General features: G+C 43.8%; 2 protein-coding genes across 2 annotated transcripts; both read right to left on the bottom strand.

Moving 5' to 3' along the window:
- Positions 1 to 64,889: 64,889 nt before the first annotated feature.
- On the bottom strand, positions 64,890 to 108,619 carry EFNB2 (ephrin B2). The gene is made up of 5 exons (XM_045772895.2): positions 108,122 to 108,619; positions 86,190 to 86,473; positions 70,850 to 70,942; positions 70,004 to 70,117; positions 64,890 to 68,595 (listed from the first exon to the last, which is right to left on the bottom strand). Exons 1-5 carry the CDS (start codon positions 108,241 to 108,243, stop codon positions 68,207 to 68,209), a joined length of 1,002 nt encoding a protein of 333 aa, XP_045628851.1. The 5' UTR covers positions 108,244 to 108,619; the 3' UTR covers positions 64,890 to 68,206.
- A 7,175-nt stretch (positions 108,620 to 115,794) lies between these two features.
- ARGLU1 (arginine and glutamate rich 1) lies at positions 115,795 to 141,042 on the bottom strand. Its single transcript, XM_045772982.2, has 4 exons — positions 140,452 to 141,042; positions 132,454 to 132,679; positions 130,083 to 130,166; positions 115,795 to 116,635 (listed from the first exon to the last, which is right to left on the bottom strand). Exons 1-4 carry the CDS (start codon positions 140,796 to 140,798, stop codon positions 116,471 to 116,473), a joined length of 822 nt encoding a protein of 273 aa, XP_045628938.1. The 5' UTR covers positions 140,799 to 141,042; the 3' UTR covers positions 115,795 to 116,470.
- Positions 141,043 to 144,179: the final 3,137 nt, after the last annotated feature.

Here is a 144,179-nt window from a genome sequence, read left to right as displayed (position 1 = left end):
CTAGGCTGATGGACCATAACCTTCATTGATAGTTCATTTTGGCTTCCTTCAGACTGAAAAGGAAATAGCTCTGAGTCTGTTCTCTTCCTTGGAGCCTACATTATTGATATACTTTAATCATTGTGTCGGAACATAAAGCTTCTGTTAGGTTGCAATTATGATGTGTCCTTACTAGAATGTACTTAGCCAAACAAAAAGAGAGAAGGCAGGACGGCGCAGGGCTGTCCTGCTGTTCTCTGCCACACGGAATACAATACACCAGCTCAGAGAAAACTCCCCATTCATGCTGATTTTTTGGCAACCGTTGCACAAAAGAAATCTTTCTAAAGTTCTCACAAGTGAAAATATCATTTGCATTTTAACCCGATGGGGGTTATGCAGAAGAGCTGAGTCAATTTTCATGTAATGACGGATTTGTTTTTTGAACTCACATTATCTTTCCCTGGGTAGTTTTTATGGATTTCACAGCATTTTTCGGAAATGAAATAATGCAACGAGATTATGAACTTTCTACAGGAAAAAGCTGACAAAAGTTAGCTAGATCTGCGAAATCTTTTGAGGTTTCTTCCACTAGGTTTTATCTAAATGCTGTGGAATCTGGGAGGCGGTCCTGTCAGCCTATAGCCACTGAGATTTCTTCAAACGTATGAAGTTCAACATTCCTAAGACGTTTCCATGTCCTCTTTTTTGGTATTCATTAAAGAAAAACAAGGAGGTCTAATGATCATGCTTACCGGATATTTACATTTCGGAGAATAACCATGGAGAAAGGCAGCATGCGTTAACTCAAAGTCTGAAAGGACGGGGAGGGTGGGCGCTAGCTGGTTTTGTCATCTACGGTTTCCTCCTGGGACTGCGATTACCTGCTGTTTCCAGAGAATTTCTTCTGTTCTCCCCCTTCCGGTCCCGGGTGAGACCACGGGACTAGTTTTGGCCAATGCGCTGTCAGGAGAAGTGATGGGTCCCTTGGAACCGAGCATTTATCTGTTGGTGCAGGACCCCCCAGAGCTGTGCCTCTCCTTCTGGCCACATCATCTATCTGGGTTCTGCCCAGGATGCACATAAACACACCTTTGTTGTTTTAAGCCATTGATATTTGGGGCTTGGTTAATATCAAAGCATAACCTCACCTACTCTGACAGATTCTTAAAAAAGAAATATCTGCCATCGTCCAACCAGTTCTGCATCTCGCCTTATAAATATGGTCATCTGCATTAAAAACGGTGCAGTTTTCAAAGGGCTTCAGATCCCTGGGTTTCTACGCAGTGATGAATGGACAGAAGGCATGGAAGGACCGTGACCCCAAAGGTGGTCTTTCTTCTAAGTCGGGGAACTCAAAATGCCTGGAGGTTCCAGGAGAACAAGGGCCCAGGCTAAGAGTTACGTGTCCCTTTATTATTTATTTATTTTTTACAAGAGAAATCTGGTTAAAATGAATTTCAATAGTTGCTTGGAAGAGAAAAAAAAAAAAAGTTTGGGGTGGGAGGGAACATAACATACAGCCAGAACCAAGCAAGCAGGCAAAGGTACCTGGTATTTATGTACTCGTTATATGTGTATGAATGTCAGAACTTTAATTTTGGGTGTTTTTTTTTTTTTTTTTTTTTAAGTAGCAGCTGTGATTGTACGTTCCCCCACCTATTGCCTGCTGGTCAGGGAAACAGATTACAGGACCGCAGGGCGATGGCCGTTTGTTCTACCCTGGGGGACTTCGGGGAAAGCAGGTGTGGCCGAAGATGAAAAGGTACGAGGTTCTTTTGCTCTCTGTCACCTCCTGGCCTCGCAGCTATAAAGGCCGAGCTTTTTACCATCCCCACGCTCCGACCACAGGAGCACACACATTTCACTTACTCAAAATAACGTGGAAGTCAGAGGCACAGTGGACTTGATCCTTTGAACCTCCAGAAAACCCTAACGTGAAGCAGGTTATCTTTCATTTTTAGGACCAAATGCAAGTTAGAACCTTCCATACACTAGCTGCGTGTTAGCTACTCTGACAGGTTTTCTTTTCACCCGTGGCAATGTGAAAAGACATTTCTCTCTCTCTCTCTCTTTCTCTCTAAATGACAATATTGTGAACATCTGGTTTGTAGCCTTCACTAAATTTGTTCTGCAGCACCATTAAGTTTAAACATCTGTCATTTATATCAAGCAGTTGACAAAGTGCTCGATGTCAAATTGCAACACAGAATACTACGCCATGAAATATCTTTTTGGGAAAAAAACTGAGAAGGAGTTAATTGTCTCTTCTTCAAGGGAGTGGGTCCTCCTCTCCAAAGGTGTCTGTTTTCTTTTCCGAATGAGAATGTGTACTCAATTTATTCTGGTACTTTTCCATTTTCAGTCCCACCGACTACTACATTTAATTACCCTGAATCAGTCCCTGTGTAAAGACAATGAGGTGCTTCTGAGCCATTTCAAGGATATTGTCTTGTAGATGGATTTGTCTATTTCAAAAGCACTGAAAGTTTTCAGCAGTTTCGAACCCACTGGCTGTCCTCACCAGGCGGGATAGATGTGTCAATGCTTCAAACCCCGTGTGCGAGCGCTGCAGCCCTGACCCCCTGTGACACCCCCTTCACCCCGTCTCCACATTTTCCAGGATGAGAGAAGAATCCATAAAACATCAACATAGTAAAGTGTCATTAGCTGTTTAAGCCAAAAGAGACAACAGATGAGTATTGTGAAGACCCCGGACCTTTTGAATCCAGAAAAAGGATAAGATTGGATTTGTAACGAGACTGGCAGATTTTCCCTTCGATGCCTCTCTGCTGCTGAAAAGCTCAGCCGTTACCAAGCAGGTAATACATGATTGATTAAATATAAAATATCTGGATGGCCTTGGGTCACTCACAAGCCTTTTGCACTGATGTCTTTTTCAAGCAATGGGATAAAGCAGCTTTTTGTTTCCAACAGACTAATGCAGTCTTTCTATTCCCTAACTTTTAAGACATCATTAGTTATAATTCCTATAAAGGATTAGATAATGTGAGAATGTTTCTTAATGTTCGAAAAGCATGGTGTTTTAGTCAAAGTTTTTAAGTCGATTCTGCGTCTTAAAAAATCTAGTGCATAAGAAACTCAACCACTTCTGTATCAAGTTCTTTGTTATTTGGGTAAGATAGCCTTTGCATGTGTGCGCGATGGCCATTAAATTATTCATAGCGCCAAATTCCAAAGCACAAAAAAAAGGGAGAAAAGAAGTGAAATAGAAGCAGACACAGCGTGGCGAGGAGCTCCTGTGGGGTTCACATCAAGGCAGCACCCCTACCCAGCAGGAGAACCTGGGCCAGGTTCTGTATCCTCCAGTTCCAACCACGGTGATATATCCTATCTCGTCCTAACTAGACGCAGCCCAGAAGGAGACTGGCAGGCACATTGCTCGGTAAGAAGTGTCTCTCTCCCACTTCCAATAATTTCAGAATATCTGAATAATTTCTGAATATCAGAAGTTGTATTTCTTTATTGTTTCTTGTCAAAGACTATGAGATCTTGGCCCCGGGTTTCTTTCTCTGGTGGTTTTCTTTGAGATTTGACTTAAAATGATCTGTGTGTTTCCATTTTCATAGCAACTAAGTGTCTTGCTTCTGTGCTTGGTTGGTGGGGTTTTAATGAAACAGAGACTCGAAGCGCCTCCCCAGTTCACGTGGACAAACCAGGCACATGAAATACGCTCATTTTTCAAAGCCTAGAGCCAGTCTGAAGCTATGATGCATATTACACATATGAACAAGATTACACACCACAATGTCCTGTTTCGCCCACTCAAAATTAGCACTGAAATAGAACTGGGTTAGGTAGACACTTTTTAAATCTTTTTTACATTTTGAAGAGCAATTCAAGAGGGTGCTTTACAAAAGGCCACCCGTGGGCAGTACCTTCTTTCTCAAGCAGGATGGTCAACGATCGGCCCTCTGCCCCCACGCTTCCCCTGCAAAGCATCCCCCTTCAACCTTACGATCTCAACCGTTCCAGACAGACAACCGGTCAATTTTTGTCTTGACTTGATTCTAAAAAAAAATCATTGAACACATTTTTAAAGTAAACCTCAACTCTATAATGAGATACTGTAATATGTTGTATCCTGCTTTTTTAAAAAAAGATTTTATTTATTTATTTGAGAGAGAGTGTGAGCAAGAGAGCAGAAGTGGGGGGAGCTGCAGAGGGAGAGGGAGAAGCAGACTCTCCGCTGAGCAGGGACCCCGATGTAGGGCTCGGTCCCAGGACCCTGAGGTCATGACCTGAGCCAATAGGCATCCGTTTAACCATTTGAGCCACCCAGGCGCCCCTGCATCTGGCTTGAAAAAAAAAAAAATTAGCTCTAATTCTAAATGAGGGGAATATTGCTTAAATATCAGCACTGCCAAGTAGTACCAAAGGGTCCTAGAATTCAGAGATTCCTCAAAAAGCAATTTACCACAAAAGGCTGTTAGGAGGGTCTTACCATTTATAATAAGTCAACAGCTTAATTTTTATAAAATGTGTAAAATCCCGTGATTATAGATACATAATTTGTGTACAGCACCCCTATGGGACTCCACCCCATCCTTAGCTTTCATGTGGTGGAATGTCTTAATAAAGTCCCAGATAAAACACTGCTACGAAACTAGAATTTGCATTTTAAATTAAACAAGTCTAACTTCCAAACCGTATGCTTCTTGAAGCTCAGGATAAGGAAAACATTACAAAATATACAGCTTTTTTGAGTTGACACTTGAAATTTTCAAATGAATTCAGCTCTTTTGAGATTTGCATTTCAGTTATTTTGGGCAAAATGCCACTTCCTGGCATTGCAGGAAAGAAATGTTTTTGAGGTGGCTTATTGGAAAGGCCTCAGAAAGGGTCCAGGACCTCAGGATCCTTTTCAAGGCAAACAAAAGCCTGAAGAGGTGAGTGAAAATGAAGCATTAACCTTCTCCCGGGATTAGCTCCACCTGACCTAAAGGTCCCTGGACTGGCCTTGGCAGGTGTGGTTGACAGATCCCCCCTTCCAGCCACAGTTTGGGGTTACCATCCCAGAACGTAAACAAACAAAGGAGAACCGAATATGTTTTCCTTTAGTTGAGAGGAGAAAAGGCCCAAGAAAGGAATTTTGTCTTCCCTCATAACGTCAATAGATCCGTGAGTATTTGAGTCAGGCAGGTTGTTTTTTCATTGCGTCTACCTTTGTGATGGAAGCTGCAAACTATTTCCCTACGATCTTTAGATTTCTATAGAGGCTCCGTGGAAAACAGCATATTTTCCAACGTGTGCCAGAAATGAATGTGGAATTACACCACCAACCCATCATCACGGTCTGGCCCCGGACTGTTTTCATAAGTACTACAAATTTACTGACAACGTGAAGACAAATACCCGACTGTAAACAAATAAATGTAGGTCCCGGTAGCGTCTGTTTAATTTCAGTGATGTACAAACACAGGAGAACCGGCAAACAGCAAGTGAAATTTCCGACGGCGATTGCCTAAAGAAGACGTAAAATTCTATCAATTTTATTTTCTTTCTTATTGTAATCTTTTTCTGAATTCCCTAAAAATATTCAACAGTAGAGGATTGCTCAAGAGGTGAATAGAACAGCTGATTTAAAACAAGGTCGGGGGCGCCTGGGTAGCGCAATTGTTAAGCGTCTGCCTTCGGCTCAGGGCGTGATCCCGGCGTTCTGGGATCGAGCCCCACATCGGGCTCCTCCGCTATGAGCCTGCTTCTTCCTCTCCCACTCCCCCTGCTTGTGTTCCCTCTCTCGCTGGCTGTCTCTGTCAAATAAATAAATAAAATCTTAAAAAAAAAATAAAACAAGGTCAGAATTAGATTTAATTTAAAAAATTGTGGGATGCCTGGGTGGCTCAGTAGGTTGGGTGGGCTCAGGTCATGATCTCAGGGTGGTGAGATTGAGCCCCGTGTCAGGCTCTGTGCTCAGGGGGCATCTGCTTGAGATTCTCTCCCTCTGCCCCTCTTCGCCTGCTTGCACATTCTCTCGCTCAAAATAAATAAATCTTAAAAAAAATGAAAAGAAAGTGTACTGTATTTACAATATGACTAGAAATATGTGGGGAGAAAGCTTCACATAGAAAGAAAGAAAGAAAGAAAGAAAGAAAGAAAGAAAGAAAGAAAGAAAGAAAGAAAGAAAGAAAGAAAGAAAGAAAAAAACCTGCGCAAGAAATACAGTAAAGAGTTCATAGCGTTTCCCTTTAGGTGATAAGTCTATGGGCAGTTTTTGTTTTCTTTTTGTTTTTGCCTCTATGCACCTTGTGTTTTCTGTAGCTAGTAGTAGTATTATCATGAATATGTATCTAATACTTTTCATATTAATTCTTCAAAAGTAAATGACACAAAACATTTCAATATCCATATATTATAGAAAATAATTAAGACCAGATGATGCTTCAACAGCTCTTTGAGAGTTTCTCCTCCTGACAGAGCTGATACTCGGGATGTGATAGAGTTGGCTGACTGTTCCTCTGTGCACTTATTTCTCAATCAGGGCTTCCTTGGCAGAGACCTAGCTTAGGCTTCTCGCTGTCTCTCTATCCCCGAACATCTTAGCAGGACCTCAAACTCAACACATCCAAGACAAGCTATAATTACCTTCCCACATGCAGATGCACGCACACACACACACACACACACACACACACACACACACTTGAACTTCACAACTCTTATAAATAGAGCCACCATTATGCTGCCTTTGCAAATTCTGAAATTATATCTGATCCTGCCTCCCCTTGACCTCATGCAGAGAGATCCCACCACCAGAAACTCATTTAAACTCCTCTTTTATTTTTCATTGCAACAGCCCCAATTCTGAGTTCATGGCCCTTCCACGTGACAATCGCAGGGGCCTCTTTACTCTTCTTCCTGGCGCTGGTGTTGATCCCCCCACCGAATGACCCTCCCTCATCTTTCCTAAGACTCTTGTTCACCCCCGGACAAGCCCTCAGTGGCTTACTATCACCAATCAACGGTTTTGTCCGCCCCAGTTTCTAGATCCTTCACTTTATGAACCCAGCCTGGTCTACCGGGTGTCTATCCCCCGCCCCTTACACATAGACTGGCTTATGCACTGTCCCTCCGCACGGACGGTGTGCTTCTCACCCAGTATGTGCCCATCGCTTATGCCCTTCCAGCCTCTAAAAACAGGCTCCCCTCCCATCTCTGCCTTTTGAAGTCTTTGCTGATCCAAAGCTCTGGCCCAAAGTTGCCTCCTTACAGGATACCCGTACGTCCTAATGCAGGTCCTTCCCCTTTGAACCTGCCCCCCACACACACACACCCAGCACTTTATCTGTGTTTCTCTCACGACCTTTCTCAGACTGGCCTTGTGAAATAGTTACCTGTAAGCTCATCTCCTCAAATTTCCTTAGACTGAATGCCCAGGAAGCGACTCTGACTGCCTCGTCTCTGCAGCTGCGTTTTGCACAAGCGAGCCCTCTGCCCGAGTTGGTTGAATTTAAAATACTGATTGCCATAATACCGAAGACCCTGAAAACGGGAAAGCTGGGGGTCTCAATTAAAGAGTTGATATTGTAAAGCTCTCAGAACAGTGCCTGGCCCACCACAAGCACTCTGTTAGTCTTATTAGTTATTAATCAGAGCTCAAACACCATGCAAAGCAGTGACTCAGAGGCCAGGCTACGCTGAATGAATGGAAACTAAATGGAACAAACGCAGATTCTAAATTTAGAGTCTACCGCTCAAATCGCAGGGTGAGACACCAGTGTAAAGCCCCGCCCCACTGAACACAAAGGTTCCTAAGGCCTGGAGGCAAACAAAAGCCGACCTAGAGCCATCTAAGGAAAGGTGAACTGGAGCCTTCCCTGTAGGGGACATTCCTAACCCCACCTGACTTCTGACCTCCGGACTTAGCCCTAGGGCTTGGAAGGTCACTCGAGACCCTGACTCTTATCCAGATTGACTGGTGGGGCCAGCAGCAAAGGGAAGACTGGCCCTTTTTACTTGCTGATAGTGAAAAATAAGTGGGGGAGGGGAAGGGAAGCTAAAACACGTTCTAGAAAGCCACCTCCCTTCAGGCTGCTTGGCATTTTTGCCGGAGCGTGTAGATTCCACCTAAGAGGAGGCCTGGCCTCTGTCTTCAGAAAACGGAGGGCCTAAAAAACCAGCGGTAGCCGCACACCCCTACCGTCATCTGCGAGCCAAGAGCGGCTCGTGAGCCCACTGGGCCAGAGCAGGCCATGCGGACACGTCCTCCTGAGAATACGGAATATTTAACTTAAATTCCCAGATGTCCTCACTGAGAGTTTTAATTTCAGGAAAGGTGTTTACACACAAATACAGTAAGCGCTTTCTTTATAAGGCAGACAGAAAATGAGAGTAATCCCTCCCTATGCACGAGTTAGCTGCCCGTTTCTCGCAGGAAGCAGTCGGTTGCAGGACACCTCATTTGAATCAGAAATTTAAAAACTCGTTTAATACTGTGCCTTGTTAGGAATCTTAATCAATTCTTTTCTGTCTAATATTTATTAGGAAAAAGGATAAACACATTAAAAAACTCTCATTGTTTCAGAAAGAAAACAGAACCCTAGCAACAGCAGTAACACAAGATCTGAGCTCTGAGAAACAGGGATTCTCAACAGGAAGTGAAGAAACTCGAACCCAGGACACCGGCTGACCCACCCCCACTGATATTCGACACATTGACGATGTCCTGGCAATTTGCTGGACACATGTCATCTCCTTGAGCCAGCACAACCATCCTAAGAAGTAGAATTTTGTGGCATAATAAGTCAACACTTGGAGTTAGAAGTAACTTAATCATTAAAAAAATAAAAGGTGTGGAAAAAGACGAAAAGTTAGAAACTGAGGGTCACCAGTCCCCAGACTGTGAACCCATCAATATCTCAGGTTTTTCTCTTGCACGGGAGTCCAACCAGATAGTCCCTCCAGGCAATAGCTGCCTTTGCTGACCCAGGAAGGATTTGTCTGGTGACACGGATAAGGGAGAGATGACCTCATGATAATCGGCATGAGAGGGGAGGGGATCCTTGTATTGATAAGTTACTGAATTTCAAGAGGGCCGTTTACTGATAACATACCTTGTAAAAGAGTCTCGATATTTGTCCCGTAAAATATTTCAGATGCATAGTGATCGAGGACTCATCCAGGAATATGAAACATCAAGGATCTCTTGATGAATTGAGACTTCCACTTTCTTTGTCTCACTGCGGATAAGAAGCATTGTCTTCCTGGGGCAGGCCGACTCTGGACCAAAACTCATCCACTTTCTTGTTATAAAGCCCAGAGTGAAAGCAACTTAGCCAAGGTCCTATCGGCGGCATAGAAGAGCACACCCCGTTAGAAAGCCCCAGATATTGGTGCCTTTCTCTTCTACCTCCCTGATTGGTTTCTCTGCAAAGAGCAATGAGGACATTTCCCTTGGGAGGGCTTTATGTGGAGTAAGTGAGAAAATGACACATACAAAGTATTCGGCTGAGGTTAGGGGATGAATTGTGTCCCCTGAAAATTCGTAGGTTGAAAGCTTAACCCCAAATAGCTCGGAATGTGACTATATTTGGAGACAGAGCCTTTAACGAGGTAATTAAGGTAAAAAGAGGTCGTACGAGTGGGCCGTAATTCAGTCTGACCGGTGTCCTTATAAGAGATTAGGGCACAGACGGGGAGGGAAGGCCACGTGAAGACGCAAGGAGAAGACAGCCATCTACGAGCCAAGGAGAGAAGCCAGGGAAGAAACTAAGCCTGCCTGACACCTTGCTCTGGGACCGTCAGCCTCCACAACTGAGAAAATAACTGTCTGTTGGTCAAGCCACCCAGGGTGTGGTGGGGCGTTAGGCCGCCCTGGCGACCGATAGCGCCAATGCTGGGCGGTGACCGGGAATGTCCTTCACGTTGCCGACTTGAGCGCGGGCCGCTCCTTAGGAGCTTTCTCCAGTCCAAGACACGGGCAGGGTCTTGACCGCTGTGCGTACCCATTCTCTGCGGCAAGGATTGTGTCTCGTTTTTTGTTTTATGTCCCCTCCCTGGCCCGAGCCCAGCACTTTGCTGATAGCAAGAATTCTTTAAAAGATGAACAAAAGAGGTCAGCCCTCCACGAGGCCCCTGGCATGTGGCAGGTGCCTTCGAGAAAGCCTGTGAGCCCCTGAGACCACCAGGCCTGTGCCCATTAGCCCACTCAAGGCCTCCTTTACCCTACTGAAGACACATACTTGGGTTTGAAAGAATAAATGAAAATGCCTAAACCCCCTCCTTGTTCTCATGGAGTAAAGGAAGCAGTGAGAAAATCCTATTCATTGATGGGTAATAACAAATATTTAGTGGTTGTTTTTAGAAGAATCATGATCCGAGTCTCTTTTTGCAGCTTATCGTGATGGCCATACAACTGACAAATACCTAAACTAATTTATCATGCAAGATGGCTCGGATTATCCAACCCCCCCCCATCGGTGACAGGGGAGGACACAGTGCTACTGAGGACCCTGGTCTCTGCCTGAAGAATGGAATTATCACATAAATTATCTGGAATTATCACATAAATAAGTCACTGATGGGAGGACTCTGATGCCGAAATGGTCTTTGGAAACCACCCCAACTAATGAGAATAACCTTACCTCCCCACCCTGGGTGAAAACGGCCCTTCCTTAGGTCCCATTCAATAACCCGTGAAAAGTCACCTTCAAAACAGGAGAAAAGAGCATGGATGTTGTCCTCATGAGCAGTCATAAACCTGCCTTGGGAGTGACAAGAGTAGTTAGGCCATGGTCGGCAATAGGCTTGAATCTTGGTTTAAGGAGACAAAAAAAAAAAGATATTTTATTTTATTTATCTGTGGGGGGGCAGAGGGAGAGGGAGAGAGAGAATCTTAAGCAGGCTTCGGGCCCAATGAGGAGCCCAATGCAGGGCTCGATCTCACGACCCTGAGATCATGACCTGAGCCAGAATCAAGAGTCAGATACTCAACCAACTGAACCACCCAAGTGCCCCCAAAACCCTATTATTTTCAAACACCAGTATTCGCCTTACAGCTTATTGTTCTAGAGCTTATCAGTTCCCCCAAGAACAAGGGACTGATTCTTGGTATGTCCTGAGCAGGAGAACGCCCAGAACAGCCTCACAAACTTTTGGTGTTAATAACTCTGTCCTGAGTTGGGAGGCTTAGGAGAAGAATAGTACGTTGATTTTTTTTTTCTGCTCACATATTCCATCTAGGTATAATGGAACTTAAATGGCTTGTTTAAGAAAATGGTAATAATTTTATTAAAGTATAATTTTATTTAAGAATTCATTGTAAGCGTAGCACGTCGTCCGTGCACTTAGCAGTTGGGAGCCGAGGCCCTGGGCTCACACTTCCTGCAGCCACTTGCTACCACTGCGTTTACTAGCCGTGACCTTGAGCAAGTTATTCTCCTGCACCCTGACTCAGTTCCCTCATTTGAAAATGGGGATAAGGATGGTGTCGAGGTCAAAGGACGGTTGTGAAGACCAACTGAGCAAATGCATTGAGAAGACAGATCACTTTCTGTGGCACGTAGTACACACGCAAAAAATTGTACGTGTTGTTTGCCACGTCTTGCCGATGGTGATGGTACTCACAGATTCATGACTTGGAAATCTCTCTCTTTACTGGTCTTCAGAGATGACACGAAGGTACGATGGCAGCTCTAGACACAAGCACCTCGATGGACATTCCAGCGCGCGGGGGCAATTGCATTCACTCAGTATAACTGTTAAAGAGCTTCAAGCTTTATGGCCTCCACTGGACAGATTCTGATTCACCAGCAAGGGAGTGAGGAAGCAAGTGCGGAGCAGAATTGGTAAGAAGCGGTCAAATCGGTTGTGGAAAGCTGTAAATAATACTTAGTCGCTCTAGCAAAATATATGTTGGATATTACATATACATTATTGGCTAACAATATAGATCTTGACACATGAATGAGGACTTGGAAGAGGAAAGAGAATTGTACGTAGAGAAGAAAAGTAAGCATTTTATTGAATCTAAGATTTGACTGCCGGGCATTTTTTTATTATTGTTTGAAGTTAAATTCTTTATAATCACCTACTATCTTTAATTAAAATATTCACGTACATATACACAACTCTAGAATATTTTAAATTTTCACAAAGTCTCTAAATAGTAAAAAAAAAAAAATAGTGCTTTGAGCCCAAACCCACATGCCCTTTTATAGCAAGCAGAGAGTTTCAATCCCCGTGCACACACTTGAGGACACGAGCCTCACGGGATGGGTCTTGCACACCGTCCTGCAGAACAACAAAGTGACAGGATCCAGAGGGCTGAGCACCCAGCAGTCCGGGGAAAATGCACACAGCTCTGAAAGCCTTTGAAGAGCGGCCAGATTCCCTGGGACGTTGCTACTATCTAGATTAGGCACTTTGTGGAATGTTTCCAGGGGCAAGAAGAGCATACTTTCATAACCATTATAACACAGGCTGACCGAGAAATAAATATCTTCTCTCTAGATCTCAATTCCTTCAGGAAGGGGGATAGGATCTGATTATTTCTGAATTACCACTTCGGTTCTGACATTCCCTGAATCTTTGGAAGCATGTTGTATGTCTCACTCTATAAGCAACTCTCAAACAATGAGTTCTTAAGAGCGAGTGAGTGAAAATCCGCTACACTCACAATTCTCCGTGCGGTATACAAAAGTTTCTTCGAAGTCGAGCACTTAAGTATGAATCTTAACAAATCTGAAGGATTTTGCTTCGGAATAAATTTCTCATAACACAGACTAAAAAAATATGTAAATATGTTTCTTTGCTTGGATTCCTCGAGAAATTGGAGCTATTTGGTCTCAGCTGTGGTGCAGTCCCTTCAAACTAACTGGTTAGGCCACAGGTCAGTCAAACTTGGTTACGTGTCATCTAAACCCTATTTTATTCTCCTGGGTTCTCTTATTTTTAAAAAAAAAAAAAAAGATGATTTAATATGTTTCGAAGTCTCCCAAGGTTGCCTCATTGCCAGGGGAGCCACTTGCGAGGTTCAGAAATTCACTCTTCTGTGCTTTGAAGGCAAGAACAAGTTGGCCTTGAACACGTGGCATCAGAGAAGGAGATGCTGGCCTGCCCGGGATGAGAAGCAGAATTATGGAGGGAGCTATATGGGGCTGTAGGTTTCCATTTAATGGATGTCTCGGGCTTGCCATCTTTCACTGTAATTGCTGGTCCGGGAAGTTGACTGTCTCTAGAGATTAATCTATTTTAAGTTTAATGGATCAGTGGAAGCTATTGGAAGACTGGTACAACTCTTTCTCCTTGACTTTTCCAGTCCAAATGAAGACATTGCTGTCTGTGAAGCTGGACATGGTTACATGCCAACAGGGCCCTCCACCCCACGCAAAAAGACACTGCCTTCCATAGACTTTACATACTGAAAATCATCTATGCTGACTCACTTGGTCACTTAAATTAGTAGAAATATATCCGTTTTCCTATATGAAATACATATATTTTATGTAGGTAGTATGTAGATGGATGTGGGGGGAGAGATAGAAACTCTTCCGATCACTGTGAAATAATTTGTATTAACAAAATGAACTGATATAATGCCGAGAAAAACCAAAGAAAATTCACATGCATTTAGCCTATGTATGTTTTGGCCTTGTGGAACATAAATGTGTTAAATTTCATGAAATTTTATTTAGAAGAACCTTGGCATTCAAAACATAACCTTTGCAGGTGAATAAAAAGTGTCCTTCAAGGTTCATGGCACAGAGTTGATTGTTATTTTCTGACGGACAAATGTGAATCCCGCACCGGTGTGCAGTGCAAAGTCACTTAGCTGATGAGGAACCCAACCAGTCCCCCCAACTTCCACATATTAAAGTCCTGAACAGGCAAGGAGGGGGGTGATGGGTTAATTGCATCCCCTCAAAATCCATATACTGGAGTCCTACACCCTGGTACGTGTAAATGTGACCTTATTTGGAAACAGGGTCTTTGCAGATGGGGTCAATTTAAAATGAGGTCATAAGGATGATCTCTAATCCAATATGACCGGTGTCCCTATAAAAAGAAGGAACGTGGGGATAGACACACTTAGCAGGGGAGCAGGTAGACATCTATCTACAAGCCAGGGAGAAGGGCCTACGGCAGGTTCTCTCTCACAGCCTCAGAGACAACCAATCCTGCCCACATCTTGACCTCAGAATTCCAGCCTCCAGAACTATGAGATAGCAAATTTCTGTGCTACAAGCCACCTGGTTTGTGGTCCTTTGTTGCAGCAGCCCTACCCAAGTATAGCGGTGTCAAGAAATATAACTAGAGAGGAATGATGTAGACCATGTCGGGAATTTTAGGGTTTTCATTCCAGGTGCGGTGGGTGCGTCATGGTCCAATCCTCCACCCAGCTACTGTGCAGCGAATGGAGTAGGAGCAAGGATGGAAGCCTGGAGAGCAGCAAGAAGGCAATTCCAGGAGTCCAGGTAAGAGGTGATGGGGCTGGGACTGGGAGGGGGGCAGTGAGATGGAGGGAAATGGCTTGAGTCAAGAGACGTATTTGGAAATGGAACCAAAAGGACTCAGTGATGGACTAGATGTGGGCCAATGGGCGGTAGAGACGGTAGCTTCAAGAATGACTCCTGGGCCTCTGGCTTGCACAGCGGTGTGGATGGTGTTAGTTCTTCTGGAATGAAGCAGAGAGGAAAAGGAACACACTTAGGACGAAGGGCCAAATATATTTTGGAAAGACGAGTTTGAGATACCTGCGAGGTATGTCAGCGTGACCTTCAGGTAGGCAGGTAAACATCTAGACTTGGGACTCAGGAAAGACGTAGCTGGAAAGCATAAGACTGGGATTTGTTGGCATATAAATGGCATTTAAAACCGTGGAAAAAGATGAGAATCTAAGGAGAGAAGGTGGAATGAGAAGACAAGGAGGCCCAAAACCGACCCCTGTGGAGCTCTATCAGAGGAAGCTCACTGCAGGGCAGGGTATCTCAACCTTGGCTCTGCTGATGTTGGGGGCCCCATAGTTCTTTGTTGTGGGGGCTGCCAGGGGCATTGCAGGGTGTGTAGCAGCATCCCTGGCCTCTACCCACGAGACGTTACCAGCACCTGCTCCATTACGACAACTAAAGACATCTCCAGGTGTTGCCAAGTGTCCTCTGTGGCCAAAATAAACCCCGGTTGAGAACCAGTGGTGTAGACTAAGCAAGCGAAGTAAAAGGTACAGAGTAACTAGAGATGGAGGAAGACGAGCAAAAGGGCGTAATGTCAGAAGCCAAGAGAAGAATCCATCTCAGGGATGAACATGCAAAGCAATGCAAAATAGTCAAGGAAGAGTCGTACGGGGAGGTGTCTGGTAGGGTTAGCAACACGGAAATCGTTAGTGACTTTAGCAAAAGGAATTTTGGTAAAGCGACAGGAGCACACACCAAACTGGAGTAGATTGCGATTATATTTTTATTTGTACAGTTGATAACATATGTCAATGTAATTGGTTTTTAATAATATTTGTGTGAGGGGCGGGGGTTGTTTGATGCCGATAGTTGCCTACTCAACGATCCCTCTTTGTTCACACAATTTCCATTTTTTTCATACACCCTATAGTCTATTCATGGGAAACTACAACGCCAGTGGCGGTGACCTCGTTGTCCTTGCCAGTTACTGGTTTAGGAGCAGGCACGTGATGCAAGTGTAGTCTGATGACGTAAGAAATCTGAAGGCTCTGGGTACACGTTTCCTTGTTGATACAGACAACCAAGAAGGGACACCATTCTTCCTCTTCTGGGTGTGGCCTCTCCAAATTCCTGGAGCATTTGGGCACTTTGATCACAATTCTCCTCTCCACTGTGTAAGTAGAATTCACCTGAGAACAAGCCAAACAGTCAATGTGGCAAGAGGAAAAATGGGAAGAACATGGGTTCTGGAATGAAGTGGTTAGAACTTTGAAATCGACCCACCTGGAAGACACCCAGACTCAGACGTCTTACTAGATGGAACAGTATTTCCTTCCACCTCCCCTCTGTTTGCAGCTGTTTTAATTTGTTTATCATCACCTCAGCATCTTTCCCTTGGGAATCTTCATTTTATTGTCAACAACGTCTGGAACAATACGATCCTTTGCTCCTGACACTCTGTCCTCTTACTAACCTGAATGGAATTCTGAGTTCCCCATTTCATGGTTTTCCAAAATAAGGCAAATCAACCACTGTCACCTCTTCACCCCTGGGCTATTGTCTTCCACAACTGGCCTCTTGAAGTCAACAGCACTCAGATAGCTCTTCCCTCCCCCATGTGGCTGTCACCCACTGACTTTCCCTGCCTCAGCCTTGTGCCTTGAGGGTTTGGTCCACCCCCCCTTCCCTACCCCACCACCATTTATTCTGATATCCTTGCAAACCCCCAGCTTCACATGTCAATGACCTCCAATGACCTTCAAGTGTCCCCTCCTTTAGCACCCACATGCACGGCCACACCTCGGACTTCATCATAACCTGAAACTGCTCCACCTCCAAGATCTTAAACTCAGAAATTCTTTTCTCTATTACAACCTCCCATTGCCTCGCTCCTGTGAAGTCTTCGTGTGCCCTCTGATCCTCAACTTGCCCCCCCCCCCCGGCAATCTCTCCTGAGTCCCTTTCTGGATATAAAACATAATTGGAAGCCCTTAAGAACTGAGAAGTACAATCAATTATAAAGTATTAGGACCACTTAATTAGTACACTTTTCAAACAACCCCTCCTGGAACCACATTTGTCCAACCCTTTCAATTAAATTTTACCAGCACTCAAGATTCCTGCATCCTCTAAATCCATCTTACCAGAAGCCAAGTCAAGGACAACTTACCATGAGTTCCCGCACTCTTGATTCTAAGCTGCAGAAACTAGAAAAGAAAATTAAATGGCCATGTCTGAGCCAGTATTTATGCCCTAAATATCTAAAACACCATGCAGAGAAAGGCCATTTCAAGACCAACAATAACAACAAAATCTTACTGCTAAAGAGGAAAACATCCTCAAAGAAGATACTACAAAATGTGTCTTGAGTTTCCTGTGGGGTCACAGAGTGAGCCTTGGTTGGGTTCCCCGGTGCTTTTTTTTTCCCTGATGGCCCATCTCCTCTCTTCCTTCACCCCGGCCATCTCTCAAGACATATGGTTAAGGCCATGGAGCGGGCACCATTTGGGAAAACAACATCGGGTACTGTGATCAGCAGACCGTAATAATGCCGAAGAGGAGTCAGTTTAGACCTTTCCGATTCTTCAGAATAGAACAGTACCCATCCTCCCCCGAAAGTTTCTCTCTTAATATTGCTTGACTAACAACAGAACTTTGACGCATTACATTGCAGTTGCATTGTTAAAGAATTCAATTAATGTATATGTTATATAACAACTCGATGAGATAATAATACAATTTCATACAAAATGATACAACTTGATGCTGACCATTCCGCTCACTGAGCCTGATTGGATGATGAAGATGATGATGATGATGTCATCCCTTGCTCAACCCTAGAAACACTGCTCCCCTTCCATTCCAGACTCTGGTGCTTATTGGAAGTATGTAAGTCACTGATGGAATCACCACAAGGAATTTTCAGGAATAAGTTTGACCATCAGCTATTTTCACCTTACAAGCTTGACTCTAACCTTGACTTAATTTCTGTCTTCCCTTTATCACACTGGAAGACTCTTCCATTGGGAGTAAGGATGAGAAGACCTAGAAGCCAAGGAGGGGGGTGCCACCATATCCGCCTAGAGACAAGCTTTTTGACATCAACTGGACCATCCGGGTAACTCAGCAGCCACTTGGTCACAGGGAGCTGACTTGTTCTCCAACTTACCTCAGACCGCTGCCCATCTTCTCTGGCCCAGATTCTACTGCAGTTCCTCCATGGTCACCCAGAAATCTCTTCTCTTCTGACAAAATAAACATTGATCGTTAAGCTCCTCAAATTCCTTTCAGTCCGTCTCAAGGAACATTTACAATTCTGGTACTTTTAGACATTAGGCCTGTATCAGAGGGTGTCTACCTTTCCAACGCTGACCACCCCACCTGTGTATTTTTTTAAATTGTCTTAATGTCGTAAAATATATACAACAGAAAATTTTGCCATTTTCACCATTTCTAAGTGTACGGTCAGTGGAATTAAGTACATACACCGCGTTGGGCAGCCATCACCACCACCCATCTCCAGAACCTCTCCTCGCCCCACCCAGAAACTCTGTACCCATTAAACAATAACACACCACTCCCTATGCTTTGGAGTGCAGGAAATACTGTGATATCTTGAATTCCCCATTAATGTATTTTCTTCCATTTATAAACATTTTGACTTCCCAGCCTGGATATGCTTTGCTTTGCTCTTGAAAGCCACCCGTTTTTCTTGACAGCTCGTTAGGCAGTATTCTTCTATACCCACTGCCCTCCCTCCTCTGCCCCTCAAGCCACCTGCCTGCTTACTCCTCTTCTTCATTAAACTGAAAAAGCCCTGAGGACGAAGATGATGCCTTTCATACCCGCACCCTCAGCGCCAGCCATAGTCAGAGTGTATGACGCAAAGTAGACAATAAATATTTGTGGGATAAATGACTGGAGGAAAACAATCACTTTGGTTGTAAGAGCACTTGCTGAGCATGCAGCTAAGCTGTTTGCATGGATTATTTTTCTGTCCAAGTTTGACTCCTAGGATGATGACTCTGGAGACTGCCCTCAACCCTTTCACTGGTCTTCACTGGTCTGTATCTATCTAGTCAATGATACAAAGTAACTCACCCCTGATGATAATCGCTACCCTCCCAAATCCTTGCAGGGAAGATACTTAGATTACTAACTAATTTTAGCACTTCAGCAACATCATCTGCCGAGTGTTCAAGGTAAGCACTATTTGGTGTATCTCTGTGAATCGAGTTCAATTTCCTCAGTTAGTAGCAGAAACAGAGAAATGTTAGTAAGTGAACTAACGCTAGAAAGAAAAAAAAGAAAGCAAGCTATTATTTTCGTGCATATTTTAATAATGCTTTTATACGTTGTGGTAGATTATGTTACCAGTGTTTCGCTGCCCTTCTTGAAAGGCACATTCCTCCCTCCCTGAGATGCAGGCTTGGTCATTTGCCTTGCGTGAGCCAATGAACAGTATATATGTCCCAGAGGGTGGCCGCTCCTTCAGTTTGGGCTCGACAGGAAGACGACATGCAGAGTCTGAGTCAACCAGCAACAAGAGTAAGAAGTAAGTCTTTGTTCCAAGACTCTGGGGTCATTTGTTACCAAGCATAACCCAGCGATGGTTGACTAATAGATACCTAAATTCATCCCCAGCTATATAAAGTCAATCAGAATAGAGATAGAATTTAAATGTAGCCCTTTAGTGGAGTTACTGATAGTCTTCGATAGAGCTGAATGCCTAGGTCATCAAACTTGCTTTTAGTGTGTCTGACTTTTAACTCGTTTGAGAAAGATGTGACAAAGGAATGATTCAAAACCTCAGGGAGAAGCTATGATCTCAAGAAGATACTGATTTTTAATAAAACATACATGTTAAAATAATACTATTATTCTACGATTTTTTTTGCTGGTAAATGGTAAATGAAGTATTTCAAATTACATCTTTTCCTCTAACATTCACTCAAAATATTTAAGATTTATGCATTTTTCTGTATCATGAACTATAACTTTCCTATTGATATCTTTTCCCCCAAGGATGAAAATTCATTCTCAATAGGTCATGTGTTGTATGTGAAAAACATACAGTCCTCATAAAATGCTTTAAAGCCCAGGTGAATGCCACTGTGAATTGCTCTAGCTTCTTCGGCCTCCCTTTTAAAAGCTCTATAAATCTATCTGTGTCGTGCCTTTGGCCTTCTCAAAGCTGGCGCATAGGCTGACTCATAAATGAGACACTACTTACAATTTGAAGAGCGCCACAGATTTCCCACAAGTTGCTCTCCACCCGAAGCAAGCCTGATACTCAAGGGCTAAGTGCGCCTTATTAAAGCATTGCATATTTGAGCTAGTAAAGTCAGGAAGGCTGAAGGATCGATCCTCTTTTATTAGCCAAAGCAGATTTCAGTGTATCAGATTAGCTGAGCTCTGCAGAGGATATTGGTAAGTTGTTTCCCAGGTGGAAAGGTGGAAAAGGTATTAAAATTCTTCAGTGTCTCCCCAGAGCCTGAAGGGAAAAAAACACAAAAAAACAAATTCTTACCAAGACAGACTTCAGTCCTCTGAGACCTGGCCTCTGATTTCCTCTCCAGACTCGTCTGTCTGAATCTAGCTACACTGAATTATTTAAAGGGGACATTTTCAAGTCCCCATTCTCCTGGATAACCTTAGCTTTCCTGATTTACCGTGTGGCCTCTATTTTATTTAGGATAGCTAATGCTAGCTGTGACAACTGAAACACCCCAAAGACTTTGATGGCTTACACAAAGGATCCCGTGTGGGCCTGGTCTCCATCTTCCACAGAAAGGAAGAAACGGAGGGAGGAAGCACCCTGGTACCACAGCCCCTAGCTCACCATCGTGAGGCTAGAACTCGTCACAGGGCCCCAAGCTCACGTCAAGGAAGGCTGGAGGGACAGACACGGGCCTCCTACCCAACCAGCCTGTGCTTTATTTAGGCCACAGGGCACACGGCACTGAGCTGCAAACATCTGCTTAGCCATCTCCCTTCTTCATTCAATGAGGAGAGCTTTAGAGTTGCAACCGTGCCTTATTTGTTTGTACTCAGAGCTCCCAGTACCTTCCCTGTCACACAGCAAGTGCTCAATAAATGTTTGTTAAAAATAAAGAATAAATAGATGGGTGGTTGGATGGATGGATGGATGGTTGGATGGATGGGGGGTAGATGGGGGGGTAGATGGATGGGTGAATGGGTGGGTGAATGGGTGGCTGGATGGGGGGTGGATGGGGGGTGGATAGATGGATGGATGGATGGATGTGTGGATGGGGGGTGGATGGATGGATGGATGGATCGTTAAGAATGAGGGATTGTTGTTTGAATATCTGTTAGGCCCAGGACCTTCTTGAAACTCTTGCTATGAGTGGGAGATTTTCAAAATTGAGAATCCTGCGTCCCCAAAGTAGAGCCCAGGAGACCAGATTTTCTCCCATCTCCTAGAGCATGAGAACACAACTTGAGAACACAGGCATGTTGCCTAAGCCTAAATTTCTCTGGTTGAATAGACCCACACAGACTCCACAGCAGACACAAGCCACACAAGGAAACACCGTTGCACTGTGCACGTAACCGAATTGGTTTGATGGCCATCAGCAGAAGCCAGAGTGACTTCACCGGAAGCTTCGAGTAGAGTTCCTGGTGCAGAGGAGCACGGGGAGGCGACGGTGTGCATAGCAGACCAGCAGAAGTGGTTTCTCATCAGCTGCCTCTGTGGTTGTGGGTTAGGGCAGGATTCCATGGGGTTTGGCCTTGAATCTGGTTTTGCAGCCCTCCCAAGACGTCTGTGATCTACTCAATATTACTTTAATTAAATCTCTTTTTATGCAGCTAGAAAGAGTTAGCTTCTATTACTTACACTTAAGAGTCAGTTAAGATCCAAGAAAATAGCGTGGGGCCACAGGACTGAGTGGAACTGGTTGGAACTGGGAGACAGTGTGTGTGTGCACACACGCGTGTCTGCACACGTGCATACGTGCAAGTGTAGGTATGTGTTTGGAATCAAATGGGAAGGAAGCAGGTGTTCAGTGAGGCAGACATTAAGTCATAAAGGGGATGGGAGAGTGGCAAACAGGCATCCCAGGTAAATTCTGCTGACTTCACTCTACATTTCTTCCTTCTGTTCCAGCCAGACACCACTGGTACCTCGCACTACAAGAATTCAGGGTGGTGGTCCATTTACAATCCTAATAGTTATCTATTAAATTCATGCCTTGCTCCTTCCATCTACCATGAAACCTAATATTAATTAAATTCATACAATTGTGCTTTAAGTAAAACTTTTGATTACAGCTTCAAGGGGTACGTAAATTCTTGGTCTTTCTTTTTTTTTTTTTTTAAGATTTTATTTATTTATTCATTCGACAGAGATAGAGACAGCCAGCGAGAGAGGGAACACAAGCAGGGGGAGTGGGAGAGGAAGAAGCAGGCTCATAGCAGAGGAGCCTGATGTGAGGCTCGATCCCATAACGCCGGGATCACGCCCTGAGCCGAAGGCAGACGCTTAACCGCTGTGCCACCCAGGCGCCCCAATTCTTGGTCTTTCTATAAAGCATACCCTTGAAGGCAAGCTCAGACTAACGGGATTTCTGAGCTAAAAGAAAAGGAGGTCCAGAAGGCTCGATTGCCTCACTCCAAGTAACAGAGTTTGCTTGGTCAAGGGTCTAACGTGGTTGGAACAGCAAGAGAGTGTTGGACGTAGAACTGCAAGAATATTCTGAAGTGAATAGTGCTTCTACTCTGTTACACCGTGACCTTACGTGTGTACTAATAAATATCGACTCAAAAGAGGGAGCTGTCATCATCTTGGAAGAGACTCTTGATTAAGGAGAATCTGGAGTTTTGCCCAAGAAATTTTAACTGAATACGTTTGTTTTCATAAAATATTTATCTCCACTAAAAGCCCATGGACTGTCAAAAGACTGCTTCCTAAAGGCTTGCTTTTGCTAGTGGCCGAGACGTGTACATGGTCACGCGTCAATTTCTCCAATTTTGAAAACCAAGATTTCAAGCAACCCAGCCTGGCTTGCCCATCTTCATCAAAAGTGCCTTCGCTGAGACAAGCAAACAAAACAAACATTAACGCTCGAAATGCCTCGATTTAGGGTTTTTCACGTCGGCTCCTTGGCGACGTGAAAGTGGTGTACCTACGAAGCAATTGACTTTCTCTTGCAATTATGCTCGCAGTTGAAAGAAGTGTAATTGAGGCTAACATAACTGCTCCTGGATGTTTTCAAGGTACTGAAAAGACGAGCTGGAAATGAAGGGGTGACCCTTTCCGCAGCCTGAATAATCAGAGGTTTACAGTCATCGGGAGCAGCAGCAGAAGCTCTTCTTTTAAAGCAAGTCCATTTTTCAAGCTGTTGTCGAGATTGCTATAGATCCTGGGGGCATGACTGAAAACAAGATCATAATTGAGCAGTAGGAGGTCTGCTTATCTCTCTCGGCAAAGAGCTGGAGAGGACAGGGGACCCAGACTGCAAAGGCAGGCAACAATGCACCTGTTTGGAGGCCTAAATCATTTTAAAACTTGTTGGTAAAAAAGGTGGGAAGAAATGGGTCCGAATGTTTTTCTGTTTGCTGACTTGGGATTTGACGTGGGGGTGGAGGCCAGGAGGTTCTATGGGGTAGGCAGAAAAGACATAATTAAAACTATTCATTTCGTTTAAAAAAAAAAAAAATCTGCTCTATCTTCCCAGCGGGCCTTGATCTCTTTGTTACACTGTATTTGGAAAGTTCTATTGAAATGTCATTCAGGAAGTGCCACTCGGCAGCGGCCTAGCAGAAAAAAAAAGAAAGGCTAGTTAGGGAGTAAGAGGCAGTTGAAAGATAAAAGCATGCATGTTTTAAAAGAGTAATATTTCATTAGAAGCCTCTTACTAAGTGCTTGCTCAAACCGAAGCACTTGGACGTGGGTTAGAGTCCAATGATTTCCTATAAACAAAGTGAGATTTTAAGGAATTATTAATTTCGTATAACTACATGTTTGATTTTTCTTCTTCTTCACTAACATAGTAAAAACAAGATTGCGCCAAATGGAGGGCTGATTTGTACCTAAAGGGGGAAAAAAGGACAATTATAAAATAATAATGCCCATAATTAAAATAAGTACAAACATGCATTTGGTGAGTATGTCGGCGTAATAAACCAACCGTGGGTGCGCTCTATGATTTTGTTCTCAGCTAATTGATGCGAACCTTCAATTTGATTTTCTTATTCTTCTTTATGCTTCTAAATAACCTCTTTCTGTTGCTCAAGATCTCCCGTGGACATCAAAGGGAAAGTCTTGTATACAACAGGAGGCACCAGCAGGACAACACAGGAGAAGGGGGCTTGGGGTTGCCTGGACCATATTTGTTGGAGCTAATTTTTAAAGAACGCACACGCAGTATGAATATATGTTTTGTGTAAATATGCGATTATCCAGGAGAAACATGACAACCTCCCTGTCCCCGGTCCATAAGAGCTAGATCTATCAAACGGAGGTATTTCAAGAGTGGGGGAAGTGATAGTAGCGTAGACATTTAAAACTGCCCATTATTTTCATCCTCTGAAACCAAGTGAATGCAGAGCAAAAACAATTCTGACAATTCAGAATAATGAGTCAGCTCTTTCGGTTATTAAACAGAATACGGCCCATCTGCTTGGCTTCATGAACACTGTGGCGGAGGGGAAGGGGGGTGGATGGCAGAGGGGAGGGGAGGGAGGGAATCAGCTTTTTATAGTGAATTTGAGCTCTGTTTTCCGAAGTCTTTCTGGGTTCTGCACTCTTGCTGAAATGTGGAAACAAGCTCCCCACTAGACAAACGGCCGCATAACTCGCTTGCAGCCTTCTCCATCATGATTATAACTAGACACTCAAGTAAATCAAATATCTTGCCTGGAGTTTCTCTGTATTACATAGAAAGAATAAAATTTCTTTTTCCTAAAGAAACTAATTTTCTGTCATGTAATCCGTGTATTTAATAACTGAGGGAGCTGGAGTCATTTCCTTTTCTAATATCGATAATGTCTGTCCGATTCTAACGAGTGTGACATTGCACACAGGCGTGTTGATCCCTCGAACCAAAAAAGGCAGAGAAATCACTTGTACCCTTTTAAAAATTAGACATAGGAAGGACCGGAACATGACTTTTTAGAGCTTTTGTAAGACTTGTTGGTTCTTAGCAACAACTGGAGGCTTCTTTTAAATAATCAAAAATTGTGCCATCAATTCACTTTTAAAGTGACAAGAGTTCTAAATATGCTTGCGGAAATAATCCTACTGGCATTTCCATACATGAATGAGACACACGTATATATTTCCTCTTTGGTGTTGCTTCTGAAAAATAAATACCATTATTTGACCGCTTTCTGAGGTGGCCTGTCCAAAGAACCCGAAATCTTGAGAAACGTCAAGTCCCTGTGTTAAAAGAGAATAGCATGTTGCGTGTTTCGCGCGCGGGTGCCAAAATCTGACACCGGCGGCACAAGACGCTGCAGAAACCACCTGTGGTCTATACCGCAGTGTGTAAAGCTCTTAGTGGGGAAAAGGGGGAGAGTAAGAGCGTACTGGTTTCTCCCGTCCCTCAAAGATGGTCTTCATTTTCATCTAATAGGTTTTATTATACCGTAATCAAGTTGTGTAATCCCACTTTGCAGTTAAAACGGCTATTCAGGATAGATGTTATAAATCCATGACACCAGGGACTATGATTTGGGGGGGGTTATAGAAATGGAACACCCTATACCTGTCTAAGAAGAAATGTTGCACAAAGGCATTAAGACAGTGTTTCGTTGTAGGCGGTGAACCCTTTCAAAGGGACAGCGCCCTGAATGTTAACATCGTCTCATATATTCCCAAGATGTGTGCAATTACCTCAGAGAGAAGAGCCGGGTAGCGAGGTCTCAAGAGTCTAGATAATGACATAAAGTATGTCACAACGATTATCCGTGTGCTTTTCCAGGAGATGCATTATTTAAAACCTACCCAGGACTTCAAGAATGAAAGACAGAGGAATGTCCACTTCATGAAATTGCCATTAAAGTGTGATCTAGAGTTGAAGACAAGGTTAATTATTGGTTTTTAACCAGAGTATCATCCCAGTTTAATATCAGTGCCCGGGTCTTAAATATTGAAGCAAGTCACATTTTTCAGGGACAATTGCCTTTGAATGAAGAATGACAGGGCTCTGGTCTTTGCTGACCCTTACAACTCCTGCAGCGCCATCCATGGCAACTCAGTTACCACAGCAACCAAGGAACACACACAAGAACAGGAGAAGACCGTGAAATCTGATGTCATACTTTCACAGGATGTAAATTGCAAATTATATTCTAAAGTAGGTTTGGTAAGTGTACAATCTGCATTATGAATTAGTTGGCAGTGAATATGGAGATTTCACTGGGCCCAAGAAGTAAGGATCTCACGTTCCAACATTTCAGCCACATTTATTGACCTCCTACTATGCGTGGTCCACAAGGACAAACACGACTTAGTCCCTGAGGTGCTTTTCCCTCCTTGCCCTCACCCACTGCAACCACAGAGTTCACTACTTTTCTCTGAGGCTTCGTTGCCAAACGTAAAGTAGAGTTACTTGGAAATGCTTCCGTTGGTTTGGTCAACGTAAAATCCACAACCAGATCTCATTAGAAATTATCCAGACATTTGCCCTATTTCCAAGTCCCCTTCTGTAACAGAATCAGCTCCCGTTTCCCGTTTCCACCTTAGAAAACAGACTTCAGCATTTCTGTGTGTTGGGCCCCGTTCTAGAAAATAAAGCTCCTAATGAATTCTGTCGGAGTTGGGGTTCTTGAAGGAGTTGCAGTGACCTTCATCCAAGCGTCCCTAGCACTTCGTCATTAATGCACATTTGGACCAAAAAGTAAGAGAGAATGAATGCTGGGCTCAGGTTCCTGCAGTTGTACAATGAGGCTCTAAAATCTCATTTTCCATGGGATGCTTAGGACGAAACATGGAATCTAGAATTGACTTTTGCGTTAGGACTCTGTTAAGGGCTTTTCAAATGAACCTGAGATTTGAGCAGCAACAATCACAATGACATGTGGCCCTAACCCTGCCATTGGCTCTGATCCAGTCTGTCTCAAGGTCAAGACTCATAGCCAGCCTCAACTTTGTAACCCTGGAGACAAAGGTCATAACCCCAATCCTTCCATTTGTAATCTCTACCAAAGGAAACACTGAGAGTTTTGGGAAATAGGAAGGAGCAAAATGACTACACGAACATTACTGCTCATGACTGTTTCTCCATGCTTGTCCCCGGATTAATGTAGGTCGTTTTAACCACCGCAATTTCCCACAGCCCCTGAATCCATTGTTGGCGTGATGAGGCTGTGCTCCCTTCCATCCCCGTACCCTCCTTAAACAGATGCACAGTTTGTGCACAGAATCAAGTCCCAGACATGCCAGCTGATTGGAACTGTGTTCGGAACTGTCATTAAGATACAGCGTGCCCAGAGAGCAAGAGGCAGGCCACCAACCTCACACCAGAGGCGAAGAAGAGAGAAGGCCTCTGAGAGCGGAGGCTGGAAGGCCTGTGAGAGGGGAGGCCCAAGTTCCCGTCTGGGAAGGCTTAGGAGTGTGACTACCAGGGCAGAGGCTGCGCGGGCTTCCAGGGGACAGAAGGTGCGCAGTGTGACTGGGACTCTAGGTCCGTGGGAGAGGGAGACGTGGGCCACACTGCGAAGGGCTACACTGAGGAATTAGGTCTTTATCCCCTCAGAAAACCAGGGAGCCTATTATAATACTCTTCATCCGCTACCTCTGTGGCCTGCTGTCCAGGCCCCCACCCCACCCCACCATAGCCCCAGCTTTGGGATCGTGTTGGTTCTCCACTGCTAGCTAACAGATTTCCTAGAAGACACAGCATCTCCTGAAACAACAACCGTGTAGTTACCTCACAGTGTATGTGGCTCAGCTGGTTACCGAAGGCTCAGGGTTGCATTCTGGTTGGGACGATGCTAGGAAGTGACTCCATGAGTAGACTTGCTTCCTCTGGGCGAGTAGCCCAAGGGAGAGCGAGACACACACCCAAGATGGAAGACACTCAAGCCAGAGCCTCGTAAGTTTGTAACCTCGCCACAGAAGTGATATCCCATCACTTCAGCCACCTTCTGTTTGTTAAAAGCGAGTCACTAGGTCCAGCCCATGGTCTCTGGGAGAGTGTGCCAAGGCTGCGAAGACCCAGAGGGCAGGGGTCCCTGGGGGCTACCCAATGGGCTTCCCAGCACAGAGATGGTCCCGAGCTTGCATTTGTGGCTGGCAACACAATGCCACATTGCAGGAGCAGAGAAGACAGCAGCACTGTCCTGGAATCACACTCAGGACACCAGGGACATTTGGGTGCATTTACTAGAACCCAGGCACAGTATTCGACTCACCGTTCTCTAACTCTTAGAATAACTGTGTGAGATAGGAAGTATCATCTCCATTTTACAGTTGAGAAAAGTGGGATTAATTTACCCAAGGAAAGACAGCCCACAAATGTTAATATGACTGGACTTGGGGTTCAGACCTGACCTAAGTCTCGGTCTCCAACCCACTTGTTTAACCATTGTTCACGCAGCCTCAGTACCCTGTCTGCTTCTTCGGGCTTGTGTTCAACTGCGCTCCCCTCAAGCACTGCAGAACGCAGTCTACCATTCATGACACTCTACAGAGGAAATCATCATGTCACAGAGAAACATGTCAAACAGGACCTTACGACAGTGGTTCCCCGCCCTCAAGATTAGATGTGACAGCACTGACGGATTTATCATGGCTGAAGAGTACAGAAAGTTGTCCATGCACTAGCCGAACCTCAGACCCGCAGTACTAAGCCCGTCACACGTGATCCCATCCGGATTGAGAGCACCGTCCTGTCACCTTCCCATGTTCTAAGCAGCACTGTGAAGCATGCATAACATGCAGCTTAGAAAAACCAGTTGTGTTAATGCCAACTTTCTGGAAAGAAAACTGACAATTAATACACAGAAGTTTCATTCAAGATTCCATACAAAAATCTAAGTGGCGACCACACGGAACATACATGGGAATATGGAGAGTCCCCAGAAGATCACTGGGCGTGTGCTGTAAAAAGCAGTTTTTTAAAAATAAGGTTAAGGAGCTGTGAAAGCACTTAGCAAAAAAGCAGAGACACCGCCTCCGTCTGATTGCATGGTTCAAAGAAGAAACATGTTTAAATATGTTCTGTAATAACAGCTTTTATTTATATTTATCCCAAAGAACACAAAGTACTTTGTGAAATTATTCCATGCCCAAGAGCTGTAGGAGATAGGTGTTATTATCCTGATGTTGCATGAGGGAGCTAACCCTTCCCAGTGTCCCGGGCCAGGTGTTCCGTCTGGGGGCGGCCGTGGGAGGCACACCCACTCTGTCCCAGGTGCCTGTCTGGACGGCTGGGGCGGGGCGCCTGAGTTAGCACCGCCATCTTTGAGCTGCTCACCATCTTCCAGAGGAGACGAAGCTGTCATATGAAAGAAAAGGTGTTGTCACAAAGCTTGGCAGGAACACAGACGTGAGAACGGTGATTCTTCCCCTGCTGTCAGAAAAGGTGGACCAAAAGAGACCAAATCTAAACTAGGCCCTGAAGGGTGAGTAGGTGGAAAGGGAAGTCAGGGAAAGGGAACAGCATGTGCTAAAGCACAGAGGAAGGGAGACAGGTGCACCTGGGGACAAGGTCCGACGCTGGCTTCTCTCCGCTCACCATGGCCCCTTCTACTCGTCTTAGCACAACATACACATGGCTGCATTTTGCCTTCTGTTTGGTTATTCACTGTTGTCTTTTCATTTAGTTTTTATGTTTAAAAAACTCTTGCTAGTAGAACGACACACTGATGTCCCCCAGAACGGCAATCATATGCAGGTGCTAGGGCGTAGAGCTTTAATTGTCCTCAGAAAAGACACTTCCCAGGACTGGAATATGTTCCTATAATGAGAGGCACTCTCTGGCCTTCCCGCCACTTCCTTCTTGTAATCCTATCACGATTTCCTCCACAAGGAAACAAGATGAGGGGTCTTCATAGACCACCCAGGCCAGCAAAGTCGGTTTTTTTTAAAGGAGATTGATTATCTAAGGAAAAAGAACAAATCCATCAAGGATAAAAATCATTTTTCAGCAAAAAGTATCTTTTCCCTGAAAAATAAATATAAACTGGTTTATCACCAGCCACCCTTCAATTTGGGGTCATTTTGCAATATAGAACATTAAAAAGGAGAAATCTTGCCATCGACTTAATGCAAAAAAAAAAAAAAATCTGAAGGATAAAATTAGATTTAGGGTGTGCAGCTGTGGGGTTTTTTTTCTCCAGTTACTGATTTACTACATTACAAAAAAATCAAATAAAGGTCAAAGAGCTTAGACAAGATTAAAGATGTTTCTAAAAGAACTTAACCTGACTTATGTACTAACATGGAAAGCTGTCTAAATGATTTACTTAAGAAAGCAAAAAAAAAAAAAATTTTTTTTTTAAATGTTAAAAACCCAAAACCCAGCGGAAGGATTCCATTTTGGTTAAAAAAAAAATTGTTATAGGGGCGCCTGGGTGGCACAGCGGTTAAGCGTCTGCCTTCGGCTCAGGGCGTGATCCCAGGGTCCTGGGATCGAGCCCCACATCGGGCTCCTCCACTAGGAGCCTGCTTCTTCCTCTCCCACTCCCCCTGCTTGTGTTCCCTCTCTCGCTGGCTGTCTCTATCTCTGTCAAATAGATAAATAAAATCTTAAAAAAAAAATTGTTATAATTTGTATGTGTTTTTAATTTTTTTTTAATTTACTTTCTTTTTAATCTGAGGAAAATATATCTAACCATAACAGTGGTCATCTCTGGGGAGGAGGTTCTGAGAAAAATCACACTATTTTATATTACAAATTTCTCTATTTTTTTTTATAATGAGCATGTATTTTTTTTTAACCATCAGAAAAACCAATAAAGAAGACACCCTTTATACTGTCTGTCAAACTCCTATGTAGCATGCGTCCCTTCTAGTCCTTTGGGAATAGGTGAGATCGTTCAAGCATCGTTCCAAGTTGTGTGTATGCTAGAAAGGGGCCCTTTGAGGCACCACGTTCCGGAATGTTTCCCTCGTGCTCAGGCGAGGGCTTTGCAATTCTCCGGGAAGCAGCCCCAGCTGCCAGGCTGTGAGGGGGCGGCTGTGTTCCACCTGTCCGAGCTTTGAAAGGAGCAAAGTAAAGGGAAACCCAAACCAGAGGTCCTTCTAGAACACAGCCTGACAGAGACGCCAGGTCCAGAAATCAGCCAGGGTCTCGGCCTTAGCAGAACCTCTCAGCTAGCCGGGAATGAACCTGGGGCCCCAGGGCCCGATTGCCAGGTTCGGGGGCTAGAATCCGAACAATGATGGTCTTTCCCTACCTGGGGGGAAAAATGTGTTTTAAGCTCTTCTCTCACAGTAGTTCTTCAATCTTCGGAGCCTGCTACCACTTGCCCTTCCTGGAATTTTGTATAAAAATGGTATCTGCTTTAAGACTAAATTACACGTTTAAGCTTCATGCGTGAATATTGTATGTAGTTTTACAAAACGCAGCCGGATCTCCTGGTGCTTTGCCTCCTGACTGTACTTGAGAACGTCCAAGGCCGTGCCCCCAGCAAAGTGCCGGGGCCTCCCTCCCTGGCCTCCGTGCTGTGGTCAGGGGGAACCCACGAGTCCTGCATCTCCGCACGTGGTTCCCTCTGCCTGGACTCGCCCTTCCCCGCTTCCCTCCTTTCAGACCCAGACCAACCTTCGCCTTCTCTGGGACACTTGCTCTGTTCGTCCCCTGGAACACGAGGCCCTTGCCCCGCTGTGGTCCCGCGACACCTGGCACACGCGTCCCTTTTGTAGACCGCTCACAGTGCACACATTTTTACTTACTTTCTTCTCCCCCTCACGAACGGATGGGCCCCCCTCGACAGGCACAGCGTCCGTTCGCCTTCGTTTCCCAGCGCACCGGCCACAAGGGGTTCGACGTGCTGGCTGAGATGCGGACCACTGAAGCCTCGCACACCGGCTGCAGGAACGCAGGGGAGCCGAACCTCGCGATCAGGTCTCCGCTAACAGAACCGCAACTCAGGAAGGATTTGGGAGGAGATTGGAGGAGAACGGGGCCTTTCTTCACGCTTCCCCCTTAAGCGAAAGCCCGCGCTAGCCTTCTTTGTCTTTGTAAAACACGTCTTTATGGGATAGAGTGCAAACGAGACCAGCAGCACCTGCCGAAGCACGTGGCCGTGAAGATCTGGATGGTAACGAGCTGCAGGGGTGGGAAGGGCCCCATGTCCCTGCGCGCAGCCCGCCCGTCGCGTCCTTGCGTGCGCTAGTGCCTCTGATCTCCGTGCTGTAGTATTCTGTTCCTCAGTTCGGCTTCCCGTGGTTTTTACGTATGTCTACTTTTCCTTGAATATAAGTTTTTAAGGGTCGAATCCTTCTTTTTAATCCTTATTCCTCCCAAGACCTAGAAAAATGCTCTGCTTAATAGTCTTTCCATAAAAATCTGTCAAGGGAGTTGGAATGGGGCGCCGGGGTGGCTCCCTCAGTTAAGCGTCGGACTCTTGATTTCAGCTCAGGTCATGATCTCAGGGTCCCAGGATAGAGCCCCGTGTCTGGCTCCCTGCTCAGCACAGAGTCTGTTTTTCCTTCTTCTCCCCCTGTTCCTCCCCCGGTCACGCGTGCTCTCTCTCTCTCAAATAAACAGAGAGAGAGTTGGAATAATGATAGCTAAGTTAGCTAAACATCCAGAACGAGGCTTTAAAGAAGTTTCTTGTGAGTTGTTAGTATCTGCTTATCAGCAGGTTTGAACATGGTCTTTGTAATTTTGCAGAGGGAAGTGTTCGCACACTGAGTTACTCATTTATTCGCCCGACAAGCATCGCACGTCGACCATGGGCAGCACACGGAGGGGAAGGAAAGATGCTTTCTCCCAGGACTGGTCTATGACACGACCGGCAGCCACCTGCCTGGGGTGCTGGCTTGGCCTGGCGAGTCTCTCCAAACTAGACAAAAGTCACGTCCTCCGCTTGACTAGAGGGCAGGGGGGGCATTTCCCCCTTTCCAACGCCATCGCTGATGCTCTGCTTTCCAAAGCCAGAAGGAAGACTGGGCTCACCTGCATAGCTGAATGGTCGTGTGACAGATAATTCAACTATGTAGAAAGTTGGCTCTGGAGGAGAGTCAGCATGGACAGGAAGGTTCTTGTCCAAAATTGCTGGTGAAACCAAGGAGAGGCATGCGCCCCTCCCTGTTTCCTGAGGAATTCTGAGATCCTCTCTACGGCCATTTCGTCATCCTTCTGTGACTAACCCTCTGTCTGGCAGCACAACACCCTCACTGCCATCAGGTCTGATGGGAAGATTCAGAAGCCCCCCGCCCCCCACCGTGGGGCAGGTGTGGGGTTGGGGGGGGGCTTCCCCAGCAGCTGCAGAGGGAACATCTCCCCTGTATAGCTTGCTGGCCTCCCCCGTGTCCACAAGACACCAATCTGCATATACACGTCTCCCCTGAAAGCAGAGGCCCACAGAGCCCAAGTCCCGGCTTAGGACCCCCTCACCGCGGACCTCGAGCTCGGGAGTGAAGTCCTCCCGCTCCGTCTTCTCAACGGTGCCGCAGAGATGGAAGTTTCACCCAATGCCAGAGGGCTGCGAGGAGAAATAATACAGGGCTATAAAATCCTTCCAAGTGCAAGAGCACTTTGTAGCATATAATAATTTCCATGGTCATTAGCAGCATTTCAAAGTTGTGTAGGAAGTAGTGGTCTACCGAAATTTCTGAACTCGGGATAATTAAAGAAGAATGAAAGAGTCTTGCCCTGGGCACCTGGGCACCCGTGTTGGACGCACACTGAGCAAGCAAGGTTCACCTGACGTGCTGGTTCACTCTGGAAAACGACAGACTTGTTTTTCAAGGTGTAATGGTTTGTTGCGACAGACTCTGGACGTGACCTCTGCAGCGCTGGGCAGCCTGGCCTCCCTCCTCAGTTCCCCGCTCTGTCTTCCTCGCTGGATGGCGGTTCAGAGGAGAGCCTACGCTGGCCCAGGAAGGCTGAATTCTTCTCCTGTGTGTATTGTTATTTTTATACTTTTGATTATTTTCTTAATCTACTTTCCAGGCTTACTTATTTTATCAGCTGAAAAGCTGGAAACTATCCTTATGACTAAATACTTTGCTGTTTATTATTTTACTTATTTTTTTAGCCAAACCCTATGATAACATTTTAATTTGATAATGTTCCATTAAACACATTAATAGGAGAGGGGAAAATAGAACAATTAAGGAATGTTTTAGCAATTTTTGGTAAAATGCATCCTCTGGCATAAAAAAAATCATATTTAAATGCATATAAAATGTATTCTCTAGCATAAGAAATCATCATTTTGGGGCTTTCGTAAGTCCGTGACAAATGATTTATAGTAACAAGTTCTAGGTACAACTACGCAGACGTTTTGAAAAGTATAAATATCATATGGGCAGTGTTCTGGGATGGTATTACGAAAATTAAAAACCTAAATGCCTGGCTCTAATAATCTTTGTTATACTCAGCAAATCATTGACCTTGCCTTCACTTCTTCATAAAATGCAGAGTGGAAATAACGTTACTATGTTACAGTGAGGTCATCACAAGGAGCTAAAGACAGCAAAAGTTACCCCAAAAATGACGTCCAAGTGCTCAGTTAGATCTTGGGTTTTTAAACACATTCTAGGTACAAATCAAACAAGTGGCACATGCCATTTCAAATAGAATTTTTAGGATACAGCTAATAATCAGACTGGATCTCATTAAGTATAAGACATAGTCACTGTTCTTCCAAAAAAGGGAATAATAATGTTAGAATTTAGACTAGTATCTTTTTGATGGCAAAGATTTCAATAAAGAAGAAAGAGAAATTCAAAATAATTATTTGCGAGTGATACCCATGTAAAGAGATCTTACTATGAAGATAATCACACTAAGCCACCTTCAACAAGAAAGCTTATATTTGGACTTTACTAAAGTCGATAGTATTTCTTTTGTAAACTTGTATTTCCTTCTACACATTCTTCTGGTAGTTGGAAGTACTGTGGTACTCGAGTTTTATGTTTAACTTTTAGGAAGTAGCTACGGAAGCAATCAACATCTGTGCTGGTATCTGAAAATAAATATTGAGCAGAAACCCAGAAAACAATAAGATTAAGTAATATTTACATAATGGGTCTAAATTAACCGCATGTACAAATGTCTTGAATTAAAGCAGCAAAATCTTGAGACTAGATGTTTGGATGCTTTAAAAAAGCTTAACATTTCTTTATCCCAGACATTTTCTTTCTAAACAAGTTTAAAATAATTAGAAAAGGGAACAGACTTTATTAGCCATATACATATACATACATAAATACACACATACATTTTAAAAATTTAGCCACAATCTATTTCTCATGTGGTATTGAGAAATCATTATCCTGCCCTATAAAAATTTTTTGTGCGCAGAGCTTAAATAAATATTGTTTAATATAATACCCACTGTTATAAAAGTTTCGCTTTGCTTTGGGGATTGGCATTGCTTACTTGCTACCTTGTTCAAACTATTAAAACATGAAATACTAGCAAAGGCAAAACGATGGAGACAGTAAACAGATCAGTGGTTGCCAGGGGTCAGGGGAGAAGGAGGAATGAATAAGCAGAACACAGAAGGTTTTTAGGAAAATGAAACTATTCTGTATGATTCCCTAGTATTAGGTATGTGTCACTGCACATCTGGCCAAACCCGTAGAATGCACAACACCGGGACACCTGTGTGGCTCAGTCGGTCGGTTGAGCACCCGACTCTGGATTTCGGCTCAGGTCACGATCTCAAGGTCATGGGATCGAGCCCCGAGTCAGGCTCTCTGCTCAGCATGGAGTCAGCTTGAGGATTCTCTCTCTCCCTCTCCCTGTGCCCCTCCCCCCGCCCTTTCTCTCTAATACATAAATAAATGTTTTAAAAAAAAAGGAAAGACTGCATGACACCAAGCGTGAGCCCTCCTGTGAAGCATGGGCTCTGGGTGATGATGACCATCGATATCAGTTCAACAAGTGTAACAAATACGCCACTTGGTGGGGTGTTCATATGAGGGGCCTGGGCTATGCCTGTGGGGGTGCAGGACATAAAAGGGAAATCTCTACCTTTGCTCAATTTTGCTGTGAACCTGAAACTACAAAGTCAAGCCTGATCAAATGTTGATCTATTACAAGTGTATTGGGTAAATTAACATCTTTACATTTCAGACTTCTGTATCTACATTTCTAGTTTATTAAGGACCTAAGTGCAAGTAACCATCTGACTGAGAACAGCTGACAATTTGTTCTTCCTCATGTCTTTCTCTACTGAACATTTCAGAAAGTCCTCTTTCTGAAGCCAAAGACCTTGAAATACTGACTTTTCCAAGTCCCGTGTTCCTGTGGACCAGACTCCCCTCCTTGGTGGGCTTCCCTTCGCCCCATTCACGCTTGATATACAAGCGTCTTGTGAAGCCGCTTTCTTCTGTTGCTTCCTCCTCGCTGTTCCCGTCCAGCGCCAGCCTGCATCTCCAAAGGAGCGTCAAGCAAAGAGAAAGAAGGACGGACAACGCGCCTGCTCTGTGCTCGGCACTCACGGAGACTGAATGAATGGATGAACAAATGAATTGATTTCTTACCTGTTCGTATCCAGTACCAGACTTCCCCGTGAGTCCTTCGTGCGCTGCTCATCTTAGGCAAGACTGTGAAATAAGCCAGGGTGAGCATCGTGTCCCGCAACCCTCTAGCCAGTCCATCCTTCTTCTCTCCCCATGTTCAAGGCCATGGGCACCGCCTCTCTGTGGCCACTCTCGTCCCAACCGTGCTGTGTCAGTCTCCTAGGGCTACAAGGGACCACACACGGGATGGCTTAAAACAACAGAAATCTATTGTCTCAAGGATCTGGGGGCCAAAGCCAAAAATCAAGGTGTCTGCAGGGCCACGGTCCCTCTAGACTCCGGACGGAACCCTTCCCTGCCTCTTCCAGCTTCTGCACTTGCTGGCCAGCCTCAGTGCTCCCGGGCTGGCAGCCGCCCTGCTCCCATCTCGGCCTCTCCTGTCACGTGGCACTCTCCCCGTGTGACCTTGCTTCACACGACTTTCTGATTTCTTGTTGGGACACCAGTCATCCTGGAGTAAGGCCCACTCAATGACCTCGTCTTGACGTGTTTATACCTACAAACATCCTATTTCCAATAAGGTCACGCATCCACCAGTGCTGGGATTAGGACTCTGGGGGTATCTTATTGGAGGACACAGTTCAGCCCGTCACACAGGCCTTCCCCTCCTGGAAGTGTCCTGTGCTTCCAAACACTTCCTGAGCCACTCTGGTGATATCACTAGGACGGCAGCAGAGAAACAAACCACAGAATGAGACCCAACCCCAACTCCCTGGTGATGATACAGATCGGCTCGATGTCTCTTTATTCAGAGATGCTGTCTCTGAACAAGCTTGTCACCAAGAATGAGAACAGGAAACAAATCTCTGCATCTTGATTTGATTAAAGTTAACAAGCATGTCTTAGGTAAGGTTCCAATTCCCTGACTTCAGCTACTTGCCACGGAGGAAATAAGCTAATATTCAAACTGAAATTTGGGTAAATTGGTGTTTTCATCCAATGATGTGAAACCTTGCAGTGAGATGCTAGGTTGGGCAGCTGGGGGCTGGCCAGGTGTTTCGGGAATCCCTCCTGGCATTCCGCACACGGTGCCATGGGGGGCCACCGTCCAATCTGCCTGGGGCTGGGGTCCGCCTTTGCAGAACTTCCCTCCCGGTTGCTAGCAAAACTCCGAGGCTTCTCTCCCTAGACTCACTGGCTCCAGGTTCCTCAGCAAGTTTAGGTGGGAAGGGAAGATGGCATTAGGTGGGCTCGTTCTACGTGCTCCCGTGAAGACACGGGTATTCATTGTTTACAGCGTTCAATGGCATCGTTTTTATAAGTAGAGAACACAGAAATAAGTAAGCGGACGTTTCAGAGCCCACCTGCCTCTCTGCTTCATCTGACAATCATGCAGACCTTGTCGACCCCAGTCATATATGACCTTGTCCTGGCTTTCCTGAAGAGTCCCGCATGTGGAAACTGTCCATATTAGCTGGCTTTTCACCCCTAGCTAACAGGAAAATTGAGGAAGAAAACATTTTCTGTTCCTTTAAAAAAAATTCCAAACAAAAGTGAGCACTTTTTTAAAAAGATAGGAGAGTCTTAAAGATTGAGAGCATTATAATGATCTGAAATAAAGCAGCCCAGGCCCCCATCTAGGGGGGCTGCCGGGCTTAAGCCAACCCCATGAGGGTCCGGAGAAGGAATTCCTGGCGGTCGCCGTGCCATAACTGAGCTAGCTGAGTGACGGATGGCGGCCAGGCTGGCGCTGAGGCTCTGGGGTAGTGAGCCCTTGAGGAGCACTCAGGTGACAGTGAAGCCTATGAGTCGTGTGACCCAGCGTGTGCTGAAGACACGTGCAGGATCCGTATATGGAACGGGGGTGGGGAGGAGCAGAGAACATATCACTATTCCTAAGTTCAAACAGCTTATTGCTCTTGAAGGAGCTGACCATACACACCAGTAGGTTTTAATTTTTTTTTTTTATTTTGTCTTGTTTTCACCTGTTTTCTCTGCCCAGGGAGAGTGCAGGCCAATTAATATATGAGAGAATAATGTTCCATCACCAGTTTAATTTGTTCATTCACACCCTTGATGGACGTTTCAGGATGGGCTGACAGGTGACAGGCTGCAACCCTCCAGGCAGGGAGGGAGGGACGGAACAGTGCGGTGATGTCTGCTCCCCAGGGGACACCTCCAAGCGCTCCCTCGCGTCTCATGACCACAGCCGCCTCGTGGGGCCATCCCCAGATGCAGGGAGGGCCGAGAGAGAGCTGTTGGCTTCTGCTCCTACAGCTGAGGCAGGAAGCAGGTGTCGGGGGTCAGCCGACGGGCCTGCGACAGGGCACTTCGAAGGGGGAGGTGCCTGAAATGGACCCTGAAGGCAAGAAGGAAGCAATCAACTGAAGACGGAGAGGAAGAGAGTTCTAGGCAGAAGTCAAAGCAAGGACACAGCCCAGGCCTGGGACTGAGCTTGGCTGGATCGAGAAACGCAGTTCGGCTGGAGCTTAGTGATCGCGGGGAGAGCAGAAGAAGCCGAGGTCCGACAGGTGGTCAGATGAAGATCGGGAAGGGCTCTCGGGGTAAGGATTCTGGATCTTGTTTTTCTAAGTATAATGGGAGACAGCTGGAAGATTTTAAGGACGGGGTAAACTTATCCGCTCTGAGTCTGCGGAGGTCATCCTGGCAAGCTGCTGAGTGGATCGGATTGTCAGGGAGCAAGACAGAGGAAGAGAAAGCAATTAGGAGTCTCTCTTAGGAGCCTGGCAGGGGATGATAATTCCACAGACTAGAGCAGGGAGAAGGTGCGGAGAGGTAGATGGATTTGGGAGTTAATTTAGGGGCAAATCACAGAACTTGCTGGTAGAGTAGAGTGCATAACTTATTGTCCAAACAGTGACAGTTTTGAGAGTGGAAGATGAGCACACCTAAGTGACTGTCCCAGGCAAACCAGGACACAGGGCAGAGGTGGGGAGGAGGGGATGAAGAACAGCTCCTGCTGGGGGAGGGGCAATGGCACTGGTGACACGGGGCAGGGGGTGGGCAGGCTGTGAGGGTCTGAGCTAGGCTGACTTTGAGGTAGCCATTTATCAGTCAGGATTCTCCAGGGAACAGACCAGAAGGAGGTAGATGGCCGCATGAATGGATGGATAGATACATAGACACGTACATTTGTTTTAAGGAATTCAATCCATAGGTCAGGTTGGCAGGCTGAAAATTCAGGCAGAATTTTTATGGTACTATCCTGAGCAGAATTCTTTCCTCTCCTGGAATCCTCAGTTTCTGCTCTTCAGGACTTCAACTGATTAGATGAGGCCCACCTGCAACGCTGGCTTTACTTAAAGTCAACTGATTGTAGGTGTTCATTACAGCTACAAAATCCTCACGGTGGTGCCTAAGTAAGGATTTGATTAAATAACCAGGTACTATAGTCTAGCCACACTGACACGTAAGACTGTCACTCAAGTAGAGAGGTCAGATAGAGGGCTGGATGTGCCAGAAACCAGCTCATAGGCAGGACTTCAGTGAAGATCTCTAACCTCTCTTTAACGCCAGAGAAGAGCATAAGACCTTCTAGAGACAGGGAGTGCAAATAGAGAAAAGGATGTATGATCAGACACCCCCCCCCCACATTCAATGTTGGAGGCAAGAATCATGAACCAGCAGATTAGACTAAACTAGGACAGAAACAGAAAGAAAAGCAGGAAAGTAGGATTCCATGAAACCAAGGGTAGAAACGGTTTCGAGAAGGGGGTTTGGGCCACCTTGTTAAATGGCGCTAAGAATTTCGCCTAAGACGGGAAATGGCACTAACCACTGAATTAGCAACACGGAGGACTGAGAATGAGGATTTGTTTGGAGGGAAACGAGGAAGGAGTCAGTTATGGGAAGGAAACAAAGCTGGCATCCATGCCCAGCCCAGGGGCTTGGGGAAACTTCCTGAACGAAGTGGGGTCTAAACACAGGAGAAACCCAGAGGGATTTTCATGACACGTTAATGATCACATACTGTAGCCCCTGGACAGCGGGGACCCGGGGAAGAATGCTCGCTGTGGACAGGCTGGGGTTTTAACTGACTTGCTAGGGTGACCAGGGAAGTGGGGACCGCGGGCAGCGGGCTGGGGGAGAGGCAGCCAGGCCTGTTTCAAAAGTAAGCAGAGGCACAGCACATTGGCCTGAAGGACTGGAAACCCTCTTTAGGAGCTAAAATGATCGTGTGCAGTTAAACGAAGACTGTTGCACGGTGGGTATCGAACTCTGAAGTTCTGGAGGGACATCTCAGCTCAAGTCATGTGCGTGAACAGGACACGTCGTGCCATGGGATCGATGGCACGACCCTGACTGGTAAGGACAGCGCCCTGGCTATTATGGGGGCTTCAGAGACTCGTGGGGAGTTTTTGATTCTCCAAGAGGCAGACCGAGCTGCATGAGATCTGGCGGACGCAGGCAGTTGTGCCGGTTGATGGGAAAGGTACCGATAGGGGGAAATGATTTCGCATCCGCCAACAGCTCACATTTCTCACTCTCTTTGTCCCCCAAAGCGAACCAATATGCGAAGGAAGCATCTTTATTATGCTCCTTTTTATTTCTGGCCTCCTTGCTGCAGGCTTAAGTTACTAGTGACCTGAAGCAGTTTCGATAGCAATGTCGAAGCCCAAAGGGTTAGCGGCCAACTTTAACGGGTGGGGTGTTGCTAAGAGTCATCTATTAGGCTAAGGGAAGTGGATCATCCGCTGACACGCTCATGTTGTATTGCCAAACCAAGAGCAGCCCAAGAGTTGAAAGAAAAACCCAGAGATTTATCAGACGGCGTGTTGTTCCCTAACCGCAACAGAGCGGAAAAATGAAGATTTTGATCAAAGTGGCGAGTTGCACTTAAACCTTGGTTCTTAGCCTGCTGCATCCCTTCGGCTGCCTGCAAAAGCTCACTGAGAAGGCTCCATTTGTCTAAGGCATGGGATGCTTTCTTGGCTTGGATCCCAGAATCTTCCCGCACAGCGTGCTTGGTGGGGAGGTTGGTGAAGTGGCTTAATTTACACAGTTGGAAGAGTGATGGGTATAACAGGAATGGAATCATTTCTTCACTTGGGCCCTGGATAAACATCTGACAGCTCTTGATGTCTTTCACTTCGGTCTCTAAAAAGCACCTGTGGATTTGGGGCTAAACACTATGCAATTTGAGAATAAAGTACAGGTGACCCTGAGAGTCGAGGTGAGGGAACGCTGAGCGTTTGCCAGCCCTGACCCGGGGCTGAAGTCCTAAGGTTTTGGGCAATGGGAAAAAGGCAAATGATACGTTCCAATTAGCCAATAGGAGTGAGCTCTCCAATGACACCAAGATGGAAAGTTGAAATTCGGGGAGAAAAACATAGCTGTCTACTTTGAAAAAACTTCAGGCGGAAGAGGCAACACAAAGGAAAAACACTATTACAAAAACATGGAATTTCTGCAACTATATTAACTTGTCTTTTACATTAAAAAAAAAAAAACTTCGGGAAGGTACAAAAAAGAACAAAGCAAACACTGGTACCGCCACTATCCAGATTCAATAAATGCCAACATTTGCTGGTTTTTATTTTTTTGAAGAAAATAATGAGACATTTTGATAATGCAAACTGTCCCTTTCCTTTTGTGTCCCAAGTACCATTCACAGCCTCCTCAAAGATGATCGTTATGGGAATCTGATATGCGTACTTCCCACCCATGTTATACACACACACATGCACACACACCCGCTTGCACACCGTAGATGGTGTAGCTTTTCTAAAGGACATATAGCACTGTGATATATAATTCTACGCCTTGCTGACTGGGGTTCAATAATATGTGTTGAGATCATGTCGATGATTGTGATTACTCATTGCAATCTCATTGTATGGAAGTACCGAATCGAGTCCTGTCATTTCAACGGTTGTACATTGCTTTAATTCCATCAGATGAGTCCATTACAGGTTTGTTGTCCTTCCGCGGGGCTGTGGTGAATACCCTCGTTTCAGTCTCGTTCTGAGCGTCAGCCTGAATGTGTCTAGGATATACACCTCAAAGTAGAATACCAGTATCGGAGCCTTTAACAACAATCACCAATCTGCTCTTGAAAAGCGTTGAATCCATCTAGCTGCCCAACAGAACGCATCAGTAGTTTTTGGAGCTCTGTACGCTCTGGAAATTCGAACAGGCATCCGCTAAGCTGTAGGTATTTGCTGCGCTCTGACTCCGTGTTAGTTACAGTGAGGTGAGAAAGGAGACGCGAAGGAAAGGAAACCATGGTGCCCGGCTTCCTGGACCTCAAAACACACGTGGGCAAAGTGGGTATAAACGTGGAAAAGCATCTAGTGGCTCTGATAAAAAGCAGGGACGGGTACAGATGGAGGGGATTCCGGGTGGCCGTGGGATCCCAGGGTCCTTACGCAAGGTCGGACGGCAAGTGGCAGAGACCAGAGCCGGCCCTGTGTTCTTACAGCTCTCAAACCCAGCTTGGAATTTTGAGACGCAAACAGGTGGCCTGGGGGCCATACGCAACCCACAGCCACGTTTTTATTGTTTTTGTTTGCTTTTTTGTTTCATAAATATGAGGCAACATGCTAAAGCAATTCGGAGCATTTCTATGAAAATTCCTATTTCTGGCGACTCTGAGCATGGCATTCCCAGGGGCCCCGGCAGGCTGGGGGAGGTGGGGAGGAGCTGGTGGCTGTAGAGTCCACCAGCCGGACTCACGGATGGGACGACAGACAGGCAGCGGCGGCAGGTCCTCGCTGCTCCTCCAGTCAGTCCTGGGGGGCCCTTTCTGACCGGCCAGCATCAGGATACCCTACATATGTCAGCTGCTCCCCGTCTACATAAAAGAAATACCCAACTGAATGCCTAACACTGTTTAGTTCCCCAACTGTCAAATGTCACTCTGCCTGCACCTGGCTCCGCGTTCCATTTCTCCGACCCCCTGTGCTACCGCTCTCTCCCTGCGCCTAATCTCTGTTTATGCCTTCTCTTGTCATTGCAATTTGATGCATGATCCACCTTCTCCTCGTCTGTGACCTCAACTCTCCTCCTGCCTCTGGCTTTCATCTCTCTTCTCCGACTCTTTGATAAAACAAACAACCTTCCCGTCAACACCCGTCCCAGGCCGGCCCCTGGGACCCAGCTCCCATCAACAGGGCCTCACGGGCAGGAGGCCTAACCCACTTTGCTGCCAAAGTTTAATTTGTATTACTTTATTACTACTTAACTGATGTACTTAATTTATTATTTTGGCTCACGTACTTTCAATTATTTTCTGAAACAAATATGCAGAAGAAATGCAGATACGGTAAAACGATCGAAACAGGAAAAACAGAAGCTTCGCGAAAACCACAGCAAAAACAAAGAACAACAAAAAATAGCTATGAGTTAATGCAGGTTACGTGCCTTAATGATCAAACAAAAGAAGCCTGTTAGTCCTTTTGGAGAAGAGTTCTTCCGCAATTGCGAAGAAACAATGAAAGACTTACTGAAGAAATTATTTTTTACAACAATGGACCACTTCTCTGAGTATTAAATAAAGCAGACCCGTCCCTTTAAGGAGAATTTCAACCCCCAAGAACAGAGCATTTTGCTGAACTAAAAAGATGCCTTCCCCCTTTCAACCTGAAAGTGTTCTCCAATGTTGTAAATATCAACGAGGCTGGAATGTTCCATCCATGGGAATGAACGCTCATCCTGACCCCTTCTGTGGGCTTTGACATGATCTAATTTCACTGAATGCTACTATAACTTGCTAACTTTAATTACCACTTAGCACCTGAAAATTGATACTTTGAAGGCCACTAAGGAGAGCTTCCAAGGCCTCCTCTGAACCGGCACTATTTTTCCTGACAGGTCCATTGTGTGAAATAGACTCATCATTTCATTACTTCTGGACCTCAGATCGCCGGGAGCCCGCACTCGCCCCCCTCTCAGCGTGTCCAGGCCTGACAGCTCCTTTACAATGGTTTTGAAATTCCATTATCGCCAGTGACCCCTCTGACCTGCCCTTTGCTGGGCTGGCATCTCCCCTCTGCGGGTGCGGGGGCTACCTTAAACCTTTCCCTTTTGGGGCCTTTCAAATCTGTTCTTTTAGAAGCCAAACAAGCGTTGGGAGCCAACGAGTGATGTACAGAGAACGTTTTCTTTTCACTTTCCCTAAACTCTCCAAGTAGGCAAACCAGACGCCTCGGCGAATGATTCAGCAGAAAGATACAGGTTACAATCAAAGCGTTTCCCTCCGCCTGGGAACCTATCAGAACCGGATCACAGGAGAAAATGCCTGATTCTCAGTGGCCTCAGGCACATGCCAGCCCCCCCCACCCGCCACCGTGAAGATGGGGGTTCACGTGGCCCCGATTCTCTGATCTGGGCCTGCGGCCTTGGCTGATAACATCCTCAGAAGTACCAGCCGGCCAGAGGAGGCAACTCAGAGTCCCGGGGGATACGGGAGGCTTTCAATTAACTCTCTGCTCTGGCCAGCCTGTCGGTTGGCACTGAGGCCACCCGTTAGCCGCCTCAAACGGGCGACACAGCCAGATCTGTGAAAAGACACAGCAGTTAATATGAGAAGTTAACGTGAATGAGTGAGAGCAGGGAACTGGGAAGCAGGGGGAGGAGGGGCTCTGACGAGGCCAGTCATCCCCAAACCTCCTGCCTCCGGGACGAGTGGGATGTGGCAAGAGTGTAAGAAGGGAAGTTCAGATCTGACTTTTCTAGAAGAGTTGCAAACTCCTCATCCTGTGTCCCGATCCTGATCCTAAATAGGGTCCCCTGCACTTTCCCTGGGTGTCTGTTTCTGAAAAGATCACGTTGCCATCTTGACAGTTTGGGACCCAAGACCAAATATATTTTAGACTAAAAAACACTGATGCTTTATTAAAAAATAATTACCCTAACAACTGCTGACATGATTGTCCTCAATTTTCTTTTTCCACGTTGCCTTGGAAACATGACAATATGCCCTTAAAGCTCCCCTTTCTTTAGGAAACCGGGAAGGACTTTTGTCACTTTTTATCAACGCACCACGGAGGGTGCAAGTAATCCTCACTCATCCCATAGAGAACACACCTTTTCCTTGCAGGTGTGTGGGCAGAATTCACAGGTGCTTCTGGAAACCTACTCGGGACACAGGGCTTTCTCTGAGCCTACACATGAAAGGCACGGAGCCTTCACTTAAACCCACCTGCCGGCAACAGTCCAGCCCCTGGCACCCGCCACCGTGAGGGCAGAGCCCCAACACGAGAGGATTTTATTGAGGAGAGATCCCTTTGATAATAATTACGGATCCCATAACAGTACGGAAGCCGGTCCCAGCATAGTATGTGGAGAAACTCATGTTTCGGACTTGGCACAACCAGGGCTTTCGAAACCCAGCCTTTACCTCTCAGGGTGACACCTTTTGCCGGCTGCCCTGCAGACAAGCAGCCCTGGGGAGAGGGGAGGGATTCCACCCATAATGGGGGTGAAGAAGCTGGGACTGACGGGGGTGGGCCTTGCCCTGATCAAAGTTCATGCAGGAGTACTCAGCTCTTCCTTTTGCGAACAAACAGAAGAACTTGAAAGGCAAAAACCAGAAAACGCGAGACTAGTGGTGTTTCTTAAGTTTACACCGAACACTTCATAAACGTGGCTTAAGATTTTCCCTCCAGATTCTACATACAAATACGTCCTTCTTTTTTTCTTTCAGAAACCCTCAACATGAAGAAAAGAAGTCTCTGATTGATTGACTTTCACGTTTGTTTTTATTCCTTTTTAGACGAAAGTGGCCAGAGCGTAGCTGGGTCTTGCTGGAGGGTCAGGCAGAGGAGGGGCACAGGTGCAGGGCGGAAGAGTCCAGACAAGTCAGAAAGACAGAACTGAACGCGGAAAGGTGAGGACAACTGGCCAAGTTTTTAGGGCATCAGATTTGATAGGACATAAGAAATATTTGAACAAAGGGGAAAATCAAAGAAGAATTTTTAAAATTTTTATTCTATAACTTTTCATACACACTCAAAAATAGAACGGTGCAGCGAGTCCCCATACTCATCACGGAAATTTAGTAATTATCAAGATTCTGTCCTATTTGCCTTATCTGTACCTTTTTTTACTCTGCTCAAGTATTTTATAGGAAATCTGGAAGAGCACATCACAGCACTTCGGGTCGGCAAGCACACTGATGCCTTTACGGGACGACAATGCCGTTACGACACCCATGGTAGACACGTCTCTTGCCTCATCTACCAACCCCCTTGTCCACAAACAAGTTTCGCCAACTGTCTCAAAAATGTCCTTTTACAGTTGGCTTGTTCAAATCAAGGTCCAAACAAGGTCAGTGTGTTATATTTGGTGCGATGACTAGTAAATCACGTGTCATCTGGGGCATCTGCCCTGTTTCTTTGTTTGCTTGCTTTCCTCAAACTGTTGAGTTATGTGGAAATCCCATCACTTTGCCTCTAAAGGGTGGATCTGTAATCGCTTCCTTGTACTGTCTTCTGATTACAGTTTTGAGCCTGGATGATTATAAGAATTTAAATACAGTGGCAGAAATAAGGAAATTTCAAGAATATTGCAGGACAAAACATAAGTTCTGTTTTGTTTTTTTTTAATATAAATTTTGTTTATTTTTAAAGATATTTTATTTATTTATTTGAGAGAGAGAGAGAGCAGAGCAAGAACACAAGTGGGGGGGAGGGGCAGAGGGAGAGGGAGAAGCAGACTCCCCGCTGAGCAGGGAGCCCGACTGGGGACTCGATCCCAGGACCCTGGGATCATGACCTGAGCTGAAGGCAGACACTTCACCAACTGAGCCACCAGGCACCCCTAAACTTTATTTTTTAAGTTTCAGAGCAAATTTGAGGGAAAGGTGCAGGGATGTCCTGTGTAGCGGATAATGGACCCATGTGAGATGTGTCTCTTGCAAATGTTTTCTCCCAGTCTGTGCCTTGGCTTTTCACGCTCTTGACAGTGTCTCTCACAGGCAGAACTTTCGTTTTAATGATGTTCAGCTTGTCGGTTATTTCTTTTAGGAATTGTGTCCTTGGTTTTGCATCTAAAACGTCCTAGCAGATTATACTTTTGCCTTTTGCATTTATGTCTCTGATCCAACCCAAGTTCATTTTCTAGAAGGCGTAAGGCCTGTGTCTAGTTTCACGTTCCTGCATGAGGATGTCCCGTGGTTCCAGCTCTTTGTGGAAAGCTGGTCTTTTCTCCACTGTATTGTCTTTGCTCCGTAGAAGTTTGGGTTTGAGAAGAGCTTTTTAGACCCAACCTCCAGAGTTACTAGATGGTTTATTTAGTTCCGTACAAAGTCAAATGAGCAACTATAAGAACCCTGCCCGATGTCAATGCTGTTGGTGATTTTAATGGCTCAGCCCTATGCATATCAGAAAGCAAAAGCCCCGAGGGGCAGTGAGCCTCTGTCCACTTCATTCCCTGCTGTTTGTGCCCAACTTCTTTTTTTTTTTTTTTGTGCCCAACTTCTAAAACTTTTATGAACTGTTTTGAGGAAAGTCAAATGAAAACACTTTTGCTTTGAATATGTTAAAATAAATTGAAAAAGAAATGGTTAGTGCATTATCTTTACAGGCATCCTTTTCCCTATCTCCGGAGGAAATACGTTCATTGAAAAATAAAATTTCTCTTATTTCCAGTCATGCCAATGACCCCTGCAGTTTCTCCTCTGCCCTGCTCTGTTGTGCTCTGCCCCCAGATATTTCAGCGCCCTCCCAGGATCCCGGGCCACACCGGCCCCCAAACCGCTGTGATATTTACTGGGGGTCCTTCCCCACTTGGGGCCCGTTCCCTTCCTCAAACTCTCTCCCTCTGCTTCCTAAAGGCCACTGACCCTTGCTGACGTCCTCAGTGTGAATACTCTAACACCGTTTGGCTAAGTCCATTTCCTAGGAGCTCATTAGCGAATTGTAACTCCCTTATGGTCTTGCTCCTTCGAGCCAGCGTGCTTGGTTACCTGAATAATAGACAATAAAGCGATAAGACAGATTGGGTACGTAGCAGGTGCTCTGCTGGGTACCGGGTGCCTCGCAGCAGGTCTCGTGCTCTCCTCGGAAGTCTCTAAGGGGTCTCTTGTGACAGAAGCAGAAACTGAGGCCGATGGAAGTGGAGGAGCTTACGTCTCCAGTCGCAGGGAGTGGGTGACCGAGCTAGGATTGCAGCAGCCGGTCTGACTGCAAAGCCCCTCCTCGTAACCCAAACCATGTGTTCAAGCCATTTTCAATATTGCCGCACGGTGACTTTCCTCCTTGAACTTTTTAATTTGGGTTCTGGAATGTTTGACTCTCCCAAGTCAGTGGAATCGCCTCTGGAAGCATCACACTGCTCTCGGGGAGCAGGGAAACTCCCCATCCTCTCTCCAGAAGAATGCGTGGCGTAAGTGCTGCCGATGAAAAGGCACTCTTGTTACTAATTCACACTTATTCTAATATTTTCAGAACCGTATTTCAGGATATCCGGTTTCCTTTGATAACTCAATTCACTGCAATTGATTTCTTTGGTGTCCTATGTGTTTTATTTTATTTTTAATCGTAAGATATTATTATACCTTTTTACAGTATCCTATTATTTGCAGGTGTACATCATAGTGACTTGATATTTTTATGCTCTCTGTATTTTGTGTTACAGATCTTAAAATACTGTTCCTTGTCGGGCCCCTTGGGCTTCCACCAGATTGCTAAAGGAGTCCTTGGCTCAAAAATTGGTTAAGAACCCCTCTTTCCCTGTCTCTCCTGGGCATAGAACTCGTGCCCGTTGGCTGTGAAGCAATCTTCTTGAAAGCAGACACCTGACTTCTCTTTCACAAAGCCGAGTGCCTGCCACAGAGGTGAGGCCTGGCTTTGCGGCCACAGGGGTGGGGCTGGCAGTCTGCAATCAGGTGGGTGTCCCCTGGGAGGATGGCCCCGCCTGGGCTGAGTCACTGTGCCCAAGGCCGTGGGAACTGACCAGGTAGGGACGCTCACCTCCCTTTACAAACCCCAGGCTCCTGGTGCACTGCTCCGTATCTCATTCTGACTTCTGGTTTCCCAGGCTGTGTTGGACTTCCTGCTCCTTACCCCCACTTCTTATTCTAGAGTTTCCTTCTCTGCTTGGACTCATCATCTGGGGCCTGACTCCTGGCCACCACAGCTCCCGCTCCCTGCTCCCTGATGAGGCCGTTTTGCTTGAAATCACCTGTCTGACCAAGCCGACCCAATGTGACAGAGAGAGCTGCTGGGAAGGGAAACGAGAAGCTGACGACGAAAATGCTTCTGTTCACCAATAGGAGGAAAACACTGTTTCTTCTTTTCTTTTTCTGTTTTTTTTTTTTTTTAATTGGCCCCCTTTACCCACTTCTCCTGCCCCATTCCTGGCCTCTGGCAACCACCAATCTATCCTCTGTATCTGTGAGCTTGTTTTGGGTTTGTTTTATTTCACATGTAAGATTAGATGGTATAAAGATATAGTTTTTGTTTGATTTTGTTTTCTGTTGAAGTTCACAGATCCCCAAATAATATCCGTTAAACCAGCCTGAGTATCAAACTCCAGCTGTGGATGGAAAAAGGACTCGTGTTTCTGGGATCGCTCATCGAGGGTAAACGGGCTGTTGAGTATGCTCTCGACTCTGTTTCTCTAGCAAGGCTACCTCCCTTTCAAGCTTCTTTAAACCCCCTTAGTGAGCGTGGGAGTTCTGCAGGAGGGTCTGATGTGCACTGAACAAATTCCTCCGGGTGACCAGGAGATGACCACCATTTTCCTTCTTCTGCTCCAGCCAACGGTAAAACAGGTTCTCATTGTTGCTGAGTGACCCAGTGTCCACAGAGGTCCCTGCCTTGTGACGGTGTTGCCCACAGTGGGGCCGCTGTGGCTGCTGCCTGAGATGGGCCCCGGGGTGCCGTCGGCCCCCCGCATGGAAGGCTCTGCTGCTGGTGCCAGGTGGCCGGCCCGGCATTGCCAGAGCTGTGCCTTCGGAGGCGAGCCGGACATGGTACCTGGCTGGTGGCTGGCTCACGTAGATCTTTCCTGAAGTACGGTGAGGCCTTGTGCTCTCACCAGGTAACAGAGATTTGGTAGAATTGTTCTTTATTTTGTACACTGCTGTGATTGCTGTCCCTGAGCAGGCCTCTGATGGGAGCACGGGAGCGCGGGGCGCGGGGGCTCTCGGGGCAGAGCGGTATGTGAATCACACCTCGCCTTGGCACCGTGGCCCATAGCCTGAATCAAACTGGGGAGCCCAGTCTCTTTCTGGTTCTCCAGAGATCCTTTCCCATGGAACTTCTCGGCTCCTCATAGACACAAGCGTTGGGCAGGCCAGCGCCCCAGTCCAGCACCCCCGTCCCTTCGGTTCCCTACCTTCCCATGCTGCCAGCTCCCCATGGCAGCGGTGACTCTCTGCTGGTCTGTTTAGTTCGGTGTATAAATGGACTGTCGTGGAGATGGCCCCTCCTCTCGCCAGCTGGTTTCCCTCTCCTTTCCCCCTGTTGTGGCCACTCATGGGAGCAAGACCAGCAAAAGACCTTCAGTTAAAAAAAAAAAAAAAAAAAAAGCACCTAGGATGTGTGCCTACCTGGGACGGAGTTCAGGCACCGGACTAGATCCGACCCCACGTGAGAGTGACAAAGTACAATCTTGGAGCTGAGTCTCTAGCTGTCCTGAAGTTCAGTTAAGCAAGACAGCAGTGTTGACTGAGACTTTGGGGGAGGTCTTCATAACAGAGACTGTGGTTTCTATAAAATAAAGAAAGTCTTGTCAATATTCTTTCCCTTGTCATGTTGTGCTAATAATAAATTATTTGGAAATGGTGTCAGTGGTAAGTATTCGGCAAAGATTATTAAGACAAACCCCGTGCGGGCTGCTCATTTTCTCTTATGCATTATAATTGCAATTTTTCATGGCTTCCCTAAAATGAGAAGTCAAAGGAGGCAAAAACTTTTATTCTCAGTTATGGTTTTTAAAAAATTAAGTAACTGTTTCCAAAACTGTAAGTTTTGCCATATATGCAAATATGGAATCATTACGTTATGTAGCCGAAACTACTATAATGTTACATGTCAGTTACATCCTGATAAAAATAAATAGAAACTGTTTCTTTCCCTGGTCACTACGTCTGCTGTATATAAAGACAACAGCAGCAACAGCAATAGAAGCTAACAGTCTTACCATAGACAGTATTGTTTTATGTGCTTTATTAGTCCCTCTAACCATCACGATGACCCTATGAGGTTGGCACTCTTCATTCCCTCGCTTTACAAATGAGGAAACCGAGGCATAGACTGTTAGAAATCTATACTCATCCTGAGGCAAGATTTAAAAAAAGATAGCCATGTGGATGCAAGAGTATCGCTCACTTCGTTAACTCCTTCAAGACCCTAACTTAATGCCCCTATTACCTGGAACTCCTTCGGAGAATCCTACAACTTCTGTTATCAGTGATTTTCAAATCGTGGGCTTTGACCCACAGGAAGTTGGAGGAAATTGTGAAATCACGTAATGAGTTAGATTTTTTCTTTAAAGGATACGATAATGGTAACTGTGGTTTCGTGAAACTTTCGTTTCAGCTGTGTGGTGTTGCGGGGGTGTGCGAGGCGCGCTAGGGGACGGCATAGTGCGTAGTGCGTAACTGGGTTACAGTCAAAAGAACTTGACGAACAGCGTCTCCAGAGCTGGAGCTCTTGCTGAGTTAACTGGATCCTGCCTGAAACTGCTCCGCTGCTTCCTGACCCTGGTCTGGGCTAAGGTAACCATATCCCCCTGCCTCTGGAGCACAATAACAGCTATCTGTCGGCTCCTTTTATGGTGAGAGCGCAAGGAGTGTGTTATCTTCATGGTATGAGTTAAACACAGCCCCCGAGAGTTGAATCGCGCACGCAGTGGGATTCCCTTCTGATGATCACGGCGAGGCAGCTCCAGCACAAGGGCTCCTCCTGCCCTTCTCCTTCGGCCGGCTCCTTCTGAGCAGGTCTGCACAGGCGTGTGGTCCTCGTGGTGATGGGTTGAGCCATCGTCGTCCTGTATCCCTCGTGCTCCTGGCTCAGACGCCCACAGAGCTGCAGATCATTGTGCATTTGTGGAGTTTTCTTTTGGTGTGTGCAGATATTTTGAAACAGAATTTGAAAAGAACCATTTAAAAAATAAAGTTAATAATTACTGCAAAGAGGAGCACCTGGGTGACTCAGCCATTAAGCGTCTGCCTTTGGCTCAGGTCATGATCCCAGGGTCCTGGGATCGAGCCCCGCATCGGGCTCCCTGCTCGGTAGGAAGCCTGCTTCTCCCTCTCCCACTCCCCTTGCTTGTGTTCCCTCTCTCAATGTCTCTCTCTCTGTCAAATAAATATATAAAATCTAAAATAATAATAATAATAATTACTACAAAGAAATGCACACAGAGTACACAAGCCCTACCTAGCATGCTTTGAGACTTAATGCATTCATAATCAGCAGAGATCTGAGCCAAGAAATCCAAAGCAACCCCAAAGAAGACAAAACCTCTGACCTCCTAAGCCCTATTGTTTCAGGTCGATGTCGCAATCTGACCTGCACAGTCCTTCTGGACTCAGCAGTTCCTCCTGGCGTGCTGGGTGCGGCAGAAGCATGGCCCGTCCCCATCCCCAACCCTTGGTGGGAATGGCTTTGTGACTGTGTGTTTTTGTTTCCAAGTTATCATAAAAATTGCAAGTGTGAATCATTGGCAGAAAACGTGCAAGGAAATTCCCGGCTTTTATCAGGTTGGGAAATGTGAAAGAGTGAGACTTCTGGCCAGGGCACCCCTTTCCCACTCACTGTCCTCTCCAAAAAACGAGATGCTGCCACCCAGACAAATTCAGGGTAGCACAAGGCTTATCCTTGCTTTGTTGCATATCCCCTAAACTCTACGTGTCTTCATTCTTGTCTTTATAATAACACCAGCCCGCATTTACTTAGCCATCACGTGGTTTCTCACGCTCGTAGAAGGTGCTACGTCGATGTCAAATCTTTCATGTGCATGACTTGTTTGATTCCTGGAACACCTCCCACGGTGGGAACTACCATCATGCCCATTTTATGGTGAGAAAACTTAGGACGGCAGAGCTTGTGGGAGCTGCCCAATGTCACCAATGACGAAGGATTCATCTCTAATGCAGGCCAAGATCTGTTGAGTTCCAGTCTCTTGTCACTCTGTTTGACTGCCCACATCCCCGACTGGCACCCATCAACCCAGGACAAAGGAAGAGCCCACTACATCAAAACTTTATTACTGAGGCACCTGGGTGGCTCAGTCAGTTAAGGTCTGACTCTTGATTTCGGCTCAGGTCATGATCTCAGGGTCCTGAGATCCAGCCCCATGTCGGGCTCTGTGCCGGGCATGGAGCCTGCTTAAGATTCTCTTTCCCCCTCTCCCTCTGCCTGTCCTTCCTCCCTCTCTCACCCTCTCTCTAAAACACACACACACACACACACACAAAGATAAAAAAGAAAAAAAATCTTTATTACTCACTGCCTCATACACTTGGGCTTCTCAGCATTTTTGTAGGACAATATAGCTAATGTTTTCATCTGCCTGGATGACATAATCCCTTCACCCAGTGTTAAAGCATCATTTTCTAAAAATAGGTTGAATCATGACTCTGAAACCAATATGAAAATGGGCACACATTAAAGATTACACTTAGCTTATTAATAAGGAAGCTGGTAAGAGGCAACAAACTGCTTATAAGAGAAGACAAAGGACAGACACAATTTCACACCAGGAATATTGAATGAATGAATGAATGAATGAATGAATGAATGTGCTGATGAAGGCAAACCCAGCCTCTTCCACAGCTGAGGAGGAAAGTCCATCGAGCTCCTACCTCTACCAGGTAGAACTGATTTCCCTCTCTTTAGACAACTCTGCAGCTATCCGTCTTCTGCAGTTTAGAGAGTTAGAAACGAGTCAAAGGCACAGAAAGGCGTGAACGGGATAAGCTGAATGGTGTGCTCTACTCCAGGAGTCAAGCAGGCTCCCACCGGCTTCTGGAAAGTTTATTGGGACACAGCCTCTCCCCTTGGTTCACCCACGGTCAGCAGCCACCTTCCCACGACGACAGCAGGATTGCGTGGCACAGCAGAGCGCTCGCGGCCAGCAAGCTATCATGTTTACTACCTGACCCTTTCCAGAAAACATGTGCCAGCCCCTGCCCGAGATCATGTCTGGTTTTCTACTGAAGCATCTTTCTTCCTCATACTGGCGAAAGTTCACAGCTTCATACGTTACAGAAAGCAGGTGACAAGGAGTCCAGGAATTTCTTTCAGACCAATAACTAATTATGGGAGATATTTGGTGTATTGGCTGGCTGGAGCTGATGTAACGAAATACCAGAGACAGGGTGGTAAACAAGAGATCCGTATTTTCTCACAGTTCCGGAGACTCCAGTCTGAGGTCAAGGTGTTGGCGTGGTTGGTTCCTTTCCGAGCGCTGAGAGGGAAGGGTTTGTTCCTGGCCTCGGTCCCTGACGTGCAGATGGCCGTCGTCTCCCTGTGTCTTCACATTGTCTTCCTTCTGTGCGTGTCTCTGCCCAAATTTCTCTTCTTAGGAGGACCAGTCCTATCGAATTAGGCCCCCCAGATGGCTTCCCGTTACTTTGATCGCCTCTGTTAAGGACCCTGTCTCCAAGTACGGTCACACGCGGAGGTGCTGGGCGTTAGGACTCAACATAGGAGTTTGGGAGGGGACATAATTCAGCATTTAGTTCGAGGGGAATTTGTACCCTCACTAAAAATACTGTGAAGTGGTCAGATCTTCTACCAACCCGGGAGAATCCCACTGCTGTGGTTGTGTCCGGAAGCAAACCTATCACCAAGCCACTAATTCTGGAACTCACTGGCTGTTTGTGCACACCTCCCTCACCCTTACTCGTGTGTGGCAACGTACTGCTCTCCGGCCGCAGCTCCGAATGTGGAATACTGGCGTATGAGCAGGAATGTCAGCACTGATACATTCGAGGTACACATTTATATTATTATATTGCGACTTAAGGTATAAACCAAGGAAGACAAGGTCTTATATTGGGTCTGAATCAGTAACACTTTAATATAAAGTGTATGTTGGCTTAAAAAATAGAGGCATAACCGTGAGGAGCAAACAGCGTTTGTGTTTTCCTTATTCTGGAAAAAATTTGCTAATGGTTTTCCCCTTCCTGTAGAGACATCTAAAGATGCTGTGTATATAATGTAACGTTAGTAGGGTGCTTTGCCTGTCCATTAAGAGGTATGGGCTTAAAAATATCAGCAACACGAGATCACGTGTGGTCATAGTAAAATCTATCACAAAGCCAAGACTTCAGATCAGCTATTTACAATACAGAAGCACCGTGCAAAGATCATTATTGAGTGCCTATTATCTTCCAGGACTATTTACGTGTGCTATTTCTACTAATCTTCACAACAGCTCTTCAAGGTGGGTGTTAATAGACTTCTTTTCATTGATGAAGAAACTGAGGTATCCAGAGGTTAAGTAGCTTTCTCAAGAACCTTCAGCGGATTCCCACGGCCTGCCAACGCAAACTCAATAACGGTGTTCAGCTATCTTTCAAGAGCACCGTGACGGGATGGCAGGGTCTTTTTTGCAAGACCCCCTTTGCATTTCAAGCCCTGCGTGGTTTGGCTTGAACAGGAGGGTCACCCCTTGCAGGTTTTGCCGGGAAGGAGGGAAGATGAGATGAGCAACATTGCACGGAGCTGCATTCCACCGGAGTCCCAGCTCAGGGGGGGGTTGCCCTGGCTGGGCCAAGCCTGCTCTTCCTTGCCATGTGATCTTTTTCTAATGTGTTTTGATAATGCTCAGAGCGAGCCTCCCGTGGCTCACATCCACAGAACACGAGCCCTCTGAGCTATTTCCCTGCATGTGGAAATTGGCAAAAAAGAAAGGGGACGAGCCTGAGAGAGAACAAACGGACCCCATTTTCTCTCTTCTTGGTTATCACCATAAGCTATTGATAGTGTGTGTGCTGAAATAATTAAAAGCTTTGCCCAGTTTCTCAATGCCTGTGAGAGAAAAATGGAAGTGTGCATGGTGGGAAACAGAGGAAGGAAGAAAAGAAAAACAAATCCTGCTTGTCTTGTGCTCAGTGCGCCGGGAAACCAGAGCCAAAGTCAGTTCTACATCTGGACGGGGCAGGCATAGGTTGAATGTTACAGAGAAGCTTTTATTGCCAAAAAAATAGTTCTCTATTGACTTGCTCTCAGCTGACATTTTATTGGGAAAAACAGGAAAAATGGGCACTGTCTTCAGAAGGCAGGAGTTAAATAAACCATGTGTTTCCTGAGCGAAGCCTTCCAACCTCTAGAATCTATTCATCAGATTCGAGAGTTGGAATTTGGTGGGGAGACACGGAGATACGAAGCTGGTAGAGCCCGGTGGGTGTGGCTCATGCCAAAGCCAACTCGGCAGCGTAGCGCCGGGGGAAAGGATGCCAGCCCAGTTGCTGGGGAGGCCCCGGGACATGCGGCCTGAATGGTGGGGAGGGAGAACGAAGCTGAGGTGCAGGAGATCCACTCAAAACCAACCAAACCCTTTCCCTAGGGCCTCATCCATTGCTGGCCCCTCTGCATGAAGTCCCCGATGTGTTGGCTGAATCTCTTTCTTAACCATCTGTAGTACGTGCAGACAAGTGAGGCCCAGACGGGCATTGAGGAGGCCGAGAGAGCAGGTGTCTGTCCATAAACGGAGACTTTCTGAGCCTCATGCAAGAATAGGTGGACACCACAGCCCGATCTAGGGAGTTCCAGCTCTGAATTCGAGTTCTAGCTCTAAGGAGTTTTAAATTATTGTCCAAGAAAGAAAATATACTGCATGCATGTCTCCTCATACCCGTTGCTCCTCGTTATCTGGTAAGTGGAATTATGTTAGGGGCGCCTGGGTGGCTCAGTCGTTACGTGTCTGCCTTCGGCTCAGGTCATAATCGCAGGGTCCTGGGATCAAGCCCCATGTCAGTTTCCCTGCTCTTCAGGGAGTCTGCTTCTCCTTCTTCCTCTGCCCCTTCCCCTGCTTGTGCTCTCTCTCTCTCACTCTCTCTGTCAAATAAATAAATAACATCTTAAAAAAAAAAAAGTGGAATTATGTTAGAGTGTTTACGCCCTTTCACTGAAGACACTGAGCCCAGGACAGAGAAAACATCACACTGTTATCAGTCATGTATTCGTCAGCACTCTTGCACGCTTGTTGGGAAAAAAGGATTCTTGGGCTCATTCTGTAGTCCTGTGCAATCTGGACCTCTGGCCTGGGGTACAGGAAGTGCTGTTTTAAAATGGAGAATCCATGTTTCTGGAACTGCTTTGGTAGACAGTCATAATTCTTAGAACAATTCCTTATTTTCCCCGAATTTTATTTCCCTTAATAAACAAAATTCATTTTCCAGAAAAGAAGATGTTCCTCTTGAAAACCAAGATCAAAGGACCAGGCTGCAATTGCTCGTTCAATAGCAGCTTTATCTTTGGTGCTTTCCATTTCTCCTTCCAAGCTTCCAGCACATTTCAGGCAAATGAGGAGTCATTGGAGGGAGTCGCTCAGTAAATAAAGCCCATGTGTTGCAATTTTTCCATAGAACCATTAACACAACCTCTGACTGGTTCTGGATCCCAGTCCACGTGCACACAGTAAAAACAAAGATGTAACAAAGTAATTCATAGGGGAATTACTGCCTCAATCTTACTAGTTGAAAGTTACATTAGGTCCTAGATAGTAGTACAGTTCGCATTAGCAAGGTGACTGACTGCTATTAAGGAGCGCGTAGCGAGGCATTTTCTCTACCCGAAGCGAAATACAAGTCTGCATCACGAGCTCAGCTCAAGACCACAGGTCTGGATGCACGTGCACACACTGGGTCCCCGTATTAATTGCAAAAACACTAACGAACATTGATGTGTATACACATCCCGTGGGCATCCATCTTCTTCATCCCATTTGCCTCTTGTAGGTTTTAAAGGACATTACAGAGTAAAAAATGCAAACAAACTGGAGAAAAGAGGCAATGGAGTGGAGCAGAAGTTATATATTTAAAAGAGAAAATCGAACATAATCCTGCAGTATCTATCAAAACTCCAGATGTGCATTCCCTTTTATACAGTCACTCCGCTGCTAGGAATTTAGCTTATGGATACACTTGGGAAAATACTGTAAGATGTTAAGCACATATAAATCAGGGTGGGTAGGCACATGGTATGATAACAGACCATCCCCCAATCTTCTGTCTTCACATGTCAATTTGAGTCTCATGGAAAGAGCATGGAAAGTAACACAGGTCAGCAGGGGGCTCTGTTCCACTCAGTCACTCGGGACCCAGGCTGGCTGAGCTCCCACCGTCTTTGAGGGGCACCCTCTGGGACCTAAATGCAAGCGAGGCTGAGAAAAATAGGAGAGTTTGCAAATTATCTGATGAGCTCCGCTGTCTCTGCCACTGACCACGAGATCCTCAAGATGTCTTGCGTGTAGGAGCTTAAAAACCAAATTTTGCTAGTGGGTAATGATTTAAAAGAACTGTGGCGTATTATACGGCTGTTAAAAAAGGGGGGGATCTGAATGTACCAATGAAGAAAGATCTCCAAGATGCATTATTTATTTAAAAAGCATCATGTAGAATAATGTGTATAGTGTAATCTCTATAGAGGTTTTTTTTTTTTTTTATGTGCATTCATATGGGTGCAAAAGGTTAACTGTCGCATTTACATGGCAGATAGATGCGAGTTTGTTGTTCTGGTCTTTCAACTTGCGCTATATCTGAAAATTTCCCAAGTCAGAAGCTAAGGAAAATAAAATGCAACAAGGGACAAAAAGCACACCACTTAAGAGCAGAGAGGTTCATAGATCTCCCCTCTTTCTACCTTAGGGTTGATGTAGATGGAGTCCAGAAGTAGTCGTATTAAAATGTCAGAAATCAGACATCAAAATCTGAAATCAAGACACATCACAGAAAACAGTGGTGACAACCGTCTGCCGTCGAACGGGTTGTCCAAAGGCATTTCTGTGCAGGCCCATGAAAAGCTGGGCAACCTTATTAAGCAGAACCAGACTCTTTAAACTGCTTAATGACTATCGTAATCACGGTACCTGCTTGGCTGGTGATGTCGCTTAAAAAAATTCTGTTGCCCTACTTGAAGCACTTTCCCCAAATCTGTTGTTAAAGCCAGCATCGCGAGACTCTTAAGAACAGTGCACAGGGGGATGAAAAGCCATCGGACTCGAATCCCTTCTCTCGTGCGTCCTTGAGGTGGCGGTGACTCAGGGAGAAAGTATGTCCCTGCAGGTCATTCTTCCGGAGGGGAGGTATGCTGCCATTCTGGCTGCCGCCGCCTCTCCCTGTGTGGTGAGTGGTCACCACACACGCAGGTTTATGAGTCCTGCTCACTGCTTTATGCACAGCCTCTGATCGGTTTCCCACACTCCGAATTCCCTGCAGCACGACCCAGACCCCGCGGTGCAGTGAGGGAGCCGGAGAGAAGGAACCGCCGAGGTGTGCTTGTCGTTGTCCGACACAGTGACTCACGGCTTCCTCTCTGGAAACGCAGAACGGTGCCTCGACCACGCCTGGGGGATGTTTTTAATAGACCGCATGTGACTGCTGCATACGGTATGAACCTCTGATACACAGGCTCCTGGAAAATGGTGTGTTCTAGTCTTTTCTTGACCCCTGGCCAGCAGTATGGGAGGAATAAATTCGGTGACGTTAAAGTGAGATTAACACAGTCATTATTTTTATCTAAAATATTTAAGGGAGTTGGTAGGAGCTTCTTATCTTTCCTCTCCCCTTCACGAGCAGGACACTTGAAAGGCAGAGACCCGGGTTCCTGCAGGAGCAGCCTCGCATCTGCTCCTCTGAAACGCTTATGTTGCACGGAACTTGTAGGTCACTCTGGCAACCATCCCAGATGCTCAGACTTCATTTTTTTTTCCTGCTGTTTTTGAGCTCAGTGCTAACTGCTGTTAGCACACATAAAGCTCTCTGCAATTCTTTCCTGAGAACTGGCTACAAGAAACCTACCAATTATAGCCAAGAAACAGTCTTTCAAATACACATACACATTGTAATGTGGGCTGGAAACCAACTGGAAATGTTTTGATTTGCCCTTTAAGGCCAGAGGCAGGCACTTCAGGCAAACTCCTAAGAAGTTTGGAAGAACAGTCATACTAAATTCAGAGTTCTAACCAGCCACTTGGCATATATATAATGAAAGATTTAAAAGGAAAGAAATTTAACCTGCATGAACAGAACAGGCAGGTGGATGAAAAGAAGTCTACTAACAGACTAATACTTTTTTAAAGAAGATGCTCCCGGAATAAAACGTACAGTGGTTAGGGCTGCCTGGGTGGTGCAGTAGGTTAAGCGTCTGCCTTCGGCTCAGGGCGTGATCCTGGCGTTATGGGATCGAGCCCCACATCAGGCTCCTCCGTTGTGAGCCTGCTTCTTCCTCTCCCACTCCCCCTGCTTGTGTTCCCTCTCTCGCTGGCTGTCTCTATCTCTGTCGAATAGATAAATAAAATCTTTAAAAAAAAAACATACAGTGGTTAGAATCGTTATTCCTTCCTTTCCTACACACATGCGAGATGTGTCATTGTTATTCGTGAGAGATCAGGGCTGCTGAGCGGACTCTGAGCTCCCCATAAGGAGGGCTTTTGTCTTCCCTGTCGCCATGCCCTGTGCTTAGCACAGTGCCTGCTATACGTGCAGTGCCAACTAGATGCACATGGGATACGTGAACAAATTGTGTGTGTGTTCACGGGGCAGAAGCTTCTAGGCTTGCAGATAAGCATGAGTCTGCTGGCGTGGGCTCCTGGTTGGTGTCTCGGCCCAGTCTGATGAAAAGTCTGCCACTGAGGACCGCGGACGCCGTGCTCTCCCTGCCTCTCCGTCATCACCCTCTCCTAACCCGTGCTCGTTCACCGCTGAAAAGCTGCAGAGATGCTATTTTCTGACTTGTCGTGTTTTATAAGCTGCCCTTCAGAACCAGGCATGTATAACTGAGTCAAAGCATACAAAGTCCCCATATCCCGACTGTTGGTCTCGGGGGAGGGACAGCGGTGTGTTCGGCCTGGGGACCTGCAAGGAGCCAGGAGATCCAGACAGAGGTGTCCCCTCCGCACGGGCTGTAGGCTTTCTCTCAGAGTCAACAACCCTTCATCAAAAGGTTATAAAGGAATCCGAACTGCACTAAATCACACATGTATAACACAGAAACTGGGAGTTTTGTTTATTGAAGCCTCTCACATCGTTCTCAGCATCTTGGGTAATATGCAGATCAGCCAGATGATAAAGAACCAAGAGACCAGATATTTAGGGACCCCAGTGAAAGATGGAGCCAGCCAGGACCTCCTCCTGGAGCATTTCGTTTTGTTTTGTTTTAATTTTCCCCACTTGCTGGATCTCAGAGCTAGACATTACTTTCTCTCACTTCTTTGGGTCTTCCTGTAAGGTTGCATGAAGGAAGCCCCGGAACACAAATGTTGGGTTTTGCTTAAGATTTCAGTTGATTTTAAGCAATTTTCTTTGATGACTTTTATCTCCCCTACTGTTCTTGGACTTTTTAAGATAGAGTCACCATGGCTTTAAAAACAAAACACACACAAAAACCTCTAGTCATTTTATTAAGTATGAATGGCACTTGGGAAATAATAGCTCTATTATCAACGAAAAGATGTTTCTCCAGTGATAGAATTCTTTGCCACAGACAGCAGAAGCAGAAGTCTAAATACTAAAGGAGGTATACATAACAAGGACGTGTTTCAGGTCCACCAGCATGGAAAGAATCAAGTACTAAGCAAGCATAGACTCACATCTACGAAGCTCAGGTGGGATCTCTTAGCTGGTCGAAGAGACCACCACTGACACCTTACGCACTGCCTGGCCCACGGTGGCGTCCTATGAAGTATTTAAATAGAAGTTGGGGACCTGCCTGCAGTGACCCGAAAATGTCTGTAAATGAAGAAAAAAGATCTATTTGACAATTATGAATAAACTTGAACCACCAAGAGCGCGGCTCCCAGTTCTACCAGTATGTATACATTGCCAGTTACTGGATCGTTTTGAATTTTCTTCCCGTGCCAGGAAGGGGTGGGGAGCAGCAGAGCCCCGAGCCCCATAGGGGATCTTGTTGGAGGCGGTGGGGAGATGGTCAAGTGCAGCCCAAAGGGGGTGGGGTGTGACTGTGAACTGCCCTAGGTCTTCAGACCTCCCCCCCCCCCCTTCCCGGGAAACCGGGATTAAGAGCAGTTTACATCAAGGCATTTCTGTACAGCTGAAAGGCTGGTCGCTTTGCTTCAAATCCTGCTGAAGTTAAAAGCGACCTTCAATGTGTCGGAGTCCCACCCTCTCCCTTTACAGGTGGGGCCGCCGAGGCACAGAACACGGTGGGATGTGCGGAAAGACCACAGAGCCATCGGTAGCAGAAAGAGAGCCGCGAGCGAGGTCTCCCCTTTCCTGCATTTAACACACTCAGCGGCCATCTATGATTGGTCATGAACTGTGCTGGTATGATTTCCCTCGTGCTGTGTCCTTACGTATATGGGCATTTTTTTTATGAGGGGGTTGGTTGTTTTTTAAAACATAATTAACTTCATGGGGAGAACTGTCTTGAAGAGACTTCATTAATCAATGTATCACAGCATAAAAATCTTGAGGTGGATGCATCTTTAGCTTCTGGGACAGAGTTTAATCACTAAAAAATTGATTCGTCAACCTGGTGTGCAGTGTTTTACTGCAAATAAATATATTGTTTTAATCTCTCCCCCGTCACAGATAAATGCCTCCCTCCCTACAAAACCGAGAATGGGTACGACTTCCGTTACGACCCTGAAAAGTTGCCTTCAAGGACATCTATGGTGTAAACACCACAAACATCATCCCAAATCAACTAGAAACAAAAAAGCAGCAGAACAGGCAGGCTAGTGTCCTTCGCATAGTAGCATTTATGTGTCCTTTTGAGCCACCTGAAGACCTGTTTGCTACCCATGCCAAGAGTAGGGTAATCATCCTTTTGTACTCCCATTAGGGAAGTGACTTCTACTCCTCTGGGTTGTTTTTGCCTTTGACTGATCCTTCTCTGGGTTGGGTCCAGAGACTGACAGCAAGGTGAATGGCAGTTAGCTAGAACTGCTCTTTCTCTATATATAATTTCCCCCCCCTCCTTTCCAGTAGGAACCTGTCTCCCTGTGTTTGAACCGGCAACTGTTTTACCAACAAGGAAAGTGACAACATTAGAGTGGGCTTACATTTCAGACAGAGAAGTAAGAACATCTAAGTGAAATTTCTGTAAATTTCCCTGCGAGAAATTTCTGTGAATTTCCTTCTTGCCAGCTAAAAAGAGTAACAACTGGGCGCATTTTATTTCTTCCTGGAGTTTGGCCTACCGAGTTGGGAGACCTTCGTTTGGAACACTAGGTGGGAACAATGACACGGTGTCTTTGGTAATTTAAATTGCAATAAAGGCGGCGCTGTCCATTGAAAATGCAATACTTGGCTGTTGTTCTTTTGTTTCAGCCCAGACTGCTCATTAGTGATATTGGTATGGAGGGTGGGGCATCCCGCTTAGTCACTGGGCTGTCAACTGTGCCCTGGAACTTGGATTTGCAGTGATGGGGCGGATAGGAATGGAACTATCATTCTAGCACCACCTGGAACTGTGGGCTCCTAGAGAATTTTTTTTTTTTTTTTTTGGAAGGAAAGCATTTAGTCCACAAACATTTCTTTAGGACAAGTACACCAGGAAGATGCTGCAGAGATCCCTGCTTCTAAAATCAGGGCAAGGCAACCTCCTGCGGGGGGTGGGGGGAGGGTTGAAACCTACCAATTCTTCATTTGGCTGGGGCTGTGATCTGGGATGTGTCAGTCTCGCCTGGAGTATCTGGCTCCTGGGTTGGGGGCCTTTCTCATCCCCCTCCATACCTTAAGTACCTCCTCCTAAGTCAGGTAAGGATTAGCCCGAGGTAATATAACCAGAGATGGGAGCATTTTTTAGTAACCAAGAGCTGTTTCTGCCTCTGTCTCGACTGCGGCTCTACTCTCAGTACCTGCAGGTGAGGAAGATCTCCCCCCCATGGTAGGAAGTCTGATCAGTCTCAGCAAGGGCAGGGGGAAGTCACTCCCCACCCTCCGGGCGCCCGGGCACCGTCCCCCCAGAAGACCAGCATTGAAGATGTGGTTCAAGTCACCGCTGGCCTCTTGCTTGCTTCGATCTGGTTACTGCAAAACATGATTTCATCAGTGTTAAGGTTTTACAGAGAACATTGGACTTTTTTCCTTCCTCCTGGGATTATTCCATGAAGAGCAACGAAGCTGCCTATGGCAAACTGCTCTGCTTGAATGGAAACTAGATCAACCTGGATTTAAGTGTTGAGATAACAGAAGTCCATCTCCCTCCTTTTCCTCTCTTAACCGAATGAGGTCAGGGCTCAGATGGTGTAATCCAGGTGAAACCAGAGACGTTTTCTGGTCAGGATGCTTAGGACTTGAAGCCTTACGATAAAATATTATTTGTGAAATGCGAGTTCGAGTTTTATGGGGAAACCAATGGGCTCGTGGAGCTTTGCGAAATAATCGTAGTACGTGCACGTCCTGATTTGAAAAATGGCAAATGCCCACGGGCAGAAGGCCCTGGATAACTGCAATTCTAGAGAAAACGGAGTAGAAAAGCAAATTAAAATAACAAGCGAAAAAGAAAGAAAAAAGAAAAGAAAAAAAGAGGGAAAGGAAAAGACTTTGAAGGCGCTTTTTCCATAGGAAAAAAATATTTTATTTTTTTAAGAACAAATTCAGTTTGAAACAGACGTGGAATGTGACCTCACGGGTTTCGTTTCTGGGGGCTGACTGCAATGTGGAAGTAAAGCAGACTGAAAACCTAGGACAGGCTATTAAAATAAAACGAAGAAAGAAAAAAAATATTTATAACTCAAGCATAATACTGTGTTACTTACAAATTGGACAACGAAATTTTAAATAAATATCCATGGTACATAATTACGGCACAAATATGCAGCAATTTGGCAACCTTTTATACCATTTTTTCCTCATTACAGTGCAAAGGGGGGAATGACACTGCCGTTTAACAAGCTGTAGCTAAATACATTGCAAAATTCAGATTTTATACAAAACATCTTGCTTAGACTTTATAAAAAACCAACATTGCTCTATGTACACAATCTGGGTAAGAAAAGCCATTTCTGTCTTGTTTTCATGTGTATTTTTATTAAAAAGGTGAATAAGGCTACTGTAACACCCCAAATCCATATACAGTAAAATCTGAACCTATTTACAGCATCTTCACTTAAACATTATGGTGCAAATTCCAAAGTCAGGTGACTAGGGATGATAATACAAGCAAGGCATTTACAGTAACTTTTCCAAAGCTGAACCAACTTCAAATAAAGGGACAGTTGGTAGATTGTCATCTTCTGCACCAGACACAAAACAGACGCACAGAACACTTTTCAATTGGTTGCAGGTAACTCTTCATCAATTCATCTGATTTCACAGTTTAGCGTATAACCAAAATGTAGCCAACCGATGAGACACACATTTGATTTCATTAAAATCAGACTATTTCCCATTTTTCCCCTTCTTGCCCCTCTCCCCCATCCTAAAGGTTAATTTTTGATGGCTTACAAGAAAATCTTGTATGGATGCACATAAAGGAGAGGGTAGGGTGATGGAAAGAATCACATATGTACTGTGGCTGGTCGCCATGGCAACCCTCCACAGAACTATGATATAGATATATATAATATATATTGTAGATATATATTATACATATATGTACACATGTATACCACTCACCCACTCACACATACACACACGCACTTTGGACCAACATCATTTTCAGGTTCAGGAAATAGAGAAGGAATAATTTCTGTGACAACTCATTTTTGCAGGTATTCACTGGAGGTTTGAGAACCTTAAAATGCTGTTGCTACATTTTTTTTCTCCCAATTCAGAAAGCAAAGTGTTACCATGGTAACGGGACTATGTTAAAGATGTCTATTTTGCATAGCACATAAAAAGTAGGTTTTCTGTTTACTCGTTTTGTTTCCCAGAAGGGAGGGCACGGGAAGGGGGAGGGTGGAAGGCGGAGGGGGCTGGAGCTGAACTTGATGCCGCAGCCCCTCCACGTGACCCGGTGGGTTTCAGCGAACACTTGAGCCATAAGGCAAGGGGAAACACGACACAGAGAAGAAATGCCCGGACATCTTGCCACTGTTCAATATATGGTGCGGTCACGTCCATTTCCTGGTGTTTGGGGCTTGCATTTCCTAGTCTAGGTTCCGTGAGATGCCTTCAGAGGACTGGGTTATTTTTGTATTTACTCTCGTTATTGGTATTTGGGGAGTGATGTTGTTTTTCCCAGAAGTAGCTGTCCAATTTTTCTTTTTTAAGCACTGAGCATTGGGACCACGCAATTGCCACGAGTGAATTTCACATCCTCTGGTGTGATTTGTGTGCAATCTTAAAATATATATTAGTAAAAATCTTTCACTTTCTACCCCTTGTGTTCTATAGACCTATTATAAATACGTGCTATCTTCCTTCTCCCCCTCGACATCATCATTGATTTCCAGCTTAAGGACTCGAAGAGGTTCGCCGTGTGCTTCACCTAGACACGGAGCAGCCATGAGGTGGCCTCGCTCAGTACCTCCCCCCTCCTCGGCAGGCGCAGCCGGACAGGTCAGCACCACCAAAAACCGAAGTGTCGGGAGGCTCCATGGGGGAGGGCTGAGGGGAAGGGACTGGGGGGGGGGGATGACGGGGAATCTGACCTACCTTTTATATAAGAGAATTCCTCAATAACATCAATGATGATGGAATTACAGCCTGTTTGACCTTTGGCTTTTCAACTTCTAGGTCAGATTTGGCTCTCTGCTACTCTCCTAAATGCTTTCCCTGTGTTTAATAAAATGTGATCAGTATAGCAGCTGAGTCTGCTTTAAGCATCATCCAAAGCAGAGCGACTCTCCTACAGCTTCGAAGCCGTACATCTTATTGCCAGTACCACAACAGTCCTGCCCAAATCTGTCATCAGCGGCCCACTGCTCCTTCCCTCCCGGCCTGCTCCTCTCCCAACAATGCCCCTTTGTTCTCCCCCGCAAAGAGGGACTCTGGTTTTCCTGCACACTGCCATGTGATCAGAGCGGATTCCTTCAAAGGCACCCTCCTCCACTGCGTGTGGGGTTGTGTCTCCTACTTGCCTCTTAAAATCTCAGCCAAACCAAAGTGCTGTGCTACCTAAGTGGGTTCTCCCCCACCCCACTCCGCTTCGGAGGCAGCGCGTTTAACTGCATTTGCAGACAGCCCTTTTCCCTGGCCCGCCCCCTTCCAGAACTCCTAGTCTTCCACGGCTGACAGCCCAGCCTGGCGTCTGGCTGCAAGGCTCCTTATTAGCAAACACAATTTCTAGAAGTGAATTACCCATTCCGCTGTAGCTGTGGTTGCAGGTGCGTGGAGCAGGAGACCCCAAACGTGAGCGTTCCAGCAGGGATGCAGAGTGTGGAGGGAGAGGGGCTCTCCGGGGAAGCACGGCAGAGCCCCGGAGATCGGGAGGGGGGGTGCCACGGTGAGGACTGGAAGCTGGACCTCCTGCGAGCCTCCCCCAGCCCGAGGTCTGTGTGTCAAGTCCGGATGCTCCTCGGGAGGGACGCCCGAGGCAAAGAGGACGGCATTTCCCGGCGCAGGGGCCTGGGACACCCGCCCGGGAGGCTCACGGCTCGCCCGGGCCCCCCAGCGCTCCGTCTCCCTCGGCTCCCCGCAGGCCTGAGTGACGGCAGCGCATGGCTTCGAGGTGGAGGGGTGGGAGGCGAGCGCCGCGGTCCCAGCCGGCACCCTCTGCGCCGGCGGCCGCCGAGCGTCTGTCTCCACCGCGGCCGGGGCGCTACAGACTAGGTAAGCTGTCCAACGCAACAGGGCTCTTCCGAGAAGTGGCGTTCCCTCTCCCCCGCTGTGCTCCAGTCCAGTCGAGGCACAGGGGCTCATCAAACCCTCCTCGGGCGGCAGCGGGACAGGACGTTTCCTCCGGGAAAGCCAAGGCACCGCCGAGTCTCAGACCTTGTAGTAAATGTTCGCCGGGCTCTGGGGAGGCATCTCCTGGACTATGTACACCGGGTGCCCGTAGTCCCCGCTGACCTTCTCGTAGTGGGGGCAGAACACACTGTCCGCAGTCCGCAGCGGGATGATAATGTCACTGGGCTCCGAGCCGTTGTTGTTGCCGCCGCGCTTGGGGGTGGCCAGCGTGCTGAGCGACAGCGTGGCCGTGTGCTGCGGCGAGTGCTTCCTGTGCCTCCGCCGGTACTTGAGCAGGAGGACCACCAGCGTGATGATGATGACGATGAAGATGATGCATCCTGAAGCAATCCCTGCGAATAAGGCCACTTCGGAACCGAGGATATTGTTCCCGGAATGTCCGGCGCTGCTGCCGTCTGTGCTAGAACCTGACAGGCGGGGAGAGACAAGGAGCAGACGGGTTACTGCCGGGCCGGAGCGCGGCTGGCAGGGAGCGAAGCCTCACCAAACGTACAGGTGGCCGCCAGACTCCGCCCCTCGCCTCAGAGCCCCGCCCCAGTGGCCGAAGCTTGGACGTCAGGGCAGGCGACCCCGGGTCGGCCTTGCCGGCTGCTCCCAGCCACACGCGCCACAGTCCATCCACGGCGGGGGACGGGCTGTGACGGCCACCCGGGAGCTTGCCTACGCCTTGGAACCGGCCCGCGGCCGCAGCGGGGACACGCGCAGGAAGCAGCCCCTTCTCCTGGCCAGTGACTCCTGCCTGCGCGCGCCCTGCCCCTCTGCTTTCCTCCGGGGGCGCTGGCTTCATGGGAATCTCAAACCGCCTGCGTTCTGAAGACGAGCCCTGCCTACTAGCCCCGCGGCCCAGAACGCCCAGGGACTGCTGGGGCCCGGGAAAACGTTCAACTCGTAACTCATTTGTATTATTTGATTTACACCTAAAATATATTTGGAAGGCGGCAGAAACTCTCACACTGAACAGGCTGCCAACCCAAATGTTAAGCACGAAAAAATTGCCTGGCATCATTATATTATCCATTTATCAGTTTGTCACAAGAATTTGACACATCTTGTCATTGAAAGTTAGAAATAACAACTTCCCTCCTTGACGCTTGGAAAGAGGGGGGATATCGCTGCAGATGCTAAATTCACGACTACCAACCAGGCGCACGGATCCCGGATACAAAACTGCTGACGTCTGCCCAGCAGCCACCACATAAAAATTTCATTAGCGTGGAAACAAATACATAGCTATCTGTTCAAGGACGGTTAAGAAAATGAAGTTAAATGACAGCCAACTTTCTCTGGTATTCTAGACTGTGGCCAGGGATCTGTTTGGTATTTTATTTTACACCGAAAATGTGAAAAAAGAATTTCAGCGGTATAACCACCTGAAAAACGGCATTATGCAATATTTCAAGATGCTGCCACCTAAAATGTTCAAGTGGATCAATCGGGCTCTTTGTGGATTAGATATAATTAGATGAGGGATTAGAACATTAATTATATATACATTAACATCGGCTCTAAGCTAGTGTTGCAACAGGCATGATTAAGTGTCACCAATAAAAATAACTCTGGTCTGAATGAGTGGTGCTCAAAATTGGCACCTACATCTGATGAATTCTACTCTTCTGAATGTGAACCTTCCGTGGGAATGAGTTATTTCATTCTGATTGAGTAATTAATAACAACTAACTGAGAGCAAAGATTACCGGCTCCGGGAACTACAGGTTAACCCCACTGATATCCACGTGCTGGGACTCCGTTCTACTTCTTGGGGCCTGAGGTGCCCGGGACACACGGACCTATCCGCACACGCTCATGCTGCTATACCTGGATTTGGTTTGACAAAGGGACTTGTTGTTGAACTTCTTCCATTTGTACCGGCTTCGAGTTCTGGGCGTCGTGTTGGATCATTGTGCCTGGTTGACCCAGCGGAACTTGCATCTACATGAGAAAGAATAGATTACTTACAGCCCAGGCGTCTACTGAGATCTAGCCCTAGGAGCTTCTGGATGTATATCTCAGAGGCATAAATAGCAATGAACGTAAGATTCTTTATGCAAAGTACTGTGACATACAAGAATATCATTTTCCTTTTAAAACAAAACGGTTATACTAGTTATTTCAGAGGTTTAGATTGTGAGGCCATCTGTGCAAACTATAGGGATTCTTGCATTTGGCAGGCAGAGCACTGCAGATGACATTTCAATTTAAACGAGCAAGTTGATTGACTACTATACCGATGTCTAATTAGAAGAATAATTCTGCGCAATAGGTTATCTGTATGTGAAAAGGCTCAGTGAAATAAAGTCTTCTGTAATCAAGAGGCAGAAATGGGCAAAATGGCAGAAACTTAGTTTTCACTTTGGATATCTTAATTTTTGAATCAAAGAGGTGTTTTGCTTTTAAGAAAAAAGAGCATATATATATATGTATATACATTATATGGCAATGGACATCGGACCTGGCTGACCTTAACTTTTAGAGGAATCTCCAATAACAGAAGTGTGTCACATTGACTTGAGGCAATCTGTCAGTGGCTCAAGGTACAGAGAAAGGTTTCTTTCAAAACTAAGCTACGAGGGAGTGAAGGCGGGCGTTAACAGCACTGGCACTGCACTCGCTGGGGGCTGGACCAGATTACAGTGGCTTCGTGAAGCAGCAGATGGTCTTTACCTTGTCCAACTTTCATGAGGATCTTCATGGCTCTTGTCTGGCACACCCCTCCCTCCTGGTTATCCAGGCCCTCCAAAGACCCATTTGATGTAGCTGATTAAAAATAAAATGGACAAAACAAAAAAATAAAGAAAAATCAGGAAATCAATAAGCCAAGTTTACATGAACATGAAATGTCTGAAAACAATTTGAAAAATAAGAATTCACTCTTAGTCACAAGTTTTCTGAAAGTATGGAATGCTGAAAGCCAAACATAAAAAAAGAAAGAAAAGAAAGAAAAATGGCGACTGTCAACACTGGTGCACATGTGCGATCTGGTTTCAAGTTTACTTAAGTGCTCTCTCCTTCCTTCAGAACCAACCAATTTAGTAACAGTCCATACGTAAAAGGGACAGCATCTTCCAAAAAGCTTACTGACTATTTCAGGGTCAAAGTCAAAAGAGCAAGAGTTAATACAGTCACTTTAAAACATGGTAATCATCCCACAACACCTGCTTCCTCGAGCACAGATTTCCTGCTTCAAGAACAATTAGCTTGATGCTCCCTGTTTGCCAAGCATCCAAGTTCAGTAAACACTAGAAGAGGAGACTCCCACACCCCCTTTCCTTCTTTCCCCAGCCTTATTCGAGATGAAGAAGCCGGCTAAGATTCAGGTCTTCAAATTCTGAAGTTTCTCTCCAGCTTTTTGTACTGGACCAGAAATAGCAAGTGTTACCAAGATGGACCTCAGGCGACCCTTCAACCAAGCTACCTGCTAGAGGACAACTTGACCGACAGAGGGGACCCACACATGTCCTCTGCTCTGGCAGGGCCCCGTGGCAACAACCCTGGGGTATGTGGGGAGGACGTCCCGCAGCCACTGGCCTCTTGTTCACCAGCTTGGTTCGCTTCCCACTTTAAGAGGGAGGAAGAGGAGGAATGATGGAGCATTTGACCATTTTCAGTACTTTTAAAAAAACAGCCTATGCTCTACTCTGCCGAAACACACTGCTGTTCTGTCTCCTTAGGATGGTGTGTCCTCTGAATAGCATTGTAACTAAGGGTGTGCAAAGAGAGGCTGCCAGGTACTTTGCTGAGGAAGAGGATTTAAGTTACAGGTCAAGTTCCAGAAGAGAAAGGAAGGTGGAGAGTGCTAGACATTTTCATTCCTCCAAAGTTCAAGGGGCAAGGAACAGAAGTGTTTCATATACATTTCTGCACCGTAAGTCATTCTCTACTTGGATTATCAAAGGCTTGTCTACTAACACTGGACTTTTCAAGGCACAGAAACAGGGACAGTATTTCTGGTAAAAATAAACTCAAAGACATGCACGCATAGAAATATGCACGCTACAGATAATTATATCAGTTGCAAAATAAGGCACTTACTTGTCTTTGTGTTCTTGAGTTACCAACTTTTACTTTCACTGTCTTCAATAAAAACAATAGGTGCTTCTTGTGTGTATAAATATCTCTTTGCTTATCTGAGTGTTTCCTTAAAGTTTACAATCTTACAACCATACCCCACTCCTCCGCTGATGCTGACCTGAGTTTCTCCTGGGAAAATGGGCAACGTTGCCACGATAATTTTGGGGGGTAAAAAGTAAGACAGGATCTTCTTGTAGACTGTTGAGAAAATATCTGGCAGAGGAGTTAAAACAAATACCTACAAACTTTGTATGCCTTTGTGAATCTAATAAAAAATATCTTCTTTTCCTCTCCATTTCTCCATCTGCTTTCCCTTCTCCCTCCTCTAGACAGGTTCCTAAATTTCGAAGTGTCCTTTCTCCCTAAAGGCCTAAAACAGCGTGGGTATCTATAATGAGGCACCATTTTGGGGCCATTACAGAACAGTGCTATAATCTTCACTTAGTTATTTAAAGTTTTCTCAGTTGATCTTTCTCAAAAATTAGGATATGTTCTCATGTAGAAAAACGCAAAAAGCTGAGGTCTTCATTTGGCCGTTGGCTTCAAAAGTTTACTTAATTCAAATGGAATCTCCATGTTTTCTAAGTCATATGCACAGAAATGTGCCCACATGCCCAAATGCACACTTAAATGACTAACTTTTTCTGGCTAACAGCTCAACAAATACGTTAAAAATAAGATCTGAAGGGTCGTGCACAGAAGAGGGGGAGGGTACAGAGGTTTGTTTGTCTTAACCTTGAGGTAATAAGGTCAAAGACTCAGATCTAAGAGGAAAAAAATAAAGGAGTGAGTACCAGAACGGGTAAGACAAGGTAAAGAAGCCTCACCTCGGAACAGAATTCAACAGTGCTGACTGCTGCTGCTTTGTCAGTTTGGAAGCAAGCACAGAGATGGGTGTCATTTGGGTGATTTTTTTTCTTTTGATTTTAATTTGTGGTCAACGCCCTTTCTGAATATCAATGCTTTCATACAGAGCTCCTTCTGGTTTACCCCAAATGTTGTCCAAATAACCCCCCAATGTAAAGAACTCAAAGTATTCAAATTAAATTGCCATCTATAATTTAGCATCCGCAGACTCTAAGATGGGAGGAGGAAAATTGTGCAGCAGGAGAATGAACAGTTGAAACGTTTTCATTCCTTGGGGGGGGGGGGGGGACGGGAGCCTTCAGGCCCTGAGTTGCACAGAGGGAAATGGAAGCTTGTGCCTTTGCTTGGGGTTCTTGGGGATCTTGGACACCAGAGGCCGCTGCTGGTTGGGAGGGGGGTGGGGGGAGGGGGGGCCAGGAGACAGAATGCTGTGATGTGCATTCCAGACTCTGCTTCATTCCCCTTTAACTCAACTTGGGAGCAGCAAAGGTTACTGGAAGATATTGCAAAATTCATTACTAATGTTACCACGGCATCCCCAATTCCTGGTTGTTTAAGAAGGGTATAAACTATATAATACGGCAAGATGTTCGGCCAGGAAAAGATTTTTTGCCTGCCCTCTGTTAGAAATGACTTGAGCGGTCACAGAAAACCTGGTTTTCAGATGTCAGCAACCAACTGAAACTTCAGAAAGCAAACTTCAGAGCAAGTCTAAAATAATTCGGAGGCACTTGAACTTATTTTTGATGCCATAATGAAAATTAACCTCACTCTTCCTACCATACCTCCTCATCAGGGAGTGTAGGGAGTGTGGTTGTCATTGTTGAGGTCCCCCTGCCCCTGCCTTGAGCAAGGACCCTGACAAGTGTCCTGTCCTGACTGCACCTCCTTATGGCAGTGAGCTTTGAAATAAAGCCACAAGATTAATATTCTGATATCTGCCATAACACCCAGTCACCAAGAAGCTTTAAAAACAGGCTTAGCAACTGACTTTGAAAAACAACAAGAAATTGCTAATGCTTGGGGATAAAAATCGACTTCCATTTCAGGAGACAATGTTGCAATATTTTTATTGTTGATTTGAATGTATTAGGAATTTTTAACTTAGAGAAAGAGTAAAAATAAATTGTTACCTCATTATACTTAGTTTTTCTTTGTGTCTCTCTACCGGCATTAGCTAATGCCGCCACAATTATAGTATTACTAAATGGATGAAATTGCATTTAATCATTTAGAGACAGAAAAAATAACACTGTTATACCTAAGCTTTTAGTGCCCAGACATTTTTTTTCCCTTGGCCTAGAGAAAAAAACCAGACTTTATAAAATTAAAAATTACTAGAAAAGTTTATCCATCCAGTTAGAAAACAGGTTTAATAAAGATACATGGGCATTTTACGGCCTGCTTTTAAAAGCTTCTGCTTCGGGGATCTAATTGCATGTCGTAAGTATACTGAAATCACTAGATTGCTCCCCTGGGGCCTGATTTTCAGTGGGTGGAGATCATTGCTCAGCAAAAAAGTACCCTGAGTTCACACTGCCTAAGAGTTCTTCACATCTGAAAATTGCACCAGCCAACATCTGTGGTTTCCCGTGAATTTGCACACGGACTTAAACTTAGCTGCAGTTCTGACTCACGGGCAATCCTACGCTGGTTACCGGAGTAGGGAAAAGAGAACCAGTGAATAAAATGGACTAAAAGGGCAAGAATCTTTTCTGACTGTGTTTTCTAGACTGTGCCCACGGAGAGGAAGTCATTGTGCATTTTCACACGGCTTCGTCTGATTGCTACTGCCCCGCACCCCAGGGGGCTATGCAGCAGCTTTGGATGCGGGCTGTTTTCAGTCTATCACATTGGGAACACTGTGCTAATCAGATGGAGAATTCGCTGCTGGGTTTGTGCGGATATATGGGCCTCATTCACAAAGAGGTCAGGAATGAGAGCAGCACAAAAAAATTCTCCAGGATAATATATAGCTTCACTATGAAGCTATGAAGGAAAATTCTTGGTTATGCTGGAGAGAATGAAAAACACACTCCTACTCCGGAGGGTATTTCAAACTGTTTTAAAGTGTAGCTTGTTGGGATGAGGCAGGGGAGAGGGGGCAGGTGGCAAGGGTGATTGACAGACACTCAAAAGCAAATATTTTTATCTACTTCATTAAAGCAGTCGACCAAAGAGAGACAGGTATAAGCATATAGGGTCAGTAAAGCCACAGAGTTCAGTTGTCTGATAAGAATAAAAACCATAATTTATATAACGCTACATAGACATATTTGCTCTTACTTGACTATGAAACAAATAGCATTTTATGACAATTCTCTATCAGTATCATCTTCCCTGTACTTTTCTCTTCCACCACGTTATGATATGCTGACCCTCCTAATTTTGATTTCTTCAGGCCAGTCTTCCTACACATCGGTCTCTCTCCTTAAGTTCAACACAGACTCAGAAGAACCAGAAGCCTGTCACCTGACAAACCAAGGAACTAAAAACAGCAGAATCAAGTGAGACACATGGAAAGTGAGATTCGAATAAACATGGCACACAAAATAGGTTACCGCCTTCCACCGGGGCAAGCAACTCTCTGAGTGTCTAAAGGAAAAAAAAAAAGGTGGAATGAGATCGGTAAATTGGAAAACAAGGAGCCTGATGAAAATGTAATCAGTTACTGTGAACATACAACCCAGGAAACTAAGATCTATCTACTTAACCCCCTGAAATTAATTCAGATTCACAATGTGTACTATGGAAACAGGGACTCAATCTCCAGATCTCAGTGCAGAGTTGAATGCCTCGAGGGTCAGGAGTATCCTTTCACATACTGACTGAGGAGAAAGATCCCAAACATGGAGATGATAACGTTCACAGAATGCCAAAAATAAACGCCTTTTTCTGTAATTAATAAAAACTTCTGAGACAGAAACAGCTGTATGATGTGCCAAAGGCGGAAAAATTCACTTCTTCTAACTTCTTTTTATGTGTTTTTCTTTGTGGATTTACAGTGTGAGAGACGAGGGATGTGTCATCGTGAGTTTCCAAGGGCCTCGTTATTTTTGTTCGGCAGGATGTTCAAAAAAAATTCAGCATTATTTCAAAGCACATGGCATTTTGTCCCATAATAACCAAATTTGCCTTACCTTTGCCATATAAATGCTTCTTAAAATGGCCTCAATTTGAAAAAGGAAAAATACAAAGGAAGATATTTTCAAAGTCAAATATAGATGCACAAAAAGGTTTTGTTTTTGTTTTGTTTTAGTCTCTACTTGACGAGCTAGTGCTCGCTGGCATCTGACAAACTGAGTTTAGTGTGTGGGGATAGGTCACAGTCTAAACACTGTATAGGGGGCTGGTGAGGTAGGATGTGTGTGTTTCTCACCCAAGGAAACACTGTCCCAGTATGATAAGAATAATCACTTGAATTAGAACCACATCACTATGGTTGTGTTTTGAAATTTTAAAGCAGTAAATCATGCATTAAGAATTAATAACTTAGCCCCAGTGACTTCTACACAGCACAATTAATTAGTTTCTCTGCTAGACAGAACGATTTGGAGAAAAGAATTTAAAAATGGAGTCACAATTTAGGCCTTCCCTGTTGCATTCTAGCATTAAAATGTGAGTAAAGATACCAGGTATCACATACAAACGGGTGCTCTTGAATAAAACAGCGTAATTTCATTTCCTCAGTTTCAAAGGTTCATCACGAACAATGACAGGATATCTATCGACAGCTCAGAAATAACAGGAGGTGTAACAACCTTCAAACAGTTCAGTCAACTGTCTGTGCATTTACTAAAAGATCTAATGACTTCTATTACGTTGCCACCTTACAGTAGTTCAGGGGGAAGGAGAGGGAGCCAACAGGATACTATGTAGAACTACCATTGTATTCATTGTATCTCCTATGTCACAGATCCCAGGAGACTTGGCCCAATATCAAGGGAGGCCAACCTCCTGGGAGAAGAGCAACAACAGTCACCACATCCAGAGCATACAAAATCCTATCCCTGCTTACTCATGAAATCTTTTCACCATCAAGAACTGTATACAAAGATCCAGTTCGTGACAATCATTAAAGATGCTAAGAGCCATAGCTACCTTTAGATAACACAGTCCTGAAGAGTCAGACATCCAGACTGAAAAGGAGGCGGGGAAACGCAGTGACCGTGTGCGTGCGCATGCGCACACGGGCTATATGTCAACGAAAGACCTACCCTCCAGGCTCCAGCAGCGCAGTGACATTTTTCTGAGAAAGATCAAACAGTCCTAGTAATAAATGACCAGTCCCTCTTTTCTTTCACTAGAGGCCCGCTAACCACATGAGATTGATTATGGAGTGGTTTACTCGATTTCCACTGAAAATATTGCTTGCAACGCCTTAGTGCCTTGATTTCTAAGGAATTCTGTTGAGGGAAAACATCCCTTTCTAAGATTTTATGGATAAAAGTTAGGATGATTTATGCAGGTGAATCTTTCATTAGGTAAAAAAAAAAATCAATAAGATCTCATTTAAAAAAAAGTTTTCATCTAGTATGCTTTAAGGGAATTTATCTTATTGTCACGGCAACTAAAAAAAAAAAAAATTAACATCCTGACCATGCGATAGTCAACAATAAAAGAACAATTACCTTTCTGCATGAGAGTCAACCTTAGTATGGGCCAAAATCTACTAAAAGGAATTATGTTTTAAAAATAGGTGGCCAGATGACCACTTCGATACAATGACCGAACTCATGTTAAAAAAAAAAAAAAAATCACGGCAAGAATGATGTAAGAGTTCTAAAGATAAAATGTTATTCCCTATTGTCTATATTAGCCTTACGTAAGCATTCAGATTTGTAAAACTGAGACTTCCCAGTTAAGAGACTGTGATAATATCTCATGGAAACAGTCTGAACCTGAAGAAGCATGTGTTCGAGTGAATTATTTCTAGCACACCATCCACTGCCCACTCCCAGCTTTCTAACAGTCTTGATCATTAAAATATCTGCGCAGAGATATGGAAATGTCTAGATAGCAAAGGGTCAGAGTAAAAAGTTCATGGTGGGGAGGGCGCCCATCCCACAACTTTTTGCTCATTCTACTGTCACTAATCGCATACAATGATATTAATGGCCCAGTAATTGGGCGTCTGCAGCACTGAAGTGGAAAATATCCATCTGAGGCAGAGTTCATCTCTGGGTGGTAAGACTTCACTAGTGACTGAATTAATGTTTGCTGACAGTTTCGCATATAACACTGCAGAGGAGAAAATGCGCCACTCTCCATGGCAGAAGAGTTTAGATGGACGTGATGTTATTTGCTTGGACCATCCAGAGACCAGTGGTAACCGCAATAAAGTGCCCTGTCTGAATGTGCCCTACACATGAACCTTATTCCATTCAGGGGACACGTTCTATACTCTAGGAATCCAGAGCAATTTTCCACATGTTTGCTTCAATAAAAGAATACCTTCATCTCCTGGTGGAACATCAGGTACAATGAAACTGGCTACTTCACTAATGAAAAAGCCATTTTCAAAGCAGAACTCCTGTTAGTAACACACAGCCTGGTTCCCCCTGTAATGTCATCAATTATGCTCATGCCAGAAAGTGCTGCCTGCCCATCCGCCCATCCATCCGTCCGTCCATCCATCCATCCACCCACCCATCCCTTCGTCCACCCATCCATCCACCCACCCATCCGTCTGTCCATCCATCCGTCCGTCCATCCATCCATCCGCCCACCCATCCGTCCGTCCATCCATCCGTCCGCCCACCCATCCGTCCGTCCATCCATCCGTCCGCCCACCCATCCGTCCGTCCATCCATCCACCCATCCATCTCAACCCCAGCACTTGTATTTGATTATGGAAATCTGAAATCTCATTGCCTTAGTTTGTATTTGAAAAATTTAAAATTTTTATAATTTTACTACTTAGCAACTTTCCATTGAGGGGCTTGAAGGACTTGTTAACTTTTTAAAAACACACAGTAGCATAGTCTTATTAAGACATGGAATCGATGGAAAGATCTAAAAATAAAGAGGAAATGTGAAAGATCTGATACACTGCTATTACAATCCCCTTTCCCCGTTGATCGTTTCTCCCGTCCTCCTGTTCCTGAAGGATTTTCTGAATTCAGCTCTGGGGCCTACGACTGAAGTCAGTTCTAGGCTACACGATATAAAACAGGGCGCAGGCCCAACACGTTTGGACACGCACAGTGATCATTAGGTGTCCGAAGCGTGTGAGCTTCTTTGTACTGCGACATATGTGCTGTGTATACACATAACAGTCTTTACTGTCACTGTGTATGAGGCACACACGTATGCACACGCCCTTTACTACACCATGCATGGGATGGAACACGTATGTATGCGACCTTTCATCTCACGAGGTATGCATCTGTACGCTCGGTCACCCAGCGGCACCGTCACGGGCTGAACATGCTGGTCTGAGGGCCCCCGAGCCCTGGCTGGAGCCTTGACTCTTGCATTTCATGGCTGCTGGAACTACTGTCTGAGGAACTACTCAGACTTTCTAAGTTCTTGTTTTCTCACAGTGATAAAAATTTCTCTGCCACCTGTTTTGGAGACTGCAAAGTGACACCGAGTGTGTGAGGCCACAACACTTCCTTTTTAAAGTGATCAAACACCTAGCCTGGTAGCTCAGAATTTTAGGAACAAATGTGTGAATCTTAAGAACTACACAAATAAGGTTTCTCAACGTGATCTTTTTATGTCTGTCTATGCCTCTTGGCTATTTTTTTCAAGTGCTTTATTTTGCTTTAAGTTTTGATCTTCAAGGTGAATATTTAAAGGCTATTAAGAAAGAAACTATCTCTCGCTCATTCTCTACTATTGTTCCATTATTTATAAGGCTAAGTGAACTTTGAAAAAGCTATAAATATATGCACTAGAGATATTAACATGTATTTTATGAAACTGTAAAGGAAGTCTTACTTACTCTGGGCGATTTGTAAAGAATTCCTTTTTTTCCAAGTAATCTTCATTTCTCATCTGCTCTTGTTCTGCTCTTATTTTGTACATAGGGTTTTTAGTCTTTCCCTCCTTCGTCTTCCCATCGCTTTAAGAATCAGTCATCTTATTCTTTCCTTAGTGACTTTTGGGAATAAGGAAGAGGGTTCACAGGACTCTCACTCCCGCCCAGATGACACCACTGGATGTAAATGGAGCCAGAAGTTTCTCAGTATAATCTCCAGTTAAGCAGAAGCTGAGACTTTGTAACTTAACTGTAGAGAATGTAAAGCTTTATTCATATGGAATTCAACCAGGAGTCTCACTGATACACTCTGAAAGAGCCTTCAGTACACTCAGGGGAGGATCTCACATTATGTTGAAAAATAATAGAAACAACACTTCTAATTATCAGACTAATGAAACGTTCTTTCCTAGCTAGTCTCAGTGACAAGGCGACCCTGACACACTTTTTTTCCTCTAGGAGAATATTTATACTCCATTAGGATGCTGTCGAAATTATCAATAAAAATACAGTGTTTCCTTTGTGTGCTGGGGAACTGAGAAAAAGCTCTGGCAAGGTTGGTGAAATGACAAGTGGGGAAATGATTATATGTACAGAACACTCCTCCCGGTCTGTCTCTTTTGGGTCTTACAGAGGATCTGCTAACAAGCTTGGGCAATTCCACCAACAAAAAGATACATATAAATGCATGTTTCTTGGTAGAGGAAGCCCAAGGACAAAAGAACTTTTATAACACTCCAAGAAGACAAAGAGCGGAGATCTTATAATTAAGTTATGCAGCATTACTGAAACTTGTAAACTCTCTGGAGTTTCATTTTATGGATGGTTTGCAAATAAATTACACTTTGTGAGTACATCTTCCCCGCCCGCTAGCTTGTAGGAAGACATCGCTTTGCCCTTGGTCTTCTGCCTCACACGCTCTGCTCCAAGGGGACCCCTTGGTTGTACTTATTAGGAGCCAACCTTGGAAATGAGCACTTGACACTAACACCCATTTAAACTCATATCGACCTGCAAAGGCAGGTACTGACACCATGCCCCGTTTACAGATGAAGAGCTCAAGGCAGAGGCTGGGGAAGTTACTTGTTGGAGGGCACTCAAGAACCGGGGTCTGTCTGACTCCAGACTCCCACCTACCAGGCTGATCTGTCGCCCTAAGTGGCGTGTATAGATAACCCTCCAGACACCCAAGAGTCTGATGGGCATTCCATTACGAAGATGACAGTTGTAGGTTAGAAATAAAATGTGTTTAAATGCTGGAATTTGGCAATTCTATACAAGGTCTAAAACATAAATCCTCATCCCATAGTCAGGGACATAAGTGACAGGCTGATACTGTCCTATCACTAAACTTAATGGAAATGTAGCCTTTGCTACATTTACCATATAAATTAATTCATGACAGAAAACCCATAATCATTACACAGGCCACACATTCTTATGTATCTGAAAAGAAATCTACACGTCAAAGGACATTCAAAAGCTCCCACAACTATCTGGGTGGGGAAAGGTTACAGTACATCCGGTATATTTTACACCAGTTGTCATACCTACTCCCCAAAATAAGTAAATCGGAAAACACAAAGCGAAAACAAACCCAAAAGGAAAACAAACCTAAGTAAATAAATATAAATTTAAAAAGAATACATATATATTTAACAAAAATGCAGGAAATGGAATCTGCTGCTCCTCTGTTTTGATTCTGGAAGAATAGTGTTTTGTTATATTTATATGCAAGCATTTTAATTGATTTTGCAATTTTGCTCAGAAGTGACGTTTATGCCTAAGAAACAGCAAAGCTGACTGTGGAGGCTTCCAATTTCATATGCTCTGATTTTTAAAAAAATTGCTTTGGAGAACTAAACAAATAGCCTAGGAAATCACGACTCAGTCAAACTCGTTCACTGCTCCTCGAAGACGACTTTCCCAAGGCAAAGAAAGGGAGGGGCAGCTTAGAAAGGCCCACTGTGAATACAGCAGGGTGTACATTAAAGAATAACCTTTAATCAAACAATTGTTAGAAATCATGACTTTCAGACTATTCCCCAAGTCCAAGTCTCGGCTATGGATTTGAAGTAAAATATCATAAAAGTTACATAAAGCTAAACTGGGAGAGGCTTTGTGCCCATGGCCTTCTCTGCCACACAGCTCTGCTGTGGCCACTGTTCACTTAAAAAGTATCAACACAATGACACTCATTTTTCATCCATCTCTGACTCACATAATTTTGGTAGAGTGATGAAAACTTCTTTGTAGGTATTTTGCAAGGTTCTATGCTGAGGTTGGATAACGACCTCCAGAACCTTCATAAGGCTGATGTTGCAAAGGGCCGACAGACCAAAACTGCTGACTCATTTAGCGCTTGTTATCATCTCTAAAAAGAAATTGTAAACCATGCACAGAAAGTGTCTACAAGAAAAGTCACTGACACAAATGTGGACGAAGGCTGAGAACACAGGAATGCTTTCCTCCTATTAAGTGGCGTGTTTACTGAGATACAGCTTCCCTTGAAAATGGGCACTTGAGAACAGATACTTATTTCATAAACTTTAAAAGATTTTAAAGACAAAAATAACTCTAGGTTATATAAAATGCTGACTATGCTTTTAAGGCAATTAAGAATCTGAATGTCATAAAGAACACGGGGGCTTTTTCAGACCAAATGGCACTAACATCCCTACTTTTGGATCATCTAAGATTAGGAGATTTGATAATGCAAATCAGGCCTAAGCTAGTTACTGAAATAGGTCACTTGAAAAAGTCAATTCTAAACATTAAGAAAACCCACGTATATCATTTTGCCACATGTCAAAGCAAATAATCATCCATGAGAAGAACTAATGAGGAAGCGTATCATTTTGTCATGTCATTTCCTAAGGGAATTTAGTGGATACTTGGTAGGTTTAAAAATACACTTGCAATTAAAAATTAATATTTACATCCAAAATGCCAAAGTCCAATAAACTATATTCTAAAAATCTGGTAACACTATAAATCAAATTAAAGGTCTTTGAAGAATTCATAGCAGATCCCATCCATTTCAACTGGAGAAGAGACACACTGACAAGAGATCTTGCACGAGATGTACATATCCAACCAAAAAATGGTTTGGAACTGCAGACCTTCATCACTGGCCATAACAACAACGATAAAAAGAACTTTCTAGAAAAGAAATCAAAATCCAAAGAGATAAAGTGACTTTCTTCTTAAGCACAGGCAACGGGACTAGACTCAGGTCTCTGGGCTGCGGGCCCAGTACTCCTGGGATCAGTTTACCTGGGGAATTACCCAACACCTGGGCCATCCACTGGCAAACTGGACTGTTCCCCTTGGGGGTAGCACTACTCCACACCATCACTTTTCTGGTTCCTGCCCGTGACAAGGAACCAGCACTCACTGATGATGATGTTAATACCCATACTCTTAGTGCAGAAGGCGCTCAGACAACGGAGATTTGGAGTTGGATACACACTGAACTGCCGCGTCTAACAAACCAACATTATTAATGGTCTCAAAGTGAACTGAGGACCTGAGGTATTCAAAACACATTTGTGAATCTGAGAACTCTCCATTATGCCATCCTGAGTAAATACTATTTTAAGTCAAGTGTGACTCTGGGGTGTATGTGAGTGATCGTGTGATGTGGAAATCAGTGACTTTTAAAAATCTTGGAATTCTTGAAGAAGCGATGGAAAGTCAGCATTAACTTTTTAAACTATTTTAAAATCTGTTCTGCTCGTCTGTCATCTCCTTTCTGGGGAAAGCTGTCTATCTATCAATGAGCTCTGCTGGCCGGGGGTGGGCGTGAGAAGTGAGCTTCTGGCTTTTCCCAGGTATCTGCAGTGTCTTCCTATGTCTGTGACGCGACGGGATCGCTCAGGGGTCTGGTGAGAGTCTCCCTGGTTCCTGGCCAGACTCTCCGCCCCGGACACTCACATAGCCAGCAGCATTCCAACAGCCCCTCACTGGTTCACACTCGAAACCCTTAGCTCTATTTGAAGAAAGATTCCTTTATCCCAGGCTACCACGAGGCTTTACACAGTAAATCGTCACTCTGAGGCGAGTTCTGGAGGCCAAGGGAGCTTGGCTACCTGCTACTGAAACTAATAATGAGTTTTTACAGAAAGAACAATAGGACATGCCATTACTGTATAGATTAATATTAGAACTGTAAATTACATCGTGCTTCTAAATACACACCTGCCACATACTGATGGCACGTGGTTACTGAATGCTCACTCTGTTGCACACAGAGATGTCGCCATCAAGCACGCAGCGTTTGCATTCCTGCTCGGACCTCGGACTGCGGGCTAAACCCACCACGTTTCCTGAAACCTCGCGGGCACTCGGGGGCGGGGGGGGGGGGGGGGCGCAGATTGTACAAAGCCATCTTCGTGAAGTCGAACATGAAAATAAGAGGACGGAATCTGGGTCTATTGGCTCATCTCCAGGGAAGAGCCGGCTGGTGCACCTGGGCGGCACGCCCAGTTCCAGGGATAGACGCGGAACACTGCAGGAGCACTGGGTGCTCGAGAGCGCCCCCCTCAGGCACTGTGCGTACTCTCTGCCACCCACCCAGCCGGGCACAGCCTTCCCCAGGAATTCATCAGTTCCCTGCACTACACATTAGTGTCCTTGGTAAACAGTCTTGCTTAAAAGGTCTTTAAAATAAATAAATAAGCAAACCACTAGTCTTCCGATAGCTCCATTGATTTCACCTAATAACTATTTTCTATTTTCAAAGATTTCTCTGTTATTTTGTACACTTTACCACCCCGCCTCCTTGTTTCATCCCTCAGAATGCTTTTATTTTCATTTTATGATAATTATTCCTTTAAATCTATAATTTACCACTTTCCCTTTCTCTGTGGTACTAACTCTTGCTAAGCCACTTTCTCTGTGTCAAGTTGGCTTCAAAACAAGTTTTCAGTCCCTGGTGTTTCAGGTTTGCAGCAAGGACGGAGATAATTAGATAGTTATGACCACCTTTGTTTTAATAACTAACATAGTAAAAAACAGTGTATTACTGAGTACTAAATAAGTATTCAGTGAATTCCTGACTTTGCACTCTCAAGAGCAGCCAGAAGGCTGAGAAAGCCGTTTCCACCGGATCACCAAGAGATGGGACAGTGCGCCCAGGAGAGAGTGGATCTGCATTCCCTGACGAACCGAAGCCCGTGGTAACAACCCGTGCACACTCCAGCCCAGTTATGGGCATAGTTTTACACCAAAGCAAAAGAAAAAATATTCCATTGCTTGAGTGATGTCATCACCCAGACTGCACTCTGACAAAACTCTGGGCCTGGAACAATCCTACCTTTGTGCCCACATACTGTCTGCTCCTAGTAGGCACGTGATTGGATCCGCGCACCTTTGCCTTCATAGACTTGTGAAGTGAGTGGTAGCTCAGATATGACCCGAAGGATACCTAGTACCTGTGTCCTGCAACAGTGTGTCATATTATTATGTAGATGGAAGAAAAAGGTACTTCACTGAACAAACTCAAGTTTTTTGTCTTATTCTTCTAAATCTGGTTTTAACACGTCCATGTGTAATTCTGGTTTGCCTGTAATCCCCCCATCTTCTGAATCCATGAACTCCACAAGGAATGGGCACCATTACACCACCTGGTTCACTGTTGAATGCCTAGCACTTACAGTTTCTGGCATAGGGTAAACACTAAGTTACTAAATGCATGAGTGAGCGGATGGATGGATGGATGGATAGATGGATGGATGGATGAAGAGAAAGTTCATCGTACAAGAGATACCTATGAGATCTCACCAATGGTCCTTAAAAATATTTTTGTCAGTAGAGATGCTGAGTATATTCATATATATCCATTTATTGCAATACTATAAAAACTCTAGGAGGTTTTTTCCTCTTTGGTATTTATATTATCAAGTACTATTGCTACAGGGTCCCTCATTCAATTAGGTTTCTTTAAAAAAAAAAATGGACAATTTTCAGCAAAGATTCTCACCAAATTATTTGCCACAGTAATAATAATTTAAAAAATTGATACAAACCTATTTAGCTTATTCTAATTTATATAAGATAAATGAATAAAATTATACTTACATATAATGTAATAATCTCTGTTCTTCTGAAATTCTAGACCCCAGAGGTTAGGGCTGAACTCTTGAAACTTGATAGTGAATTTTACATCTTGGTCTGGTCTGGCACAGTTGAGAAGAGGGGTATTTTCCTTCTTAATAGTGCATCGGTCTGCTTGGTCTTTATCAACCATATAAACTTTATAATATTCATACTGGCCAACAGTTTTAGAGTCCACTTTGGGGCAAATAATATCCAATTTGTCTCCTATCTGTGGATATAGTACCAGTCCTTGTCCAGGTAGAAATCTAAAAAGCATAAAAAAAAAAAAAAAAAAAGCCATTGAGTTCATAAAAATTAACAACGATAATCAACATAGCCAGACAATATCAATAATTCCAAAGTACAATTTTGTAAATCCACATTTGTATTTGCCAAAAGTATCTTGGTTCAGCTCAGCATGGGATGAATTTAGGAATTAAGCTTTAAAGAAAAAAGAAAGAAACCACTCTCCTTACTCTATGCAGCAGGATCAGTCAACCTCCTGACACCCCTTTCTACCACCCCCTCGCTTGTAATATTTCAGTACCCCTTTGTATAACTTCACAGTAACTTTTCCTAGGTGGTGAGTCAGATCTTCACACCTGTTTGTTATTTTTTTTTAACCATCGGCAGCTTGGATTTATTGGGCATGCCATAGAAAGATGGCGTCAATTCCAGAGAAGAGTGGGTGTGCTAATCCTTTGTTGTCCTGTTAGTTTCCATTTGCTGTTGATGTTAATTAACAGACAAGTTTCATCAAGAATGTTTCAAATTACTTATCATAATTAGTCAGTCACTGATCAGACAATGGGTTTTTTATTACACCGAACAAAAGAAATGTCTTACAAACCCATAAAAGATAACCAGAAATAATTCCCTGTCGTATTGATTCAGCTGCAAGAAGCAGAGTCCCCATAGTACAAGGACAGCAACTACTGTCCCTGCTCCACAAACCTTTTTTTCTACCTTGAGATGAATTTTCTCCAATTAATTCTTAGAAGCAAATCTTTAGAACTAAGACGACTGATACAATATCCCCTTAATGCTTACAGCTAACAGCTTCCCTCCTCTCTTTTCTCCTTCTTGCTTGCCATGCTGCTGAAAGATCTTTCTTAATGGGGAGTTTCTCTGAGAAACTGAAACAAGAGCTTTCTAATGAACATCCGTCTACAAGTGCTAACACTAACAACACACTCAGAAACCCCATCTTCTTCCTCCCTCATACGCAGCCAAGCCTGCAGGCTCATTAAAATATTAAAGCCCAAGAACAAAGCATCACATCTGAGTCCTTCCAATCCAATCCTTTATTTAACCAGGGAAGCCCACCAGCCATGACAATTAATGGGTCATAATTCACTGAGAGAGAGAGCAAGCGAGCTCCTGGATGGCGGGGCACCCCCAATTTCAAGCACAGACTGAGGAAACGGGTTATGATTTATGCTAATGAACGATATTAATTTTCTGAAAAGCGCAGGAGGTTGTTATGAACCATCACAGAACATAACAAATTATAGTATAGATTTATATTAAAAACCAATACTCTTTATGGCAGGAAAAATGCATGCTGCACAGTGGTCTGTCATCTTCTTTGGGAATGTGTCATTTATAATCCCAAAGACAGTGTGGTTCCCCCCCCCCCACTCTTCCCCCCTGAGCTCCTTTAGCAAGGACATAAGACATTTCATTGACAGAAAGAAAGAAGGGAAGGAAAGAAAAGTGAACAAGAATCATTTAACAAAAGCTTTTCAAAATGAATATTTTTTATAACAATGACAAATTTCAAACAACCAAGTGTGCACCCTTGAAGTCTTTTCTTAAACTTTTGACAAATGAGGACCACCACTGATGAGAGCCTCTCTGTGACTTTCTTGGCCATTTATACAGTTTTCCAGGGAGAAGCACTGAAAATTCAACTCCCAGCCTCCCCCTCCTGGGTGCCAGTGTGGTCGCTGAGGGCACTTCTGTCTTTCCTGCAGGTGAAACACAGCTCTGGGTTCTGGAGGATGGACTGAATGCTTGTGGATAAAGCTCTGTCCTGCCCCTCACAGTGATTCTATGTGTCCTTTGGGTTAAGAAAGAAGTGAGGCCAGGATGCCTGGAGGTCGGTATGAAGGAAACGTGTCCATTACACTGGTCACCTTCCTAACACATCCTTTTCCTCGTGTTTTATTCCTTGACCTTCTCAGGAAATCTTCACTGCATCCAAGAACCAGAGGCCAATTCCTGCCCGAGGGTGCCCACCCCACGCCACGCATTTTCAATCCTAAATCTGCTGTCTGGGAGCTGGCACCGAGCAGGCACACGCATCAGCTGTGCTAGAAGCGTCCCTAAGCCACAGCTGAGGTCTGCGGCCTGCTCGCCTGTGTCTGTCTCCTCTCAAAGCTCTGGTCTTCCCACCCATCAACTTTTACCTGGGGCCATTTCTCCAGGGGCTTGTCCAGGCTTTAGACATCAGGATCCTTAGCAGCCAGATGGACCCACGTTCTTGTGCATCCAGCCCATTTCCTTAAGGACATGCATGGGACCTGCCCCACTCCCTCCCAGCCGCCTAAGATGTCTGCATATCTCAGCACGCTCCCACATCACACCCCGCGTGCCTAACGTCTGGCTCACTAAGCTCTTCCTTCGTTCAAAATGCTCCCTAGATCCTGTTTCGCTCATGAGAGGGTTTTTTTCTTTTTTTTTTTTCTCTGCATAACCAAAGGATCACGGGAGATTTCCACCCCGCCATGTAAGTAACTGCTTCTGATTGTCTCTCCACTCACCAAATCTGAGTTACAGCGTCTGCGGCCGCTGACGGGGCTGAGGTCAGGAACCTCCGACACGGGGGCCAGTCTGGCTAGGAGGACCACCGTGCTTTAGACTATAATTTCAGAAGGCACAAATCACGTAAAAAGTGGTAAGTGTCAGTGATGGGGGGGTGATGGATGGGGAGGGTAAGCCACGGGATGGCTTAGCCAAATGAAAGGAAGAGGAGAAGTCTCGAATTTCAATAAGCATGTTTGATATGCTCATAAAAAGTAAATCCCAATGAAACCCACTATTCCAAACGCTTCAAGAAGTGTCTGTTTACTTTTCAGAATACATTTTGGCAAAGAGTAAGGCGAGGATTTGATCCTTTTCCCTGAAAAAGTAATTGTTTCAAGAATTCCTTAAAAAAAGACCCAGGACTTGAGTGCTTTAAAAGTTTACTTAAGCATATATACATATATGTATATATACACACACACACTATATATATATATATATATATATATATATTTACACATAACCTGGTTTACATATATGATTTACACATAATATAATGTATATAAAATATGTAATATATATATAAACAAACACACATATATAAACCGGTTAGCACACCAGTCATTCAATGGAGGAGATGAAAGTTTCTCAACAGATAAAGAGTGGGGCTGAGCTGAGGGCCTGAACCATGAATTTCTTGCCTACATTACCACTGTGCACAGTCAAGCCCCCCAAACCCCTTTGCTTCCCAGGAACCCTGTTTCTAAGGCAACATGAGAGCAGAAAGAGAGTCAAGCAAGTGTAACAACTAAAGCAACCTATGTTGTGGCAGATGCTCTGAGCGACCAAAGTGTAAGGTGCTCGTGGTCAGGAGTGTAGAGTCTAGCTCCCTGAGGACAGGCAGGTCTCACGTGTCTGGTTCAATGCGGAATGCCCAAGGGCTGACATATGGTAAATGCTCAATAAATAGTGTATTCATTGAAAAAACACGAAAGAACAAATGGAAGCGAAGATACGCACAAATAAATTGAAGTCAAATTATGTGCCATAGGCCACTTGCAGATTATATGCATGGACGAATTCTGTAGACAGGACCACCTAGTGCTGGGAGGACAGGGGTGTGCTGAGGGCAGAGATGGGATTTCTAAGACATCATTCCTGGCACGATGGGTGTTTCTGGAGAACAAGGAGCAGTGCAGACAGAGCTTTTGACCCATTCTCTTTGGAAGGATCTGGGAGTATGGCAGCCTTCTACAATCCCTTCCTATCTGAAATGCAAGGCAGTTAGCCCCTCCAGAACCACTAATAGCAAACACACGGCTGCTACTGAGAACTTATTCTCAGCTAAGCACTGATCGAAGCCCCTTCCACCACATTATCTTGATTTAATCACTGCACACGTACATAACATGCAAAACAGATGAAGCCCTGCTGTGCCAAACAGGAGACACGACAGGAAAAGCCCCCTTTCTTTGCACACTTTTCAGTTCTCACTGCATCACATTAGAGCATAAATCTGGTTTTGTGAAATGCATTTTTTTTCTAAATTGAGCTTTGCATAGATAAGCCATTAAGTTAAGGAGAACGAAGAGAAAGTGAATGGCCATGCAGGCTTGCAAGCGTCCCGTGGAGTCTAACTCCATGGAAAGCATGTGCCTCCAGCAAAGTCTGCTCCAGAGGTAGTCCACCTGAGACCACGGCTCACAAAGGCAGCCATCTGGTAACCCTACCTCGCCCCAGGTGGCTGAGAACCAGTAGGTGAGGCAGAAACTGGCCAACTATATAAAATCTGTGTTTTAATTATAGTGCTACGGATGGTCTCCTGACAATTTATGAGAATTCAAACTGTAAATGAAAATAAAATGGGGTAAATTTCTTAACACCACTTTCGAGTGGAAAACAATGCGTCCCATATGTTAAAAGCAAGTCAGTAACCACAGACTTAAAACATAGGCAAAACCCTGTTTTTGAAGCTCGGTCTTTTATATTGGGATTTTATTACCTCAAGATTACCGAGAGACCTTAATAAGTCAGACTACACAGTAATGACTATGCCCTGAATATTTTGTAATATTTAGTAATTCACTTAATCCTGTTTTGACTTAGGAAGTATTAAAAAAAAAAAATACCCCAAAACAGAGGGAGAATTATGGTGGTGACCACTGGCTCATTTCAAATTTCTAACCTGGCTATCCACAGTAGAGGTCAAATACAGATTTCTTTCTGTGTGATGAAATAACATTTATGTTCTAACCAGGAGTACAGAGTTACAACCCACAGCACACAGGTGAGGTGGTTTTTGTGAAACTCTATCCAAACAAAGAGTAGTGACAGGCGTCATTTCATAAAGTCTGCTGGTGTCTAATCCAAAACAAAAACCAAAGAAGGCCTACAGTGCTTCGTGCCCTATAGAGGACAGAGAAGAGAGGCCACTTTCCTTCCTGAGCCAGGCTACCGAAGGGCAGAGCAGTGACCCTGCTGCCGTCCTGGGAGAGAGAAGCCATACCCTCCTCTCCAGCAGGAGACCTTGGCTCAGGGCTGCATCCTGGAAGTCAGGGCTGGGTCTGCACTGCTCACTGCAGGGCCCCCCAGAATGGTAAGAGAGGGGGGCCTTCTGAGCACAAACAGGCAACTCCTATGGTTTTCCCCAATGAGTCACTTCCAAGCAAGACAATAGGTGTGATGACTCTGAATCAAATACAGAGACAATATGGAATAAAACAGTTAACCTGCCTGAAATGAAATGATCCCATATCAGAAGGTTTTTATCTTCTGATTACCTATCAAATGTAATCCAAGTTTTTTTAAAAAAAGTTATTCACCATGCCAGACTCTAATACTTCCCAGGGGGAATACTCTGAATCAATCTAATAACCTAAATTAGACATTAATATTTAGCATCTAAATTAGACCTCTAATAATCTCAAGTAGACATTTCAACTTCATATTCATTATTGTGGAAACTATTTATAATATAGTCCTTATGTGACAGGATATTCTGTAATGTTTTAATCCACACTAGGAATCCATGCTTTAAAAAAAACAAAAGAAAAAACAAAAGAAAACCCCTAGCACAATGCATTTAAAGCACAAACCAACTACTTAGGAGTTTAGGGATCACAACACGCAATTTCATCTGACAGACCAGAACATCACACATGTGACCTCAGGTCTGGATTCCTCTGTTGACTAGCATGGCCTTACCAGGTCTTGGGGAGTGGCCGAGAAATCAGATGGGGGCAATGGGTGCCCCATCAACTTCTCACCTTGACCAGATGGAGGGGGAGGGTCCACGGGAAGCCAGTAGCTGAGATGCTTAGGGAGCACTGTGTGGGGGAACCCACAGCTGCACCCCCAACCCCACCACAAATGCCCCATTTTCTCCCCCGCCCGCTCCTGCGTTTGTCCCTGATTGGGACACCTGCACTTCAGGACAAGCATTCAATGACTTTTCATGCTTTTCTTCAAAGTTGTCCAAAATTAACCTAGAAGAAAGGCCAAATCGCTGAGGGGCCTCCTTGATGCTGACAGAGTCTGTGAAAATATACACGAAAAACAGGGGGCCTGGTTCTCCTGAGGGAAGGAATATATGGAGTACATGAAGGATACGCCAGACCACCATACACACAAGAGTAACGCAGTAAGTGGGGCCTGAATGCAAAATAGCAAGCTGACAGCGAGGAAAAGAGACCAAGAGAAGAAGACACAGACAGGAATGACCGATGCCTGTGTCCAAACAAACGATAGGGTCAGGCAAACCCCCCTTAGCCAGACACGATGACAGCGCTACTAAGTTGAAGTGTCAGCTCAGATCCAGAGCCATTTCCATTCACCACTGGGTCTATAAAAATCTATTTAACTATCTAGAATTTCTGCATACTGAAGGCACGTGTCATCCCCCTGAGAACAGGACCCTGGTGCTCATTAACAGGACAGTGCAAATCCGGCCACTATGTAAACTCGGGGGACAGGGGACCCACACACGGTAGTCTACCTCTGGAGCACGCTGCCTGAGCAAAGTACGATTCGAAAGTGCATAGGAGCTACTTTTTCACGGAGGATTGTTTTTATTTTTCTTTTCCAAGTTACATCAGAGTATATGATTGTTGTACGTACGTGGCTAATTTCAATTGAAAACATACACAAAGACACAATGTGCATACTCTTTGTATGCAATTCTGCTTATTTTGCTGACAACACAGAAAGCATACACAGGTGATCAAACTCGGGGCTGTCACCTGAGCCTGCTTTGAGACACTGGATGGTGGACCCAGGGTGATTTTTAGCTTTCTGTGTTTTCTGGAATTTTCTACGATAAGCATAAAATGCTTTTGTGATCAGATGGAACATTATTTTCAGCGTACAGTTTCAAAGAACAAATGATATCATGTTCCTGAGCCATCTTTCATAATGCTGGTTTTAAAAAATCAGCATTTAAAATATTGAAAACCTGTAGATGTTTCAACTTTTTTGATGCATTTCCTTAGAAAGTAACTGAAGTTATTATGGCTGGGTCTGTGGCCTACGTAACAAATCAGTCCTTCAGTCCACAAAACCCTAGTAATTAATGTACAACTAGTTGACTCAAATAAATGAAAAATACGGGATGGATACAGTTTAGGCTTCATCATTGCACTGGAACAATCTGGAAGTTGGCTAACATTCCAGGGGATCTGAATCCCAGCTTTAAGAGGACGTTCACCCTAGCAGATGGTACCAAAAACCATGTCCTATCACAGAACAGGTTTATTTGCAAGCCAGAGTTCTATATTAAGTATACTTTGAGTTTACTTACTATATTTTGGAAAACATGCACTTTTCCCATAAAATGCTTCCATTTTATTTTAATTAAAACTCTAAGGCTGCAGGGAAGAGGAGCAGTCAGTCCAGTTGTAAATTAATCAGTCCAAGATTCTGAAGGAGGAGCACACTGCAGCTGGCTGGGCTTTCTGGTCACCTCCCAACAAAAGATGCAGGTGGCTCTGGATAAGCCCAGGCCCATGACCCAGAATCTCATCATGCACTGGGGGCCTTTCACCTTTCTACGGGGTCGAAGAGCATTAACACAGAAGCCCAAGTTTCCTCTCAGAAACACCCTGTGCACTGGGGAATAGAAATACTGCAGAAGCAGGACTTAAATTCGTATGTGAATTTCATAACCACGTGGGATATTCCTCTTGTATTACTTCCGATGAATGCTATAGTCCTGCGGCAGCTTAATGAGATCGTCTCTAAGTGCCCCAAACAGAAGAGTTTGTTACAAAGGGAATAAATAAAAGCAGGGCCCACAACAGACATAGGCAATATTGACCCTGAGAAATACTTGGGAAAAGTTTCCTTTTTGTGGATAGCACTTTACTGCCCCCTTTTGCACTTTCCCATCAGAACAAGATTCTGCACAAACTTTCTCTGAAACCAGAGAGTGGGGTGTAGCTCCAGCCTGTCAGCTTTATACAGAATTAGGCCACCAGATACCACTGCTTGGAGTAGCAAGTAATTACCTTAAAACTTGAAGGCAGTGCACCACTATCTTCTCAGTGGCTTTAAACCTCCAAGAAATAAGGTAGTAATTGGAGGCTTTAATTGACATTTTCTGCTTTAATTCGAAAGTGTATGGGTGCTGGAACAATGGCTGGTTTTCACAGGTGCCCCTTCTTTCACACTTTTCTCAAACAAATATCACCTGCAACATGAACCTGATGTATTCAAGGAAAAGAAAAGGGGCATAAAAGCCGGCTATACAATCTGGGACCATTAAAGTGTTATAAATCCGAGAGCTAGGGGGTGTATGGGGGGGGGGAGTGTGTTTCAAGCTTCATGCCAATGACAAGCAAAATCTTTTCCAGAAAAAGAAAGATGAGAAGCACAGAAATTCGAAATGCACTGTGAGCTGATGGGTGTGCGAACCAGTCGAGCAACTTTCCAAGGTGAGGCGCGACAGTATTCGTGCCTCTCCGTCTATCCACACACTTGAGAGAAGTAGGAAACCACAGTCTAAAGGAGAGTTTTATTTATAAAATCCTCATCTGCAGAGCCAGGGGCCTTCCTCTGGCCAATGACCTCGCCTTGCATTTGACGGTCTGGGTGTAGCCGCTATGCACAATTGTATTTAAACGTAATCCATTTCCCTGTCATTCTACAATCACTGTAGGAGTCAAAATAATATTAAGTTTCACAGCCTACAATGCTGCACAACTGAATGAAAACGGACTCCTTTTGATGTTAATCTTGTTTTTTTATTTTGTGACATAATGCGCAAACAGCGGTGGCTAAAGTGAGTTTTATTTTAAAATGCTCAAAGATAATATTCCCATAGTTTAAATTTTCGTTGAGGAAAATGACGCAAGTTATTTAAGTTTTATCTGTTCCGCTGTAATAAAAACTCCCAAGTCACAAGACAGTCTCGAGCCCGCTGAGGCTGAAACTCAGCTGTCTTCACACACCGGCCGTGATGAGCACCCAGTCCTGTACAGAACTGCTGGATCGCTATACTGTACACCTGAAACTAGTAACGACACCAAGTTAACTATACTGGAATTAAAATAGAAAACTTAATGGTAAATTAAGAAGAGATCTGCAGCGAAGTCAGACGTCCCGTGCGTGGGGCACAGCACCATTGTCTTTGTGCAGGTTCAAAGAGCCGAGTTGATCTTGACTGTGGAATTAGAAACAAAAAGCAGCCACGCACCTCAAAATAAAATACAGAGGTTTTTATTTATGGAACTGTTCTAAGTACTCCCTCTCCCCCTCAAAACTTTCCAAAAAAGTGAAGACCGTAGCCAGATAAGGCCAAATTGGGGAGCTGGAAGAGTCAGGCTGGGGTGCCAGGAGGCGCAGTGGGAAAGCAAGAGGGAAGTGAGTCACTCCAGCCAACTGTGTCGTCGCGGCTCATCCATGCTGGCCCCATTATCGAAACAGGGATTTCATAACCCGCGGAGGCAAGAGACGCGGCGAGCTTCTTTCCCAACTGTGATTTGTTTGCACCTGTACGGTCTTGTTCCAAACCATGCTTTTAGCAAGAGTCTATAAAGGAAGGTGGAACTCTTGTTATTTATAGGTGAGGCACCCGAGAGAAAAGTGGCTTTCATATAGAAAGAAATTCAAGGGGCACTTCCAGCTGGCTCTCACCACGTTGTTTCAGGTAGAAGTGTGCAGATCCATTTGCTCATCTGCCTGAGTGGGAACATCACAGGGCTGAAAGGAACATGTAACTCACCAAGGGAGCGGGCTGGCTGGAAGGAATGCGGTCGAGATCTCCCTGCACAACAACCTCACAATCTAGTTTGGGCGTCTCTTTTTAGCCTTTTGTTCCTATCATCATCCTTTTTTTAAATTCCAGGGAATCTTGCCTATTTAGAAAAACAATGAAGCCTCTCCCCTTTGGTGGGGAAAACAGCACTGAGAGAAAGAGGCACACTAAGGGGGGGTCCAGTTCCTGCTCCTCAAGCTGGAGTGGGACCCGGGACGGAGCTGTTGTGTCTCCTGCTGGACTCCAAGCCGTCCACCCAGTGCCTTGCAGAGAATGGGTGCTCCGTGGGTGTCAGTGTGATTACAGAATGAACACTTTGATAAGACTGAAGAAGACACAAAACTTAGTTCTCTCTTGTTATAAGAACACATATAAGAACAGATTCTCCGTGCCAGTTGAGCATAAGCCTGCCAACATAATTTACAAGGCTGTGTGCATTTTACAACCAACCACCTAAACGCCTGCTTCTTGCACACTTCCTTCTTCCCAGGCTCGGGAGCAGGGTCAGGGACGAGTCTGCTGTGGCCCTAGGACTGGAGACATTTTCCTGCACCTCTCATGGCTTTGGGACAGCCCAGAGAGTTGGAAAGAGGAGAGGGAAGAAATAAAGCAGGCTACCAGGTCTGCCCTGCTGACATCACAAAAGTCAACCCTGACCAGTCAACCTCCACACAGATCACCCCCAAACTGTCTTACAAAAATGTGCATGGGCACCACCATAATAGGACAGTATAGTTCCTGCTCGGTCACCGCCAGCAGCCTGGATAGAGACTCATCAAAACGCAAACATGCACAGAAATGAAATATTCTTAAGTTATTCAAACAGGCTGCTACTGAATTAAATTGAAGGGCACAGGACATGGAGAAACCAGGAGGGACGCCGTGGGTCCTGGGCTCTGAAAGGAAGGAAGACCTGGTTGAGACCTCCAGCTGGCTGCCTGGTCAACAGGTAAATGGACACTAAGTCCCGGGGAAAATGCAAGCGGAGAGGCTCATTCTGGAGGCAAGAGAACCCCAGGCTGCCTGGCTTCCTGAAACAAACTGCTCCAAACTTGCAGAACATCAAAAGCCAGATGGGATATACTGAATGAATCCACAGGCAAGAAGCCAGAATCCCAGTTTGCTGTAGAAATAGGCCTGGACTTGATTTGAGTCTTCTCAGCTCTGACAAGCTAGAAGCTGGCACAGATCCCAAAATCCAAAATAAAATGGCATTTAATTGTGACTAGACTCTAAAAAAGATGTCATACTATCTCCTTAGCTTGACACATGCTCAGCACCTAACCGAATGCAACTCTCCTCGAAAATCTGACCTCTTTTTCTCCCAAAGAAGCCATCATGTTAATAGTTAAAGGAATAATCCTCAATAAATGCATTAATATTCACTATATACTTTTCATAACTGTCGAGTGTCCATTGGGCAGAACCTTGTTATCAAAGATTCAAAGGATCCATCGAGAATTGCATACCCATCATAGAAAAAGTTATAAATAACGACTGACAAGGGAAGAATTACACCTCAAACTTTTTTTTTTTTTAACCCACTTTGTATGCACGGTTTTCAGTGAACGTAGTATATATGCTTAACTTAGTTATTCGATTTCTAATTACTCCATGCAATAGCGTAAGAGAGAGAGGCAGAGAATTGAGAGGATGGATTCCGGAACCAGGGTAATCAGGTTCAAACGCAGACCGTACCACTTATTAACTACAGGACTTCGGGCAAGTTAATTAATGTGCCTTGGTTTCCCCACTGATATTACAGGAGTCATAAAAGTAGCTCCCTCAGACGTTACTGTGAAGACTGAACGAGTCAGTATGTGTTGAACGGTTAGAGCAGCACCTGACACAAAGTGCTCTATGACTGTTGTTAAGTAAACTGTCCACCAGGTGAGCCGGTTTCTAAATAAGAAATAACATGTAACATCAACGCAAAGAGTGTTACTATGCCCATCCCCTGTTCAACGACACCGTCTCTTACCGTATCCAGTACTAGAACACACGAAGTGGATTCAGCCCAGGCTCTCCTCAGTCCATGGTGGAGAAACTGATTTAGCCAATGTTATAAATGTTGCAATGAAGCATCAGGGGTAGGGAGCAGAGGCGAGAGCGTGGACTTTGCAGTAAAGGGGAAAATAAAGTGCTTCACACAGCAGAGAAGTCTTAAAGAAGGAGTACAGGTGTGGCAGGTGAACAAAATACAACACAACAAACTTTAAAAGGTGAACATGCCATGTTATAATCTTTATTAACATTTCCTTTTTATTTATTCTGCCTTTGTATATGGTAGACAAAATGAACCGTAGCCAGGCACACAGATATTCAATTAATTTTATTAACAATAGCTGACATTTATTGCTTCATTGTGCCAAGCACAGAGCTAAGCTCTTTTAATCCTGACCACAATTTTATTACTCTCTTCTTCAGCGCTATTAGACTACTGCCTCCATTTTAGAGACGGGATAACTGAGACACAGAGGGTACTGCCCCTAGTTATACAGTGAAAAAAACCAGCTATGCTGGGATTGGGCTCAAAGAGCCAGATTCCAAAGCAGGTGCCCTTTGCTCAACTAAAATAGCACTTGCTTGGTCGTTTTTGTTAAATCGAATTGCCTGACCTTTCCATTATCATCACATGCATCTTAAAAACCCATCGGTACTGCTAACTCTCATATTCAGAAAGGTAGCTGAGATCCCTGGGTTAGCTATGCCACAGGGTCTATTTGCTTCATTTGTGGGATCTTTGAGCTATGCTCAGATGTATGAAATAACGTGGATGCTTACAGACGTACACTGGATACACACATACTGCTCATAGCCGAAATGGTATTACTTTGACTTGCTTATTACTGTGTATTTCAGGGACCTACTGTGACCACACTTCCACCAGGCCTTCCCTGTCCCCACACTAGGACTTAAGTCTTTGAGGGTAGAGACTGTTTTTCTTTCTATCATCAGAGCCTAGTAAAGGGCCTCACACTTAACAAGTGCTTGTTGAATAAATCAGTGCTTTACCCCCTCAGTGACCCAGATGATCCCTTATGGCCTCCAACAAGGCAAGAATGTGGCAGAAAGCAGCAAGGCAAGGACCACAGATTTCTTCAGAGATTCCAAAACAGCCTTAGAGGGTGATGAGCTAATGTTGAGCTGTTTCCAAGGAAAAAAAAAAAGTTAATTTAGAGCAATGGTTCTCAAGGTGTGGTCCCTGAGCGGTAGTAGCATCAGCTGAGAGCTTGTTAGAAATATCAATTTCAAGTCCCACCCAGACCTCAGGAATCCGGAACTCGGGGGTGGGGGCCCAGCAAAACCCTGTTTCCACAAGCCCTCCGGGTGATTCTGTGCCCTAAAGTTCTAGAGCCACTGCTCTGGCAGGGGGCGGGGGTATCTTGTAACAGGTGACATGTTACCACACCATAGGCAGCCATAAACATACATCTAGATTGTTGTCTGTGCATCGGACTGATTCTTACTGGATGTCACCAGCAGCTAGTCGGTAGAGGCCGCCAAGATTCAACAGCTCTTGTCCCTGCCTCTTTCTTAGGGACAGGGAGGGCAATGATGGGGATTAAGGTTTGCAGATGAATCATGACAGTGCAATGTATAATGTTCTTTGTATGCCCCAGGTATTTACTATAGTGCTGTGGGATTACAGAGAAAAGATTTAAAGAAATTGTGTCTGATCTATGTCATAAAAAGGGCACTCATCTAGGGGAATTTGTAAGCTTTATTAGACAGTCCATGGTAATGAAGATCCATTTTTCCACAGACCATGGGGAACTCAGGGCTTACAAGAGCTTATTTGCATCTAAAATGTACCCCAAATTCAGTTCTGGTAGTTACGTGAAAACCGGCATCTTCTAACTTCTTTAGCTGGCCCATTCTAAGCCTGGCCCTGAAGACGACCGGCCCGGCCCCACTCACACGACAGTTCTAGGTCAGGGCAAAGGTTTCCAGGCCACAGTCAGCCAGCTCAACTGGAGGAAAGAGAAAGGACCAAGATTCCGGGAGGCTGAGGGGATGCTGCAAAGGGAAAGGCACACTTGAGACACTCTGCTATGCCACAGGTTAGGGACCCTGCAGGGAGTGTGGTTGCGGAGCACCAGTGGACAGACTGTGGGTGCTGCACCCCCCCCCCAAACTACCAAACAAGCCAAAGCATTAGGACCATCCATAATCCCGTTCCTCCAATAAAAACATGTTGACTCTACTGGTTTCAAAGTGGAGAGTAGCACTCATAATCATTCTGGGGTGATATGAGGGGAAACAGTACTTGCAAAGGGCAGGGGAAAGCCTTGGGGGCAAGAGGTACTTGCCCAGCAAGTACTGGGAGACCTATATACAAGGACTGTAATTGAAGGATGCAGCTGAAAAACTGCGAAAATATACTGGATTGTTTAATCGTTTTAGATAGGAAACATGAAGAATCTATAGTCCTGAAGAAAACAAACTTTTTCAAAGCAAAGCCGATCACCAGTGATTCATTCCGGGCACCCTGAATGTCCACCCACCCCTGAGCTGGCAGAACCTTCACCTATGCATGCTTTTAGAGAAACAAAACAGCAAACTATTAATACTTCACTACAATCCTTTTTTCCTTCATATTCTGTGTAGAGAATTACCAAAGGCAGAAACAACTTGTTTTTCTTTAATGGAAAGTTCTCCTACTATGCTTTGTTTTCGTCTTTTTTTTTTAAATCAGCAAGTATGCACTCACCAGTCAAAAATGCTTTCAACTAGAATTACACGTTTGAATTTATACAGGAAAAGGGAACATGAAGAACCACTTCTGATTCTCTGCGGGAGCACGAGAAATAGGTTCACCTGGCATCCAGTGTGCAGGGAAAACCCTTCATCACTGACCACCCACTTTTTCCCCTGGTGTACCCAATCCAACCATCCTTATCTCCAGCACTTTCTGCGGTCCATTTCCGCAGGTAGAACGGGAAGCTGAATGCTGCCGGGCGGTCAGTAAAGTGGAGGCAGGGCTCCCCTGCTTCTATCCCTAATCACTTTAACCCTGTTCCTAGTAGAAAGCTGGAGGCCAGGGCAATTCAGCTTCTTCCTTTGTCATTTGCCTGCCATAAATATGCACCAGTCTGCATTTGAAAAGCTGAAGGAGGCCGCAAGCTTGCTGGACATTTATCATGCTCTGTTCCCTGTTAACAAGCAAATACTTTAGCTGAATGGGCCATTAGCAATCATTGTCAAAAGCAGAATGCAAGGTGCTTGGATGTGACCAGCTTATAAATTAGGGGGTGTCCCTTCTCTTTGCTGAATCCAGACAAGTGCAATGGATCTTTTACTATAGATTACTGAATTAGACTAGAAAGGACGGTGAATTCGCAGCCGCTGGGGATGGCAAGGGTATGGGCAATCATTTCTAAATGTTTTGGATCTATGAAATCTACATAGTAACGACCAGAAAAGCAGGCAACAAAGGCCGTAAGTCCTTGCCCCAAACAGAGTATTAGGAACCAAATCAACGCAATGGGTCTGAAAGAGAATACTGAGGATTTGATGAAGGTCTCAGACACAGAACGAGTTAGTTTAGAAAGGCCCCACGTTGCTGTTCAGAGAACAGCATGGGGAACTCCCTTGATCCACTCCATCAAGAAAGGCACTGGGGCTGTTTGTAGCTTTCGGTATTGGCCACGTCTTAAGAGTTTTCAGACTCTCCTTAAGAAATGCTGAGACGTTTCTATAACGCCAAATAGGAGGCGATAAAACAAGTATTTCCTTTCTGGCTTGCCCCGATTGCGGATGTCACTCCGCGTGTAACCCAATCATGGCTTCAATGGCTCGTTTTGTGTCCTGACTGAAATGGAGAGTGCAGAAGGCAAAAACACAACTCCAGTTGATCCACAAGGTCGTTCAAGACAGAAGGCAGTAAGATTCCATGGCATGACGATTCTTTTTTTTTGTTTACTACTTGAAAGCCGAGCGGTGCTCACATTTTCTAATCCCGTCTTTACCCGGAGGGCGCCCATCTCCTTCAACTCCACGGTGAAGACTCACAGTTATGAGCAAAATATCATCTAGATAGGGCTCATTGGTATGGTCACATTGGAGTACCGCTGGTTTGAATGAAAACAAAAGCCCCCTTCTTATTTATTTTATTATATATTCTTTTCCAGGCGGGAAGGACAAAACTCGGAGAAGGGCTCTCTGGCAGAGGGAGAGGGACAATGGTCCTGTTTACCTTCGCTTCTCCCACGCGGTGTGAGATGGCCCTGGGTCTGAAGCATGGCCACAGTCCAAAGGTCTCTCTTTCTTTGCGTGCTGCTCCAGCCCTACCTTCCCCTCTGGTCTCTGTTCCTGCCCAGCATGGCCCTGCCTGAAGCCCGAAGAGATGAAGGCGAGGACCGCCAACTGCAGCTAATCCTAGAGAATGGCTGCTGCGGTCAGGCCAGGAGTTAAAAAGGAAAAGCTTGCAGCCTTAACAACTGCAGTGATCTGAAGTTTTAATCAGCCCCATATCTCAACCTCTCAAAAAGGCAGCCAATGAAATCTACCTTCGCCATATTATCCGCCACCAATGAGCAAGAACTGAGCAGCTTTTCTTTCCTGCTTTCACCATCCCGGGCCACAAGTAGGGCTTTCATACTTTCTAATCCGAGTTTCCAAGTCTGTGTGGTTCTCACATAATAGCCAACAGCCCGGAGCAAGGGCCTTCGCTTCTACACCCTTTTCAGAGACGTGTCATTTCCAACATCAAGCTAATCTATATGTTGCCATGGCTTCCCCCTTTATCTGCCTTTCCATCTTATGAACTGCATGGATTTACCACATTATTTTTATCTGAAAGACAGAAAATGGTGGTTTTATTGCCATACAATCAGATTACTGCTGCTAGTTTCTCTATGCCTTTTTACCGTACTTCAATCAAAAGGGATCAGTTTCTTTATACTCTGCCCTTGATTTACATTACATCTGTAAAGACCTAGTCTGGGTTGTAATCCCCTTATTAACTATGACCAGGGTTGATTTGCCTAAAAATAAAAGCAAATTGTGTCAGACCCTTTCACTTTGTTTTTGATTCGGAACTACAAAATGGATTACTAAAGAAATCTTCAGAGTTCACACGGCTAGCGTAGCACTGAATTTAAAACAAGAATTAAACAAGTTAAACAGGGGGCCATGTCAACGGTTTACATTTTCCATCATGGGAGAAGGGCTGAGTTGCTTATGTCTTTGTATTCTTTGGCTTTACAGAGACAATGAAGCCACAGGAGTTTTTCCAAGCTGTTCTAACACTGTCCCATTTGCCATCCTTCCTTCTTTGCTTTTCTTATATCCTGCTCCCAGCCCCATTCTAATCCCACCCCTAAAAAAAAAAAAAAAAAAAAAAAAAAGTGGGGGGAGCTCTTCCCTGAAAGAGCTAATTCCTGACTAGAAGCTTATAGTTCTATGGGTTCTGCATATTTTAATCAAAATATTTTAAACAGTTGAACACTCCTATTTAAGGCTCTACTCCGCTACACAAAGGCTGAGCTCATAAGCAAATCTATGTAGATGAATGATAAGTGACCTGAAAAACAGGCTCTTTATGTCAGCAGCTAGGGAAAGCAGCGATTAGGCAGACAGGAGTACCATTTTCATCATTATTTTTCTTGCAAGAACCCTGCTTTTCGTCTACTTTGTAAGGGAACAGTTTGAGAATAAAGTTTTCATAAAATGTTAAAGAAATCACCTTTCTAAAGAAAAAAATGTCCTTTTTGCTGAGGGTCTACAGTCCGTATTTCCTTTCCCTGCCACTCCCATTCCTATGACGCATCACTGCAGTCATGCTGGGATCTCAGACCGTCTCCCATTAGGCAAACACTCTGGGAAACATCACACTAAGGTCGATGTCACACTCAACCTCCTGGGAGCTACCCAAAGCATGTCCGTGGAAGGCAAGGTAGCATCATCGCTCCAACTGCAATGTCCCTCTGAGGATAGTTAATGCACTGATCCACCAACCAAAGGATTTCTCTCAGTAAATTTACAGACAAGAGGTTTTACAATAAGTAATCCAAACATACTGATTACTCTTCAGCGAACTCCATCGGAGAGACCCTTCCAGTCTCTAGTTTTTAGCTGGTCTGGGGAGGATGGCTGAATTCACCTGTCCTCCTACTTTTGCCTACAAGTCAGAAACGTTCAGGGAATTGGCACTCATTTGCATTTCTTTACATCGGTAGGACAAGTGTCAACAACTACGCTTTGTGAAAGATTTAGAACCGAGCGCTTAACAAATCATCTTAACCTCCAGCTCCCGGTTTCTGAGGCTTGAAGCTGTAATTGCCGAGGTTAAAAAGTGCAGTCCCTAGACACACGATTCCCAAATAAATTCTCTTCTTGCCTGAAAAGAAGGCGACCAAGCATGTTGTGAGCTATCACTTGAGCTCTGTCTTTGTGTTCTCCCTGGCTCGGTTGTCCTGTGGAACGACAGTCCATTACCTCTAGTTTATCATCCTGACAAAATGTGAGGAATGTGGATGGGAAAGGACTAACAATTCCACCCCTGGTGCTTTGTGCTTTTTTTCTCTCTATATTAAAACCGACAAGATTAACCCAAACGCAAACTGTGGAGCACAGTTCAAGGGGCTATTCAATCAGCGTTGAATGTGCATTTGTTCACCTACAAAAATACGAATTTCAGACACAATGGAGGGCAGGCTGGCTTATATATGGTATTCAATGGACTGTTCAAACAGCACTATCCATTGCAGTTTATTTTATCAATCTCTGACAGGTCCGTATTTATTCAGAGCCTGACTGTGCTGGGGCCCACACATTATAGGTTATCTGGATATTACCCAGCCATTCTTTTGTATCAAGTCAATCAATATCAGGAATTCAGTATTATGCAGGGGAAAAATGACATGGGGGAAGCAAAATGCTTTGTTAACTAACTAGTATATGGTGCACAGGGAGCAGTACCCTTAGAAGAAATTACTGCTCGACTGAAATTTCCAACAAAGTCACTGTAATTCATTACACAGCGCCACACCAATATAGCTTTGCTCACTTGAAAGTGGGTATTTTTTAGAAGAGGCAACTATTCATCATGCTCAGAAAAATTGTTCTACATAAGTTAATTGGAAATGAAAGCCAGGCTTTGCTATTTTCTGCTGAGTTGAAAGGGGGACAAAAAAAAGGCTTCAACAACCTAACGGACCACAACTGAGGCAACACTACCGATGCCTGTGGATGCGATGTGAGTAATCCACCTCGCAGGGCAGTTGCTAATGTTTCAGCACACAGAACTTCTTTTGATTGCTGCATAAACTCTCAGGGATGGGAGCAGCAGACAGTGTGATTAAAGTAGTTATGGAGACGGTGAATTTACAAAGGATTTTCTGGACCCTGCATCCAAACAGCTGCTCCTGCTCCCTACGTCGACCACCTGCTAAAAAAGCTGACCTCCGAATGAAACAAATCTAATTACTGATGGCGGCTTCATTACAAATGAATTGTTCCACAGTTCGTAGGAACTGATCTGAAACCTCAATTGCATCTGATCACCTTCCTGCCACATCACATTCACGGACTGAAACTTTTCCCTGGGAATAAATATGCCACTTCCCCAAATAAAGCAACCCCTTGGCACTAGGGGTTTTTATTCATTCTCCAACTTAGAAAAGGCTCTTTCATATCACTCCTCCAGGAAGAAATCTTTCTGATCTCTCAAGCTAGCATTCAGCTGCATACTTTCTTAAGTAGACCTTTTCCAGGGACAAATTATCCAGTCATCCAGCCAAGCCATTATCATGAGAATTTTAAAAGAAATTCTACTCTTGAGGATGGGAGCAATCATGGCCATAGAAACCTCATCAGTGTGGGGAGGCAGGCTTCTCCAAAATGCAGGCCTCCAGCAGGTCTCCAAGTCTGTGGCCGCAGCCAGAAACACAGGAATCCTGGTCATCAGGACGGTGAATCAAATAGCAGTCACTCCCCCCCACCCCAAATACATTAGGAAAAGGAGATATTAATGTCCGTGGTGGGAACAGCTACTGCTCTACCTTTTCTTCCAAGTAGACATTTCTAATCTTCCTCCTGATCACACACCCAAGTAGTTAGTAGTTAACACGGAGACACATATACTGAGTTGAGCAATGAACAGGTTAATGCTAACGTCTTCAAACAAGATTTAAGCGTAAATATTAAATTTTGGGTTGGGGGTGGAGGGGGGGGGATCAGCCTCCCCAAACAATCCGTCAGCGAAAGTGTAAAGTGGAGTGGAGCAGACAGCTTGTGGGAAGAGGTGAGGGCGGGCGCCGCGAGCATTGCGCGTGGAAGAGTGACCTCTGTAGGCGCAGAGCGAACACTGGCTGGCCTCTTCCCCGCCCGCCCAGCCCGGGCTCCTGGCCCGCCTAGCCCGGACTCCGAGCCCGGCGCTTTCCCGCACCACCTGGTGCCTCACAATTCCGGACCGGCGTAAAGATGTCACAGCAACTACTTCCTTGGCAAATACAAATCTTACATCAAGGAAAGAGAGTGGTCCATACAAGACCGGGCTGGGTGGACGGAGACAGCACTAAGTAAGTTCTCAGTAGGGTCCCTGTTGGAAAGTGCCACCCGGCATCACGCAAGAATGTGTTTAATCCGATTTACAGCTGTGACGTTTCTTGCCCTTATCATGGGAATTCTTGGTAAAACATGTTGGTCAATTTGAAATTTACCCCTTTTAAAAGAATGGATTTAATTCTTTAATTAAAATGTGATTTGTAAACCAAGTCCCCATCTCTTTACTCCTAAATCCATGGCCAACTTGCTGGTCTTCAGTTAGGCCACTGATTTTCCTTCTGATCTCAAACGCTTACTCCAGAACCCAGCCAATGTCTCCACACTTTTTCCAAGTTTCCCGAGGCTACAATTTCATGATTCTGTAAAATATTTTTGGATCTGACTAGAAATGTATTCCAAGAAAGGAACTAAGATGCAAAACTGAATGCACAGGTAACTAATGAGGGGTCACGGCCGTAAATGCTTAGGGACGAATTGCCTTTTCTAAATCCTCGTAGCTCACACTGAAAGTTAATCTCCACCAGGCCTGGCTTTCTCCTGGCTACATTGTTTGGTAAAAGCAAGTCAGATCCAAGGATTCCATTCCTGCCCAAGCTCCCCAAGCGCCAAGGCTTCGGGAGCTGAATCGACTGGGCAGGGCCGTAAGCTTTTACAGAAAGCGTCCTTAAAATCAAGTCAACTATCTGGACCGCACAGAGTTCGGGGCCACTGGTTCAGAAACGAAGGGAGAAGCCGACGTGCAAGGGCTCTCTGGGAGAAACCTAAGGCCCGTCTTCCCGGCTGGGAGGAGAGGGTTCCCCGCCCGAGTTCTCCGGCGGAGCTGGCGAGCTCCCCGCGCACACTGGGGCAGGCGGCGCGGCGCCGAGGCGCGCGGGCTCCGGGGCGCTGCGGGCGGCCGGGCACTGCAGGCTCCCTTCTCCGGGGTGCGCTCCTCTGCCCCGGGCTCATAGCCCCCGCCCGCCTGCGGGGATCGGACCGCGCTCCGGCGCTCCTTGAGAGCGCAGCATCGCCGCCTCTCTCCGCAGCCCGCCAGCGCCTGCGCGCCGGCCAGCCCTGTTTGTGGCCATGTTCTCTGTCCTCGAAAAGAAGTGAGGGTCAGGTATCGCCATCGGACACTTTCCCGAACATGACACCCGAACCACCAGGGGTTTTTTAGCGGCCGGGAGCTCATGGGGAAAGGAAGGCGGGGAGGGCGCCCCTTAGAAAGGGCTGGAAAGCCGACCGAAGAGTTCCATCAAATAAAATGTGGCGAGGGTGGGGGACAGGGAACTTGAGGTGGGGGGAACCGGGGTTCCAGGAACAGACTCCGAGGCTCCGCGGCCCGGCTCAGCCCTTCCTCCCGCCCGGACGGCGCGACGCGGCGGACCCTAGGCGGGGACCGAGGGGGATCGCGGACGCCACTTACTTGGAGTTCGAGGAATTCCAATAGATGGGCTCTAAAACTATCGACCTGGAAATCGCAGTTCTGCATAAAACCATCAAAACTCCCCAGCAGTACTTCCACACGGAGTCCCTCCTCGCGGCCATGGCCAAGCCGCTCCCAGCTCCGCACTCTCCGGACGACGGAGGAACTGGGCGCGGGCCGGAGCCCCAATTCTCCGGGCAGACAAGGGGGAGAGCGCAGGCAGCTCCGGGGCGCGCCGAGCAGCTCCAGCCGTCGCCGAGGTCGGGGGCGCTCCACTCGGGGCCCTCAGGGCGCGGGGCGGGAGCGCAAGCGCGGGGCGCGGCGGCGCGGCGGGCTCGGGGCTCCGGGGCGCCGCGCCGGACGCAGCTCTGACGGCAGGCTCCCGTGCGGCTCCAGGGTGCCGGGCGCGGGCTGCAGGGAGGGCGCGTGGCCGGGACACAAAGGCGGAGAGACGACTCGCGCGGACGGCGGACGCTGCGCTCCGAGCGGACCGCCTCGCACTATAAATCCAGGGGGGCGGGCAGCGGCCCGAGCGCTCGGGCGCCGCGTCGGCGCGGTTCCATGTCCCGGGGCGCGGAGCGCGGAGCGGCGAGGGGCGCCTCCAGGCGCGCGGGAGCCTCCTCAATCTTCGGGGCTCCCGGCCCGCGGAGCAGGCAGGAGGGGCTCGGTCCCCGCCGCGGGCGCTGGACGCGCACGGGCCTTTGTGTGCGGGGAGGGCGCCGGGACCCTCTCTGCGCGCAGCTCCTAGATCCGGCCGGCGCCGCCGTCCCTGCCGAGGAGAGTCAGCGCGGCCGGCGCGCTGTCAGAACACTATAAACGCGGGGCCCCGCCCCGCGCCGCGCAGCCTATTGGCCCGCCGCCCAGCAGCCGCGCGCCGGTTGGGCTGTCGGCCTGTCCGTCATCCGCCCCCGCCCGACATTGGGCGCCACGAGGCGGGGCGCCGGCTGACAGGTGAGCCCCGCCCCCGGCCCGGGGCGGTGGCGCAAAGGGAGCTCAGCCCGGACCGCCAAAGAGGGGAGGGGGTGGCCTGCGCGTGCACCCGGCGCCCCTCATGCAGTGGGGTGGGGACTCAGGGACGGCCGAGAGGGGAGCGGGGACAGCACGGGGCCACCTGTCTCCGCGCCCAGCACGCGCCTGCATTGCCCGGCAAGTGTTCTAACTTCAACAGAGGGACAACGTCGAGGGCGAAACTTTCCCCGCGGAGCGGAAGACCCGTGGGTTTTCCCGCGGGTCTTCCTCCTTTCAGTGGTGCGTCTCCTTTGCAAGACTGGCTCACAGCCCTGCACGCGCATCCCTTCGCTGCCCCCAGCAGGCCTCTGAGCGATGTGTTCCACACCTGATTTCGGTTCCTAACGTCAGCTGGGGCAGGACCGAAGTCAACGGGGCCGAGAGATGCAAAACGACTCCCGGGGACGTGGCGCCGGCGGGGCTGCCGACAATGGGGCGCAGGCGTCCTGGCTCCGCACCCTCCGCTCCTCGCTTCCCGGGAAGGCAGCACCTCCAGGCGTTCCCTGCGAGTGTCGCTGGCAAACCCGCGCCCGCCGCGGGACCTTCTCCTTAGCCTCTGGGACACACTCACGCCGCCCCAAGGTGACCGAGAGTTTAGGGGTGACGGTGACAAATAGCGCCTAAATGGAGAGGGGGCAGGAATTCTTCACTTTGGTTCTCGGCAAGTGCTTGCCCAAAGAACGCCTTGGACGAGCGCCACCGCCTCAACGGCTTCCACGGACCCACAGCGCCCACTAGCGGCCGGCGTGACTTCCCTGCGTGCAAGCGCAACACGGCCCGCCCACCCGGAACCAGAACCCCGGGAACCCAATCGCGCAAAGTCCAGAGCAGAAGCTTCTAAAATGACCAACAGCAGGGAGAATTCGGCGGAAGTAAGGCACAGTACTAATGTACAATTCACAGTTCGAAAAAAAATAAAATATGCCGTATACCCACAACATGCTTTAAAAAAATCCTGCCTACTCCAGGGTTTAATGTTTGAAACGCAACGAACCAGACGGTACTCCTACAAATTGTTTCTTCAGCTGAATTATCTACTAAGCTAAATTTAAAAATATCAATTGCAGAACATCTCATTTAGATACCAGTATTTCTCTCACTCTTTATAACAACGTTTGAAGATTTTTACAGCTTATTAAGTATTCCTTTTTGGAAATATTAAACATAAGCTAATGGATATTTCAACCGGGAGTGTTGACATTTTGTTAGGACTAGCTTGCTGCGCTCTAAAACACTGAGGCACGGGAGGTACCGAATGCATTCATATTATTCCAGGTAAATCTTTGAGAGGAAAACAACTTCATTTTCCCTAATTGCTAGTTAAAAATAAGCCTCCAATTTGAGGAAATAATTTTTAAAAAGGCTCAAAGGGTGCAAACCGATTTGAAGTCATGGGCAGAGTCCCATGAGGACTTAAAGCACCAGGAAGGGGCAGGTGGTATTATTCATAACTTTGTCACAAGAGTAAAAAAGGAATGGTTTTTAGTGAGCCTAAAAACATTTAAGGAATTCGTTTGAAATTTAATGTAAAGCTAGCTTAATGATGTTCTACAAGAACTAATACTGAGTAACTCAGTACCATGTTTCATAGTTGGCAAACTGACTTTGTGAAGTTTAAGTTGTGACCTCTTAGCTCCTACATCCTCTCTCCAAGTAAACTAGAGGAAATAAAGGAAATTTGCATTGTCTGAAAATAACCCTGGCTTCCATTTTTAGTAAATCAGATATTCACACACCCAAAACATTTTGCCTTGGGGAAAATGTAAATGTACATGTAAAAACTGACTTTTTTAAACCAAGTGTGTATTTGACCAAAAAAAATCCTACTCAAGGATTCCAATGTATAACTAGAGTGTGAATATTCATCAATTTACTTTCAGTAAATAAGATTAATTTATCTGTAGAAAACTAGGTGAAAAACATCAGCAGTAACAACTTCAAGATGATAAAATGTTCCACTGCTGTTGAGATGGTAATTTCAGTTCGGTTGACCCCGTGAACCAGGGAGGGTAAGGAGCACTGACCACCGCAGTCAAAAATCCCTTTTTAACTTTGGACTCCCCCAAAACTTAACTAGCCCGTTACATAACTCTTACCAATAACATAAAATCAACCAACACGTATTTTGTTGTTATTTGTATATTCTGTATTCTTAAGCAAACTCAAGAAAATGTTAAGAAAATCTAAAGAAAATACATTCGCAGTACTGTATTACATTTATTGAAAAAAAAATCCGTGTGTAAATGGAACCACGCAGTTCAAACCCAAGTTGTTCAAGGGGCAACTGAAATTAAAAGCATCACCTCAAGCCATTTGTCTACTATTGTACATATAATGATAGGCAAAAACTGTTACATCAGCACGTACAAGACAAAGTTGAAATTTTAATGCATGCCAAACCAGAAAGAACCTATCACATCAGTTTAAAGCATGTTTATATTTGGACTTCATTTTATGACTGAACTGTCAGGAGAAATGTAATTTCTGAAAATCTGTAATATTACATCTTCACCCACACATTAAAAAAAATGTTTTATCTCATCTGAGCAAGTTACTTCAACTGTTTCTAAAGTTAAGGAAATTTCTACAAGTCAAGTTAATAAAAACTTGGGGAATTTCAGATAGTCAATAGAAGTTGATAGAAGTATGTTTGAATGTATGACGTAGCAAATGTAAAGCTAGATAATTTCAGTTTAAAAAGTTAAGACGGCAACCAATTCTGCCCTAGTAAATTCACCTTACTAAAGTCATACTTCTGTCCCTTTGAATTCCTATGCAAGCTTGGTCTTTAGACCTTATGGTTGTTTCTTGTGCAGTAATCCGTCAATTCTTAGATGTACTTCAAAAGACATCTTTAATATAACTTCTAAAAAACAAAGAACAAAAGCCTTATCTAAATGTTAACATTACAGAAAAATTACTGAAATTTGATATACATGTTGAGTAAATGTTGTCCAAGCCATGAACTTTCTACGTAGCTGTTAATGTTCCCTGACATTGAATGCAGTTTATTTCATAAAAGTCACTGAAATTTTTAGGACTCTTCAGCAAATGATACTGCTCAAATTCCTCAAAGGAAAGACCTTTCAAAACAAGTCTTTTCTCGGTAAACTTTGCCATACACTCCTGCATCTTTCTGCTTCTAAAATTCATCTTATACACTGAAACATCTTAAATTAGCATCTACTTGTATTTATGAGTTTGGTAGGGATAGTATTAGTTACATATTGAGTTCTAGGTCAAAAGAACATTTTTCCCTTTGGGAAGTTTGGTGACAACTGCCCTTATAGACCCTAATAATATATTCCTTATGGAAATAAAATACCATCATTTTCCACTACAGTAGTCATTTAAATCTCTATAATGGATCATTGCTTTTATATTATTAATGCAAAAACAGCATATGTGGAAAGAGTACAGTTATGGCTCCAACTAACTTGAACACTTGGCATGAAATCTCATTTCCTTATTTGCAAACCAGCAAGTTTTAGAGAACAAGCCAAACTCCTGTCACCCTTCCAAATTGGTTTAGGTAGTTTGGAGATAAGTAGGTTAACAGCTGTGCAGTTTTGGTTTTACCATTCATTAATACTAATATTCTAACCTCTCTATACAGGATTCTCACTTTGTGGACTGATTATAGATACTGCGATGTCACTAAGCAACTTAGACACGCTAGTATAAGAAGTTAAATTGTTTTATACATATAAGGAATATCACTGACAGCAATCATAAGGAGATTAACAGGTTATGGGTCCATAAAACCATTTTTGCGCCCTCTATCCCACTTTACAGTAAGATATTCAACAGCACTTAGAAGAGGCTGCAATTATGTGTTTCTTTGTTAAAATTCCTTGCTACTTGTTTTTCAACACATAATGCATTTCCATAAGCCTGGAAAATGAGGAAGAAAACGTAATTATCCAAACGTATACAAAAGAACAAACCTATTTTATTCTAATGCTCGTTAAGCCAGGTTTACTAATCACCAGTTGTACTGACACTCTTAAACACACAACACCCACCATCAGGAATTCCTGAGTCAGAGTGAAACTGCTGGACCACGGAAAATTTTTACTCTTTAACTTACTGGCTTCACAGTAGTATATCTAAAGAAACATATATATGTTAAGATAAACTGTTCCGACATCCTCTGATCTAACCACTGGATGCTTTGGAAAAGAACAATCTTCTGCATTTCAGTTACTGTAGTAACTACAGATATACAGTATATCATAGATCAGACAATGTGCTATCATCTGAAAACCGACAACAAATCTGCTTCAAAATGTACTGTGCAGGGCATTAGCAAATGCAGATCTTCTAGATTACTGAACCAGTCGGTAGCAACTCTAATTACGGACAACTGAATGTTTAAAAAAACAAAACCAGAGTAGTAAACAAAAAACAGGAATAACAAAGATGATAAAGGCGTCTAGGCTAAGTGGCCAACTCAACCAATGAGAAAGCAGGATTTACTGCTTGGGCTTCGACACCAATTCCAGACTCCTAGATTGAGGTCCTTCTCCCTTCAGTGGTCCTTTCTAATTAATAACATTCTGGCATTTGAGTGTTCCTAAGCCTCCTGGAGAGAGCGGTGAGTCTCAAACATTAAGATATCCTGTCTTCAGAAATTCTCATGGCCAGTAATCCAAAACAGATGGATGGTTCAGAGTGTAAAAGAGCAGAAAATTAAGATAACTGAAATCAGAAGCTCTAGTTAATAGTAATGGCTTTGGAGAAATTTTAGTTACGTGACAAGTGGAGGATGCTTAATATAAAATGAGGTATTAGAAATGATACATGGGGTTTTACAAGCCAGGATCCTATGCTTATTTTACTCTGGAAAATTAAAAAGAGATGCAACATCACTGAAAAATTTTAAAATACTGGTCGCCATACAAAAGAGCTGTAGACATATGCTAGGCACAGCTACATAACTGCGTAGTTAACTGAAGACAGAGCCTACTTTGCTACATCTTCATAAGGGAAACTGGAGCGGTAAATCTTTAGCTACAAACCCCTTCCCCTTTTTGCAAGCATTAAAGAGTCCTCACACCAAGCTAATTTAAAGGTTTCGTTTATACAATTGATAATTCTGGAAACTCCACAATAAAAATCCAATAACTACATATTTTAAATACTGTAATAAAAATAAACAAAAGTCATTAGTTAATTCTATAATGCATTAAGAATAACCTAAAAAACAAATTGTGAAAAAGGCATATTTAATAAATAGGGAACATCTGTACTGCTAATAAGTTGGGAGAGAATTTGAACTTTTGTAATAGGTACACAAAGGCAGTGGAAACAAATGAAGAAAACAAATTACTACACATTGTTGCAGCACAGAAAAGATTGGGTGTATTTTATTAACAATTACATCCTCTTTCCTGCAGCCTGGCACAGGAACAATTTCTGTATCTGATGCGAGTCTCCAACAGCAAGCAGATACTGCGATGTCACTAAGCAACTTACTGTGATTTCACACCATATGTGGCAGTAAGAGATTCTTTAAAAATTAAAAGGCACGCATAAGCTAATTTCAAATATTAAGTCCAGGCTACTCTCTTAGATACAATGTTTATAACATTTGTAGAGCAAAACAATTTTTAAATAAACATTTCCCAAAACTTGAATACACAGCCTAAGAACAATGAATCTGCACCAAAAGTTACATTAAAAAAAAAAAATCATGAAATAATTAGAGCTAACCTATATTTAAAGGTTAAAAAAAGATTCATAAGCAACCTATATTCTTTAGGCAAATAAAGTGATTGTTTTAGAGTAACAGGTATCATGTTTGTAAGTCAGTTCTCACTACGGTTCATGCCTACTTAAAATTCTACCTTTAAAGATATTTAAACTGATAGTATTGTTCCTTACCACAATTAGACTCACTGCAGAGCTCAAACTAAAGCAATAGCATTTTTCTTAGCATGCACACAGAAAATAATCTACCATTTAGTCATCTCATTATGTTTCACGTGGAAAGAGTGATCAAATGGTCTTAAAAATATTGGAGAACATTCTCTGATATCACTTTCTTCAATAAATGTTTTAATACCAGTAGACTTAAAACAAACATATGTAAAGATAAATGAGGCAGTCTAGTGTATAAGAGTCATCCATAACGTTTCACATGCAGAAACAAAACAAAACAAAAACTTGTAAGAAGTTTAAATGTGTTTGTCCTGAAAATAAACGTGCAGGTACCTACATTGAAGAGGATTTTACTACCTTAGCCTTTTGTGAAAGTATAAAGCTAAGTTCTTTCTGATGGCCCACTTTGAAAATAATCTAAGATCCTATAAATTTTTAGAAGTATTTTTCTAGTCTTTTATTAAGTATAATTTGTGGTAGTATATACTTATATCCTAAAACAGAGGCACAGGATTGAGAATTTAAATCTTCTTCTGGGTGCTTAGTCTTTCTTACAGGTAATACTGATGTCTTAATTGCCATAGCAGCATAAATTAGGTATTTGTAAAAATAGCCATTAAATACTAGTTCATGAGTATATTTAATGTACATATAAATCCTACATTAAAAGTATAAATGAGGAAATATAGCATAGTTCTAGGGTTTCTAAACTGTTGACCATCAAAAAGTAAACCACCCTCTTTAAGACTTAACAGAACTTTAAAAAAAATTGCTTCAACATATGAATTTAAGACTTTACTTTATTCAGCAAAATCATTTATTTACACAATGGGGAATGCTGGTTTGATTTTGTCAATGAAATAAAAACAAACTGAACAGAGACAATACTGAACTGTATATATATTTTGTAGCAGAGCTGACCAACTGTTTCCTTACCTGTATCAGGAACACCAAGAGCAACAGTATCACAAGGACACTGGTTTAACAATACACCACATAGGTCCAGTAACACCCTGGGAGCTTCCAATGCAATTTCCAACTTTTTCTTTTTTTATAAATATATAAAAAAACAAAAAGTCAGCAAAACCAGCATTATGATGTAATAGACAGAGTATAACTCTGAAGTCAATGGGTCAGTAAAAACCTTATCAGACCATCCACAGTTTACAAAGTGATCTGCTCTTCTTCAGACCACTAATACAGAATCTAAACAGATGAAAAATAGATCACTTTCTAGAAGACAATAATGATCTGATAAGGATCTGACTTAATGGAAGTTAAGGGGGGGAAAAAGGAATGCAGAGCATAGCCCCTATTAGAACAAGCTAACTTTTCCAGATTTTCCAAATTAAAAAAAAAACAAAACAAAACAAAACAAAAAAACAAAAACCACTTCAACATGAAGCTACCATACAAAGTTTTTCCATTTTTCTTTGTAAAAAGTTCAGAGTTTGCAATTTAATCCTGGGTTTTTAGTGAGAAGGACAGTTTGGGCCTGGACTTCCCCTTGCCCAGGATAATTTTTTGTTCTTCTTTTTGTTGACGTTGTCGCTCTTGTTCTAGTTTCATCCTTTCCTCATGAATCTTTCTTTGTTCTTCAACAATTCTCAACTGCTCTTCAGCCTGAAAGTGAAAAATAAACATTAAAACTTTCTATGAATTTCATGTCTTCTATTAGTAATACTGGGAGATCAGATGACAGTTTACAAACAATAGTACGTTGAATACAACCTGCCTAAGGTCACCCAAAAAGTGATCAAGGAAAAAACACTGTGTAATTAGAAAAGAATTCATTAATTCTGCCTAAATTTTCTGATTTTGTTATGAAAAATGTTTACGAAAATTACAAACAAGCACTTACACATTTTGAAAATGGAAATTTCTAAAATCACGTTTTAAGATCAGTATAGATTTTGTCCTATTACTTATTTTTATCTAAACCTTCAGTGCATCAGATGAAGAGATTTTCAATGAACCAAGGCATCGATTTATCCAAAGAGCAGGTTATCTACCAATTACTATAGATTTATCATTAGAAAGACATAAAAAAAGTTGTAAGAAAAACTCCCTAATGGGGCTACATTACACTGTCAATATACAACCAAGAAATACTAAGGACCCCTTTCTCTGGAGAGAAAAAAATTAAAGACTCTTTTCACCTCGCTGACTATAAAATGCTGGTGTAATTAACTTCTTCAGAGCCTTCAACTCCTTCAGTCTTATGCAACCAACTCCCTTCCTGTGCTGTCTATACATTGCCCGTCTTTCCCCAAAAAATTCAGGCCATTCTCCGTCCTCTTCAAGTCTCTTTTTCTGCCTCTCCAAAACCCCATGCCCATGTCCTTATTTCTCACCCAGGTGCAGTTTTACCCTTCCCCTCCCTTCCCCTCCCCCAAGGAACATTAGACAATGTGTGCTGGTGATACTGGTTGTCACAAACAGGGGGTGGCTCCTGGCATCCAGTGGGCAGAGGGCAGGCATGCTACTAAGCACCCTACAATACACAGGTCAGCCCCCCCACAAGAAGTATCCATCCAACCCCAAATGTTAATAGGGCCAAGGTTGAGAAAACCTACTCTAACCTTGAGTTTTTAAATCTCAGGAAAATCACTACCTGACCTTCAATTTAAAACAGTCACTGCATCCTTTGAATGCTTTCCTATTCCCAAAGTCGGATTTTAAAGTCATTGCTTCCATCTCCATTATTCTACTAAAATTATTTTCTAGATGGTCAGAACTACAATGCTTAATGACTTTTATTCATTCTTCTGCTCACTTGAACTTAGGTCTTTTAAAAATTTTCTCCCCTCCCACATGTTCTTAATACGAAACACTGGTGATTCAAAACATTAAGGCTCTCCACCTGTTCACTCCTGTTTGTCTCCACCCATAGGCTTTTTGTTCAGAAATAGTAACATTCAATGTGACTGCATTACGGGTTTTATGGCAGAGGATGGGGAAGGTGATGGACTCTGGTATGCAACATAAAATGTTTAAAAAAAACCCTGACTTTTAAATACCAAAGTAACACAAAAAGGTCTGTTTTACTTTAAGATGGTGGCGGTGTAGACAAAAAGGTAGAAGACAGATGGGAGGGCAAATCCATTGTAATCAAGTAACGGTCAAAGATGAGGAAGATCAGAATTTTTTACAAAGGGGGAATGTGGTCGGCAGGCAAGATGGAAAACCCAACAGAGAGGTGAAATAGATTTTTCAAAAAACCTCTCAGACCTTTTTCCTAAGCTACAGCTGGCTAATAGGTGTAGCTACTGGACACACACCAGGGAGACTTCTGGGTATCTTCAGAATTCAACATGTCCAAGATTCAGATTCCTCATACATAACCAAAGAAATCAGCCCTTTCTACAACGTTCCCTACCACCACCCATATTCTGTGGCTTTCTTCTGTCTCCTCCGTCCTTCATGACATAAGCAAATAGCCAACCACTTGGTTATTCCTTCCTTCGTGCTCTTTTCCACTACGATGTCTCATCCGGAGCTCCATATGCAGGGCCACCACACCAGTGCAGGGCCCCACGACCCTTAGAGACCTCACAGAATTTCCTTGTTCCCAGTCCCCTCATTCACCCTACAGAATGCTACCAGTCTCAACATTTTGGACATCGCTCTGTTCTCACATGCCCTCAGGCTTCCAGTGACTTCCACCATGTGCAGAATACGGCCTAACTTCCCAAATGAGCATACTATTAAACACTTTCTATAATCTGGCTCCCACTGTGTATATATTTTTCCTCAAATTATGCTTGGTTTCTGTCTTGCCTCCTCCTCTCCTTTGCTCATGCCATTCTTTCCCCTACTGCAACGTTACCTGTACATCCATTTCAAACCACCACTTTTGTGGTTAGACTTCCACTGATAATTCTAAGAGAAAAGACTTAAGTGCTTTTGATCATCTTTAGTGAATTCATATGTCAATTACTTTATCCAGTTTTAACAAATCATCACACATTTGGGTAAGAGTTTGGCAAGTGCAATTAAATCAAGGTAAAGAATCTACTATGTGTCCATGTGCCTGGGAAACCCCTACTAATATAAATACTGAGATTCACTGTTCCCTACTGTTCTAACTCAGCCCTTAGAAAAGCAGATTAGAAACTTGAAGAGGGAAGGGTTTGAACATCACAACCTAACCCGTAAGAGAAATCTAATTAAAATTACACAGTATTTTTCACCTTATCATACTGACCAATTTCAAAGTAAGATACACAATACTATCTCATGAAGAGTACTTCGACACTACTTACTAAAGCTCTACCTTCACAATGCTTTTACCCAGCAAATGAATTTTCTGGAATAGATCCTATAAATAACACTTGTATACATGCAAAATCGAACAAGGTTTTTTAAAGCAACGTAGCTTGCAAAAGACTGGAAAAACCCAAATATTCCCCAATGTGGGACTATTAAACTTTGGAAAATCTATACAACAGAATGCTGTGTAGTTAAAAAAACACAACAAAAAATAGGAATCCCTACATACTGAAATGGAAAAATCCCCAAGTTACACTGTTAAGAAAAACAAAGTCCCAAATAGTGTATATATACTATTTCTCTGCAAAAAGGGAAGACTATAATGACTATCTGCCAAAATGCGCATTTTAAACTCCAAAAAACACAAAAAACATGGCAATGAAAAGTAGTGGATGGGGAAAAAAGATATACAATCATTTATTTTTCTAAAAACTAAATTGGAATGATGTGATCACATTACCTAAATTAAAAACAAACACGATTTTTAAAGCGAAGTCATATCCTTCATAGACAGGAAATACTAATTTTGCACTGAAATTAAACTTTAGATTGGGTAAAGAAAAAGCAAGTTTCAATTTCATTTAGGTCTACACATATAGAAGATAAAAGTACGTGTGTGTGTAAGGGATGCTGTAATTTCTCTGGTTCTCCTTTAGTCTTAAGCATATATATAGTGCCTATTGGAAATACCTGATAATGAAATGATCTTTAAAAAATCAAGTGAGCAAGTGAATATCCTGTCTTTACATATAAATATTTGTACCGTTCCATTATAGCTTTAAACGAAGCATAAATGCTATTCAATTACAACAGGGCAAAAACAGACTAGTTGAGCAAAACCCAAAGCCATCTGTTTTAATATAGTGCTTCTCAAATGATGAAAAACCATCTGTGAGGTTTGACCCTACACCTTATCTGCTACGAGTTCTAAACCCTAGCTTCCCTCTGCAACCTGTCTGACATGCCATTTCCTTCCTGATGACCCCACTTGTCGGAATATCCACTCCTCCTCCTCTATTCTGTTGTTTCAAACGTATGCAAAAGAAAGAACGATTCCAATGGGTGGGGGTGTGTATGTGTATTCACACATATGAACAACACTAAGCTCTCCTACAAGGATTACATGATGGATACCACGGGGGCCCAAGAGAAAGCTAACACCCGCAATTCTAGAGCCATGAAATGAGGGTGGGCCTTCCGAGGCCATTAAGTCTAGAACCCTCACAAAGGTGGCTTTTAACTCTGCACTTCACCCAAAAAAGTGACTGGTGAGATGAAATACATGAAAGCAATATACCATTCTAGTAGAAGGACCTATTTACTCTCCCAGTACCTTTTGTCCCGCTCCCCCTTCACCCAGAGGGCCCAGTGCCTTTATTAAAATTACTCATTTCTGGGGCACCTGGGAGGCTCAGTCAGTTAAGCGTCTGCCTTCAGCTCAGGTCATGATCTCTGGGTACTGGGATCAAGCCCCCCCCTGCCCCCCCCCCCCCGCATCGAGCTCCCTGCCCAGCGGGGAGCCCGCTTCTCCCTCTCCTCCCCGCTTGTGCTGTCTCTCTCAAAAAAAAAAAATAAATCTTTAAAAAAAATTACTCTTTTCTAAGCATTTTCCTTCTTACACTGTCTATAATGTGGTACATCAAGGTGATCCTTAGCAGCAGTTTCTTTCAGTAAATAAGGATGCTGAAATCTACCACTCTCTACTTAAACTATATATAAAATTTTACAGAATTTTAAAAATACAAAGAGAAATATCTGTTATCAGAAGTGATTACCGAAATGATAGGAAAGAATGAAAAGTATTACCAATTAGGAAATCATGCCACTACTCAGAAATGTGGATTTCTGCATTTTAACCTTCCCCACACACACCCTACTCCACTCTGCCATTTATAATTTTAATTCTTTGATTCATCTTCCCTTCTATAACAAGTGTAATGTATATCCCACTTTAGGTAAGCAATGAAAAATATTAAAAAGAAATCTGATATAATTAATTTGGACCCTTAGCAAACTACAGATCAGTAAAATTTTCTAAAGTTATTAATGTACAAGGTTAAAAAAAAAAATCACACACAAGGATTAAAAAAAGCAATCCCTACCAATGGCAACTTGGTTATTCTGATAATTACTCTCCTTACATACATACTGTCATTATAGGATATTATTATAGTTACCATCTAAAGAGAATTCCTACCACACCAGCCACTCTTCCTAGCCCCTTTCCATCTCAATTTAATTGCCCAATTGTTAAATATATTTATGATCTTAAATATATTTTTGGAACTTCAACACTGCATAACATCTCCTGGGATCCCATATTCCCTGAAGTGGACACAACAGCTTCAAGGAGGAACTGACAATTGAGATTGGTGTGGGATACTCGGCACGAGAATCCCTGTCCTCCAGAGCTCTGGAGAGACTGCTCTGGAAAACTGCCAAAAGAGCAATCTCATATCTTCAGGATTTTATCATTTATGTCCTAAAATTTCACAAAAAAAGATCTCATCCAGATGTGGTTCTTTTAATCTTTTATACCCTAAATTCTCTTTTCTTTCAAGTCAGTTCTCGTTTGTCTTGGTCATTCATCCCCTTTTGTAGAGGTTTTCTTAAGTGCCCCCTGACACTTGGCTGTCAGCATGATGACATCTTCTCTGGTTCCTACACCAGATTTTCTCCCCTTCCTTTTTCCTCCACTTTCTCCTTCTGTACTCCTTCTCTCTTTATCACTCACCAAGTTTATTCTCTCCTTAGTTTCTGCCTTACCAATTCAAGCTCCACCTTCCCACCGGCTTTCAGTGGGTTTCTGGTTGACATTCTGTCCTTCAAGCCACTCCATACGATGCCAATACACTAACATCCAGGAAGTTTTAAAAAAACTGTTGCCCAAAATACATTAACATAACCTTAAACGAGCTTTTTATCTTATCAGCTGGAAACAAGCCTCTCACTGACTAAACATGCTTCCATAACTTCCCCACCATTTCATTTCAAATTAAAGTATTTTTAAAAAGATTTTATTTGAGAAAGAGTGAGAGTGCAAGTGTGCACGTGCGCTCACACACACAAGCAGGGGGAGCCAGGGGGAGAGGGAGAAAAAGGCTCCCTGCTGCTCAGGGAGCCTGACGCAGGGCTGATCCCAGGAACCCAGGATCATGAACTGAGCTGAAGGCAGAAGCTTAACCAACTGAGCCACCCAGGTGCCCCTCAAATTAAAATATTTAATTGACATTTACATTTGGTGCCATGCCAATTTGCCTGTTTCTTACAATGTGTAAATGTATCAATATTAACTATCCTAAGTACTATGCTCTTTCCATTTATATACTCTCACTCTAGTACAAATGGCCCATTCTTTTTCCGATTATATTAGTTTCCTGTAGCCACTGTAATAAAGTAGCACAGACTGGCTACCGTAACAGAACAGAAATTTATTCCAGAGGCAGAGAAGTCCGAATCATTATCACTAGAACAAAATCAGGATGCTGAAGGGCCACCTTCCTTCTGCAGGTTCTTGAAGGGAATCTGTTCCTTGCCTCTCCAAGCTTCTGATGGCTGCCAGGATTTCCTGGCTTGCACGTGTATTGCTCTAACCTTCGAGACCAGCATCTTCAAATCTCTCTTTGTTCTGTTCTCATGTCACTTTTCCTGTGTGAGTGGAGTCTGTTAGGAGTCTGAAGAGTCTTTTCATCATTGTGTCCTCCTTCTGTCCTTTTCAGTCCAAGCTGGCAGTGTTTCTGCTGATACCGCATCCTCGAGAACACTGTGGGTCTCCCACATCTGGCAGGCCAGTAGACAAGAGGCTCCTCAACAGATCTTTCCTGGATCATCTCATTTACTCCTGGCATTTGCTGAAGTGGCTGTGGGAACCTGAGTCACATGTGCAATCTCTTCAGCCCTAGCAAGTGGTTGCCCAGCCATACCCTTGGCCTTCTTTCCAGAGAGTTTTTCTAACAGTAATAACCAACCTCAGCATCTTTTGTAATCTAGATAGGCTGAAATTTTCTCCCAACATCAAGTGCTCATTCCTTTTTACTTACCAGTTATTTCCTCTATTCACCTCCTCAAATTTTACTATAAACAGCCAGAGGAAAGCAGACTGTACTCAACACCTCACTTAGAAATACCTTCAGTTCAATATGCAAGTTCACCCTTACAAGCTCCGCCTTCCACACAACTGTAGGGCACAATTCACCCGGGTTTTCTACCACTACACAATGAGGACCTCCTTCCCTCTAGCTTCCAGTAACATCTTCATTTGTGTCTAAGCCCTAACCAGAAGCACCTTTAAAGTCCATATTTCTACCAACAGTCTTTTTTAAAGCACTCTAGGCATTTTCCATCACATGCCTCACAATTCTTCTAACCTCTAACTGTCCAACTTCAAAACCACTTCTACATTTTTAGGCAACAAATTTCCACAAACTATGTAGTTCAAAACAACATAAAATTATTCTGGAGGCCAGAAATTCAAAATCCGTATCACTGGTCCAAAATCAAAGTGTCAACAGGGCCATGCTCCCTGAGGAGGCTCAAGGGGAGAATCTATTGCTGCAGCTCTTGGTGGCTGCCAGGATTCCTTGTCTTCTGACCACATCACTCCAATCTTCAAGGCCAGAATCTTCAAGTCTCTCTCTGCTCTGTCTTCAGCCTTCTCCTGTGTGCGTTGTGTGATTAAAAAAAAAAATTTCCCTCTGCCTCCTTCTTATAAGGATACATGCAGTGGTATTTAGGGCGTAGTGGTTAATCTGGGATAAAAACCCCAAGATCTTTTACTTAATCATATCTGCAAAGACCCTTTTTGGGACCACATCAGATAACATTCACAGGTTCCAGAGATCAGGACATATAATATATAGGGTTTTTTTTGTTGTTGGGAGGCGGGCATTTTCCAGAGATATCTCTTAATTGCAAAGTGAGATCTGGCTTAAGTACGTGGAATACATTTCACATATAATCAACTTCCGAATATGGTACTATTTTTTTCATTTCTCAAAGGAGTGATGAACATGGTAAATCTCCCTGTTTGGCAAGTGGGTAAGGAGAAAACTATTTTCAATATTAAAGAGCAGAAACACCTACAGATTTCAAACTTATGATTTGCATGTATTTTAAAACTTCGGGGGCACTGGGTGGCTAAGTCAGTTAAGCGTCCAACTCTTGTTTCGGCTAGGGTCATGCTCTTGGGGTCATGAGATCGAGCCCTGCATCAGGCTCTGTGCTCAGCATGGAGTCTGTTTGGGATTCTCTCCCTCTCCCACTGCCCCTCCAGCTTGTGCACTTGCTCTCTCTCAAATAAATAAATAAATCTTAAAAAAAAAAAACAACTTCAAAGCTTTCCCAGTTAAAATTAATTTTACCTTTTCACCATAATGCAGTAATTTTTATAATTTTATTAGAAATTGTCTCTTGGGGCGCCTGGGTGGCTCAGTCGTTAAGCATCTGCCTTCGGCTCAGGGTGTGATCCCAGAGTCCTGGGATCGAGCCCTGCATCGAGCTCCCTGCTCCGCTGGGAGCCTGCTTCTTCCTCTCCCACTCCCCCTACTTGTGTTCCCTCTTTCACTGTCTGTCTCTCTCTCTCTCAAATAAATAAAATCTTAAAAAAAAAAAAAAAAAAAAAAAAAGAAAGAAAGAAATTGTCTCTTATTATAGTTCAGGTATTTACACGCAAATTAACCACATTCCATTTTACTACCACCTTCAATCACCAATGGATAATTTGTGGGTCATTTTTCTACTGATATAGCCTCTTGGAAGGACATTTAAGACCAAGCAATACCTATCACTTTTCTTAGTCTGTTTCCCATTCTGGGTGAGATTCTTAAACATTTCAGAATAATACCTGGACTTTTCCCAGACACATCACAAAAAACCTGTATGGAAAAGAGGAGCAAAAAAAGTTTTAGGTACCACTTTTAACATTTTTTTAAAGAGTTAAATTTCTCCATTGTATTAACAACAGCCTTTCAAATATTTGAAGATAGTTGTGCACTGCCAATACTAACCCAGAATTAGAAACCAATTTGCCAAAAGGCCAAGTCCAGTCAAGCCAAACCACATGTGAATTAATTCTTGTTTGAGGTTATAAATCAAACGTTGTCTGTTGATTAATATTCTTTTGCCTCCTTTTGGACAGATAAAATCAAGTATCTTGACAAACAATTTGGAATGTGAGCAAAAACTATCCTTGGTCTGGCGTACCTCATAAGAATTTCACTTTCGAGGGGCACCTGGGTGGCTCAGTAGGTTAAGCTTCGGCCTTCGGCTCAGGTCATGATCCCAGGATCCTGGGATTGTGTCCTACATCGGGCTCCCTGCTCACAGGGGGCCTGCTTCTCCATCTCCTCCTTGCTCATGCTCTGTCTTGCTATCTCTGTCCCTATCTCAGTCTCTCTCTCTCAAATAAATAAATAAAATAAAATAACATAAAATAACATTAAAAAAACAAAAGAATTTCACATACAAGAGAGCCCATGTGGCTAAGCTAATGCATTCCTTATTAGAGTCATTACTGCAATCAACCTGAACTTTTGTCACAAGGACCTACCTTAAAAGTCCATCAAAGTATAGTTTAAATTTACTTTCTTTAGTTGTATAAAATATTGAAACTGGAGAAAAGTATAAAGTTACAGTAAGTCTACCAATTAGAGATAACTGTTTTTAGCATTTTGGCATATTTTTCCATCTACTAAACTGTGCAAATATACTTTTCAAATTAGGATAATGTATACGTAAGTTTTGTATTTAGCTGTTTCCCCTGTATTACCAAAAACTTTTAGACTGCAGAAAAACCAGCTGTAAGCACGTTATAATTCATTTAAAAACCTACAGAATTTTCACTATTCTAGATAATATGGTGAGAATTTTTTTCTGTATTACCATATTTGTATCTGATTCAGTTTTCACAAGATAAATTCTTAGAAACAGATTTAAGGTTCCTAATATTTACTGACTCAGTGCTATTTTCTAAAACGGTCATAGGCCATTATAAACTCCCTCCATCACCATATAAAAGGTCTCTTTATACCTTATTCTTGCCAACACTTGGTGTTGAGGGGGGAAAAAAGTCTTTCCTATTAATATTTACTATTACAGAAAAAGAAAAGGGGGTGGGGGAGTCATTTCTTTGTTTTCTTACAGAACTTGGGAGACTGGGATGTATTTTCAAGAATTGATTATAGCACTTTTCATTCTACTTGTGTGAATTCTCATTTACATTTCTCACTTTTCTTTTTCTATTATGAAGCTGGTCTTCTTTACTGACTTGTAAGAAATCATTATATTATTCTTTCATGGTTATGATGTTTTAAGAAATTTCCCCCAGGGTACTGTCTTTTCCAACCTGTCTTCAGTATACTTTCAAACAGCATTTACCATTACGTATCGCACAAACTTACTACACAAAAAGCTGGCTTACTACTATAGCTACTACTGCCCATCCCACCATCCTCAGAGCACCTACACACTCTTGCCTTTATTCTAATTCTACGAAATCCCTTAAAGGCCTTTGCGAGGCTTCATTTCGTCACACTCCTGTCCCCATCGTAATTTCAATTCCTAACTAGCCACTGAAGCTTGGCTCATGGGTGTCTCTTCCAGGAAGGTTCCCAGGCCACCACGGGGCAATTATGTCAATTACCACACATCATCCATACCACTACCAAATACGTCCATATTACTTGTTAACTTTTCTTGGGATTGTCCCTGTCCCTACCATTAATACATTAAATACTTTAAGAGAACTTAACATCTTGTCCATTTTTATTTCCAAATTGCTTTTTACACGTAATAACTTCTCAATATAGATTATGTGAATAGTTAAGCTTGGCTACTGCCCCTTTCTTCCTTGCCTTCTAGAAAAAAGAATGCACTGCATTCTTCTCTCCATACAATGAACTGGTCCACATTTCTAGCATATTTATTATGTCATAAAGCAAACAGAACTGCTGGTGCAACAAGATAAACTACCACTACTGACATAACCAGGACAAGTCCCATGCTATCTACAACACTAGCATACTCCCCTCCTTCCTTTCTTAAATATCTATTCTTCTAATGGGACATTCAATACAGTCCATGTAATATTTCCTAATAAATGTAAAGAAAGATTAAAAGAACTTGCTCAAAATTGAGAGGATAAGGAATGGACAACAAAAATTAAAGAAATCTCCATATGTGCCTGGCATCTTTATGCAGCAACATTTCCTTGTCTTTTCTGACACAAAGGATGCTCCACTTTTCCTGCAAGCATACTACTCACTACCAACAGAGCCAAATAAAAATTAATTTTCTCCAACATGGACAGTAATTTTTTAAACTTCCAACTTTACCATACACAGGAAATAAATGAGTTACATCCAAATCCTTACCAAATATTCTCAAATTCAAATTCCTTTTCTCCAAGATATCTTTTCATTAAAGTCTACTGATAACATGCAGTCAAAACAGTGTCACTGTATAATCTATCAAACTCAAGTGTTCTAGAACAGTGCCAGTCTAAGTATGGCCCTTGAATCAGCAACAGTGTGCAAACCGTAATGGATCCATAGCAAAATATGTAGAAACCAGGAGTAAGTGTTTTATAAGCTTTTATAGCCTCTTGACCTCATTTTTCTAGTAATTCATCTTAATTATATTTTGCAAAAGTAGAAGTCTGAGACAAATTAGGATTAAAAGACAAGAACAAAAATTGGGCAATTACCACCATTTGAGAAGCACTGCTCTAGAATAAGCTTGCTAATCCTTTCCCAGTAAAGACACACAGAAAGTCGTATTTTTAAGGTCCATGTGGGTAAACAAAGAAAGCTGCCAAAAGGAATATAAAGAGCCCAACCAAGTTTCCCTAGGCACCCAGACAGTTATCCCAGGATCAGAAGGGATCTTGGCAGGGCCTAACAAGTTGAGGAGCTCTGCTCTGTAAGTCACAATCTGGCATTCCAGGAGACCCAAAAACTGAATTCACCATGCTAGCCAATCTTTTATCATGTTCTAAGAGGAATTCTATTCCACCTGCTTGGCAATTCTGGTTCATCATTTTAAATACCAACTATACCGTTCCTCCCTTCTGGAAATATCCATACCTTTCAAAGCTCAACCTTCCAAACTCAAATTAAGGTTCTTACTTTCCATCTTACTTCCTCCTACCTGCACTGAGATTTTCTTCTTATACAGAATCACTAAAAAAGGCATTATCACGTACTAGTTGATGAATATGTAGTGATGTATGTTATAATGACTCCTCAGCCATTCACAGTGCATCATCATTCATAGGGCTTTTTCTACCGTAAGAGATTTTTAAGGTCTTTTCATTGGGAAAGCAGGATTAAGTCTCTCCCTTTCATGATGGATTTTACAACAGCCAGGACAGCAGTATTAGCTAAGAATTCACAGCGTCATGCTCACTAAGTTGCTTCGGATATTGCCAGTACTGGCTTTTCTCTGGGGTATGCTATCTTTTAAAACTTCATGCTTTAGAACTAACTGCCCCATAGTTTTAACTTTATGTAAAAAGTTATCTTTTCAACCACAGGACACATTATTTATGGTCCTCCTTCACCCGTACTCTCCTTTGGATTCACTGTCAATTAATTACTTAGCCCAACTCAGATCTTTTTCTGTGCCTTTATAAACAGTCACAGAATTTCTTTTTTCTAAATCACTTACCTGGAGCTTACAACTTGCTTTCCTCCCCACTCAACAGTAATGACTTAGCAGCAAATGTCTTCCTATGACTGCATTAGTCTCAATAAATTTCTAACTAGACAAAACTTCTGTAAGATGCCCAGAACCAAGATTCCCTCCAGGGTCATGTCTCTATTCCTAGGCACTAAATAGCACTCATCCCTCACTCATCCTACGTAAATTTCCTTCCATCTCTGACACATATTCTTACTTTGAAGTAGAATTCCTATATGCCACCTTCACGGGGAAAACAAAGTTTTTCCCTCCAAAGCCTATCTTCCTTAAGCTTTTTGGCTTCCTAATATTCAGTCCTTTAATTCCAGCTTTCTTCATTATATGGAGACTGCTTCAAAATATAGACTCTTAAACGGAAAACCCTATGACACCAAAATTTTTATTCTACTTCTTTACTCCACTTTAAATGCTAGTCTGTGCTAAAAACAAAGCAACAAACCAAAAACTCAGTAAGTACGAAAAAACAGAACCGAAAGAAAAAATAGATTAGTTCTTTTTCTATTTTTAAAAAAATTACCTCAATATTCTTACAGTGGCTTCTTCATTGAAATGTTTAAATTGCTCTGCATCACCTTTTGTTATCCCTAGCTCATAAGCACCTCAGTCTCTATTCCTTGCCAGATTACAAACTTGGAAGAGGACAAGAGCTTTTCAGTCTGTACACTTACTACCAAGCATATGCTACCTACTACTTTACCTAGTAGTTGGTAGGTAACAAGATACCTTAATGGGAAGTGAAATGCTGCCTTTAGTTTAAATACTTCCAAACTTTTGCTGTTATTGTTTAGGCATAAAAATGTAAATGAGGTTAAGATAGAAAAGCTTTAGAGTCGGGTTACTCCAATTCTCCCAGGAGACCTGTCTTAAGCCACTGCAGATTTTAGAATTTTCTCTAGATAAGTAGAATCTTTGGATTGCCCCAATAGATTCCTCTGGAAGACACTCGCTAAAATCTAGTCAACCATTCCTGCTCTTGCCTCAAATCCCTGAAAAGGGCCCTGAAAACTCTAAGAAATGTGTCATAGAGCACAAAATCATTCCACAAAATCTGAAAAAACAGAAAGCAAATATAAAATACTCTTCAGGTACACTTCATACACACCAGTTTGGCTTGTGCTTCTGCAATTTTTCGGTTATTCTCTTCCAGTATTCGCTCTAGCTCCTCACGTTTTGCACGTTCTTCCTCCTAAAGGGGAGGACATGTTAAGATGTTAGAAAAATAAAATGTTTATTTTTACTGATAAATATTTACTAATCTTCCTCTGAACTTTTTTGATCTGACTTAGAGGGTAGCTTTATAGCTACCTTCTGTCTGACAAATGATAAACTGTGCAGCCACTAAAATTTGTTTCTAGCACGAAATTTAAATCATCCCTCCCAGTCCAAACAGCAACCGACTAAACCCTCCCTAATGATAGTTTCCTGGCAATTATTACTAATACTTTAATATCACACAAATCAACAAGGACAACTACAAAACTGGATAGTATTTACCAAATTAAAAAAATAATATATAAAATATAAATAAAGTGAATATTTGTCTCACCAATTATGTATACCTACGTATTCTTTACCTATACTCCTTTAATCAGCATTAAAAGTTGAATATTTACTGTCTTGTCCAGTGTCCTGCAGAGTGTGCTCCTCGGCTGCCATACGCGCCAGCTTCCTCTTTAAAATGATTTGTACTGTTAGCTTGGCAATACCTGCATCGGCAGCTCAACCATTTATAAAGAAACAACATACAAGGAAGGCTGAGCTGAGGAATGCAGATGTTTATGGTAAGAAGGAACAAAAAATGTAATTCATCATTCCTAAGGCAAACAATTAATAAGAAAAATACATTTACTGTTAGTGAAAAATACAAATGGTAATCCATACTTCATGGAACTAAGGGCTCTTCCATGGGGAAAATGGACTTAACATTCAGATGTTGACAATTTCTAAAGGCAGCTTATCTTGTCATCTACAGTCTGAACTGAAATTCAGGAATCCAGGGGGTGCATGGTCCGGAAATAAAATTCTGTAATTTATTTTTTATTGGAGAATTTAATGAGATTTTATAATGCAAACTATATGAAGATTGCTTGATGGTTTGGGCAGTGTTCAGATCACAGCATACATATTCAAATGATTTTAATATTTGGAAAGACTGTCAGAGGGTTGTGTCCGTGTAAAAAAAAATTGTTAATATGAAACAAAAAGCAAACGAAGAGAAAAAAATCTTCCTATGATTAATAACTCGCTACAAGACAGCACCATTACTCCAAAATTATCTTCATTAAAAGCACTGATATAAATAAAATTTCATACAATCAATTGCACAGTCTGTGATAGCTACCAAATATAGACACGTGTATCTACTTAAAGACAGCACAAGGGAAAATGCACTTGAAAGGCTAAGCTTACTGGAAAATAAGAGAGATTTAATACGATGCCAACTTGTCCACAATAAGGCCAAGATTCACAATGATACGAGACACATATTTTGAGTCAAATATTTAAGTTCAAGAAAATGTAGCTACAGGATTTTCTATGGCATACACGAATGGAATTCATATTCATTATGCAAACTATATCAAGGGACACTCAGGGCCATAAAGTAATTTGTCTTGAGTGTTTCAGTGACTTTCAACAAGTTTTAGGAACCTGGAGTAATCAGTGCAAATAAGCCATAAAGCTTCAGTAGCAAATTACTGTCTCACAGAAAGACATTTTCAACTTCTGCTCCAGCTGCTGATAAAACAAATCATGTGTTTAGCTTGACTCCAGACAAGGACAACCTGTTCCTTCATAACTCTCTAGAGAAAAAAAGGAGTTGTTAGTAAATACTAAAAAAGTGGATGAATAATCTGGACATTTTTCCTAAAAAGATTCTTTAAAACACATTAGGAAAATGGAGGGCCTTATGATCAGAGTGCTAGAATTAGTCCATTGTGTTGAAACAGGATTTGGGGTAGGGGGTGAGGGATAAAAGGACAAAAAGAAGAGCAAGAAAACCTATGTATCAAAAGCAGGTGCTGTCACTCAATGTCAGGCCCTGCTCTTTGTAATCTGACTGAAGGCAAACAGCCTCTCACAGTCTAGGCAATAAGAATGATACACAGAAAAGAAGAATACATATCCACAGGTGGATTTGAACCTTTTCCCTTTACCACTCCCTGTCTCCCTCCACCCTCCCAAAAAAGAATGTAAGTCCTGCAGCCATGGCAAAAGTTTCAAACACTTCTCAAATATGTAAGCCAGTTCCATTAAATCAAAAAGTATCCTTAAATATGTTTTATGAAAATAACTTTTAAATATCAGTCAGCACTTCTGAATAGGCTAAAAAATTAACTTTCGCAGCAATGTTACGTTTAGATGAGAAAGGAATTAGTCTGTATTCCATCTCTTTCTGAACTGAGCAGGAGGCACACCCAACACTGAAAGTTTTGCCATGGACTGTCTCTACTTTCCAAACGACCGAGCGTTACCTCTCTGGCTTTTTGTGCTGCAAGCTCAGCTTGTCTCTGTCGCTCGAGTTCTTCGAGCAACTGCTTTTCCATGATGCGCTTGGCTTCCTCCACCCTTCGGAGAACTTCTCGCTCAATTTCATCCTTCCTTTTCTCCAATTCTTCCTCCACCCTTTTTGCCACTAATTCTTCCACTCTTCGCGCTGTTTCTTCCTCGATGAGTTTTTCTTCTATTTCCTGCTGCCGACTAGCAAACAAAGGAGAAAACAATGACTCAGATAATGTAAGTAAACCTAATAAAACAAACTATAAATCTGTCAAACATACAGCCCGATTCTATAATTTTATAATTCATTTTCATGCAACATTCAAGGAAATATTAGATACCAAGATATTAAGAGATACAGAAATTCAAATAAATATAAATACTTCTGTTTCCTATCACTTTCTAAGTACAAAATGACTAGTATGCATGTACAAAGAGCTTAATTCAACAGTTTTAATTTTGGAATAGTAGAGTAAATCTGAAACAAGAAGTCTACTTTTTTGTTATCAACTTTAAAACGAAAGGACAAGCTGTTAAGTGTAGGGATCTGCTCATTTGCCAATGCACTCAGTCTAAGGGTTCAGCTACAGAAAGCCAGGAGAAAACATTATGTAGCAAGCAATTCAGACTGACAAAGTTCACCCCCTTCCCCCACTCTCACCCCCACCAGCAAAATCAAAATAAATACAGATTCAAACAGATTCACACTGCTAAGGCAATGTAGTGTAGCTTTTACTGAAAATACAGACCAACTTAATTTAGGTTCTGACCCTAACACCTTTTACTGTACCTCTTCTTTCTTTGGTTAATTGATTTTCAATTAAAAGCTTTTCAGGAGATGGGAAAGTGGATGAAATTATATCATCAGTTCTAATAAAAAGTTCAATGAAGCATGATACTGTTTTAATTATTTTAATCACATTTAGATATTGTAAACCAACTTACTCAAAATGAAATTCTGCACTGAAAATACTGACATTTATCAAGGCACTATGGTGGAAACCATGCACATTTTAATACCACTGATACCCAATATGATAGCTTCTTGGTTACATGTGCCTCGTCTGAACAGAAGATTAGTATAGAGAAAATGTATTTAAAAATCTTGTAAATATTTTTATTTGGTTACGTTAAAATGACAACATCTTAAAGACTGAGAATACACTAAAGTTAATTTCACTGGTTTCTTTTTAATGTGGCTACTGGAAAATTTTAAATTACAGATGTAGCTCACATTGTATTTTCTACTGAACTGCACTAGTTGAGACAATAATTTGTGCTAAATTAATAAATTCAGAGGCTCTGGACGTGTATCTAAATCCTAAGAAGCCAATTTATTATTAGTAACGCTTCAACTTTCTCACAACCCACAAAATTAAATACAACCTATAACCTTTTTATCTTTTGATGACTCATAAATATGTATGAGCTGGTCATTCAATTTACGTGTTTAGTAAAGACTTTATAGTGTCTAAGTGACCTTTAAACACCCCAATCCACTTCAACTAAACTATTTTGGGGGGTTGATTCAATTCCCACTCAAGTGCTTTCATTCTCAACTCCTGTTAATTATTCACAGTGATACCATACTAACACCAGTGTATCTCCAACATTCTGATTCTTTTCAGTTTCTGCATTTATAATCTGTTTTTCTGTCAAGGAGATAGTAGCTACCTGAAAAAGCACGATTTTAGGTTCTAGATATATGCAATACCCATTCTGAAGACTCTGTTGCTTGTTTCTTAAATATTTCCTCCCAACACTAAATTATTGGTGATTTTTATTTAAAAAGATACGAAAGCTTAATAAGTAACTACAGTTTAAGGAAGTTTCAAGGAGCCTTCATCTATAGCAGCTCAATAAAAGAGAATAGCTATCCACTCCAACACTAAAATGAATTGCCAGAACTATCTAAAGGAAATCAGGCGGTGATTTCAGTGGAAATTAAACTACATTTCAGATATAAAAATTTTGTTTCTCTGCTTCATCCAAAGAGAAAAATACGAGCTGAAATAAGTAAGCCTGACAACTGCTGAACAGGGATGATGGGTTTATTAGGGTTACAATATTCTCCCTACTTTTGAATACATCAGTAAGTTTACATAATACAAAGTTTTAGAAGTTTATAGCACCCCATACCCCACAAACATACTTATTGCTAGTTGGTCCTCACGATATTAGTAAATGTAAAGAAGCCTAAGAAGAAATTTTATTTTAAAATGTCAAAAATGGTACAATGCAACTCTTAAGGACAACGTTAAAACGGTTTCAACTAAAACTTCCAATATAAAGTAAAAAGGAGAGCGAAGAATGGGATAAGGCTTTAGTTTTGCTTTTCAGTAGAAAAGGTGCCAAACAACTTAGGAATTTGGTAAAGATGGAAGACACCTGATACATATTTAGGGTTTTTTCAAGCAGTCCTTAAGTAAGAGCAGTAGCACAATGGCTAATGGAGCCACATTTCCACAGATTTGGTAAGGAGAAAATAAGCCTAAATAACTTAATTCAGTTTATTACTTACAGCAAAAGCCAGATCAGCATGGTGTGAGCTCTGTCTCTGGTCTCACTCCTGGACACCAAACCAGAGGGGCCAGATGACACGCAACAGAGGCACAGGCAGTGGGCCGCTCTGCTGCTAGAGTCAATTCTAAGAACAGCTCAGCGGTTTTATAGCCCAGAGGGGAGGGCAAGTGGAAAGTCCCAACCTCAAATGAAACTGGGAGGATGAGAAATGGCCTAGTGAAGTTTCTCACAAGGCTGCTTATCTCCCTTTGTTCCTAGAAGAACCACAGGACATACCATCATGACTTTAGTAATTAAGCCTTTCTGCTGGGTCCCACGTGGAGACAGGCAAAGTCAGGGCTCCACAGCAGAACTGTTCCAAGTTTATCAAGAATGTAATTTTCTGTTGATGTTATGCTCAGTTAAGGTTAAAATTACTAATTCAGTAATCAGAAAAAAAATTTTACAGAAATTTTTCAGTTTCAGCCCTTAAAAGTTATGGCTTCAATTCCACTCTCCCCTCACTGAATTCAAAAACACTATGGCCACATGTACAACTGAATTAAACATGAGCTCGTCTTTACTGATGACAAATTTGTTATCATAATCAATGATAAAGCAGCTATAAGGCTAACTTTCATAAGAGACACTGAAACTTCCTTGGAAAAAAAACAACAAACACTTTTGGTCATTAGCACTTCACAGAAGACGTATCATTTAATGTCACTGCCTATTCACTCCTTCAAACTTTCCCCATAGGAGTTGTCACTTTCTTGATGTCTAGATGTTTAGTAATCTTTTCCTCAGGCTCCTCTGAATATATTCCCTTACCAAGAATTTGTGCCACTGGTGAAGCTTCCATTTTCAATGGAACTAGTATATATAACCTTAGGCCCCATTTTCTCCATCCTTACAGGAATTTTAAACACACTAGCCACAATCAATTTAAAACGGCAACTATTAAAACAGCAAGGGTCAGGCAATATAGCACAGAGTATGACTTTGTATACAGCTACTGGCAAAATTACTTTAAATATAATATATACAGAAATATTTTTAAACGTACAAACTCAACCCTAGGAGCTTGCTTCTAGGAAGTGCTTCGTAACATCAGCAAACAGCAGTAACTCAGTACTGACTTGGTACCAAATACTGTGCCAACAGCTTTATACACCATGTCATCGATTACATCTCTGATGGTTCCACAGGCAAAGGAACAATTTATTAGCTGGGCTCCAGCTCACTGCATTTTGCTGAGATGACTTCCGACCTAGGTAGACTCCAAAGCTAATCATCTTAAGCACTATACTTCCCTACACTGTTTCTCCAGAACAAAAGTGTAAGGCCAAAGCATGCAGAAAGATTTAACTACCAAAATGGTTATTTCAAAAGTTCATAAAATTCTTATCAACATCAGTTAGATCTTACGCCCTAATACTTTGTCTTAAAACCCTAACGTCCCCAAAACACAGTTCCACATACTGAATTTGCTCATAAAAGCTGCTCTTTGCTCTCAAAATGAGCACATCAAGTATCCTAAGAATCACTCATATAAATCCCAGTCAGTTTAGATACTTTAATTTAGAAGGCTCTCAATCTGTCATGCAGTTGAACACTAAGCATAATCAAACGTACACTATCACAGGCTACAGTAAATTATTATACCATTAACATTTCCTGATTTGCTCCAAGTCATTTACAGCTGCCCATTTTTTCAACATGCACAGTTAATACAACATTCACAAAGCATCTCAAAACAATACATAAGAAAATGAATGGCTGGTACACAGAAGAGAGGTAGAACTTTTGAACTCAATCTTGAAACATGTGAATTAGCTATTCAAAAATGAGGAAAAAAAGGTTTAATGTTAAGGTCTGCCTTTCACTAAATTAATATACCTCAAAATCACTTTTTAAAGTCACCAGGCTCAATTTGGTTGCATGTACATAAATTATATTACCCAACATTATTTACTGATTCCATTACAGGCCAAGTATGTCTAGATACTGCAAATGCACTATTTCTGATCTTTGTAATAAGCAAGAACTGTATCTCTGTTTCAGGAAAAAGAAATTAAGAGGCGCCTGGGTGGCTCAGTCGTTAAGCGTCTGCCTTAGGCCCAGGGCGTGATCCCAGCGTTCTGGGATCGAGCCCCACATCGGGCTCCCTGCTCTGCTGGGAGCCTGCTTCTTCCTCTCCCACTTCCCCTGCTTGTGTTCCCTCTCTTGCTGGCTGTCTCTCTCTGCCAAATAAATAAATAAAGTCTTAAAAAAAAAAAAAAGGAAAAAAATTAAGCTCACAGGTGATTTATTCAAGGCCTCACAACTGTAATGAGCAGTTTTCAATATTACCAGAAACTTTCTAATTGGTTACGCCCAACAGAATAATCTATTCCGCTGTCTCAGGGTCTCTCATCTTACACTGAACCTCTTCAAGGTACACTGAACCTCTTCAAGGTACACTGACACTATGCATTCTTCTGATATCCCTTCTCTGCTTCCAAGAAGCACTTGTCTTCCTCCAACAAACATTCCCTAAGAATCTTTCAGTCCTGTGAACCAACTGCTTTTTTGCCTCCATGCTCTTCCTAAGTCATTTTATCTACTCTCAAGATTTCCTGCAGGCTTCAGTCTTCCATATCAACCTTGGATAAACTCGCCATATCCAAATACAGTGCCCACTGTGGAAGTGACAAAGGGAGGCTCCCCTTGATTTTTCCTTGTCCTCTATACACCGGTTTCTGACATTTTAACCACCGTCGGCCACACAAACAGTTAACCTAACATTTGGCAGCTGAGGTGCAACAGCCACAATATAAACATGAGAACCAACATTAATGTTTTATTTCCCTTATATTCCAATCCAGTTTTATTTGCACTAAATGTTTTTTAAATCTGTTCCTCTTTCCCATTCCAATAACCACCCCCTCCCTACTCCTGTGTGGCCTTACTGGAACTAGTTATCTATCCTATACAGCATTCTCTGCAGTTTTTGGGGGGAGAAAAAAAAGGCCAGGCTGTTTACCTCCTTAAAACTTTTCCTGTTTCTAGGATGAAATCCAAGCTCCTTAATATAGCATACAAGACACTTCTCATGATTCCCAGCCACTATTTACCTCCCCAGTTACTCCACGATTTTAGTACTTATACACCTTCATGTTCCAGTCAATGTTCACTGTTCTACCTCTCTTTGGGGCCATTCCACCCCACTCTGTCCTTTATTCTGCCAGGGGTGGAGGGGACTCTGCTTTGGTCCACATGTACTTTCCTATACCTTGCCTGACAGTCTATTATTTTCTCTTTATCTAACACCCACATTCCTTAGGAGAACTAAGGTGCTTACCTTTCCAGATCTTTCTTTCTACAGTCACATGATGATCACTGAATTTACCACACTGTATTAGTATGTAGCTACTTATAAGTCTTTAAGCTTCTCGAAGAGGGCTTGATTATCTTTATATTAACAGCACCTAGCACAGCGTCTGGCACTTACTAAATGCTCAATAAATATTAGTTGAATGAACAAGCTAACCAACAGACTTGTAGACCTACAACTACTTATGCCAATTTTCATGGCTCCAAAACCCAAGTCTTTCCACTGTTCCCTCTGTGTTATTTCCAAGACATTACACCAAATTAAGGACTGCCTACTGCATGGCACAGAGGAATTCAGTGTATAGGGGGCTGCTAGCTCTGCCCCCTCCTCCCTTCATAAATGCTAATGGTAGTCTGCTGCTTCTGTCAACTTGGAACTATACAGCTGCCCAATTTTCTAGTGCAATCCCTGGATTTTGTCTCTGCTATTCATGTGTAGTTTGCTAAACACTTATAATTATTCTTTGCATACCAAGGTTTCTTTCATTTTTCCTACAAGTCTTAGCTTTCGAGTGAATGGCAAATCATTTCTCTTTGGACATCTGTTTTCAAATGGAAAAATTATCTCAGAGATGTCTTCAGTAATCTTTCAAATGCTCATCTGTTGATATTTGAAAGCTGCGCTTTTACAGTGAAGGATCTTGTTCCAGACCTAAACACCTGGATTCTATATAATCAAGGTCTGTTGTGAAATAGTTACTTGTATTTGTTTTTTATATGTGTGTGTGTGTGTATATCACCAACAGTTCTACATATAGGTCTACATACAGGAAAATAAAGGTTGCACAGCTCTCCTGGTACTGCTTCTTCTGTAATACTGTTAGTGCTCCAGTCCTGTGCCTCTTAATAACTTTGCTTCTCAGAAACACATTCTGCTACATAATACAAACCCAAACACATGAAAATTTAAACCCCTAGAAAATTCACTACACATGTATCTGTCCCAGAAGGATCCTAAATTCAGTTAACTTTCCTGCCTCGTGTGCACTTTCTAAACATGAGCTGAAGAATTGAGGAAAATGGCTGGTTAAAACAGGGAGAGTTTGCAAACTAACTTTGGGAAATGACTACCCAGAGCATCACAGGGCCATAGTCTTAAACCAAAACAAAACACTACATTTTAAAACCAAAAGATCATCAGTCTGGAATTATTTGCACCTACTCTTGGATCTAGAGATACTTGAGAGGTGACTCTTACAGAAATAATTTTACCCAAACAGTATTTCAAGTCGGGAACCTTACTGTGACTCTGATTTTCCCTAAATTAAGTTCTATATGTGAGCAATGCGAAAATAAAAGCAAATATTCAAGCGACTTCTAAACAAAAGTACACTAAAAAGGAAAACGAGTAAGAAGACTGCACTTAAGTTTGCTAAAAAGAAATATAAAGCAATATAAATAAGAGATGGAGTAAGTTTTGATGGGATGGTGGTTAAGCAGGTGAACTCAAGTGTCAAAACTCATCATACTGTATGCTTAAAGTGTTCGCATTGCGTTTTTACAGCTCACAAAATAACAAAAACCGAGCAAGCTCGAAAAAAGAAACGCAACCGCGACATCTTTAACAAAAGGAATGCACTAACAAAATGCATTTGGGGGTTTACTGTTGGACCACCTACAGTGTTTTATTCCCGAGACCTGTCCCAAACTGAAGCTCTGATACAAGAATGCTCCGGCCAGCTGCAATTTGCTTCCCAAGAGTTAATTCCTTTCGGCTCTACCAGCGGGCCTGCAAACGCTCCCTATCCTTATCTTCAGGCTCGCTTATCCCACGCCCTCACTGGCCCGTGCAGCTCTCCCACCTTACTCCCAACTCCACCCCCTACTTCCGGCACTCTGCTCCTCTCTCGCGCCAAAATCGCTTTCTCCGCTCCAAGCCTTTCCTGCGCAAGCCCCACTGTTTTCCTTCCCAGCCAACTCGTGGGTCTGTCCTGCCCCAGGCTTTCCACTCGGCCAGGCTGCAGCCTCTCCGGCGGGTTCCCGCGACCCCTCTACCCGCCCCCACGCCCCGCCAGCCCCTCGCTCCTCACTTGGCCCACCCAGCCCCGCCAGCCCCCACCCCCCCAGCCTCCGCCCCTCCCCCCGCGGGCGCTCACATTTTTCGCTGCCGCTCGAACTCCGCTTTCTTCTCCTCCTCCTCTCGCTTCTGCTTCTCGTCCAGGCTGCTGCGCTTGCTCACCGTGCGCCCGAAGATATCGATGCGGTCGGGCGGGGACGAGGCGCGCTCCCGGTCCCGCTCGCGCCGGGACACGGCTGTGTTGGTGGAGCGCGAGCGGGACCGCGACTCCCGCCGCCGGTTCCGTTTACTCTCCCGCGACTTGGAGCGTTTCCGCACGCGCTCCTTGTCCCGGGACCGCGACCGCGACCGGCTCCGCTTCTTGTTGTGTTTGCTGCTCTTCGTGTGTTTGGAGCGGGACGAGCTCCGGCTCCGAGACCGGCCCATCCTTCCGGGCGACGCTGTGACTAACCGCTGGCCTCGGGCCCTGCGCGCGTCCCACTGTCCTAGCTTCCGCCTCCGGACCCCGGCTGGCCGTGCTGTCGAGGCCGGGGGAAGGAAAGCTGTCAGCCAGCTGACTTTATACCGCTCTCTTAGGTCGACGGCCGCCACGAAAGCCGCCTCCAACGACAAGGCCGCAACGCCAGGAGTTGCAAAGATGGCAGCCGCGGCTGCACCGGCCGCCCTTCCCACAATGCCCCGCGCGGAACGCGCCGCTACGCGAGCCCCGCCCCCTGACGATGGTTGCCGAAGGCGAAGCGAGCGCTTCCGAGGGCTCTCGGCTCCTTCCGCCTTCCCCGCGCCGTCCTGACGCTCAAGAGTCGGAGTCCTCACCTTAGCTTTAGTGCACTTCTGCTTTCCGGTAAGATGCTAACGCCATGAGAATGAACCCGTCACGTTTTGGTGAGAATGAAATCGTGCCTCCTCAGGAACTGACACTGCATTATTTTTTAGGAGCTGGATTTGTCTCAGGCAGCCCTAAATTGTATCAAAGTGACCCTGAGCGGATGACTTGGTTCTCTGAGCTTAGCTTCCTCGTTTGTACAGTGAAGATAACCACACTTTATGAAGTGGTTTTGAGGCTTCCAGGAGATGACGTCGGCTTTGATAAAGGGGAAGCCAGTGCTCGATATGGGACTCCATGTGCCTGGAGTTGTTCTAAATGCTTTGCGTTTATTGACTGGTGCTCCGTTCTCATTTTAGGGGTGGGGACGCTGAGGTCCAGCAGGTAAAGAAGTTGGTTGCCCAGGTCCCACAGCTAGCAGGTGGCAGAGCAGCTGTGTGTCTGTGTTGCAAAGCCCTGACACATCACCAGGAAGACCCCCTAAGTCCCAGCCAGGGAATCTCTGTTCCTGTATGGTGTAACAACCAGACTGTCAAGCCCCCAAAAGAAGAGGAGACCTTACTATTCAGAGATGATAGAAAACCTTGAAAATCTGAGTGCCTCAATTTTAAAACCGTGCAATAAAAGGGTTAACTCAAGAGAGGTAAGAAGAAAATTAGAAATTTCCCTTTTGAACAAATAATAGCTTATTAAAAATGAAATAATAACAAGATTTTCTCCACACAGCAACAAAAAATATAAAATACTTAGGCCGAAACCTTAAACAAGTTCCAAGATCCTCATGATGAAATCCCTCAACCTTTGCTGAAAGGCAGAAACAAGACCTGAGTAAATGAAAAACACGTGCCACATCTTTAGATGACAAGTCAGTATCAAAATTATGCCAATTCTTTCCAAGTTAAATTACAAAATTAGCACAATTCCCATCAGAGTCCCGAGTTCTCTTGGGAATGTGTTAGAAATAACTAAATAATTTTAAATTTTGTACAGAAGATCACATTGTTGTGAATTATCAGGAAACCCTTTAAAAAAGAGTAGTACGCATTTGCCCTACAAAAAGTTAAAATAAACTGAACACCAAGATATTGACACAGCAATAGGAAAATAATCAATGGAATAGGAGGATAGATCTATTATTTTTCTTCAGATACATTCAAGTAAAAAAAAAACTTTTAATAATATAGATTGTATAGCATTAACCCCAGGACAATGTAAGTATATCCCCCCTCACACACACACCTGTGGGATGATGCCCATCTGATGTCACAGACAGTTATTTCTGATTAGTCGATATATTGGTTTCCTACAGCACCATGAACTGGTGGCATAAAACGAGAGAAACTATTCACTTAGGTCCAGAAGTCCTAAAACAAGATGTTGGCAAGCTTGGTTCTTTTAAGGGCTCTGGGGAGGGGGAGGAATCTGTTCCATGCTGCTCAACTTCTGGTGGTTGCTGGCAACCCTTGGCATCCTTTAGCCTCCAGTCTCTGTCGCGTTCTTCACATGGCATTGACTGTGTGTCTGTCCTCTTATAAGGACACTAGTTATTGAATTAGGACCCAGCCTAATCCAGTAGGACCTCGTCTTAACTTAATTACATCTGCAAAGATCCTATTTCCAAATAAGACCACATGTCCAAGGTGGACATGAATTTTGGGAGACACTAGTCAACCAACTACAGGTTGGATTTTTAGAAAACTTCTCCTTAGTGTTTTTCTACATGCTGTGAATTCTTTATAGATATATGATATTTTAGAAAAAAAATAAGGGATACATCTTTTAAAAACTACAGAAATATGAGAGACTCTACAATATATGATAAAGATACTTTTGTGAAAAAAATGGTTTATTAAATACTCTTGCTATAATCAAAAAGATTAAAAATAAAATGCAGTTAATTTAAAAATTTTGCATTTTTTGATGGCTGAGTAATATTCCATTGTGTGTATTATGGAACTTTTAAAGGAAGATGATATGTATCTTACTCAAGCCATGTCTTTTTGCTGCCCCTTGTAGGGGGGATCTGCAAAAAAAAAAAAAAAAAAAAAAAAGTGCATCAAGCCCCCTGCCCCCAGCCAAATTACTACGGGTTTTCTCTGAGGTGCACAGGAGGAATGAGGGGCATACATATTTCATGCCTCTGCTTTATAATATAACCATCAAAGTCTCAGCATTTCACACTCCCTGAATTACCTTGTTTCCTTATTTATTTACTTGTTTATTGATTCCCTTCACTACTGGAATCCAAATTCTAGGGCCCTTTGCTGCTTTGTGTTCACTGACACCCATAGGTTAGTATGCTAACCTTGATAAATGTACTTTGAGTACATGTTGAATGATGAGGATTTGAGTGCGTTTTACTTTTGAGTGTGATTTTGGTTTTATTTGTTTTGCTTTCGGCTTCTGTTTAAATTTCCTGATGCCTGCTTCCTTCAATCCTTTCTCCCCAAGTGTTCCCTCAGTTCATTTTTGAATAATCACAATAGCCAAATGTAAATAACAGATTCTTTAGAAGCAGATCATTCTGAAGCACAATCTCCTAATGTTAAAAAAATGCCAAGGAGCTGCCTAAGTATTATCTTTCCTCTTAATTCTTACATTAACAATCCTCAACTCCTTTTGCCAGCTTTTCAAAATCTGAGGTGTATCCTGTAACATGTTGATGAAGCCTCATTTATTCTGGTCATAAATATTGAGTACCTAGTTTGTGCAAAATACTGTGCTAATTGCTTGCAGATTCATACCTACACTTCAAATACAGGCAGAGCCATGGGCACCAGGTGTGAATTTCCCCATAGTTCACATACAACCAATTAGTTTTCCTTGTTTTTTTAGAAGATCATCTCCCTAACTTTGCCCTGAGCCATCTGACACCACAGTCATACTCATCCCTCCCTGCCCCACTCAACTGCTTACCCCATTGGCAGGTTAGTTCTCCTCAGTAGGTCTTTACATATTTGTAATTAAAAAAAAAAAAGTTATTT

This window comes from Ursus americanus, chromosome 10 (genome assembly GCF_024610735.1).
Source record: "Ursus americanus isolate L20-20 chromosome 10, mUrsAme1.1.p, whole genome shotgun sequence".
In the NCBI taxonomy this organism is placed as follows: Eukaryota; Metazoa; Chordata; class Mammalia; order Carnivora; family Ursidae; genus Ursus; species Ursus americanus.
This window is presented reverse-complemented; position numbering and strand designations above follow the sequence as displayed.

What these genes read in the sequence shown, in the direction of transcription:
- EFNB2 (XM_045772895.2), bottom strand. Translation starts at nt 108,243, where the DNA reads ATGGCCGCGAGGAGGGACTCCGTGTGGAAGTACTGCTGGGGAGTTTTG. An exon ending in CAGAGATTATTACATTATAT is followed by an intron (nt 70,943 to 86,189) that starts GTAAGTATAATT and finishes ATTTTTAATCAG; the next exon opens with CTACATCAAATGGGTCTTTG. An exon ending in CTTTGTCAAACCAAATCCAG is followed by an intron (nt 68,596 to 70,003) that starts GTATAGCAGCAT and finishes CCCGCCTGTCAG; the next exon opens with GTTCTAGCACAGACGGCAGC.
- ARGLU1 (XM_045772982.2), bottom strand. Translation starts at nt 140,798, where the DNA reads ATGGGCCGGTCTCGGAGCCGGAGCTCGTCCCGCTCCAAACACACGAAG. An exon ending in TTCGAGCGGCAGCGAAAAAT is followed by an intron (nt 132,680 to 140,451) that starts GTGAGCGCCCGC and finishes TTTGTTTGCTAG; the next exon opens with TCGGCAGCAGGAAATAGAAG. An exon ending in CAGCACAAAAAGCCAGAGAG is followed by an intron (nt 130,167 to 132,453) that starts GTAACGCTCGGT and finishes CCTCCCCTTTAG; the next exon opens with GAGGAAGAACGTGCAAAACG.